This window comes from Diadema antillarum, unplaced genomic scaffold (assembly GCF_040938485.1).
Source record: "Diadema antillarum isolate AM-2024a unplaced genomic scaffold, OU_Dant_1.0 seq00001293_RagTag, whole genome shotgun sequence".
Classification (NCBI taxonomy): Eukaryota; Metazoa; Echinodermata; class Echinoidea; order Diadematoida; family Diadematidae; genus Diadema; species Diadema antillarum.
The window spans coordinates 286515-402051 of record NW_027272072.1 but is presented as its reverse complement, the minus strand read 5'-3'; the positions used below and the strand labels follow the sequence as shown (position 1 = coordinate 402051).

At 38.0% G+C, this 115537-nt stretch overlaps 2 protein-coding genes across 3 annotated transcripts in view; both read left to right on the top strand.

The window, feature by feature from the left end:
• Positions 1-15898, top strand: part of LOC139708001 (uncharacterized) — a 19552-nt gene extending 3654 nt beyond the window's left edge. Inside the window, exon 2 of the mRNA XM_071619996.1 lies at positions 12276-15898. Within this exon, the coding sequence (XP_071476097.1) occupies positions 12308-15478 (3171 nt within the window). The 5' untranslated portion in view covers positions 12276-12307 and the 3' untranslated portion in view covers positions 15479-15898. The remainder of the gene's footprint in view (positions 1-12275) is intronic.
• A 13946-nt stretch (positions 15899-29844) lies between these two features.
• LOC139708000 (uncharacterized) lies at positions 29845-73987 on the top strand. 2 transcript variants are annotated; one of them, XM_071619994.1, is made up of 11 exons: positions 29845-29907; positions 44120-44541; positions 47250-47463; positions 48754-48866; positions 49619-49739; positions 50164-50243; positions 55834-55983; positions 63194-63377; positions 68274-68427; positions 69467-69558; positions 71504-73987. In XM_071619994.1, exons 2-11 carry the CDS (start codon positions 44270-44272, stop codon positions 71573-71575), a joined length of 1452 nt encoding a protein of 483 aa, XP_071476095.1. In that variant the 5' UTR covers positions 29845-29907; positions 44120-44269; the 3' UTR covers positions 71576-73987. The 2 variants fall into 2 exon arrangements, with proteins under 2 accessions (XP_071476095.1, XP_071476096.1); XM_071619995.1 differs by lacking the exon at positions 29845-29907 and adding an exon at positions 34782-34877.
• The last annotated feature ends 41550 nt before the right edge of the window (positions 73988-115537 follow it).

Genomic DNA, 115537 nt, shown 5'->3' with positions numbered 1-115537 from the left:
GACCATATCGCCACCCAAAATTTGACCACCAGGTACATGTAAAACCTGTGACCGAAAGATTGGTCCGTATCTTGTCGTCAGGGAATTGTTCCATTGTAGAGACAACATCTGGCTACACGGAGGGCCATAAATGTACAAAAAGTGATAACAAAAAACTCCTCAGGACAGACAGATTTTTCTGTAGCCTACATTTGTAGTAAAACCTACGAGATGCTTCTGTGTGCGGTCGAATTTGGCGTAGGATTTCGAACCTTGGTGCAGGTTATTTATTCAAACTCCATGCATGCTTTTTCACATAGATTGCCGTCAGGTTAACCCTGCTCCTACAATGTAATATTAAGACTAATTTGATTGGAGGGGGCAGGTTACTGAAATGCTTTGTTACTACTAAGGCAGTAAGAAAAGACACATCCCCATAAATAGACCGTTTCTGTACAATGCATGAAAATTTATGGGTGTTTCATATTGTGCGTACCAGCCTAGCAATGAAGTACAAATTATGTATTTCCTTCTCCTGCTCCCTCCCATTAAAGCTGCAATTTACCATTTGCAGATTAAACAAAAACCCAGCATTAGTGCTTTGAAATAGTACTGAAATGTGAGTTAGGGATAGAAACAACCAATTTAAAAATTTGAACCACAGTATAATTGTTTTTAAGTACTGTTAAATATACAAAATGTGAACAATAGTTATAATAAAAATGTAGTTCCAGACTAAACCGTCTACAGTTATGGTTTGATTAAAAAAGTGATATCTCCTTAATTTTAGGCTTCATTACAAAAATTTTATATGATAGCATGTTTTGTGATACAGCTGATCTACACATATGCATCAAAAGTGATATCTTGAACATTTTTAAATCACTGCTCCCAAAGGTAAACAAGACCTTTAAGTTCTACAGGCAGGAATTTACTTAATTGTTGCTAGGTAGATTCTAGAGCAAGCCTCCAGAAAGCTTTATTTTTAGGTCAACTTGTGATAACAAAGCATGCATACAATTTGAATACATTACAGCATTGCCTATTGAAATACAGAAATCGTCTATCAGTGTACCCACTGAATTGAGGCACAGTGCAGAACACATAATACCACAGGGCAACAGAGGGGGGGGGGGGGGGGGGGGATAAAGAAAGAATAAATAATGTTAGACGGTTGTCCTGATATTTTATGCTACCCATTGTTTAGGTAAGGAGGGGCATTATGCAACATTTCATTTGACAATATTTCATTGTAAAACCTTCATGTGTATGTTTTGCTTTAATAATATATTGATGTAGTATTTTGTTTTATCCATTCAAATTGTATGTTATGTAATATATATAGTCATATTCAAATCAAATAAAGATTATTAGAAAAAAATGAGGATGGCCCATTTTAGTAGTTTTTCACACTGCTCTTTGCACATCCATTGTAAAAAGGAATCAAATAAATTGTTGTGGTTTGCTCTGGTTTACATAGATAAAAGTAAGGAAATCAGACACATAGTATGTAAGCTTGATGACAATTTGATATAAAAGTTGTAAGTTGAATTTTTAAGTCCCATTAATGTGTTTTCAGGAAACAGCTACATTGTACATTAGGTCAAATGGGTCAGTCAAATGGGCTGGGACAGCTTTTTGTGACATGCTAGAACTCATAAACTCAGCCTAGACCTCATTAAAACCAAGCAAATATCTGCCAGTGAGGGGAGACTATTAGGGATTGCCTGCGGCGTATGTCCGTCCGTCCGTCCACCGGTCCGCCGTCCGTCCATCGTCCGTCTGTCCGTCCGTCCGTCCGTCGTTTGTCCGTAACGCTACAAAAACTTCAATAACTCTTTACTCTGGGCTTCAATTGCAATCAAACTTCAAGGGAAGAGGGGTCATACAAAGTTTCACATTTTACCATATATGAAGGTCACCTCAAGGTCAAAGCTCACAGGCAGGGGTCAATGAACTTTAGGGCCCAATGTTAAGTTTTTATGGCGCGTTTCTATTATGGGTCATAACTTTTGATCCATAACTCCATTTGTGACCAAACTTGGATGGTAGATGTCCCTTAGGGAGTGGATGGTCATTACAAGGTCAATGGTCACAAGCATGGGTCAACGAAATTCTAGAGCCCAATGTTAAGTTTTTATGGCGCGTTTCTATTATGGGTCATAACTTTTGATCCATAGGTCCGTTTGTGACCAAACTTTAATGGTAGATGTCCCTTGGGGAGTGGATGGTCACCACAAGGTCAAAGGTCACAGGGAGGGGTCAATGGACTTTAAGGGCCCAATATTAAGTTTTTATGGCATGTTTCTCTTTTGCCATAAATTGTTACCCTTTTATATCTCTTTTTATCTGTTATATCCCTTTCATTTTATCTTTTATATCCCATTTGCAATTTACAATTTCGTGTATGGGAATGGGCGAGACACATTATGGCACTTGCCTTTTTATACAGAATGTGCAAAGTGATTGTAGAAATCATGCTCTTTAATTGATAATTTAGCAACATCAACTTCTCTTGAAGCCATCAGTGTTACAATAGTTTTGCCATGCAGTGATGTTACACCAAAAGTATTAATTGACTCTCTTTGGTCAGATTTAAAAAGAGTTTTCTTTTTTTTTCTGTTGTCTTAAAGGACAAGTTTACCTTCATAGACATGTGAGTTGAGTGAATGCAGCAATATTAGTAGAACACATCAGTGAGAGTTTGAGGAAAATCGGACAATCCGTTAAAAAGTTATGAATTTTTGAAGTTTCTGCTCAGTCACGACTGGATGAAAAGACTACTATAGCTTGTGATGTCACATGAGTACAACGATATAAAGAAAGAATAAAAAAAAATTCAACATATTTCCATTTTTCTCACATAACAAAAGAACACTCGACTTCTCTCTTTCAGAAGGCAGGGGGAATAATATTACCCTTAACATACGTCAGTAGCAAGTCGAAGAAATGTGCACTTTATTCAAAAAGTAAAGTCTTGTGAAATTCTCTTTTTATTTTCCTTATATAGTTGTACGCATGTGACATCATACACTGTAGTAGTCTTCTCTTCCAGCAGTGACTGCGCAGATACTTAAAATATTCATAACTTTTGAACGGATTGTCCAATTTTCCTCAAACTTTCACTGATGTGTTCTACTAATATTGCTGCATTCTCTCAATCCTTATGTCTGTGAGGGTGGACTTGTCCTTGAATGAGACAAATCATTGCTTTTTAATGGCTTGCTTGTCTTACTGGGTGCTGTGAAAACAAAGACTACCAGCTCACCATTCATTCAAGCCAATACATACACCCTGCCTTGTGCAATGACATTACAATGACATTTGATGGTACTGTACAGTATTACTCATTTCCTTGGTTTAGCAAATGGGATTCCCAGAGGACACTGTCTGTTTACACTGTGCAACTGATAGAAGAAGGAAATATCTGTGGCATGAGAGTATGGGCGCGTTTACACCAAGCACGATAATTGCAACCGCCCATTATTATTATCATTATTATTTTAATTTAATTTAATTTTTTTTTTTTGCTGTGGTGCACCAAAAGGAATCATGTGTGGTTCTATTAAAAAAAAACCAAACCAGTAATTTGGTAAAAAATCACCCAAAATGTTATTCTTATGTCAAAATCAAGAGCAACAAGATCAGCAGTTGAAGATTGATTTTGTAAATAAATCTGGTGGGAAGTAATATTGTAACAGAACCAGACATGGTTCCTTTTGGTGCACCATAGCAAAAAAAAAAAAAAACCAGACCATTGCTGTTATCATGCTCTGTGTAAACAGGCCATAGCCCAAACAGTACTTGCAAGTTCTTTTCCCCCCATCTTTTTCTTTTGTTTTGTTTTATTCTTCTTCTTTTTTGCCTTGTCAGGTTTGATTGGGCTCTTTGGCCTGGTTTTCTTTTTCACATAATATTTTATGTGAAAATTAGTAATGATATTTGAAATAAATTTATATTCTTTCTTTGTGTGTGTGTGTGTGTGTGTGTGTGTGTGGGCAGAAAATGTTTACCTGTTCGGAGATTCATGAGGGCACATTGGTTCCACCAAGACTTCAAAATGATAGCTTGGAGGTAATCAGCTGAGGTTCCTCAAACTTTCTTGATGTGCTTGACTAATTTCTTTATATTTTTCCTGAATTCATGCATAATGTACAATTTTATGTTAAGTGCTCCCATCTAATCCTTCATGAATTAATGGTCTCCCTAGAAAATTTAAGTTCAGTTATTCGGCTGAAGTCTTTATTGTAAAATGAAATAAAGTTGATGTAAAACTGGAATGTTCACCTTTTTATTTCTATGGAAATGTTTACTTGCCAGAAAAAGTTGTGATATCTACTAAATGAACATTAACTCTTTATGTGCCACGTTCGCACGTCCGACTCAAGTCGATGGCGTGCCAACTTCGCATATTCTGCTCAACAAACAAAGCCGCCAAGACCGATCGATAAGCCGCTAATTACTGCTAATCCAGCAGCACAATGAAAGCGTTTCTTGTGCTTTTGTTCCTGTCGTATACGACTTGCATTCTATGTGGTGGTTGACTATCAAGGGATGTTCCCAACTAGATTTGCTCGTGCATTCTAAGTGTCTGTCACGGTTTTATGTGCAAAAGTCATGCCTTTACAGTAATGTATCAACTGGTCATTCAAAAGAAAAATTTGAAATACATACATTCGTCTTACAATTTATATCGTAACAAAGCTTGGCATTCCTCTTTGACTTTGCCTGCTATTATGCCCATCTTAACAGAAATTTGTAGAAGTTATACAAATCGGAAGAACAGAATTCTTTCTCAAAGCATGACTACCTTCGTGTCTCAGAATAACGTGGCACACAGGGGGTTTCCACCATGGCACATAAAGAGTTAAAATAAATAAAAGAAAAAATAGAGCCAAATGAAGCCCTCTGTTCCTGTACCAAAGATTTCACAACCCATATCAAGACTACCCTCTAATGCTGAGAGTTTTAGCTCCCATCTTGCACGCAGAGCATCAAAAAATCATTCAGTGCAGCTGGAGAAAGATCACTGTGACCATAGCATGAAAAATGGGATTGTGCTTGAGACAGCCTAAAATCATGCTAAATTGCCATGAAATTATGCTGTATCATATCAACCAATGGTGCCTAATTGGCTTACAAGTAGAAACAAACAAACAAACAAAAATGGTCCTCACTTTTTTTGCTACAAATTGTGGTGCCCAATTGGCTGACAAGTAAATAAAAAGACACATTGTTCAAGAAGCATAGCTAGTGAGTTCTTTTAGTATCTGTGACAATTATGCTAAAGTTAGCAAAAAAAAAGAACAATTTACTATGCCCAGCACAATACTACGTCATGCTGAAGTGCCAAAAATTATGCCAGAAAGCATACAATGTAACATCATTGCTGTAATAGACAACGTTGTTGTTGAGAGGCATTTGGCTGTGAGTGCTTACATTACTTGTGGAATTTCCCTTGGCAGTATGCCAATGATATTTCTCTCCCGTATGCTTGCGTATAAAGCATGACTTCCTTTGGCCTCTAATCTGTGTGGACAAATTTGATTCGTGAAGCTTCACTTGCCGTAGAGTGCTAATTTGCTGGAAGCATTTTTAACTGAAAAGTACACCATTTGACTACTGGTAGTTATCCATTACCAGAAACACCTTGCTGAATGATTTAGTTCACGTATAATCATCTAGTCATATCCACTGATGTGCATGTCTAACTTTCGCTATGATAGTGTGTATTCACATAATGGGTACACATTTCAGCAAAAAACCATAAAATGTGACCATGCATTACAAAACCAACAAAAAGTAGCATGCCCTGATTTATTTTTTAAGGACTCAAAGTAGGTGAAATGGTTTAACCTAGTTGATCTTCATATTTTTGTTCTATTTTTTTTAAAACAACAATTCTTCTACATGATTAACATGTTTGAGATCATACCACAAGTGTTAAATTGTGTTTCGTGCAGTTGTAGAATACTCTCTTTCCTTGTAAAATAGTGTAAATTGTATCCCCCGAACAGAGTTTCGAGGATACTATGGATTTGGCCTCGTTGCGCCACCGCCGTGTCCGCCGCAGAGATTTTCTTGTGAGTGCTCTACTGGCTGCGGTTCTTTTTATATCATCTTCAAATTTGGCATGAAGGTGGTATCTAAGACAAGGACGCTTATTTTTTATGCCTCCGCCACGAAGTGGTGCCGGAGGCATTATGTTTTCGGGTTGTCCGTCCGTCCGTCCGTCCGTCCGTCCGTCCGTACGTCCGTACGTCCGTCCGCTTTCGTTTACGCGATAACTTGAGTAATATTTACTGGAATTTTACCAAACTTGGTCCAAGTATGAAGTATGATGAGGCAATGATTTGATTAGATTTTGGGTGAAATCGGCTAAAGGTCAAAGGTCAAAGGTCAAGGTCAAATCATGATATTGTATCCGTTTACGCGATAACTCAAGATTGGATGGAGCAAATTTCACCAAACTTTGTTGGAGGATGATGTTTGATAAGACAATTACTTGATTAGTTTTTCAGTGAAATCAGACAGGTCAAAGGTCAAAGATCAAGGTCAAATCTTAAAATTTATCTGTTTACGTGATAACTCAAAACTGGAGGAAGCAGCTTTCACCAAACTTGGTCCAAGGATGATGTATGATGGGACAATTAGTTGAGTAGATTTTAGTGACATTGACAAGAGGTCAAAGGTCAAAAGGTCAAGGTCAAATGCTAAAAATGTTGCTATTTCCCCCATATCTATGCAATGCCCGCAGTTATTTTCTTGAAACTTAGTGTAGACATGTACTACTGTGTAAAGATTCTCCAGAGAGAGTTTCATGTCATAAGGTCAAAGGTCAAAAGGTCAAAGGTTAGGTGAAAATGTTGCAATATCACTTTTCTCGCAAATGGTTCAATGTATCTTCATGGAACTTGGTACATATATGCATGTACTGACTGGCAGGGATTATCTAGGGAATTTAGGGGTCATGGGTCAATAGTCAGGGGGGTCAAAGGTCAAGGTCAACTCCTTAAAATGTTACTATATCCCTTATATAGTTAGTATATGCAATGATAGCATTATTAGTTTTAAAATTTAATATATGTATGTATTACTTAATAGAGATTCTCTTGGAAATTTCCAGCCAGAAGGTCAAAGGTCAAAGGTTAAGGGTCAAAGGTCAGGTTTATATGAAAAAAAAATATTTTGTACTGTAATTACACACTTTCTTCATACCTTGGAAATTATACTCAATGCATAAACTTAGAATAAGTTCGGTCAGAAGTCAAGTAAAAATTTTCAATTCCCCAAATATGTGTACCTGCACTCTTTAATAGACAATTAGGTCAATTAAATAGCAAACCCAATTCGTGGAAAGTGAACATTCAAGATATTTCTGACAAACCTGAGTGTTATTTCGATATTTTGCCAGTTATGTGAAACTGTCGTCACACATTGTGAAGACATTGTACTATACACCTATTGGGAGAATCATGCATTATGGCGGAGGCATCAGTCGCCGTCGCGACATTTCTAGTTTGGTGATGGCGCCCTCACTTGTTCCGTCTTTATACATGAAAAGGTAAATTTTACATATTCAATATGTGCGACACTGGCTTTGTTTATTGACCGATTTTTTTTCAAATTTGGTACGTAAATGTATCATAGTCAAATCTATACACCTACCTGCTGATAATGCTGCCCTTCACTGTTGCACCTTTTACAGGGTCAAAAGATCACCAGGTGATCATGTCAAAATGTGCAAAACTGCTTATGCAATAACTTGATTGTTACTCAACAGATTTTATTCAGACTTGCTAAGGAGGTGTATGGGTGGTCATTCTACATACGTATGTGAAGGACACAACAGTTTAATAGTATGGTGACAGCGCCCTCAGTGTTCTGACTTAGATGCCATGTCACATTTCTTGCATGCGCTGTAGCGTCCACATTTCTCATTAGATTTTCTTCAAATTTGGCAAAGAGGTGCATTATAGTGAAATGAAGATGCCTATTTTTGGTGGTGGCACCCTCGCTTGTTCCGTCTTTATACTTGAAGTGGTAAATATCTCATAGTCTGCTTGTGTGTACACTCCTGGCTCTGTTTCTTGACTGATTTTTTTGGTTTTGTTTCAAATTTTGTATGTAAACATATTGTAGTCAAATTTTGATACCTTTACATGTTTGATACTGCTGCACCCAATGTTCCACCTTTTACACGGTCGAAGGTCATTCTGATCAGGACAAAATTTGCAAAAAAGCTTATATTTATGCAATGACTTGATTGTTACTGGATTTTACTCAGACTTGCTAAAGAGGTGTGTATGGGTGGTCATTCTACATGAAGGACACAACAGTTTGTGGTGATGGCCATAGCACCCTCAGTGTTTCGACTTGAAGGCCATGTCACATTTCTTGTTTAAATGCTGTATAAACCACATTTCTTGTCGGATTTTATTCAAACTAATTGCTATGGAGGTTTGCGGGGGGTTATTCTCGCTGTAAGAAAAGTTTCCATTGACAGCGCCCCCATTGTTCCGACTTTTAAGGATGCCATGTCATATTTCTTGTTTGTGCTGATACATGTACATGTATACCCATGAATTTTGTTGTGGCTACTATTGAAAACTGAATAAGGACAATTTGTATCACTTGCAATAAAAAAAAATCATTTAACTTTATACCGGTATATATATAATTTTTTGATATTACAACCGTTTCAAATTGGATCTCCATCAAATTAACTTTGAATGCCTTTAGTCTTGGAATTGTATGCTCTTTAATAATTCATATTATATTCCATGTACTAAGAATGTTGCAATAGGATTGGTCCAGAGCTGATCACGTGATGAAGCGTAATTTTGCCCACCACATCACCTGAGAAGAAAAGTTTGTTACACTCTATGTTGATAGTCCCTTTTGTTTCGCTGATCACCACACAGTCCACACAGTCCTAACGCAAGATGAGTACGCGCAAAATAAAAGTGCGTTGCACTGTGGACTATCATGTGACCTAGGTCACTTGATAGTACACAGTGCAACGCACTTTCACTTCGGTGCCGCGCGGTGCGCGCAGCAAGTTCATTGTTTTGTCATCTACGCGCACACGTAGCCTAAGCCCTAAGAATACCTAAAGACAGCTAAAACGGGTTCAGATGTGGAATAAAATGGGAATTTCTAGGACCCTAGATGTGGAATATAAAGCAAATAATAAACTTTTAGTTTCAGGCAATGAGACAAGCTATCACTTCCTCGGCGATCTGAATGTGAACGCTATCTTTCCTCAGCTGCGCTTCGGAAAGATAGCTACATCCAGATCGCCTCGGAAGTGATAGTTTGTCCCTTCACCTTCACCAACGTTTATTTGCTTATTATTGGTTTCCAGTCATCTCATAAAATGTTGAGAACTGAATCCTCATTTCTACAAAAACTATACCATCTCTTTAATGCTGATTTTCATTGTGTATTTTGCCATCTTCCCCTCCCCCTTTCTAAAAATTGTTCAGTCAAGTACATGTATTGTTTCAAGTGTCTATAACTCAAAAAGTAGCTACAAAGTTGGGATGCTTTCTTCAGGATGATTGACCATTTGTGTACTGAGAGACCTTCCAAGCTAGCTACATGCATTCACATGCAATATGTATGAGGATGTCCCATACATAACGCATTTGCCCCATTCGTAACATTATTTCAATGCCTAATAAAAAACATTTCTTTTACTTTTTTTCCTTTTTTCTATGGTATTTAATTTCTCTAAACAATAAATTAGAACTTTCCAAAAGGGCATTCAAATAACCTTAGCAATTTCAGAAAAAACCTAAAAAAATGACCTCAGTTTGTTATGTATGGGACATCTCATGATAGGACACGAGCTAATTTGCATAATCATTTGCGTAATCCCTAAATTTTCATACCAAGTTAAACTTTTTGATGAAATTCTTATGTCCACATATTAATCAAATATCACTTGCTTTCCTTTGAATAAATATGAATTTTTATAAATGTCCCATACGTAACGCTGTGTTTTACATTTATGCAAATGAAGTCCTTGAAATTTGCATAAATTTACATAATATCATTTTTTTCCTCCATGGAAATCAAAACTTCAACTCATAAGCTTCAAAATGATACCAAATATGTCAATATTGAGCAAAGATGAAATTTTGCCTTCTGAGGGGACCTTATCTTGGACTTGCCCAACATGTAACCTCATTTCTTGTGGGATTTTATTCAGACAATAGTGGGCCAGATATGTGAAAAAGATGCTCACATCCGGCGGAAAGTATGAAATTTTGCACATAAGGGTATTTTGAGGCGCTGATTTAAAAAATTGCCGGATCCAAGAGATCTGGCCACGGGGTCGGCCGCCATTTTGAATTCCAATATGGCCGCCGTCAAAGATCCCTATCTTCAGTTCTGAATGACATTAGCCATTGGAATGTGATATATAAAAGCATGGTGTTATGATGACTTCAATAACAGACTTATTTGATATGTCTGACAAGCTGCACGGCAGCCAATTTCAATTTTTATACATATTTGCCATGTTGGAGTTTTGAAAATCTCTATCTTGGGTTTGTAAATTAGGCTACCTGATTGAGCGCGCGTTTGTCACTGATAGCGTGCGCGCTGCTGTATTTACATTGTGACGTCAGTGAAAGGTACATTATGCTTCCTTTTTGCTGCACTTTTTGACATGCCCGTGAATGTACATGTAAGTCGTGATGTTTGTCTTCGTAGCCACATTGGGATTCAAAATAGTAGGCATTGCGTTTGTCAGACACATCACATCAGTTGATATTTTAACTCAGTATGTTAAAATACTTGTTTACACCTAATTTCAGGGTCAATCACCACTTAGAAATCGAGATAGGGATTTTGAATATTTTGTCGAGGCGGCCATATTTGAATTCAAAATGGCGGCCATTCGATGTTTGTCAGACACTCCAAATCAATCTGTCATCAAATTTAATGTGTCAAAACGCTCATGTGTACCAAATTTTGGTGCCACAGGTCATTCAGAACTGAAGATAGGGATCTTTGAATTTGTTTGTGATGGCGGCCATATTGGAATTCAAAATGGCGGCCGACCCCGTGGTCAGATCTCTTGGATCCGGCAATATTTGAAATCAGTGCCCCAAAATACCCCTAGTCTATAGGCTATATGCAAAATTTCATACTTTCCGCCGGATGTGAGCATTTCGACCAATTTTTGTTACATATCTGCCCTGCTACAAAGTTTACTATTAGGATCGGTGAATGCATGGTCAGACAGAGTGTGCAATATTTCAGCTCAATCTGATAATCCCTTCATTGTGTTTGCTATGAAGTTTTACATTCTGCTTGATTACTTCCATTCATTGCACAGAGCACAGTTAAGTGAGATTAAAGCACTCGAATATAACTGGTAGACCCTGGTCTTCAAAGAATCTTTTCTCTGCAAGCTATTTTCTTTTAGATACTGTACTTTCTTTTCATTGTTTAGATACCTTAGAAAAGTCCATTTGTATTGAATTATATATTATTTTATGCGTAGAATCTGCTAATAAATTCAGAATCTGCACTTAACTAGGAATCCATGTCTGGCAACTACAAATTTGGAGGTTTTGTGGAATTAGTTTTATTGAAATATTTTTGTAGTTTTCTTGTTCACTGATGGCAAGTAAACTGTCATATAAATGCTACAAGTCTAACCCTGTCACAAAATCCCCGTTCATATATTCATACATTCACAGAGTTGTGTTTACAGTACTCTACACAGAGAAGTTGATTATCACCTACAAGTCCATGCGTTTTCAGGATTTGTGTGGCTGCAGTCACTATGTTCATGATTCTTGTGTCAAGTTTTTGATTTGAATAAACACAGTAGTACACCAGGAATCAAGGGGTCATTGGTTTCAAACCAAGTATTATGTCAGTGAATTTTCTCATTGCTACTACTAAAACACTGATCAACTAATGCTAACTTCTACATGTACTTCAGAATATGGCATATTATAAATCAGCACTTCAGTGATAATTATGATATTATTCAAATTCATGAAATTCTTCTGTCGAGATGTTTTCATTGCATCCGATTGACAAAGTGCCCTACATCGATGTAGATAAGCACTGAATTGATCAGTGTTTTAGCAGTGGCCATGATAAAAGAAATCATGGGCATGTGTACACACTCGAGCAGGATTTGAACATACAATTTGTATTCTAGCAGGATTTGAACATATGACCTCCTGATCCTGTCAGTCAACTGCAACAATTATGATATTATCGATAATCAATACTGATGTTGTCTTTATTTCCTCCTTGATTTACAGAAATCCTAGGTGGATGAAAAAGACAACTTACCATGGCGTCAAAGAGGGATGCACATGACCACATCAGGGTCAAAGATGAGGCTTTCTGCTACATTGGTAAGGAGGCAGAAGAGCTGGAGAATGTGTTCAGCACAAACCGAATATTACTCCTACACGGTCCACCATTCATTGGAAAGACAAGGACATGTAAAGAAGTTGTGCTTCGAGCTGCAAAAATATTCCGTAGACAGGATTGTGAAACGCATACGTTCTACCTGGATATTAGAACTGGCTTTACAGTGAATGACGTGGTGAAAGAAGTTATTTATGCTCTGCAAGAATATGTCCAGGGATGGTCAGATGTGAAATCAGATGGTATCCATGTGCATGACCTAGCTCGTCGGTTTCGAGCACACCAGAATGGGAAGAATAGAGCATATATATTTGCAATGGACAACATTGATAGAGTCATGAAGGAGGAGCAAGGAAAAGTATTGAAATTTGTGAGAGAACTTGTTTCAGAAACAGACTGTGTCTTCATGTTACTAGTGAGCAGAACCAGCATGAATCTGATTAGAGATATTGACTGTGTGAAAAGGCACCCTCATAGAGCTATGTCTCCTGCAGATGCAAAGGCATTGCTTAAGGAGGCCTCTGGTAATCCGCAGGATTTTGATCATCATGCCGACAGGATAGTAGAACTGGTGTGCCGGTCACCTCTTCCAATCATGATGGCTGGATATCAGATGAACAGTCGTGGATTTCAGCTTCCGTTTACACCTCGAGAATTTGTTGAAGTCATGGAAGATTCAGTGAGCAGAACTCTAGGGCTGGAGAATGTACCAGCAGATGACCAGATTCCAGAGACAATCAAGGCCATTGTAACTGAGAATTACCATATTTTGGAGAAAATTGTGTCATCTGTGAATGATCCTGAGTCATTTGATGCCGGTGAGCTGTATGCGACCATGGAGGATTCGCCAGGTCGTGTGAAGCAGTTGATGCTGCATGTCTTGCTGAAGGATTCTGTTTACATGGTAGCTGACAATGATGGTGCTGGCATGCAGAATGGACTTAATGCCTCACCACTTGTGTTTGCAGTCCTTAAAGAATTCTTCTGCCAAATGTCCTCAAAGGACATCTTTCTCAAAAGCTTCAATGAAGACGTCATCAAAGCACTTGACAACCAGGCGGATGAATTGTTGACATCGCGTGCAGGAGCGCTGCGTCATGCAGAATGGGACCTGCTGAAAAAACAAAGGCAAGGGTGTTCTCAAGGAGAACTAAGTATTCTGTGGAGAAACATCATTACCATTGGGGGAGACCTTGTGAAGGAAGTTACTGGTGATGAGACCAAAGCCGTGCACTTCCATGCAGCCAGCACTCGAAAGATGATGAGTATGCAGAGTGGAAAGAATGCATCTTCAACTACAGAAACGCACAAGACAGGAATTCAAGAGTCTGGTCACACGACTGTGCTTCTACCAGGTCAATATTCAACAGACCCATTTAATTTCAAGCAAAATGGAGAGAACAGGATTATGGAACCTGAAGCGTGTTTGTCGCCTGATAGTAGCTCCTCAGAAGAGCCACCCATTGAGAAAAGTAAAACTAATGACATGGTGCAGAGAGAAGTTGGCTCTGACACAGTAGGAAAAACTGACATTTTGAGGGAAGGTTCTAGTGATATGTCAGGCAAACAAGATTCAGATCTTTCCAGAAATTCAGAGGAACAGCAGTTGATCAATGATGACTTGTCCAATACTGACATGTCTGCCACCCCACCATGTCCCCCTTTGCCAAATGAACAGTCACCTGTTCAAGAAACAGGTAACAAATGTCAGTGTAGTAAAATCAAAGAGATATCAAAAGTTGTAACAAACAGTAAAACCAAGAAATGTCAGAATGAAAACATAGTTGAAAGTTGTGAAGCGTCAAAAGAGTATCAGATAGCAACTACAGCAAATAGCCTGGACCAAGTCAAAGAACAACCTTTAAGATCTTGCCCTTCAGATGATGGGAGTGTTTTCAAAACATTGATAAGTGTGGATGAATCAAACCCTTTCCCAAATACAGACTTGCAAGACCAGGACAAATGTGCCAGTAGTGGACCTTCTGACATCTTCCTAGAGAATGGGCAAGACTCCTTCGACACATCTTCCAGTGTAGATGGTGACACAATGTGCAATGGGAAACCTCAGTTTGGTTCTCTGCATTCCACTGATCAGTATCATCCAGTACTGCAGTCAACAGAGGATGTCTTTTCAGACAAGACTTACTCTGCCATGTCAACCTCTCCCATGATCAGAAGCCATCAACAGCAGGACCAAAAATGTGGGCAGTTTATGGAGATGCATTCAGTGAAAAAGGCTGTGGAGTGTGTGTTTGACTGGAAAAGTTGTGACAATGATCACCATGATAATTCAAGGCTAGAACATGTCGAGAATGGTGGGCTGAAAAAGGAATCAACAACTGTAGATCTCAAGAGCCAGTATCAAAGTTTCCAAGTTGAAAAGCCACTTGTTTTCAGGCAAAGTGGCAAGCTGGCTTTAGTAGAAGGAACCCCAAGTGTTCAGCCCACACATCCACCATTGATGAAGCATGAGTCTTTGTGGGATACAATGCAACATAGTAGCGTGAGAAATCAAATCCCTCAGTATGGTACGGATGTCCATTTCGGATTACCTCAACCACCACCAATCCCACCTGGTACCCCAATAGTTAGGGGAACACCATCTCAAGGGAGTTGCCAGTATGCTATACATCCCCTCACCACCACCGGGTTTCAAGTGCCACAAGGGCGACATGGTTATGAACAGCAATATCTTAATTCTCGGGATCAACATTATAGGCAGGTTATGCCCACCCACTACTATCACCAGAACAACGCGGGTATGCCCACCCACCATTATCACCAGAACAACCAGGGTATGCCCACCCACCATTATCACCAGAACAACCAGGGTATGCCCACCCACTATTATCACCAGGAAAACCAGGGTGTCTACAACAATCAGCAACTGCCTTATCAACCCATGCCAACTACACCCAGCTATCCTTCTGTATTGAACCTTCCTCAGCAGTATGTTAAGCATCCACAATATCCCTTCCTCCAAGGGAGGCAGCCCTACAACCCAAACTTTCAGGATCAGGCTAAGTGGCAGATGTCCAACCAGCAAACTCAAGCTTCCTATAATCAGCACCAGTTTGGCAACTGGTACTAGATGGGAATTAGTATATGAAGCAAATAGCCCAAAGTACAGATGGTGATATGAAAATCATCCAGCTATCTTCGTATTTTGGAAAAGCTCTTCTGCAGATTTTGACTTTTGCTTTTTTCCTGCAATTCAAAGTTCATAAAACATTATTTAAGTTAGAGAAACCATTTTAAACAATACGGATGCTTTTGACTAAACAGATATATTTTCAACTTCTCTTGCCACTGGAAGTTACACATGCCCATCACAGGTCTTTCCTGTTGCTTGATATTTGTTTCAAGTCACAAAAGTTTCTGAGTCAACCGAGTATACATTGATGTACAGGTTCATAATAATCATTAGTGTATAGTGCAGGATCATTTGTGACCCTGCACCTCAAAACAAACAAAAAGTCGCCAAACACGAATTTTTAGTTAAGACCTTATTCTGAAAGAGCAGACTTTAAGATTTAAAATGATGTATAATTCAAATCAAATGGACTCTCCTAACCTATCTAAATATTGGAAAGAAACCACAAACTCAGGAAAAGTGTGAACTGAGAAAAGAGGCTCTGAAGTACAGTGTCTATTCAAGCGCTTAATCTTTACCAAACCGTGCTGGCTGTGCGATGAATGGGACAAAAAACAGGAAGTAAACCACCAGAGTAACAACAATGAAGGGATTATCAGATTAAACTGAAATTAAGCATGCCTCATTAACACATTCTATCCATAATTAATGCCAACTTTCAAAGCAGTAGCACTATCCTTTCAAAAGTTATTAGAGTTGAAAGTGAAGAGTGTGGACAAGGTTTTTCAGAAATGAAAAAGGGATTCTAAAGACACACCTAATCACACTATTCTACCAAAAATGTTCGAGATAAACTGCTAAAAAACAACACACTTTCCTGCCCGTTTTGTGATACCAAATTTTAGCATAATGTAAAAGAAGACCCGCTCTTTCAGAAAATATGAAAAAGTCAAGTTCGGCTAGGTTGACCCATTTCATTTATTTCCAGTCCTCACACAAAATCAGTGTGTGTGACTTTATGTTCGTTTTGAGGTACACGGTCACACTTATACACCGATAAAAATCGCCGAATGATTGCAATGGATTTTATTGCACTTTATCTGAAATTTGGATTATCTGCTTTTGTTGTACATATTTGATATTTCTAAAACCAGTTTCTACATGTATCTTTCACAGCACAACATAGTGTGTGTGTGTGTGTTACAAGCATGTGTGTGTGTATGTGTGTGTAAGTGCATTTGTCCTGAGTGGTAACTGCCAAAAGATAAAATCTTTAGGGATTGATTACATCTCTTACTATTCAAACACATCTTTATGGAGATGAGTGACTGCTGTTTAGTGTCTTAAGAATTTTAGCACCATTAGCGATCTTTTGACTGATGTCATGTTTTCTCCCTATTTTCATCGTGCCTCAACTGATTACAGTGTATCATCTGGTAATACAGATAATTTAAAACAGGTGCTTTAAACAGTACATGAAATTATAGAATGCATTTACTTAGCAAGGTTACTCCAGAAATTGATGTGTCTTTATATAATTACATACATCAAATTATCGACTCTGCTCTGCTGTTATAGTCATGAAATGTTTGATATTGAAACTCCATGCATGCTCCTCTACAGTCAATTGCCAGTGTATAAGCTATAAAAAGGTTTCATGTTTGAACTTGGTGTCAAGAGGAACTGACTAAGATGACATAGGTGGGTTTAAATGTCGTTTTTAATCGCATATTGTGAAGAAAGCTCATACCTGAGAAAGAGAGGCTTGTGGTAACACCATGTGTACATCGTCCCTGCAGGGACCATTGCTTGGCAGAAGAAAAGCTAAGGGAAAGAGGAGAGTAGTGGAGGGAAGAGTATATAGGGAGAGTGTAAGGAAGGAAATGATGACAATCGAGGGGCAGCAGTGAGCTGAAAGTTGAAGTTGCAGTAGTGGAGATGGGAGAGCAGGGGACAGAGAGAGTAGTAAGGAAGAATATAGAGTGAAAATCAGATAAAAGGTTCAGAAATCATTGGGAGAAGAAAGATGAAAGAGAAAGGAGGGGAGAGGGAGAAGTTGAAGATTGGAAAATCATGGAGATAAGAGAGAGAAATGAAGCGATATGAAATTCCGTCAGATCATTGTACATACCTTCTGAGGCTATTTAATTCGAGATTCTGCTAATGTGGTACAATCTGCACTGGCTCAAAGCAGTAAATGTCTTAGTCGGTGCATGTCCTGCTCAGGTATTTACAGCTGACCAAACCCACTCCCTACATCAACATCACAAAATTTTCAAAGACTTAAGACAGACTTACCAGCTTACCGCGTCATTCCCTCACTCAGTGGAAGAGTTTATTTCCTTAGTCTGTTTGTAATACAGAAATTTTATTTTTATTTGCCCATATTGAATAATGCTATTGTATTATGGCTTACAAATGTATTTTCTTTTTATCATTTTTACAGGGTAAGATGTTCAGTCTATTTTTATCTCTTTGGTCTCATGTATAGTGCTGAGATGTATCTTTGTACTTTTGTTTGGTGCTGTAATACTGTAACTATCATTATCTATACAAACAAATTGTACCCATTATATGTGCTGGTTAATGTTTTTTGTTGCTTTCAAAGTCATACTACTCTCTAGTGGAATATTCCTTGTCTTCATGCTGAACTTGCTTCTTGAATATTATTTGATGATGTGGAATCATTGCACAGTTTTGCAGTACTATTCATGTGGTTATCAAGGACTGTCATATGGCTCTCAACATTATAGCACTGTTTAGTCATAAACCTTGATTTGATACGAAACTTTCAAGTTTTGATATCTTTTTTATTCTCAGTTCTGTTGAACAGCATATAGACTATAGGTAGAAGCCTTTCTTAACCTACTACCAAATACTATGTTGCACTACCAATAAGTGCTAGTAATTTTCATTGAAAAAATGATACAATGTTTCGGATTTTATTCTTTTCTTATTTGTTTTGAAGGCTTTTATTGCCTAATGTGATCATTACTTTGTGTTTTTAGATTGAAAGTAAGAAAAAGAAAGTATGGGGAAATATATCCGCAGATGGATAGTAACATTCTGCTCGAGCTTAAAGCTTTTTGTACTGGCCGTCACTCAAATGTGTGGCATCCTAAACTAAACTAAACTGAACTTAACTAAACTAAAATAATCTACACTAAACTAAACTAAACTAAACTAAACTAAAATATATGTCTGTTGATCGCTTCGAGTATAAGCAAACCCTCAATTTACATGTGCCATGGTAGAAACTTTATAGTTACAGTGAAAGCAGAATATCCCGTATCAAGACAGTGCAACAAATTCTTTCTTTGGACCAAGTGGAATGAATTGTCATTCTCAGATGTGTGTGCATATATTTACTTGTTTTAGAACAAGGAAGATGATGTAATGAACAGAATTATGCTGATATATGTACCACAATTTGTAATTTTTCTTTTTAAATGCTGAACCTGTGGTGTAAAATGAGGAGGTCATGACGAGCAATCTCGCACGTCATTTGTGTGATGTGATATGTCATGAAATTGTATATGTATTTATATACTGTCCCTTCATCTATTCTCTTATACCAATGGTTATTTTTCAATGGTTCCCCATGATATCCTTGTGAACCTATGCAAGTAGTGTCAGTCAACAAAAATTTGAGGCTTTGCCTGTTGTTGTATTACCTGGGGCCTGCTGAATTAGAAAAACTCAGGTTGATTTCTAACAGTCTATAAGTTTTCCAATGTAAATTCAATGGCAGATTCACACTAACTTGAGTTTTCAGTTCTTACCGGTATTTTTCTCAGGTTAAGCATTTTATGCAACAGGCACAGACAACCAACTATAATCTATGATAAATGTAAAAAATGAAAATACTTCAAATACTGAATGATTTGGTCTGTGTTAAATTTCACAATCAGAGTTTTGTGAATGGGTATTATCATCTTTGTATTTATATATTACATCATTATATATGATTATGTTCTATCAAACTAATGTACACTATTGTACAGTGCATTTGTATGTCCCATTTTGATTTTCCATGTTAACCATGAACTTGAAATCATACTAAAATATTGCACTGCATACTTGCATCATGAACTTGTGATTTTTGCTTGCCCTGTTGATAGCTGTTATGAATTATACACTCTGTTTATCTATACAAAACCAGAATGATAGCAGGTCCTAATATAGTGTACTGTGACTTCCTGTGGGTTACAGGCAAATAATGTTTTCTGATTAATTTTAGATCATATATTGGTATTTCTGAGGTAAAAGGGTCAGTTTCAAGAATGTCAAGTTATTTTCTGTTTACCAATGGCAATGTGCATGACCCCCAGCACAATATGATCTTTGAGAATACTTTAATGAGAGATATCTATGCCCCCGAATTGCTTCAAACAAGCAATCTCCTGGAATTTATGCCAAAGTGAAGATTTGGGGCCAAAGTGTGTAATGCTGAACTGACATCTATACACCTGTATATACAAACATATGAAGGTCAAACAATACATGTTCATTGAGGAAAATGTGTTTTTGAAATGAATGGCCTGATACTGATTAGAAAAGATATTAACAGCCCTTAAAAGCCCTTAAATTCGTTGAACACTGTGTTTAAGACCTAATGGTGAACTATAATGTAACTTGGACTGACAAAATTGTCACATATTTGTTCATATTGTTGATATAACCTTAATAGGGTCGATCATAGATGTCAGTCCATATAACATTACATACCCTCACCCAAAATTTTTATTTTGGCATAAATTCCAATAGACAGCTTGTTTAAAGCTATTTTGGGGCAAAGTTATCTCTCATTAAAGTGTTTTCAAAGATCATAGCAGTGTCTTTGGTGGTAATGCACATTGGAAACAGAAAGTAACCCGACATCCCTGCAATTGGTCGTTTTACCTTGGAAACACCCACATTGCATCTGGTGTTTGAAAGTGTGAAGTTAATTATGTAATATTGGTACCGGTACTCAAGTGTTTGAGATTGTCAAATGGATTTGTTTTTGTTTTGTTGTACTTTTTGCTGTATGGGCTCTAAAACAAAATCGGATTTTTTTGTAATCTCTTTTGATAGTACAGTGCACTCTCAATGTAATGAACATGATTTTAAAGAAACTCTCGATATGACATTGTAAGAATTTAGGCCCAAAAATGATTGTGTATGTAATGTTGATCTTTATGTGCTTTATTGTTTGGCTATAAAAAAATGTTGGTCCCAAGGGCTTCATTATGACGAGGTCAAGTTCACTTGGATTTCATGAATGTCCAATCCCAATTGGCAGAATCTGAATCAGATAGGGCAGGTGGAGACTTTATTTGAGCAGGGCATTCATTATTTATGTAATATATATGCATATATTTATATACTTGTATATATAGCTTTTTTCTATGTAGGAGAAATAGATATTTACCTGTATTAAGCAAAAAAGTGTACATGTAGAGCATTGTTTTAATGCTTTTTCAGCAGAATGATAGTAAAACAATAATATGGTATGTTTAATAAAACAAATATGAAGTACAAATTAAGCTAATGAATCTGATTACTCTTCTCTGTGCATTGTCTTCTGGAATAAACCATGGTACAACACATCCAAGCTCCAGCTGCAAAGTCAAGAAATCCAAATTACAGCACATAATCCTGTAAAATAATAAATTTTTGCATGCTTGAAACTTTTGCGAATTTTGCATGGAGCCAAGATTCACTATACATGTAGTTAAATATACACATCGTTCATTTTTGTCTACATAATGCAGTGAATGCCAGTGACAGTTTGCAAATGTTTCATGTCGTAAAAAAAAAAAAGCCATTGGCTCTACTATGCAAAAGTTTCATGCCACAAAAGCTGTACAGTTATAATGTTTGCGCTACCCCAAAACATGTGATTTGTGTGTGTTGGTGATACATTTTGAATTGTTCAAGATGGATCAGGACAAGTACATTGTATTTCATAGATGTAGAACTGCAGACCATTTCACAGTGCCTCTGTGTGTGTGTGTGTGTGTGTGTGTGTGTGTTTGCGTGTGTGTGTGTGTGTGCACGTACATGTCCTTATGGGGGGGGGGGGGGTAGGTCGTGTCCTTAAACTATGGTTGAGAAGCGTAATGCTCGATTCAAATCATCCCCCCCCCCCCCAAATCTTGGCACGTAATCCTATAGAATGTCATGGGTTTCCAGAAGTCTTTCATTTATTTATTTATTTTTTTCTTAAAGAGGTACCTACTTCATGCGTACGCCAGCTGCGCGGCTCTTTTATAAAGCTAGAAAAGTGACAATTTGTTGGATTTCTTTGTACAATGTCTTTTCTCCTAATCATTTTCCATAATAATGTCACAAAGTGTATAGTCCCCTTATCCATCAGCAACGGCACCGAATCATCAAAATTCATAACAAAATTATGAATCTATTGTTCAAATTTCCCCAAACTTTCACTGATGTGTCCTGCCTTCCCTTGAGCTACATTCATATTTGGGTGTGGTTTATTTTTAAGGTTGTGGTAGTGTTACATAATAATCCTTAAACTTTGAAGTGTACCGCCTTGATAGAAGAACCCAATGAGCAAGCCCAAACTTACAATTATTTATTTTCCCGGATGGATTGTCTGATATCTCATACCAGTACTGAAGTTTCTTCTCTGAGCGTTTACTGGTAGCTCTACTCTTCCTACGTTTGCTGATGTAAATTCACGTTGTGTTTGGAAAAACAGTCAAGTTGCATGCAAACATATTATTAAGAACTAGAAAAGCACTACAAACAAACAAAAAGCTGCGAGAACGAATGAACCCGGGCCGCCTGCTAGCGCTAGCTGGCGCTATACTAATCGAGGAAACAGGAACCAGCCAGAGCACAGAACTGTGCGTGTAGAATCCTGTGAACCAGAGCGCTGCTGGGAACCGCCGAACAAGGACACACAACACGCTGATGGGGCGTGCAATGCTTCTCTAGTAACTGCTGGACTGTAGCAGACAACCTTTGAAGTTGCATTTCTACTCGTACGCGTACTCAGTGTCTGCTATGTCTATGGCGCGCCATTTGCCTAATAATTCAATAAACTGAGTTTATCTCCTGTTAGTTACTACTAACTTGACCCGCGTTAAATTAGTCCCCGTGACGCGGGGAAAGTCCCGCGCTGTGGACTTTGTCCTCGAAAACCATAATGGCCCGAATTCACGAAGGTGGTACAAATGAAACCATGGTTTAAACCATGGACAAAATCCATGGAGCACCAAGTGTCGCACGGAATATTTTGTTACAAAATCGGTCATTTCGTTGACAAAATGACCATTTCCTTAATTAAATTATCATTTCGTGGACGAAATTTTCATTAATTTTTTTAGTTACAAAATGTCATTTTGTGACAAAATAATCATTTCATCGACGGAATGACTCATTTCATAACGAAATATTCCATTTGACACTGGGCACTTTATGGTTTTTGTCCATGGTGTAAACCATGGTTTCACTAATCCCAGCAAACACAGAACATTTTGAGAATGTTTCCTACACTTTTTTTAAGGTTCCGTATGTCTTCGTATAAAATGGACGTTTTTAAAACATACATACAACGTCAACTTGGGGACTTAGCATTTACCGCAAAGCACAGGTTTTTTTGAAAACATTTTAGAAACGTCAATGGACGTTACAAAATGTTTTTATTATGTATGCAATGTCTTCCCCCTTTGTTAACGTCCTCAAAACGTTTTTATTAGGTCTGTTATGTCAACTTCTTCTTTAACCCTAAAAAGACGGGGGGGGGGGCTAAAAAGCCCCCCCTCGACATTTCGTGCGATTACTCTGCAACACGCAATGCTCTCGCCGCGATGCTCTATGACTTTTTTCTTTCAAATTTCCCGCACAATTTGACACCAAATTTGTGACGCCCGGGGGTACGGTTCTGAACTTTTCGTACATGATGCATGTGTAGCGCCGAAACTCTTAGGGTGGGGGAGGACCTTTCATAAAACACAGATATTAATACGCAGCGGAAGAATTTTGTTGGGCAAGTATTGTTATGTGTATGTACTATTATGTTAACATACACTAACACTCACAATATATCCCCACCTTTCGGTCTACGGGAAGGTTTCAAACATATGTACAGTGTGCAACAAGTCACATCAACATCACTCAGTCACAACTATACACATTCACACTGGATACACATTCACACATACAGCATGGTGAAACACTTTCATTCACACTCACCATCATGCATACTATGCTCACCAGTAAGGAGTAATTTAAATAAATTTACTACCATGACTGCTAATAAATAACTATTAAGACAACTGTCTTTAAAGGAAATATATAGCTTCCTTTAATGATTATAATAAGAAACACATATACATTATATACAATATGATTTAGTCATGCCAAGGGCATTCCAATCAGACCCTACATGTCTGGATTTAGTTGTCCTGTTTCTCGACAGTTTTATTTCTTAAGTCATTACAAGCTTGTTCCTAACAATTTAACCAAATACAAGCCATTGCAACGATTGAGCAAGTTTTCAGTGCAGACATTTTACTTATGCCATTGTTTCAGGTCTCTGTAGTCGAGTTGACCTGAAATACCAAAAGTTGTGAAGACTGTAAATAGCTGGGATGCTCAACACATCCTCGCTCTTTGAAGAGCGGGAGCAAAAGAGTTATCAAAAATGATTACTTATATTTAAATTCAAAACATAGTCTATTAAACTGAAGCCAAGCTTCATAGGTCAAATGTCGTTTTACAACAAGAATAACATTCGATACATAAATACACACAAAGTAATTATATGGCAAGTGCACGATCTGTTCAGTTGAGCTTTACATAAATGCATTGTGAGCCAAATGTGATATAGCAGTCACAGATAGCTGCAGTCTATCTGTCCTGACAATACCTTTTTTTTTTAATTCAAATAAATCCAAAATAAATGTGACTTTCATTTCAAAGTCATGCTATTGAAGCATCAAACAAAGCATCATGTGCGGCGTAGCAATACTGAACAGATGAACAGATGACCTAATGTACAATTTACCAAAGTGTCAGTCCTTATCATCATAAAAGCAAATGAGCTTAACTCGTAAAATCAATGAAATGTTAAGGCACATGTTATCAATTGACTTGTTTCAAATATTTGAACTACAGCAAAATCTCATTAATCCTAAATGATATTACTTAAAAGCAATCACACACATCAATAACTACATAAATGAAATTGAGTGCAAATAGCTTACCTGAAATACCAAAAGTTGTGAAGACTGTAAATAGCTGGGATGCTCAACACATCCTCGCTCTTTGAAGAGCGGGAGCAAAAGAGGAGGAAGTTTGAGCCAAAATGATGCAAGTTGAGATGGACGGTACCACCTTGCTAAATTAGAGGGTGGATACTGTAATCTGAGGGGGGGGGGGGTGGTTGTGGAGTCTTCAGGTAAAGCATATTTGTACTACAGTTGTACATAGTGTGCTGTTTTACCACATTGTAATTAGCACTTATACACATAACACATGAAACACATTGTCTTAAACTAATTACTCTCAAATATCATAATTTCAATATACTCGAATAACTTTTATCCACCTTCATCTGTTGAGATGGAAGAGTCCATTTCTCATTAAATGACTAACGCTACTTTCTCGAGAAAAGGCAATAGAGAGGGGTAGGGAGAGGAAGTGGTAGGTAAAGAGAGTAAGGGGAGACAGAGAGAGAGGGAGTTTGGGAACCAAGAGTGGGAGTGGATAAAGCAAGAGAGAGGAGAGAGAGAAAGAAGAGGGCAGTGACGCAAGCTCCTACCAGAAGCTGGTATATATCATGTGCATTACCATGGCAACCACACTGGCTGGACTTCGGAACCTGTCAGCACACAGGTGTGTGTTTAGAGTGGTCCATTACTGACCGGTAGTGACCATAGTGCTTAGGAATGTGAGCTGCTTGCCCACTTTCATTTTGTTGCAGCATCCGAGTGGTCATCCTATATACTAGTTTAAACCATTTAAACTATACAACATGAAACATATCATTTAATGTTGCACCAAACAGGGGCTACACATGTGAGACCGAAAATTGCTCAAAAATGTGATTTTGTGTACAAAGTCAATACAAATTGAATTTTTTCTCATGGTTCATATAAATATGCTTATTTTTACTCTCAATGGCTAAATTAATTTGCTTTAATAGTATTATGCTTCAAAAAGGGTCTGCCACAAATTTTGATGAAAAAACAACAAAAACAAAAGGTCGAAAAAACAGGGAAATACATAAGAAATTCATAAAACAATAAAACAAATAAGAAACTAATTTTGATACCGAATTTTTTTCAAGTACATTTGCTAAGAATGCCACAAAGAATATTTAGACCCAAAATGAGCACTTTTGGAGCTTTATTTACTGACTTAGATCAAAAAGTCTGATTTCTCGCATAAATTAGCGTAATTAATCAAAATAAAATAAAAGAAGACTATTTTGGAAAATTTGAATATACGATCTTGTAGATTATATTGCACACTACCATTGTGCAAATTTCCGCGGCGATCGCGCGATCCACGGCTGAGATCTTAAGGGGGGGGGGGGCGGCCTTTAGGCCCCCCCAGTCTTTTGAGCTACCAAAATAGCCCAGTCTTTTTAGGGTTAATGAACGTTTAAAGAACATTTTTATTCATCCTCTGTACGTCTCTTTAATATGAATATTTATGCATAATTATGAATATTCAAGTTAAGGTGTGTGCATGTGTGATCTAATTTTAGTAACCATGTCTTCATGCATCACGTTTTGGTGATATATAAAAAATGTGATACAGATTCATCAATTGGGAATAGGGTGTAGTATAGGTGGTAGGACATTAGGAATAGGTTAGGATACGAATATATATATATAGGAATGTACAATTAGGATTAGGATATATTAATCTCAGATTGCGTCTATAATCTCATAACTATAATTTTGTTAAATACCCTATAAAAATAAACATTATACACTCTTAAAAGGTTTTCTGGACGTTCTAGACTTATATGGAAGGTTCTCCGAACATTCTGGAAAGGGTCATAAGACTTTTTAGACGTTCTTCCTAACATTTTTTGAACGTTCTAGACGGTTTTCAAAGGTTATCTGGACGTCCACAAAGCGTCCACAGAACGTTTTGAATATTCTCAAAAGGTTTTACTGACATCCACAACGTTCAAAAGGTTTTCTGCAGGTCCTTAAGAATTCTGAAAGGCTTTTTATTGGTTTTCTAAACGTTTACGAAATGTTTTTATAACGTCCATTTTAAGTGTTTAGATACGTCGAAAACCTTCCACAAAAAGACGTTCTGAAAATGTTTTGACAAAGCGTCCAAATAACAAACTTGGAATGTTTCAAGAACGTTCAGAAAACGTCCTTGTGTTAGCTGGGATTTGTACCACCTTCGTGAATTTGGGCCACAGTGAATGCTCGCTGGGATTCGTCCCCTCATCCCGCGAAGCAAGCCGGGTCCGGGACAAGATTTGAAGGGGATAATGAGCTTTGGGCATAATTGGTAACGTCCAGCTATGGTCATCAAATGTGCGCATGTGTGATGCCTGGTTTGGAGTGGTAGAGCTCGCCCCAAGCCCCAATTGCCCCCACAGCTCGGGGACAGATGAGGTAGCAGTGTGGACGGTCAGTCGTAAAAAAGGTAAGATATCTGGGTACTGTCCGTGCAACATAGCATAGGCGCCGGAAGTGGGGGGGGGGGGGGGGGGCAGGGGGGCGGCCGCCCCCCCCCCCCCCCAATCCAAAAAATGGGGGGGGGGGGCAAAACGCATTTTTGCCCCCGCCAAAAAGCCCCCCCCCCCAAAAAAAATAATAATAATAATGATAAAAATAAATGAATAAACAAAGAAAATAAAATAAATATGTATATATACATGAATAAAAAGGGAAAAATATGGCTACAAACGGCAGCTTTTGGACTGTAAAATGTCAAAATTTTCAAGCTCGCTCGCTTCGCTCGCTCGCATCAAGCAGTTGAGCCCAGTGCGCCTCCCCCTTAATTTCTAAAGCGAAAAACATAGCTACGACGGCAGTTGTTGGACTCTAGAATGTCAAAAATTTCAAGCTCGCTCGCTTTGCTCGCTCGCATTGAATCGTTACGCCATTCTCCTAATGTTGCTGACAGTAATTGCCAGTAGTTGCGCCCGATGCCCCCATCCCTTAATTTCCAAAGCGAAAGATAAATATAGCTACAAACGGGAGTTTGTGGACTGTAAAATGTCAAAATTTTCAAGCTCTCTCGCTTCGCTCGCTCGCATTGAATCGTTATGCCACTCTCCTAATGTTGCTGCCAGTAATTGCCAGCAGTTGCGCCCGATGCCCCCCCCCCCCTTAATTTCCAAAGCGAAAGGTATAGTTACAAACGGGAGTTTTGGGACTGTAACATGTCAAAATTTTCAAGCTTGCTCGCTTCGCTCGCATTGAATCGTTATGCCACTCTCCTAACGTTGCTGCCAGTAATTGCCAGCAGTTGCGCCCGATGCCCCCCTTAATTTCCAGAGCGAAAGATATAGCTACAAACGGGAGTTTTGGGACTGTAACATGTCAAAATTTTCAAGCTCGCTCGCTTCGCTCGCTCGCATTGAATCGTTATGCCACTCTCCTAACGTTGCTGCCAGTAATTGCCAGCAGTTGCGCCCGATGCCCCCCTTAATTTCCAAAGCGAAAGATATAGCTACAAACGGGAGTTTTTGGACTGTAAAATGTCAAAATTCTCAAGCTCGCTCGCTTTGCTCGCTCGCATTGAATCGTTATGCCATTCTCCTAATGTTGCTGCCAGTAATTGCCAGCAGTTGCGCCCGATGCGCCGCCCCATTAAATTTCCAAAGTGAAAGATATAGCTGCAAACCCCAGTTTTGGGACTGTAGAATGTCAAAATTTTCAAGCTTGGTCGCTTCGCTCGCTCGCATTGAATCGTTATGCCATTCTCTAATGTTGCTGCCAGTAATTGCCAGCAGTTGCGCCCGATGCGCCCCCATTTATTTCCAAAGCGAAGTATTATAGCTACAATTAAAACTCCAGTTTTGGAACTGTAGAATATCAAAATTTTCAAGCTCGCTCGCTTCGCTCGCTCGCATTTTATTGTTATGCTATTCACCTTATGTTGCTGACAGTATATAATTTGTCGATCGTTTCACACCGTCATTCCATAATCCATGTAAGGAAACTTACAATGCTCCTCAATGACTGCGTTGTTGAATGTATCACATTCCGTAATGTATTGTAGTCCCATTATTGCTCACGCACACACGCACAAGCATACAGACCGTCAAAATTACTTTATGGTTCCCCCCATGTTTCGACCCACCGTACGCCACTTTACATATATATATACATATATATATATATATATATATATATAATAGATGTGTGTGCGTGTGTGTGTGTGTGTGTGTGTATGTGTATATTGTGTAACATATGTATGGTCTAATCTTGAGCCCCCTCCAATGTTTGCCCCCCCCCCCCCAATCCAAAACTGCTTCCGGTGCGCCTGCAACATAGGGTCCAATATGAATGAAGGGTTAGTGTTTAACTGATAAACTTAGTTAATGACTGAAAAAATCTTGTTTCTCTGTCGATAAACCCAATTTTTTCAAGTGAAAACTAAGTTTATCATGATAAACATTTTTTTTTCATTTGTCAAAGAGAGATTATTGATAAAATTAGTTTTTCCCTCGATAAGAGTTTCTCAATAAACCTATTTTTTCACTTAATAAACAAAATTATTTGATAAACTAAGTTTTTATTTTTTGCTTGATAAACAGAGTATGTATAAAAAACCACTAATTTTTACGATAAACTCTATTTATCAAGCGAAAAAAGTAAGTTTGTTGAAAACCATTGTTATTTCAGCTTGTGCAAAAGGGGAGCCTTTTTTAAATAGAGAAACTGCTAAGCGAAAAATCTAGTTTGTGGTGATAAACAATCAACAAAGCTCTCAGTTTATCCGTCGATAGCCTTAGTTTTTTGAGAGAAACAACTGCTTAATCTAGCGAAAAAAAAATTTCAATGATAACTTTGCTGTTGTTGATAAAATGTATATTTCCATTTATAAACAAAGTTTATTGATGAAATAACTTTATCAATCGATAACAACAGTTCTTCCGGAAAAAAAGAATAAAAACTAGTTTAATTATCGACTGTATACATCTAGTTTTTCGGGGATAAACTCAGTTTATCGGAATTATTGGGCAAATGGCGCGCCATATACGTATCAATCAGCATACCGATCATCTGTTGAGCTCATGACACAGCTGAACAGCTGCTGTACCGAGGTGTCTACCGGTACATACACGTTACACATACGGTGGGTATAAGTACCCGGGTGAGGAACTGATAGGTAGTGCAGTGACCAAGAATAACATACAGTAAACAAGATGTTTCATTGATTGGGCTGTGCTGGCTTACGATACATGCATAGAGGCTAGATAGACGGTAAGTCAGTGATACAATGTATTTGAAGTGACTTTGCTGTCACGTCTGTATAAGATGTGGCTTAAGGACGAACTACTTTTTAGTAACACTCCAACAGACTACAAATTTGGCCACAAATTTTAGATTCTCTACTCTATATAACCTTAATAGGCCCTAGCTAGGCACCCTAACCTACCTCTTTTCATTACGGACGGGTTCGGCATAAACCGGGCGGCTCAGCTGGTGGGGCGTCTGGGCGTCTGGGCCCACGGTACGATTACGAGGCCCATTGGCATGGTTAGCTTTGGGCTGGGCTAGCTTTCCCTGCTTGCGACCCCGTGTTGTGGCCGCTGCAGTTATCAACAAAAGGCAAAGCAATTGTACTTTTCACAGTTTTTGCGTAAATAGGTACCGTTAGACTTTACAGTGATTAATTGGATGGCTTTTGCCATTGGCATTATTTTAATATTTCAATTTCATGCAATGAATTCTCTGGTAGCCCAATGTTGTAACCTAAACTTTATCTCATTCCTTTTAGTAACGGTTAGATGTCTAGCCTACCTTTAAATTAATACATTTTGAACTATCAAATAAAGAGGCTACCTCCGCCAAGGGAGGAGGTTATGTTTTCGTTACCGTTCGTTTTTGTATTTGTTCGTTTGGAATTTGTTTGTCCGTGTGCAATAACTCTAAAAGTAGTTAACAGATTTGGATGAAACTTGCAGGAAAGGTTTAGAATGATGTAACTGTTACATTATTACAAGTATAACAGTATTAACGGTTGCTAAACAGCTGATTAACTTTTGGTACGTACATGTAGTGATCCGGGAATTTTGGGTAATTTATGAAGGATTTTCTGTATCTTGGCAGGTACGCGTAGGGTCAATGAACTTGGGAGTTCAGGCTGTACGTATTTGAGGTTTGCATGCGTGCACTAAAATGTGTGTCTCGTTTCTGCTAGAACAAGGAATAATTTTCAGGAAAGAGTTCTTTATGTCCCCCAACTAATTTGCACAAAATAAATAAATTACTATTTTTTTAAACCAATAATAAACTAAATAAAGGTTATGGGAAGTTATGGGAAGTCTTCCCATAAATGGCATAACCTTTATTTAGTTTATTATTAGTAAAACAAATAGTAATTTATTTATTTTGTGCAAATTAAGGTGTGTTTATGCTCCATTTGCGAAGGCAGAATCAGTGTTTCGAAACGCAGATTCAAAACGCTGATTCAAAACGCCGTTCATGGGAGCACTGTTTATGCTCACTTTCTTCGAGCCTTGGAAAGAGCATTTGCGATTGCTTCGCTGACCTCAGCAGAGGTAGGTCAAATTGGGGCGCGCACTGCGATTGGTGGCCTGGCGTGGGAGAGCAGCGGGGAAAGACATGCGTATACACAGTACATGGGAAAATTGCACAGGCCAGGGTAGCTGGCTGGCCGGGCGCGCGCTTTTTCAATTGAACCGGAAAGGCGTTTAGATGACGTCACTCTAAACGCGTTTAGAATTAAGAAACGCTGTTGCGTTTATGCTTCCCCGTCAAACGTGATTAGTCAGAAACGCCGATTGTAAGCGCACCTTTTTGTGCGTTTTGGATAGGTGTTTTGAATCAGCGTTTCTATTGAAGTGAGCATTGCGCAACAGCATTTTGCACTAATCCCGTTTCAAAACGCTGATTCTGGCCCAAAAAGGGGAAGCATAAACACAGCCTTAGTGGGGGGGGGGGGGGGGGGGGGACATGCATATGGGCCACCTAAAGGAACTCTTTCCAATTTTCAAACTCAAATTTGATTAGCAATTTCAGCTGATGAAAAATATCTTTAATGCTATCCTGTACACTTCTATGTCAGAAAACTGCTACACTAATGTTAGTTTGTGTAGCAGTGGTGTAAAAATGCAAAGCAAATTGCGATGCGATACCAGGAAAATTATTCCCTACAGGTAGAACGAGGTGCGCTGTGCAGCTGAGGGTCTAGTCTTCTATGACGTAACAAAGGCTTCTATATTGGGACATCAGGCGACTTTCAGCACACAATGCTATCCCTTACAGGCCTACTTTAAGTACGTACATGTATGGGTGGAAATCATGAAGAACAAGATCAGTGGGGGATGAACTGCATGCTTGGCGGAGGTCTGTGCTGTCAGAGTGCTTCTCTAAAAGTTAAACTTGTAATGTTAATGTTAGAGTCTATCAGATTTGGGGGATTCAGATGCAGTTCTTTGATGAGTAAGTTGTGAAATAGTTTGTTTACATGCAATTTAGAAAATGATTCATAATCATACATATCAGTGCAAAATTACGCTAGTTCTAACAGTTACAGTTAGTGGGTTCGTGTGTGTAATGTAGCAGCTTCAAGGCCTTCAGATCATAAAAAAGACTAGCACTCTTGAGAGCACAAACCTCTGCCAAGCAGCTAATTTCCACCGATGTCTTCCCAAAGAGATTTTCTCCTCTCCACCACTGGGGAAAAGCTCCTTCACCTCTTCCATAGAGATCAGTTGATTTCCACCATAAGGTACAGTATGGTATCCATGCTGAAAAATCGCCCGATCTCCCAATAAAGACGTCTTTTGTTATGTCATAAACCCTCAGCTGCATGGCGCGCCTTGCCCTAGCAGAAACTAGAGCAGGCACTTTAGTGCACGCATGTAAACCTCAAATACTCGCAGCCTGAACTTCCAAGTTCATTGACCTTGCCTGCCAAAATATCAAAAATCCTTCATAAATTCCCCCCAAATTCTTGGGTCACCACCAAAATTTAATCATCTGTCACTTGTATTATTCCAAAGCTTTCCTGCCAGTTTCATCCAAATCCGTTGGCTACCGGTACTTTTTGAGTAATTTTGCACATGGACAAACAAACGAACGAACAAACAAACCAATGGTAACGAAAACATAACCTCCTCCCTTGGCAGAGGTAATGTTAAAGTAAGAGCTCAAATTGTGTAATAAGGACCTCTTCCATCGCTTTTTCCCAAAACCTGGACAAGAAACTCCTTATATCACAGACCTTGGGGTGGGACCTACTACCCGTACTACTTGGTACTTTCTTTTCTTGGGCCCCATAGACAGGGCCTTATCACTACCGCGGTAACCATTTTCTCTACTGGTCTGACCTATCTTGGACCAGTGGGTACCCAGATTTTCCATGTTATACTGGTCCATTCCTGAAAAAAGTTTACATGTACACTGGTCAGGGACCGCCGGACCAGTGTCAGTGTGCAGCATTGCCATCGACAGAAATTAGAAAAAAGAAAATTATTGAAATAATTTTGAATGACAAGCAACCTGGCCCTTTACACTGCACACCAGGGTAAATTACCAAAAGCCCCTGCCTTGTAGTCCAGTTTAAATTGCCACTTTCAGAACTCTTTTGTTCCCATAGTCAATGTTTAATGCATTATATACAAATAAGGTGTATTTGGATGTTACAAAATTGTAACATGGGAAGTTAATATCAGGGTTAAAAATACTGCAAAAATGGACATTTAATGCGACCAGGAACTACCACAAAAGTTAAAACACAGATTTTTGTTTTGTTTTGTTTTGTTTTTTTTGCTTATGTACCATGTGTAATGTCTTAATTTGGCACAATTAAAAACATGTGAATTTCATTTTACTAGGCAGAGCACGAAAAAATAAATCCGGCGACAATATCCACTTTTACAGTAGCGGTACCAAGGGTACATGAACAGTGGCTGGAAGAAGCACTTGTGCTTCTAACAATACATCCTGTAAACAAGTGTGTTAAATCTCTGTACAATGTATGTGACAGCAATGCACACCACACTTGGTATTTGGTTGTGTGCATGTTTGTTTACAAACTTTGTACTACAGTATGTTATTGCATGTGCATATTGTCACTGGTGTGTGTATTATCAGTGATACTGGCTTCATTGAATGTTGGGCAAAGATTAACTTCATGTAGCTAACTTTAGCATCCATGAGCTATGAAGAATTGAGTTCAGAGAACATTGTGAAAATTGCCTCCAAAACTTGGATGACAGGGCAAGCTAAATCAGTGAAATATTTGTGATTTTTTTTTAATTTATTTCTTATTTTTACCCATACTGGTACCTTGGTACCTGGTAGTTACTTTAATTTTGATGTCAGTGTTTCATTAGCTTACTTCTGTGTGGAAAATCACCCTTCAGTTTGGGACATGGTACACAGTTGGTGTTTTAGTCTAATTTTGATGTCATGTTGCAGGGGTTGGCTAGCGCATACACTTAGCACCTTGCTGTGTTTTGTCTTTATAATTAAATATTTTATTAGGCTGTAGATCTGCAAAGCTCATGCTTAGGACGCCGGACGCCACCTCCTCCTAGGATGTATTGCGCGTACTGTGCAGAGCAAAACTTTTGCCTCAAAGCTGTGTCCTAGCATCTCTGTTGAAGATTTTAAGCTTGCTCTTGTAAAGTTGTCGGCCTTTGTGTTGACTCTATAGTTAAAACTCCATCAGAAGTATTTTGGACGGGAAGCTGCCTTAATAGTACAATTGCACATTTGTAGCAAGTTTTGTACCAAGTTGAACGTTTTGCAAATTCATGCAAGGTGGAAGACCTTGTGATTGTGCTGTAAATGTTCAGTTCAAGCTGTAGATTGTAGTATGATTTGACACTTTTATCTGTTTGCATTAAAGTGTGCTATCTACACATGTAGCTCATTCAACTTCTACAATAAACTTATTGATTATATTTGTTTTTGTCTCTGTAAACATTACAGAAGGGGGTCATTTGTGGCTGTCCACATATTTATTGAATGTGGGGGGGGGGGGGGGGGGATGACCTTTAGACCTTTGTTGATCAGATTAACGTGATTCAGCACATATTATCACAGTGCCAGGATCTCTAAGTTGTCAGTGGTGCGTACCTTGTCATTCAGACAAGAGCTGGAAAGCAGGCTTGGTGCCAGAGGTGGAGTTCTTCATCATCTGGTTTAGGATTCCACAATTTGCCTTGTAGTGTACGGTACAGAGAGTTCACCTGACAGTAAGTGGAGTGTCATTGATTCCGATTCCAATCCCATCTGCTGAAATTACAAGAGACATTTTGCGAGCAGCACCAGTTATGGAAAATTTTGTTTTTTTTTTTTTTCTTTTTTTTTTTGGTGACATCAGGCTAGTTCACATCCAATGCAAAATGAAAACTGCCTTGCTCTGTATTGGTTGTGGTTGAATGCTGGAAACTTTTTGTATTTGAATCACCGGTACCGGTACTGTAAAAGTGGTTATTTTCGCACGACTAATTTTTTGCGCTCGGAAGGGTAAGAAGAGTTTCGCGTGTTTTTAATTCCGCGGAATCAAGACATGAACTACTGGAATCTTCTATGGCAAGCAAAAATATTCGCGTGCTTTCATTTTCGCGCTAGTTTCGGGTTGCGTGAAATGCGCGAAAATTTCAACACCGCGAAAATTTCCACTTTTACAGTATTCTATCACTCATGTTAGGTACATAGCCTGCAGTGTTATGGTACCCACAAACTATTAATTAGTGTTTGGACTATCAAAGCAAAATACACTTTTCACTTCCTCTGCTGGTTACCCATACCTACCTGTAGGTGGAGATTCTCTGAGCATTGTGGAAATGTGACCAGGGGGTGTCCACAAAGAGTGTAAGTTTAACTTGATAAAAGTTGAGATCGACTTCTAATTATGGTACAAAAGTATGCCGTTGGTCACTTTTTTCAGTTTCATCTTATGTTTTCAGAATCCTCTTCAAATTGATATCAAATTTAAAGAAAAAATCCTTTGTCCCTAACTTAATTTCCCAGTAATTAATGCTTGTGTGAAAAAAATTCTCCAAAATTGTTAATTTTTTATGGAGGTTTGAGTATATTATTGAAGTAACACACAATCGTGTGTCAGCTTTCTAAAGGCAGAAGTCATGCAAGGTTGTACCGGTACTACAGGAGATGCAAATTTAGTGGAATGGCCCCATGAGATATTTCGTTGAATTTTTCAATCCCCATAAAGTTTTTCAATGTAGCCCAATGTAAAGATATTTTTCACAACAAATGCTACAAAAAAGCAGTTTCCAAAAGCCACATTTCAGTGATTTACTGCCCTTTCCATGCTTATGCTGGCTGCTGATCCTTTTCCTTGTTTGTTTTTACCCCACACTGCATGCTGTTTCCATTGCAGGATTGATGAAGTTGCTTGATAGGCTATAATTAGAGTCAAACAAATTTAAGTTAGTGATGTTTTTGTGCATGCATGTGGCTATTATAAAGCTTACCATACTAGTACTTACTGTGTACATGTAGGTGTATTGTATTTAATAACCGCACTTATTTCGATATGAAAATGTGAAAAGGGCAGGGGGATGCAGTTTATACACAGTAACAGGGAAAAGTCCAATGTCATTATTTCACAAGTAACCTGATAAAGCTGCACTATAGCACCTTCATCATGATTGGTGTTCATTATAGTGATTATAAGTATATTGATCTCAATAGATTTGTTTACCTGCTCACATGCTAGGTAAGCCTGACCAGACGCTGTGCAGAGAAAGCTTTATGACAGCGCTGTGTGTAGTGCTTGATGTGTATGTAATGAGAGTTAATTGTATTTAGAGTGGGCACAAGGTTCCCCCTCCCTTCATATTCTGCCTCTCTCCGTTGCTTTTGACTATTACTGTTGCTTTCCTCTCTTTCAAATACAACATGCTTATTACCTTTGGTAGATCTTTTCCCTCTTTCATATTGATCCCTTGTTATCTGAGTTGTTATTGTCAATCAGTTGCAATAAAACAACTCCTTGCAAGAATACATTAATTTTAATGAATATGCAGTACCTAGATGTTCGCTCTTGTACTGGTAGGTATAAAGATTAAAACCTACACTGGCTGTTCAGCATGGCAATCAGGACAGCATTGGCTGGAGTCCAACCCGAGCATGTACCATGACCATGATTTTTTTATCGTAATGACTACTACTAAAACACTAAATAATCACTACTTATCTTTGTCAATGAAGGGCAATTAGTCAATTACTTGCATAAGCCATGTTGACTTTAATTGCGAATTCCATGAAATGCCCAACTATGCTGGGATAGGTGATGAAACTATTTTATACAATGAACTATCCATTTTGCCAATAAGGTACAGGGTATATCCTCAACAGCCTCGACAAAGAACAGATTGTGTCCCTGTTCAAGACTTTTTTAACCCCTCCTTTTTATGCCTGCGCCACGAAGTGGTGCCGGAGGCATTATGTTTTCGGGTTGTCCGTCCGTCCGTCCGTACATCCGTCCATCCGCTTTCGTTTACGCGATAACTTGAGTAATATTCACTGGAATTTTACCAAACTTGATCCAAGTATATGATAGGGCAATTACTTGATTAGATTTTGGGTGAAATCGGCCAAAGGTCAAAGGCCAAAGGTCAAAGGTCAAGGTAAAATCATGAAATTGTATCCGTTTACGCGATAACTCAAGACTGGATCGAGCAAATTTCACCAAACTTTGTCGGAAGATGATGTATAATGGGACAATTACTTGATTACTTTTTTTTTGAAATCGGACAAAGGTCAAAGATCAAGGTCAAAATCCAAAAATTTATCTGTTTATGTGATAACTCAAAACTGGATGAAGCAGCTTTCACCAAACTTGGTCCAAGGATGATGTATGATGGGGCAATTAGTTGAGTAGATTTAAGTGACATTGGCAAGAGGTCAAAGGTCAAAAGGTCAACGTCAAATGCTAAAAAATGTTGCTATTTCCCCTATATAATGCCCAAAGGTATTTTCTTGAAACATAGTGTAGACATGTACTACTGCGTAAAGATTCTCCAGAGAGAGTCTCATGTCATACGGTCAAAGGTCAAAAGGTCAAAGGTCAGGTGAAAATGTTGCAATATCACTTTTCTCGCAAATGGTTTAATATATCTTTGTGGAACTTGGTACATACGCACGTACTGACTGGCAGGGATTATCTAGGGAATTTAGAGGTCATGGGTTAATAGTCAGGGGGTCAAAGGTCAAGGTCAACTCCTCAAAATTTTACTAATTTCCCTCATATACTAGTACAGTCCGACCTCTCCTATCTGGACATGTCGGGACCGGCGCTTACCCAGAAAACGGATTTGGCCGGATATGGGAGACTCAATGTTTCATACACGCAGCTCCATTGGTAGCTACATGTAACCTATTGCGGGTACCTGTATCGTACACTGAAACTCTTTCTTTGCTATATGCGCAAAATTTGGCGGTAGTGAATGTCTAAATGAATGTCTGAATGCATTCTATTTTAGATGAAAATTCGATGTGGATGTATTGTAATTATGTTGGAAATCATTCATTAGTGGAAAGATTAGCAAAGAAAATGGGATTCCATTGGGATTCGAACCCGACACCTCCGGATTGCCAGCCCGGTGCTCTACTTTGCTCATTTTACTACTAATAAATTATATTTATTTCTGGTCAGTTTTCTTCTGTTTGCGTTTATGTTGGAAATAATACGTAATTCATGTGAGTTTGTGTATTAATTTCATTTGAATTTGAAATTCCCTATTTCCCCCGTAATTAGATTCAAAACAAAACAAAAAAATCACAGCGAGATTGCGTCCGGACAATAGAGAGATCCGGATAAAGGGAGGCCGGATAGGAGAGGTCGGACTGTATATGCCATGCTTGCAATATTAGTCTTAAAACTTAATATATACATGCATACCTAATGGAGGTTCTATGGGAAATTTCCAGCCAGAAGGTCAAAGGTTAAGGGTCAAAGGCCAGGTTTAAATGCCCCCCCCCCCAAAAAAAAAAAATAAATCTATTTTGTACTGTAATTACACTCTTTCTTCATACCTTGAAAATTACTCAAATGTATAAACTTATCGGAGGGTCGGTCAGAAGGCAAGTAAAAATTCTCAATTCCCCAAATATGTGTACCTGCACTCTTTGACAATTGTAGCAAACCCAGTTCAAGGAAAGTGGACATTCAAGATATTTCTCACAAACCTGTTATTCCAAATTTTTTGCCAGTTATGTGAAGTTCTGTCATCACACATTGTGAAGACATTGTACTATACACCTATTGGGAGAATCATGCATTGTGGCAGAGGCATCAGTCGCCAAAGCGATATTTCTAGTTTTTCTTTTTCTTACCCCCTCATTTTTTTCTATTGGTCACAGACTGGACCTTCTGTCAAAACCATCTTAAAAGAGACCTGCAGATGATTTTAAGACACTTGCATAAGTTTGACATCTACAGTGTACATTCTATACATTGGTTTATTTATGGTACAGAGTAAAAACAAAAAAACAAAACAAAACAGATAGTGATTGAAATCAGTGTAAACTTCATAACAGCTCACATTGAACAAGGATGTTGACATAGCAGCTTCACATGATTTATGCATGATTGGGTGCTCACGGAAGCAGAATGAAAGAAAGCATGCATAAATTCTCCACCCTTGTAGGTGAACTTGAAGCAAGTGGTATTGAAATTGATTAACATTGGTAGAGAAATTACACAAATATGCATGCATTATGTGTATGTGAGCTTTTTATACCTCCGACACGAAGTGGTGCCGGAGGCATTATGTTTTCGGGTTGTCCGTCCGTAAGTCCGTCCACATTCGTTTACGCGGTAACTTGAGAAATATTGACTGGAATTTTACCAAACTTGGTCCAAGTATAAAGTATGATAGGGCAATTACTTGATTAGATTTTGGGTGAAATCGGTCAAAGTCAAAGATCAAAGGTCAAGGTCAAATCATGACATTGTATCCGTTTACGCGATAACTCTAGACTGGATTGAGCAAATTTCACCAAACTCTGTCCGAGGATAATGTATGATGAGACAATTACATGATTAGTTTTTTAGTGAAATCGGAGAGAGGTCAAAGGTCAAGGTCAAATCCTAAAATTAATCTGTTTGTAAACGTGATAACTCAAAACTGGATGAAGCAGCTTTCACCAAACTTGGTCCAAGGATGATGTACATGTATGATGGGGCAATTACACGTTGTAGTTGTGGATATTTTAGTGACATTGGCAAGAGGTCGAAGGTCGAAAGTCGAAAGGTCAAGGTCAAATGCTAAAAATGTTGCTATTTCCCCCATATCTATGCAATGCCCGAAGGTATTTTATTGAAATTTTAAATAGTGTAGACATGTACTACTGCGTAAAGATTCTCCAGAGAGAGAGTTTCATGTCATAAGGTCAAAGGTCAAAAGGTCAGAGGTGAGGTGAAAATGTTGCAATTTCACTTTTCTCGCAAATGGTTCAATGTATCTTCATGGAACTTGGTACATATGCATGTACTGACTGGCAGGGATTATCTAGGGAATTTAGGGGTCATGGGTCAAAGTCATGGGTCAAAGCTCAAGGTCAACTCCTCAAAATTTTATGCTGTTTCCCTCATATACTAGTATATGCAATGCTTGCATTATTAGTTTGAAAAACTTACTATTACCTAATGGAGATTCTCTGGGAAATTTCCAGCCAGAAGGTCAAAGGTTAAGGGTCAAAGGTCAGGTTTAATTGAAAAACAAATCTATTTTGTACAGTAATTACACTCTTTCTTCATACCTTGAAAATTACTCGTTGCATAAACTTATAACAGGGTCGGTCAGAAGTCAAGTAAAAATCCTCAATTCCCCAAATATGTGTACCTGCACTCTTAAACCCAGTTTGAGGAAAGTGAACATTCAAGATATTTCTGACAAACTTGTCATATCAATATTTTGCCAGTTATATGAAACTGTCATCACACATTGTGACGACATTGTACTATACAACTATTGGGAGAATCATGCATTATGGCGAAGGCATCAGTCGCCTTAATAGCGACATTTCTAGTTTATATTGTTGTTGTTTTTTAATATATAGGGTATTGGTTTATCTCTTCACTGACCACAATAAATTCCACAAATATAATGTAATTACGATGATGGTACTCTTGATTTAAAGCTCCTGTACTACATGATGTAAAATTTTGTGAATTGTCTGGAATGGCCCTTTAAGATGGCCCTTTAAGATTCTTTTCGTCATTTGTATTCAAATTGTCAGATCCCTTCTCGCAGTGCAATGATGTACATAAGATTATGGATCCTAAAACTTTTGAAACCCCCAGTTGACATTGCTAGGTTGGTTGGTTGCGCATGATATTAAAAGAGGGATACGTTGTGTAAGCAAACAGAATCAGTCAGCTACAATGCATGGATAATTCCATGTGTTTGTCTCAAAGCTGGGGTTGAAGAAAGGGGAGGATCATTTGTAATAGTGAATTCAATTGCACAATTTGCACATACAATGTAGATTTATGCACAGGGTCTATGCATTCTGTTATTTATAAGCATGCAAAATCAGCTAACTTACACATGAAGACTTAAAAGTGTTTGACTGAAAACTTGGATTGAAGACTGCGAGGTTTATTATGTAATAAGGAGATGATCAAGGTACCTTTGCAGTGATGAGAGCAAGGGTTGATAGGATATCATCAATTGTTTACCAAAGCTGACCTTTTGAACTCATGGCTTGCTTGGCAAATTAATGATAACTTCTTGTTTAACAGCTTTGAGGTCCATTGTGATTGGAGCAGAATTTGTATTCAGTATCATCGTGATTTTACATGCCCTCTGAAGGACAGATTTTTGTCCCCGCCGAATGAGTTCGAGCAGGGGACTATGAAATGGGCTCCGTACGTGTGTGTGTTCGTGCGTCGGTGCGTCCGTCCGTCTGTGTGTGCGTCAGTGTGTGATCAAAATGTTCAATTTGCTACTCCTCTGTCATTTATGAGCCAATTTTGATTCTGTTTGCTTAGTATGATAGCACTACATGGGAGCTTTGAAACTTCTACACAGAATTTCAGTTGTGACCTTTGACCTTGACCTTTGACCTTGACCTTTGACCTATATTGTACATTTTGCTACAAAATGCTACTCCTTCGCCATTTCTAACCCGATTTCGATTCCGTTTGCATTATGTGATGGCACTAGGTGAGGGCTTCCAAACTTCTACACAGAATTTTGACCTTTGACCTTGATTTTTGACCTATATTGTACATTTTGCTACAAAATGCTACTCCTTCGCCATTTCTAACCCGATTTCATTGCGTTTGCTTTATGTGATGGCAGTAGGTGAGGGCTTCCAAACTTCTACACAGAATTTTGACCTTTGACTTCTTTGACCTTTGACCTTGATTTTTGACCTGTATTGTACATTGGCTACAAAATGCTACTCCTTCGCCATTTCTAACCCGATTTCGATTCCGTTTGCTTTATGTGATGGCTCTAGGTGAGGGCTTTCAAAATTCAACACAGAATTTTGACCTGTGACTTCTTTGACCTTTGACCTTGATTTTTGACCTGTATTGTACATTTTGCTACAAAATGCTACTCCTTCGCCATTTCTAACCCGATTTTGATTCCGTTTGCTTTATGTGATGGCACTAGGTGAGGGCTTTAAAACTCCTACACAGAATTTTGACCTTTGGCTTCTTTGACCTTTGACCTTGATTTTTGACCTATATTGTACATTGGCTACAAATGCTACTCCTTCGCCATTTCTAACCCGATTTCGAGTCCGTTTGCTTTATGTGATGGCACTAGGTGAGGGCTTCAAAACTTCTACACAGAATTTTGACCTTTGACTTCTTTGACCTTTGACCTTGATTTTTGACCTGTATTGTACATTTTGCTACAAATGCTACTTCCGGTGGGGACATATATTACGCACCGCATAATTTCTACTTTTCTGTGTTTGAATTAAATTTTGTTACAAAAAGAAGGCTTTCTTGAAAAACATATGTATGCCGAGTGGTGTACAATGTAGCTAACTGAGAAGCATATGTACTTATGTCCTCTCTTTAGACAAAAAAAATATGTGTGTGTGTGTGTGTGTACGTGTGCATATCCAGTCCATGGGGGGGGGGGGGGGGGAGGAATTGTCACAGTTGTTACAGCACCACTGAATGGTGCATTTTTTGTATACTATGCTATGGTCAAACTCTCAAAAGACCGAGAAGTTCAAGCCAGCAAAAATATGTTGAAGCATTGCCAGTGGGACAACAAACTTCCTGCAAAACTTCTTATATAAACTTTTCATCAAACTTCCCACTCAAACTAGAGATATTTAAATGCTTGCACCTGAAACTTTGCAACATTTGTCATGTGATCAGTCCACCACCTGTTCATATTAACCACAATACAAATAAGGTAATAAATGACAGTGATTCACAAGGGATAGAGTTTAATAGCAGCTTTACAATCATTTTCACTGACAGTTTACTGCAACACAGTATATCGATGTGAAAGATGCAAGTACCTTGTACTTGTATTTTTTTGGTCCCTTTTGATATCGTGTCAAAAGAGGAAGTGGTTACAAGGGTTTATGTGTAAAGTCATTGAGAGACTAGTGAGGATGTGATGAGACCTGATCTGAATTGGACTCACGGTTGGCATGGTTTTGGGCAAATGTGTCAAACATGTATAACTTTCTAAACTTTCTAATTGACATTTGTAGTTCCAATTTTGTTGAAACTATATATACATGCTTTAATTCTTACTAAGTGTATTTCCCATTGAAGAATGGTTTGTGATGCAACTGGCATTTTCATTTTCATTGAAAAAAAATATTTGATTTGTTTTTTTTTTTTTTCTGTTTGACTATTGTTGTAGAAAGATTATTATATTATACTTTGAGGTGACATTATGTGGACAGGTCGTATACTTTTGAATGTTTATTCTGCTTGGGCGTGCAGTTTACCGCAGTTATCTACTGCAAACTGGATTAGTCTACAGCTCAGATACAGCTGTAGGAAATCTCTCTTACTACATCCATGTTAGACATACATTGACCTGTTTTCCTATTACTGTAAAAGTGGAAATTTTCGTGGTGTTGAAATTTTCGCGTATTTGGTGCAACCAGAAACTACTGCGAAAATAAAAGCATGCGAATATTTTTGCTGGGCTTATGTTCCTGTGCGTTATGTCTTGATTCCGCAGAATTAAAAACACGTGAAACTCTTCTTACCTGGCCAAGCGTGAAAAATTAGTCGCGCGAAAATATCCACTTTTACGATATCTGACAATAGCCCAACTCATAGAGTTTGTCACTTTTACCGACTTACATGTAGCCACAATTAGGCTGCACATACAACTTTGGTGGATTGAGAAGATTTGATTGATGAGCTACTGTAGTCAATCCAACAATTGTAACCATGTCAACAGTCTGTGTATGATACAAACAGGATCTTTAAACTCGATACTTTTCTCTGTTTCTCTTTCCGTAGCCACACAGATTGGTCTATAATTGAGAGTATTGCTCTGTTCAGCCCTTTTCAACCCCCGAATTCAAAGGCATTCTTCTTGCTGCCTGGGAGTGTCTGTGCAACGGAGGCACCCCTATCTGGTCAGAGCAGTGAAGTAGAACACTAGGAAACATGTCTGGAAGGCGACTTCTTTTGAGATGTCTCCCGCAGCTCTGGGCACAGGAAACGTCGAGGACGCCGACCACCTGCAAATTTCACCAGGCACTCTTGGCAGGCCGGACAGGGCGAAACTGCACACCGCACAGGACCATCTGCGCATCGTCCGCCCTGGGGAAGTCGGCCGAAACGGAGGTAGCTTGCCCTCCACAGCTTGACATTCCAGACTTTGAGGCAGAATTGAGATTCAAGGGCCTTGAAACAGACTTCCCGTGCCTTTCACGATCGTAAGGAACTTGATGAACTCTCTCATAATCTTGTGCCTTCAAACATGTTCCTTCCGGGAACCAGGTGTACCAGGTTTCCATAGCGTCAACTCATAGACAGGAATTGAGTATACCCAGTTCCCACAATGTGCGAAGTGTCCACATTTGTGGCCTAAATTTATGTGTACTGGTATTTTGTATTATACTGAGTAGAAAAACAACTTATAGCCACAGATTAGAGCTTCTGCTGCCATATTTGATCTTTTCTTGTCTCAGAATTGCATATGTACAATGTACATGATTGTATTTTTGTATTTATTTACCTTTTTTGATTTAGGGGCCTATGAGTGTACTTGTTTTACTGCAAAACTCATATGAAGGCATACATAGCAATTGAGGCTGAGCTCACTAGATTTTGGCTCGTGCTGACCCCATTTAGGTATCCTTATAGTGTATAACAAAAAAACTTTACAGCCCGCCCACACTCTATTCATAGCACACATCCAATCTATATTTTGCATTGTTTGATGGTGCATGCAGTTGACCATGAAAAGGCACAAGAACTACACAGAAATACACAAGAACTGCATGACTGCTGTCGCACCAAGGCAATCGCCAACCTGACCATTCTTTGTCGAAGGGCAAAAAAGAATCTTATCGGCATACAGAGCTCTAATAAACATCTCATCCCCAATCTCGCCAAGCCGTGAGTGTTGTTCACTGAGCTACATGTAATGTGTGACTTTTCCAACTTCAGTCTTTCCCCAAAGTGTGTGACAGGTATTGAGACCATCAGACACATGTCTTTTGCGTCAATACATTGTACATGAGAATCATGAGTTACCACATAGTGTTTCAAACTAGATTTGTTTACAAAGAGAAACAAAACAAAACAAAAAAAGACAACAGCCATTTACAGTGATCAGAACAAACAGAAAAAATTCATTGCAAAGTGTCTTGAAGTAATCGTGTAGTTTGCCTGTGATATTGCACTGTAGGGCTTTCTCATTTATTGCAATTTTGAAAGCAATAAAATCCTTCTATTAAATGGTGATATAGATCCTAATCTAATGACTGGTCAAGAGCTATCACATGACTAGTCATTATTTTGCTTAAAGGCCCAACTTTACTTTTCATTGGTCATTAGTGTGCTAATGACTGGTACCTAGACTGCTCTGCTGCAGTGTGTGTGAATGACAAATGCACTGCAATTGTTTGTGTGTGTGGTTCAGTAGTAATAGCTTGGAGCAGGTGCTGGCCTGGGAATTGTTTGATAATGGCTGCCATGGAATTTAAATTGCATAATCATTTTATGAGGAAAAAATGCAGATAACCTGATTGGGCAGTGGTAAAATTATCCACCTTCTCTGTCTTGTGAACAATTCAAAACACACATGGCTGTTCCTTGTGTGTTTCCAACCGTTCTAAAGTAACCATGGTGTGGATAATTCTCACTAATATCCTCTACAGTATGTCCCAAAAAAAAAATTACAACGGGGCCCTCCGCAATGATATCTTTAAAAATAGTGAATCAATCTAAATACAAATTCAGGGTATGAAACTATAACTCATTGCCCACATCTTACAGAAAATCCCATTCGATTTGCTTCAGTGGTCAAAGAGAAATGAGGAATTTTGTAGAGGATGTCAGGAATCTCTTCTGTCCAAATTCTGTCTATTATTCACACACAAGAGCATTGAATTGCTAAAATTGGAAGAATGAGACTCATGACATGCTTTAGAACAATCCACATTTCTCTGTGACCGCTTAACCAAATTGATTGGGGTTTTCTGCAAAATAGAGCCAAGATGTTATATTTTAAGACCCTGAAGTAGCACTTGGACAGGTTGATCATATTGGGTGCTATCAATTCGAAAATCTGATTGTAATTTTTGGGGCGACTGACTGCAGTATGTCCCCCAAAAAATTACAATCAGATTTTCTCATTGATAAGGCCCAATATGATTAAATTTCTAAATGCTACTTCAGGGTCTTAAAATGTCACATTTTAGCTCTATTTTGCAGAAATCCCCATTCGATTTGACTAAGCGGTCACAGAGAAATGTGGATTGTTGTAAAGCATGTCATGAATCGGATTCTTCGGAGTTTAGTATTTTGATGATCTTGTGTGTTAATAATAGACAGAACTTGGACAGAAGAGATTCCCGACATCCTCTACAAAATTCCGTATTTCTCTTTGACCACTGAAGCAAATCGAGTGGGGTTTTCTGTAAGATGTGGGCAATGAGTTATAGCTTCATACCCTGAATTTGTATTTAGATTGATTCACTATTTTCAAAGATATCATTGCGGAGGCCCCCGTTGTAATTATTTTTGGGACATACTGTATAATGTTCATTTGTGCTTTAAGGTGCTGATTGTATTCGCTTGCCTGCTTTCTTCTCTGATTGGTAGTAAATCCCTACTATATAACAATGGTTTCTGTGTGTCCGGATCATGATACTGTTATACATGAGTGGGTTTATCTTACTCTGAATAATAGTTAGTTTTTTTTTGTTTTTTTTTTTGGGAGGGGGGGGGGGGGATTGGAGGGGAGATTTAACTCAATTTGTTTACAGGAGCATGGTAAGATTGACAGCTAATGGCATCATGGACATGTACTTGTAAGGGGGTAATTCCCTGGTGGGGGAAAGCAAGAGAGACTCAAAACTATTCTTGAGAGTGCTCAATACCCTTTGTACTCTATGAATTTCCACGTTGCCACTAGGCCCCAGGCTGGTCCCGAACCAGAGTACCACAAGATAGTCTCAGGGTACCAGACCTTCCTCTACCAGCAGCCCTTTGCACTAAAGTACAATGACGGTATACTGCCGGAGCTCAGCGTGGCCTATGAAACCTGGGGAGAGCTGAATAGTGATAGGAGTAATGTGGTGCTGCTCTTTACAGGACTGTCAAGCAGCTCGCACGCCAGGAGCCATGAGGTAAGGTCATTGCACTTTGATCTGTGTTTGTCACACATCTTTGTTGAATATTTCTTTATTTGTTGCCAGAATCAGAATTCAGAAATTCAGAATGTACATGACATAAAATGAGGGATTGTATTAGGCCCATCACTGGATGTTTGTCGATAAACTTTCAGATTATTCAGAATAAGACCCAGTCTTGATTGATAGCAACTTCCAACCATCATCATCTTTTGAGTAATGCAAGGCTAGTTATCGACTCCAATACAGTTATTCACCCATCACCATTAGTTTCGAGTCTTGGTAGTTATTTGTTTAGTTTATGAATGTGAGTCAATATAAATATGCAAGTTTGTCAATTATCATATCTGTATTTTGAGTAAAATGATGTTTGTATTAAAACAGACACATCATAATCTTTTAACCAAATTTCCCTAGTCATTCTGGAGACCCACAAAAGGGCTAGAGATAATTTCTTTTTGGATGTGGCCTACAGGTGTACATACTTTCATAACCCCTCTCATTAGTGAATGAATCATCCAATTTATTGTTCAAGGAACATTTAAAATTACATTATATATTCAGCTATGCTTAATAATATTTCACACTGTTTCTGTTATTTGTATACTAATGTAAATTTAGCATGCCTGATATATAATTATTTATGCACAAAGTGCTTTGTACCCTTTTGAAAAGGCGCTATACAAATTCTATTTGTCGAGCTATGTATCTTGCATATATGTACAACTGAATAACATCCTGTATTTCATCATTGTTTCCTTTATAGCACAGTCAAAAGTAACTGCCCTTATTCAGGAATATATGCATTACGTGCATTTACAAAATGAAGGAAGTACCAAACTGTATCACTCACACAATCTTTGTACATTCAGGCAACAAATTGGAAATGGTATAGATTCATTTTGAAGTTCTCAAGCAACATATTTGTTTTGTGTGTATTTGTGGTTCGCTCCAGTACTTCTCCTGAATATCTACTTTAGTGTTCCTGCTGCATTTGATTTGATTTGACAGTGTGAAATCAGTGTACTTAAATATTTTTTTTTTTTTTGGTCAATTCAGTCTTTTTTTTTTTTTTTTTTTTGGGGGGGGGGGAAATATTGTCACAGAGATTATTCACAATATTTCATGAAAGGACCTACAAAAAAAAAAATCAGTTACTACTAACAATAACCAAACAGTGCTTGATAATAGAATGGTAACTATCCCCTCCCCCATTTTTCCTTGTATGTTCTGTTCTCCAATTTGTTGTTATACATGTACTTCCTTTCTGCTCTCTCCTATCTATAGGACAACCTCACCCCAGGGTGGTGGGAGAAGTTCATCGGACCAGGGCGGGCCATTGACACCAGTAAATTCTTTGTTGTGTGCTGCAATCATATTGGCGGTTGCTATGGAACCACGTAAGACATGTTCCCTTTCTTATTAAAACCATCCTTAAGTGATTTATTATATTTGGTTAGGATGACAGATGATGCTAATGGAAGTGATTCTGAAGAGTGATCAGATATGATTGATGTTGACATTAGAGGGTTACTGCATCAACAATTTTTTAGAAATCATTTGCAGAAACATACACCTTTAAAAGTAGTACAAGTACAAGTTGTATCATTATAATTGTTTAATGTGAGTAGGCCTGTCGCCATTTCATATGCAAGGGGCGGCAAGGTGTCTCGAGTGGTTGCCTATCTTTCTTGCAGTGGAATGACTTGGGTTTGAGTGCAGGTTTGAATCCAATTGATTCTCTTGGTGTGTTATCATGCCATCCCCTCTAGTAGAGGCAAAACACCCTATCCCTTTATATGGATTGGACAAAAGCCCCACATATTAAGAGAGTCACATTCTATGCTCATAAATGATCCTTCTTCTTTTGTTCATTGCAAAGAGCAGAGAGCATAACCTGGTGAAATGATTTATGCTGTCTAAGTATGTGTATTGTCCATTACACCTGGACCCCATGGAAGATCAGCTAGTGCAGCTGAATATGGGCTATCCAGCCTTCTTATCAGATGGAAAATGAAAACAATTAGAAACAAACAAAGGAGAAAGGAAAAGATAGTATGAATTGATGCTCAATGTGTGTCAGAGTCATCTACAGTTGAGGCTGCAAACAAAAATCTTGTTTGTTTTGTGTGTGTTTTGTTTTGTTTATCAGTGGCCCATCATCCATAAACCCTGTCACTGGAAAACCATATGGAACTACCTTCCCATTGGTATCAGTGGAAGACATGGTCCACGTCCAGTTTCTTCTCATGGACCATCTTGGGGTAGACAAGGTACCTTGTTAATGGTTTGTCTTCATATTGCCTTTTCCTCAAATCTGTCACACCTTACTTTTTCTTCTTATCAAAATCCTGTGTGCATCAAAATGCCACAGCATCTGCAGTTTTCAGTGTGGAACAAATTGGGATATTTGTTGATCAACTATCTTCTCAGTATGTGCAAAATATATGTCTTTGTGTCAAATTAGAAATTTACAATATATATATGAAGAATGTATGCCTCTGTAAAATGAGAAAAGCGCAATATGGCCAGACTTTGTGCCCATTAATCTCATATCAGTTGCATGTGCGTATGACAGGTAGTAACGAGTCAAAGAGTTTCTTCCTGGCACTGGTATTTTACCGCCTTTTCATCTTCCGGTAGATACTCAAGGGCAAATGGAATGACAATATATTGATGTGTCTATTCTTATCCCAGCTCCATGCCTCTGTAGGATCATCCTTGGGCGGAATGTGCTCCCTCCTGTCTGCTGCCCTCTACCCCGACAGAGTAAGAAGGTGAGGCTCAGCAGAATGATACTCTTGTTAAATGTCCAGCTCCATCAGTGTAAGGTGCAATTCTTACACCATGCCCAAATTGAACAAAAAGTCCAGTAAACTCAATGGTAGGAAATTCGTGGACATTGGAATTAAAGTCAGAAAATTATGGAAATTTGAAATTTCTCATGATTTCACTAAGTAGTGATACTGTACTAGGGTTTTCTATAGCTCAGTTGGTAGAGCACCGTGCTAGCAATCTGGAGGTCTCGGGTTCAAATCCTGATGGAATCCTTTTTTTTTTTTGCTCAATTTCCCACTAATTATATATTCATTTCTGGTCAGTTTTCCTCTGTTTGCATGTATTACATGTCCGTATTCAAAAAGCTGCATCACTTCGCTGATCCCTCGCATTTAACCCCAAGTCGATTAATCCTTTGGGTTTATATCAGATTTAAGTGTGTACACCCACACTGCAATAGCTTTTGACCATGTGAGTATTGAGAATAAGGATTTCTAGGATGAATACTGTACTAGGGCTTTCTGTAGCTCAGTCGGTAGAGCACTGTGCTAGCAATCTGGAGGTCTCGGGTTGGAATCCTGATGGAATCCCTCTTTCTTTGCACAATTTTCCACTAATGAAGTTGTGATATTGTTCACAACCAAAGTTAGAAAAGGTGGTGATATTGTCATTTCACAGTTCTTGGTTTGACCTAGGAAATAGAGTTTTATGATATGGCTATTAGTTTAGTCTAGCTATTTCCTTCACAAAGTTGTTGTCACTAGGCTACTACAAGACACATGTTCGATGTGAATTATGGGAGTTTTCATGCCTCTGCCACAAAGTGTCGCTGGAGGCAGTATGTTTTTGGGTTGTCCGTCTTTCCTACCGTCCTGTTGAGGATGAGCTGATTATGCTATAACACATGCTGCCCATATCCACCTTCAATGGTTAAAATGCCAAAATTATACCGAAGATGGTGAATTACAGAGATGTACCCTAGAATAGAGTTAATATGAATGCACTTAATCAAACTTGAGTATATTGGACAGTGATTGTTTAGGGAAGTATTTGGTCCCTTGGGTCAAAGATCTAGAGAAAATGATGAAATTTCCCTGTTTTTGTCTATTATTTCTCAATGCGTTGGCATGAAAATTGGTGAATACAGATAGTGATTACAGTATTTGCCTATCATATGAAAGCTTTGTCTCACATTGGCAAGATTTTCTATAGAGTTATTGGAGAAAAGTGTGAAATAGACACAACAGTCGCCATATCAACATTTCTAGTTAAAAACCTGACATTATATAACATAAGTTCTTTCTGTTTTCAATATTTGTTTAGAACACCATTGGCTACTGTGTTCATTGCATGAATACTGTACATTCTGATTTATTCCAGCTCACCAAGTAGTTTACCTAAATATTCAAAGCGCCATTCCGCCCACTACTACACTTTCCCTTTTAGCTGTTACATATTGCTGAAGAGAACAAGGACATGCTGCAAACTGCTGAGAAACATTGTATGATTACAAATAATTCTATTCAACCACAGCTTGTTCAGAGTATATCTTTGGAACTTCATCATCAAATGTCCAAAGTGGCCAGTCTTGATTCTGAAAGTTGCATGACCTTTGCAAAATAAGAATCAATGTTTGTGAATGATGAACACTTAGATTTGCATTTTTTTTTTTTTTTTTTTTGTTGATGTCCGATGTTGCCTGGTATAAAGTGAATAACAAAAGAAGCCCAAAATATATCTGGGAGCTTAACAATAGGCATAAATTTATTGATCCCTTATTTGTTTGGCATTCCTTTGTCTGCTGTGTTGATTGACAGGTGCTAGTATCAATTTACTCTATTGCACCTGTTTACATGCTAGTTACACCTGTATGTTAAAAGCTGCAGAAAGTGTGCTAGACTATGTTAAAAGCTGCAGAAAGCATGCTAAACCATGTTAAAAGCTGCAGAAAGTGTGCTAAACCATGTTAAAAGCTGCAGATAGTGTGCTAGACCATGTTAGAAGCTGCAGAAAATGTGCTAGACCATGTTAAAAGCTGTGGAGGAAAAGTAACGTATCATTTCACAGAAGTGTATGCAGTATATCCAGTAAAGTTTCATGACCTTAGGAAATGTGGAATGAGGCAATTCTCAATACAAACTCAAGATCAGCTGTTAAAAGGTGTTTGGTTTCTTTTAATGCCAGTTGGCTGACAAATGGGAGAAAATCAATAACACTTCTCTGGACAGGAGGCAACACGAAACCTAACATTCACTTCATATTTGTTTGATAGGGTTAATACCTGCCAATTTGTGGCACATTATGGCCCGAATTCATGAAGGTGGTACAAATGAAACCATGGTTTAAACCATGGACAAAAACCATGGAGCGCCAAGTGTCGCACGGAATATTTCGTCGACAAAAGGACCGTTTCGTTAACGAAATTATCATTTCGTGGACGAAATATTCATTTAGTTTCAAAATGTTGTCATTTCGTTACAAAATAATCATTTCATCGACGAAATGACTGATTTTGTAACGAAATATTCCATGCGACACTTGGCGCTCCATGGATTTTGTCCATGGTTTAAACCATGGTTTCATTTGTACCACCTTCGTGAATTTGGGCCTATAAGTGGAAGAAAGTTTTGGGAATTTTCCACTGGTACTGTTAGACAGTCATTTCCATTCCAAAGTTACTTCTCCATAAACTGCCTAGAACTCATTTTTTATTGTCTCAATGATGCTTGGGTTATCAGTTTGCCATTAAATTCATTGGATTGGTAAACAGTGACAGCACATTGATTGGAAAATAGCCAAACACGCAGCGGTACAGATGTGTTACTAGTGTACATAGCTAGATGTCAAGATATGATCTAGAAAGCTGCGAGTGTACTGGAAAACAGAACAATGATTGAAATTAATGGCTGATGGGATATTAAGATTAGTGCACTCTTTTTTTGGCACATGGTGGCTTTATATTGCATTGCAAGGTGCAAACATTACGAGGTTAATCACCTAAAGGACACCTCCGGATGATTTTCAGACTTTTACATTTGAATGACCATAAATTGGTTATACTGGGTACAGAGTTTCAGAATTTCTAGTGATAGGGATGATGGATAAGAACGTTTCAAGATAGATCTTATATAACAAATCACAATGAACAAGAATGATGACATGGCAGCCTCACCATAGGCATAAACAAGTTGGGGCTCAAGGAAGCACAACAAAAGAAGAAGGCATGCATAAATTCTACACAGATGAACTTGCTAAGCATGCTGTATTATAATGGAATTACATTGCTACATGTACATTTCTGAAATTTGTGAGACTCCTATTTCATCATCCATGTTCTGTGTAATTTGTTTTGGGGTTTCCAGAGTATTAGTTTCTCTGATCTAGGACAACATAAATTCCACAAATCTATGCATGGGGCTGCTGATTTATGTACGACATGATGTAAAATTATGAAAATTATCTGAAATTCTCCTTGTTTAATACATCATATGTACAATTAACAACAAAATTATTCATACCCCTGAGAAATTATTAGTTTTGAGCAGGTTTTTTTACTAGTGAAAGATGGAGTGATGGTGATGGGGTGTTAACTTTGAACTCTTATTTGTCCTCCATAGATTGACATTATTTCCAGTCTCACCTCATTTGCATCACAACAGAACGTTAAGATATATTACACCCAATCACCATCACTCCATCCTTTACTTCTGAGAAATTTGTTCAAAACGAAAAAATTCCCAGGGGTACGAATAATTTTGTTGTTAACTGTATGCCTGTATTTTTCCTACCTGTACTACCTGTGTGTATGTCTAGCTTTACCTGTCTGTTTGCCAGTCTGTCTTTCTGTTGCTCTCTCTATTCTAATCCATTCCATCTATCATTTACTGGAAGTGTAAGACCACCGTATGAAATTCTGCACATAACCATCAAATTGTCATGTTTGATAAAAACTGGTGTTAGACAGCATGTTTCAAGACTCAGATCAAATTTTCAATAGGCTGATCAGTAGAAACTGATTCCCCCCCCCCCCCCCCCCCATATTGTTTTGACATATTGGTAGTCTAGTGGCTAGTACACAGGGTTGGGAGCAGTATGGCTAAGAAGTAGGCCATTCTTTATTTCAAGTCATTGCTTTTAGTGATTAGTGCCCTCAAGAAAGATACTTAAACAATTGCTTTGCTGTAGCTAGTGGCATAAACGCTGATGAATTAGTGCCAGATGCCATGTTTCAGCTGTTGACCTCAGTCTTGCAAGTTGCTGTGGACTATGGAATGTGTGTTTGGCAAGAATGACTAGGCAATATTGTGTCACATGCTGCTTCTTCTTCTTCTTCTTCTTTTTTAACCCAGTTGTTGTAACGTGTGACCATGATGAGACCATGAAAGGATTGTAGTTCTCCTCCAGTAGCTTTATCTCCAAGCTTGATTATATAAAGATCTAATGCTTCAATTACAGCGGCAGTCTGTCAGGAACATGAAAGACAGCATGAAGCAAATAATCAGGCGTGAGATAAGAAGTTGACTTGAGGTACACAAATACATATCTGTGGTTTGTCTTCTCACTTGGATGATAGTCAAACAGCTGCTGGTGTCCCATGTGCCCTGTGGCTTACGGCGCCCATGACAAGAACGTGATGTAAACAGAGTAATCAGGGTGTTTGTTGAGGTTGCAAAGTCTGTCAGTCTTGACATCGGTAGTTTTATTCCATATGCCAAGAAATACGAAGAGCCGCAAGCCTCCTTAGTTTACAAAGATTCCCATCACAATATTTGCAGGGATGTGAGAGTTTATAGAGATTTCTTTTGTTCTGATTTCAGACTCTTTTACTTGTTCCAAATCCTACTTTTCTGACTTTTTTTTTTTTTTTTAAAACAATTCAGATGCATTGAAATGTTCTCAGTTTAAAGCACTTCAACCTTTTTGTTTCAGGATTTTCAGATTTTGCAGACTTTTTGCTGCAAGTACTCTCACACCCCTGCATTTGCTATACTATGTGGTAATGATGGTGATATTGATTATTTGATGATGATGATGATGATGATGATAAGAGTAATGATTGTAATTTATAATCATTGTTTAAGTGATTATCGTGATCACTGTCATCATTATCATAAGCACTATTTTCTGTGTTTTCAATCTAAAGCAATTATAGGTGCATTATTGTTACTCTTATCTCTTGAATCAGCAGCATCTGAATACAGTCCAGCCTATGTCAGTTGGTAATAGCTTCAGTATACTGCTGTGGTTGAGAGCCATTTTGATTCATGTTCAGAAATGCCTACATGTGACTACCTGTCTGTAGTGGCCACCAGTTGCTTACGGTCTTTTTTACAATTATACAATTATTGCAGGGGAGTTTAGTGTAATAGCAAATCATTGGGAAAAAGAAATTATGTAAATTTGTATTTTCTTTTTGGTTTCTTCTGTCCATCTGTACTGTCGTTCTTTGCTCCTATACCTTTCTTCTTCTTTTCTCTCTCCTTTTCTCTCTCCTTTTCTCTCTCCTTTTCTTTCTCTCTATATTTCTCTTCCCTCTCTCTTCTCATATCTGTTTTTGTGTCTCTCCATTTTGACACTGGTTGTCAACAGAGTGATCTCCATATCGGCTTGCGCCCAGACCTATGCCAGCTCCATCGCCCTCCGCTTCCTCCAGAGGCGGGCCATCATGACTGACCCCAACTGGCAGCGAGGACACTACTATGGGGACTCTTACCCTAAGATGGGCATGAAGCTTGCAAGGTAACCATGGCAACTGTCGTCATTATGTAGACCAATTGACTGGTCTCTACTAGCAAATTCAAACTGTATGCATGTTCTTAATACAATAGTGGGGCAGATATGTGAAAAAGGTGCTCACATCTGGCGGAAAGTATGACATTTTGCATATAGGGGTATTTTGGGGCGCTTATTTCAAAAATTGCCGGATCCAAGAGATCTGGCCACGGGGTCGGCCGCCATTTTGAATTCCAATATGGCCGCCGTCAAAGATCCCTATCTTCAGTTCTGAATGACATAAGCCATTGGAATTTGATACATAAAAGCATGGTGTTATGATGACTTCAATAACAGACTTATTTGATATGTCTGACAAGCTGCACGGCAGCCAATTTGAATTTTTATACATAGTTGCCATGTTGGAGTGTTGAAAATCTCTATCTCGGGTTTGTAAATTAGGCTACCTGATTGAGCGCGCGTTTGTAACTGATTGAGTGTGCGCTGCTGTATTTACATTGTGACGTCAGTGAAAGGTGCATTATGCTTCCTTTTTGCTGCACTTTTTGACATGCTCGTGAATGTCAGTTGTGGTGTTTGTCTTCGTAGCCACATTGGAATTCAAAATAGCAGGCATTGCGTTTGTCAGACACATCACATTAGTTAATATTTTAACTCAGTATGTCAAAATACTTGTTTACACCTAATTTCAGCGTCACTCATCACTTAGAAATCGAGATAGGGATTTTGAATATTTCGTCGAGGCGGCCATATTGGAATTCAAAATGGTGGCCATTCGATGTTTGTCAGACACTTCAAATCAATCTGTCATCAAATTCAATATGTCAAAACGCTCATGTGTACCAAATTTTGGTGCCACAGGTCATTCAGAACTGAAGATAGGGATCTTTAAATTTGTTTTGTGATGGCGGCCATATTGGAATTCAAAATGGCGGCCGACCCCGTGGTCAGATCTCTTGGATCCAGCAATATTTGAAATCAGCGCCCCAAAATACCCCTACTTACAAAATTTCATACTTTCCGCCGGATGTGAGCATCTCGACCAAATTTTGTTACATATCTGCCCTACTACAAGGGTTGTTCCTGACAGCCAGAAAGCTTGCCCAAGGATTGCCCCACATAGCAGCAACTACTGTATAAGCTGTTATTTTCTCCGATTTAGCAAATCACAGTTGGACTGCGAATTTGACAACACGTGAAAATGTCAACATGCGCTAAGGTCATAGTGCGCTTTTGAAGGCCTCCATGTCAATTCGCGAAAAGAACATCTCTCAAAAATGTCAGTGACCTCCTCATTTGCGAAAATATCTGTACGTGAAAATAACAGCATATACAGTACTATATGCATGGTGGATTCCAAGTATTGATGTTTATTCATCAAGAATAGGTTATTGGAAAGCTTGTTACTAGGACCCTAGGTAAGAAACAGTCATGAATTTGACTACACTAGTAAATCAGGTTATTACTATCAACTATAGAATGCAGAATGACATTTGACTTGCATAGCAAGCAATGTGGTATTCTTCAGATAGCATTTATTCGTATCAGGGCAATTACCCCAAAGATTAGGGTTAGGGTTAGGTATAGGGTTAGAGTTAGAATTAGGTTCATGTTCAGGATTAGGATTAGGGGAAGGGGTAATTTGCCCAGGGGATAATTGCCCTAGACCCAATTTATTGAGGTTCTGTGACAGAACTCTTGTTCCATGTAAGTGCACTTTTCTGTATAAAATTGGTAAATTAAGCCTTTAATGTCCCATTTTATTTTCTACCAGGGCCCAGGGGCTACCCTCCCTTGGCCAAATCAATTCTTGTGCCTGCGCCACAATGTGTTGCCAGAGGCATTATGTCTTTTGGTTGACCGTCCATCATTCTGCCCATCTTTCCGTCTGTCTTTAAGTCCGTCTTTCTGTCTGTTGCAATCAATTTTGTGGAGGCATAACTTAAAAACCGTTTAGGGTATCTTAATGAAACTTAGCATGCAATTACATGTACGACAATGATGTATGAGTTGACGAAGTTGTGCTTATCAACTTTTGGGTGCAAATTTTCAAGGTCAGAGGTCAAGGTCAAATTCTCAAAATTCCACTATTCCCCCCATGCCTAGATGCAATTGCTTAAGGTATTTGCTTGAAGTTTTCTGGACATGTATTACCAGAAAATAATTCTTTAGGGAGAGCTGTGGGCCATTGGGTTAAAGGAACACAAACCCAAAGAGCAATGTGGATTGAGTGAAGGCAGCAACATTAATAGAACACATCTGTGAAAGTTTGAAGAAAATCGGACAATCAATGCAAAAGAAATGAATTTTTAAAGTTTTGGTGTTGGAACTGCTGGATGAGGAGACTACTAGAGGTTATGACATATGAGTGGACAATGGTATAAAGAAAATATAAAGAAAATTCCACAAAAATGTATTTTTCATGAAAATTACAAATTCCATCAACTTGATACTGACATGCAATGTATGTTAAGGGTAGCAATTATTCCCCCTGCTTTCTGAAAGCGGTTAGTCAAGTGCTCTTTCATAATGCTAGAAAAGTGAATTTTTGTTGAATTTTCTTTACCTTTTCTTTGTATTGTTGTCCACTCATACTCATAACCTCTAGTAGTCTCCTCATCCAGCAGTTCCAACTCAAAAACTTTAAAAATTCATAACTTTTGTATCGATTGTCCGATTTTCCTCAAACTTTCACTGATGTGTTCTACTAATATTGCTGCTTTAACTCAATCCACACTACTCTTTGGGTTTGTATTCCCTTTAAAGGACAGAGATCAAAGTTGAATGAAAAGACCTAAATTTTACTTTTTTCTCCATATCTCGGGAATGACTCAAGGCGTTTTCATGAAACTTAGTACATACATTGTATGCATGTACGGCATGATAATGATGCTCTTTGGAATTTTTGGGCCATGGAGTCAAAGGTCAAGGGTCAAAGGGTAGGATAAAATGCTGAAATTCCACTATTCAATGCTTTTTCTCAGTAATAACACTTTTTCTCCATACTTTGGAGATAACTCAATGCATGAACTTAAGAAAACTAGGTGTGTACAGTGTACATGCATTACTGCACAATGATTCTGTGGGGAAGATTTTTGCCGTGGGGTCAAAGGTCAAGTGAAAATGTTAAAGTGTCACAGTTTTTCCCCATACTTTGAGTATAGGTCAAAATATTGTCGTGAAAATGAATGCTACCAGTTTGTGATTATTTGAAGGATTGTGGGTCATGGGTGTCAAAGGGCAGGGTCAAAGGTCAAGTGAAAATACTCCAATTCTTAAGTACATTGTACTTGCTCTCTTTAACAATTTAGTCATCCATCCAAATGAAACCTTGTTCAAGGAAAGTAAACACTCAACACATTTGTGATGAACGTGTCATTTAAGTTTTACGCCAAGTATGTGAAACTGTTGTCTCACATTGTCAAGACATACTGTACTCTATACCTATTGGGAGAACCATGCATTATGGTGGAGGCATGCCAGTTGCAAAAGTGACATTTCTAATTAGACTTGGGATTAATAGCGAAAGGAAATTGCTTCAGAAAAGTTAAGCATTCTAAACCTTGGGCACAGGAGGATTTTTCAACCTTCACTGTGCTTTATTTGTTGATTGACACAGATGTCTGGAAATGATAGAGATTACAGTACTTAATTCCTTTCATCCATGTTATGTCACTGTGTCCTTCCTGTTGGACTGGGGTACATTGCTGTACTACACAGTGTAGGCCTACCTGAGTTGGCTTGCTATTAAAGTTACAGTTCAGTTAAGTTTAGATGGGGTATTGAATGCTGTTAAATAAGCTTGGCATGGTAATCCAAGTGCGTTTGCACGCAAAGGGTTATTTAAAGCAATTGAAAATAAGTTAAATTTAATAAAGTCAATGAAGGCCAATAGTTACAAGCAATGATTGTGTTCTGCTTGCAGGTGCACACAAATCGGTACTTGATGGAGGAAAGTGCACAGGTCATAAACTTGGCATGGATAGGATTGAATAATGTATGGAAATTCCTGTGTGTCTAGTCCCAATGTCAAAACCTGTGATACTAGAAATAGAATTCGTATCAGAGAGCCTGTACAGCTACAGCCACATGGTTCTGTTATAGGCACTCGTGGTTGGGACTGTGGCCAACTTCTTGCTTGGGAAATCATGTACGTGTATGAACCATGTCAATGTCTTTGATTGAATATGTCTGCCAAAGTGTGCAGTACATGTAGGAGAGCTGGCAGTAGTATTCCAAATAGTTTGAAGCACTGAATCTGATTTTTGGTCTACTTCTGCCTTGAATTTTCCTGAATGCTTCTTGGCATGTCAGATTAAATGCGTTCTTGTGGTTCCACGGAAGGTTGTCAATAAAGCTGGTGGGGCAGTATGGCAATGTGAAGGAATTAAAGTTCCAATGATTTGATGTTTCTTTATGATATTAGTTATATTCCACATACTAAGAATCTTGCTATACATGTAGGATTGGTCAAGCGCTGATCACATGATAAAGCGTAGTTTTGCTCATCACAACATCTGAGAAGAAAAGTTCGTTACACTCTATGTTAATAGTCCCTTTTGTTTCGCTGATCTCTTCAGTCCATACAGTCTAACGCAAGATGAGTACGCGCGAAATAAAAGTGCGTTGCACTGCGGACTATCACTTAACTAGGTCAAATGATAGTCCACAGTGCTATGCACTTTTATTTCGGTGCCGCGGTGCGCGGAGCAAATTCATTGTTTTGTCATCTACGCGCATAGGTCTAAAGTAAACTACATGTACATAGCCGAAGCGCTAAGGATTGATACCTGAAGACAGCTAAAAACAGTTTCAGATGTGGAATAAAGTGGAAATATCTAAACGTAGGACCCTAGATGTGGAATATAAAGCAAATAATCAACTTTTACAATGTAGTTTCAGGCAATGAGACAAACTATCACTTCCTCGGCGATCTGAATGTGTACGCTATCTTTCCTCAGCTGCGCTTCGGAAAGATAGCTACACATTGTACATCCAGATCGCCTCGGAAATGATAGTTTGTCCCATCACCTTCACCAACGTTGATTATTTGCATACTATCCCTGCTCTTGTTCACAGAGTACAGGAAATACCTATGATCTGGTGCCCTATTCCATGAGGCTGAAGGCCAAATGGAATATGGCACCAGACCATAGATATTGTTCCCATATTTCGTAAGAAAGGGCAGGGAGCAACAATTTTATCGTTTAACCCTATATTAACTTGGGGGGGGGGGGTCAAATTGACCCCTCCTCAACGTTTCGCGCCATGATTCCACAACGCGCAAAGATTTTGCTGCGTCGTTTCATGAATTTTTTTCATTGAAGTCTCCCGTATATTTTGAGACCAAATTTGCAACGTCCGGTTCTGAAGTAACGTAACGTTTTGCATATGCATGTCAACCCGAAAACAGCTCAAATTCATGATATCGTGTGCAAATCCAATGCAAATTGTTTTTTTGTTAAATTGATATGAATTAGATTATTTCAACTTTTAATCATAAATATTAATCAATTTTAATGTAGATAAACTTTAAAAAGTCCCTGCAACAAATTTTGGCCAAAAAACAGTAGAAAACAAAAGGTCGAAAAAACAATGAAATACATAAGAAATTAACAAAACAATAAAAATGAAAGAAATTGATTTTGATTGGCTAGTTTCTTCCAAGAAAATTGTTTGATGTGTCTTGAGGAATTCTGACACAAAAACTTTAGCAATCCTTCAGCCTTTTTAATGGAGTTACAGGTGGAATTTCATGCATAAATTTGCATGATTAATTTACTAAAAATAGAAAGTCAATATTTTTTTATTGTATGACCATGTAATCTTGTAGATGACATCCGGCTCTATGTTCAAGCAAAATTTCGCGGCGATCGCGCGATCAGCGGCGGAGATCTGAAGAGGCAGTCAAATTGACCCCCCCCCCCCCCCAGTAAAAACTTGGTCTCAAATAGCCCAGTTAAAATAAGGTTAATGCTACAACTGTATCTCACTTATAGTAAATTTTCAACAAAACCATAGACCCGTAAGTCCTATTTCAGAAACTTTGGTAATCCACCAAGTGTGTTTTCTTGTCTTTCTTTCAAATAAAGCTTACCACTGCAGCTAGCAAGCTGCAGTGCTGCTAGTTAGAAGTAAATTGTCAGGTGGGTGCAGCTGTGATGCACCCAAATGTGATTCAAAATGAACCCTTATGTGATTCAAAGTTCCTTATGATATTATGTACTCATGTAAGCATTATGTATATTGCTTTCTATTACTTTTCGTGGAAATAAAATCATTTGAATTGAATTGAATTGCCATGAACGTGAGCAACAGGAAACATGAAATACAATGGAAGCATTGGCCTGTTATACAAAATAATTTCTTTTGTCATGGCTACTACTAAAACACTGATCATTTTAGTTCTCATTTACCTTATTTACTTTTGAAATCCTTATTGGTTATAAGATATGTAATAATCTTGCCCCATCTTATCTCACAGACTTGATTTCCTTCCACTCCTCCACTTCAACCCGTTCTCTCCGTTCTTCCTCCACCCTCCAATTATCACATGGTCCCGCACCTCTACCCGTTATGGCGATAGGGCTTTTTTTGTTATTTCCTCATCTCTTTGGAATAAGCTCCCTCTTTGCATTCGTAATGCTGAAAGTGTTGATAAGTTCAAGTCATTGCTGAAAACTTATCTATTTACTCAATCCTAATTTTTGGAGTTGTTGTTATTGTTATATCATATGTACATAATGCTGTATCTTACCTCAATATTTTTTTTCCATATTAATGTGCTTAGAAACATCAGTATTAAGCGCTATATAAGTATTATTCATTATCATTATCATTATGTAGATATAAGGAAATTTGTCAATCAGTTGCAATAAGAAACAACTTGACAAAAGACTCTTAGCTCTTGCAAATTTGTGAACTTAAAATGCATACGAACATTATTGTTTTTACAGTATGTAGTCATAACCTGAAGAAGATGGTATTTCCAGTGATGAAAAGGTGAATATTGTCACACATTCTAGGTCAACACAAGTGTTATTTTACTTCAACCCTTTGTGGACGGTTTGATTTTGCTACAACACGCATTTCCCATAAACACTTGCCCGAGTATACTCGGGACTCGTCCTCAACGGGTTAATAGGTGAAAAGCCTCTGTGGATAGAGTCACATACAAATGTACAATTGAATTTCCTTGAAATCTTTTTTTCCATAGGGAGATAGCTACCATCACCTACAGAAGTGGCCCAGAGTGGAAAGAACGCTTTGGGAGAAAGCTTATCGATGAGGATGAACCACCCTCACTCTGTCCATCCTTTGAGATAGAAGCCTACATCATGCACCAAGGGGAGGCCTTCTGCAACAAGTACGACCCAAACTCGTTGCTCTACATTTCAAAGGTAAGACCCTGCCTAGTACCATGGGTGTGTTCAAGCGTTCTTTTTAAGCGTACCGTACTGTAATGTGTCCTTTGCAGAGGAGCTCCCAAAGCATACCGTACCATACCTTGTCAAAAGGGGACCACCTCCTGGTGTGATCCAAGAATGTACCCTACTGTACCATACCTTGCCAGAGGAGCGCTTGAATGCTAACTGCTCCAAAAGCATACCGTATGAGATGTTGATACAAGGAAAGTGCACATAATAACCGCTTTCAGTAACTCATGTATTTTTGGTCCTGGTCTGAGCTGAATTAGCCCGCGCCAAGCAGTAAAAATTGCATTCAGTAACTATAGCAGAGCCGCACTACTTTTACAATGACCCATTCATAAACTCAGTAACGTAAGGGATAACTGCCATGGTAACTGAATACGTCATGGACAGAGCGGAAAAGCATTTTCACGCGATATTTGATGTGGGCGCCGCGCGCTTATGAGCTAAGCAGTGGAAGCTGTGACCTTTGACCGTAAAGGAATTTTGGCCCGCGCCTGGCGCTGCTATCGTTCATAAACTCTTCAATCAGCACCAGGCCCGCGCCTGGTCCGCACCTGGTGCTAGCTGCACCAGCGCCAAAATAGTCCGCACATGGCATGGGCCACTTTGGCCCCCACCCATTCATAAACTCAAAATTTTCGACTCTGTCCACTCCTGGTCCGAGCCAAGAGGGTTACGGAAAGGGGTATTAGACACTCTATGTCTTAAAGGGGCATTCCAGACGATTTTCATAATTTCACATCATGTAGTACATAAATCAACAGCTCCATGTATAGATTTGTGGAAGTTATTGTGGTTCTTTAGCAGAGAAACAATACTTTGAAAAACATTGAACAAATTACACTGAACAAGGATGATGACATAGGAGGCTCACATATTTCAGAGATGTAGCAGTGTAATTCCATTACATTATCACTTGCCTGCGAGTTCACCTGTGTATAATCTATGCATGCCCTCTTCTTTTGTGCTGCTTCATTGAGCCCCAACTCATGCATTCTTGTGGTGACTCTGCCATGTCATCATCCTTGCTCTTTGCAATTGGTTATAAATTTCGAAAATATTCTTATTCTTCATCCCAATGTCCATAAATTCTGAAACTCTGTCCTCAGTATAACTAATTTATAGTTGTTCAAATGTTAAAATCTGAAAATCATCCTGAGGTCTCCTTTAATACAAAGATTTGATTCTCTTTATTAGGGATGCCTATATGCAGCGTAGGAGTGGAGCGTAAATGACCCTGTTTGCTACAAAATGTGTGCCCCTTTTGACTAATGTACAAAAATGTGACCCGCTAAAAAAACTACAAAAGGATCTGAAAGTCAAGGCAGGTCGATTTTCTGAAAATGGCATGACATTATTCCCTTACTCCTCCACTTTAATTTCATATGACACGACCCATAAAAGTACTCGGTTGTGGAGATATTGATGATTTTATGAGACCATGTTGAGTGGTATAGGAAATCAGTGTTTTGAGAAAACTGCCTTTAAAGTTTTCTTTCCAACAATCGGGATCAAGGGGAGGTAAGACCATTTTCGCCTCTTGACATTAGAAGGTCTGCTCATAGCAACCTCCGCGATGGTCATTCAAGCTTAGGCCAAAAAAAAAAAAATTGTTGCATTGGCGTAACATGAGATTTTCAAATAGGGTCGGTCGGGCGGATTTTTTTTTTTTTTTTTTTTTTTTTTTTTTGCTACCTGCATTTTACGTGTAAAACTCGTGCTCAGCTCAGTAAACAGTTACAACTGCTGCACCGAATGTGCTGTGTTCATCTATTCTACAAATCATTTATGAGGCCGATATTACTGGAATTATACCCCTTCACAGAATTTAAAGATGTTGAAATCATTATCCTGAATGTTTTCACTTCATATTTTACTATTTTGACTTAGATAAGATAGATGCAAATTGACCCACATGTACGATCTTTTCATCGCACACGGCGATCTCTATTACAGTCCCACATATACAGATTCGTGTAAGTTCTCCACACAAGAAACCTATGGCAAAACTGTGCACAATACATCGCAGTCTGAATGCTACGTATACACTGAATAAATCTTGTTAGAGTACGTGTCCGTGTTGGAAACAGATGACATACTGATCAAGGAAGGCTTATGCGAGGCGCTAGATCTCTCCCTCGTACATCCGATATCCCCAGAGCCGTTTCCACTTCCGGGTTTGTGCGATCGCGATCGCAATCAACAAGATATTTGATATCGATAGCAAAAAAAAATAATAAAAAAACATGGGGTCGGCGGAATTTTTAGGGTCGGGCGGGTTACGCCAATGCAACATTTTTTTTTTTTTGGCCTTACTGCCAGCTGTCTACACACGACTGATCAATAACCAGGGTGACACGCACTGACCAATAAGATCACTCCCTTGTTGCTAGGGACGTAGTCTATCAGTGGCTCTATCCAAATCTTCATACGCGTTTCTTTTTCATTGAAAGTCGGAAAATTATGGCCCATAAAAATGCTAATTTTTTGCCTTTCCTGTCATCATTTAGCTTCGAAATTTTGGCAACTGATAGACAAAACATTACACTACAACATTATGTCAAAACAGAAATTCAGTGGTCTTGACTGATTTTGATGATCTGGCTTCAAACTCGATTTTCTCAGCTTGGCTGTCAGCAACTTTCTGATCCTTTTGTTTTGGCGAGTCACAAATACATGTGTACTCATGAGGTACAGAGTGCTCAGATGTTCCTAATCTGGCATGGTGTGCTACATTACAGTTTGGTTCACTTGTAGAGCTCAAACACGGCCTGTGTCATGCTCATGAAGTATGTGGGTCACTGTGGGGGGTTCTCAATAAAAATATTTGAAGAAAATGAAAGAGTTGCCACCTACCTAAAGCCTGGGATTATTATCTCTGTAGTGTAATCATTCACTGTACATGCTGTATATTTGAGATGATTTTATCTCCACATATATCATGGGTTTTCCAATATTCACAACTGATGTATCTCCTGGTCTGGATAGTAATATGAAATATGAGTATTCCTCTGCATGAATCTTTCCCCCACACAGGAAGAAAACAACTCAGCAATAACACTGGAACCCACTGTCAGTTTTTTTGTGTGTCTGTTGAAGTAGTATCAACTCTATGCAAAAGACTGTGAATGTACTTATAAATGGACAAAATTTTTAATAGGGAAAGTCAGAAATCAGCCAAGGGACAAATTATGTTTTGATTTTTGTTCTTCCTATGGTGATCTAAACCATCATCTGGAGTTAGGACATTTTGAAAGAATCTTTGACGAATTGTCTGTTTTTTATTTACATGACTCCTTCAAGAATGCCTGAAATGACATGTCAAGAAACAATGGACAACTTCATAACAACCTGTCTGTAGCATCACAAAAAAATTGATCCATTTACATATATATGGCAATATTCTGGATGTAGCAATTTAGTACAAACACTTTACAGGGTTTGTGAAAATTTTGCTACAAAAGCAGTACGATACACAAGTTAGCTGCCTTTGTAGTGGAGTTGTGTTTCTCTCTAAGACAATCCTACTCGCGTAATGGGCTATAGTAATACACAGTGTATGTATCCTTTTTCATTTCATTTATTTATTTATTTATTTTTTTGTTTTCAGTATGCACTTGGACATTGCCAAATTTCTGTCAATAGTGTCTTTGGCAACATTATTTCCTTGTAACAAATACCAGGGTATTCAATAAACACATTGCCAGGAAGTCATGCTCTATCTAGGGGAGGTACAATGTACAGCCCAATGTTTCATGTTAATCATATTAGTACTTTACCAGTGATTGACAGATGATGTAATTGACAAAATCTTGGTTAGGAAGATTTTGTGTGTGTGTGTGTGTGTGTGTGCGTGTTGATGTATTTAAAGGCATAATTTACCATTTGCAGATGAAACAAAAACCCAGCATTAGTGCTTTAAATTGTTCTAAAATGTGAGTTAGGGATAGAAACAACCACTGTAAAAATCTGAATCCGTATAATCGATGTCAAGTGTTGTTCAATACACAAAATATAAATAATAGTTATAATAAAAATGTTTCCAGACTAAAGCGTATACAGCTACGGTTTATTGAGAAAAACACTGATATCTCCTTATAATTTAGGCTTTATTGCAAAAATTTTATATGGTAGGATTTTTTATGATACAACAGACCTACACATATGAATCAAATGTGATATCTTCAGCATTTTTGAAATCACTGCTCCCAAAGGTAAACTGGACCTTTAAGCTGAAGAAGAATACATGTTGTAGAAAAATTATATCTACCTGTAGGTACTTTTTTTTGGGGGGGGGGGGCACATAAGTGATGATCATGGAACAGTCTGACCTGGATTATCCAGCCCTCTCTTATCCAGATTTCCCTATTATCTGGATGCCTCCAAGCAGTGAAGAAAAAAAAAAGTGATTTCAAACACAATTGATAAAAAAATCCAACAAAACTTACACAATTTGTCTAAGATATTCCCTACAAAAGCATGGTACAAATTTTACAGTAAAATGTTTCAAAACTTGTGACTATGATTTTAAGTAGGTAGGCAAAAATCACACTACCCTTGCAGTGTACATCACCTATGCAGCTACCACTGGGTCAGCAGCCTTCATGTACCTGTACTCATATGTTGTACATATACATTGTACATAAACGTTGTTTCCCTCATATCTGGCCAAATATTTGAATGGGTAGCAGTCCCAACATGGCTCGATAACAGAGGTTGGACTCTATTATAAATCGATACAAGTCAAAATACAAACAAAAACGGCATTGCATAGTCCCTTTAAGTGTGCAGTGAGTTAGTACTTGTTCTGTGGTTTGTCAGTGTTGATGTTGTGCCTTGATGCATATCCTGACTCCCATGCAGGCCATGGACATGTTTGACATGGGGGAAGGGTTCGACTCCCTGCAAGAGGGCATCTCCAGGGTGCGATGTCCAGTCATGGTGCTGGGTGCCCAGACCGACATCCTCATCCCGATCTGGCAGCAGAGGGAGATGGTGGACCTCCTCAAAGCCTCGGGTGAGTGAGATTAGAATCTTTACAGATCGGGGTGTTCTACTAAAGCTGGTATCTCACTGAGCGGTGAATGTTTGCGAAAAATCAAGGTTCGCTTCTGCCATAATTAGCGACAGTTAGCAACTTTTAGCGATGTTTAGCATCAATTGCATGGATTTTTTGGTTGAAATTATTATTTTGATTGTGATTTTTTTTTTAAAAGATGTAGATTGATTTGGGAAGGTCAAGTGGTGATGAAAGTAGGTGAACAGTATAGAAATTAATTGACAATGACAATTAATTGACAGTTGGTTATTGATTTGACCTTTTGGGTTTATTGCAATGGAGTTGTGTCAAAATGCAATGTTATAGCTACCTGTCTTGGTACAGCACCAAGATGGGTAGCTACAACAGGACTCAGCGTAGTGTCAATTTGTTATGGGACAGTACCACAACAAACTATACTGGTGTAGTCTGATACGGAGGCATGCGTTCACATTGCCACATGTCTTGGTGTAACTGACTTACAACACCAATACTACACCGGACAAGTGAGCAATATGAAAGTGGTATAAGGAGGTGAGCTCAGAGAACACCCAGAGAGAAGTTAGCCAGGGAATGATTTATGATAAAGGGAAAATGAAGGGCAAAAGTTCTAAGCAGGAAAGCATCCACTTTTACAAATGGACTCTGTATTATAACTTGACAGACTTTAACCTTGCAGAGAAGTCCCGACTTTCCTGTCATTTATACAATATTTATAAAAGGACCTTGTAGAGCACAATCGGGAGCAGCGGGATAAGTTAATTTCTTTCCAAGAATTGCTGTAACAAGACCAAAAACATCATGCTCCAAATGTGCCATTCTAATTTGTATGTTTTTCCATGGCACACTGCCCAAAGTGAGATGTTTCTGTTGAACATAATGAGAGACGTGGTTCTATTGATCTTGCTCTAGGTAAGTGCTCATACTGGTTTCTCAAAGTGGTGTGAGATTTTGCATCGTTGACTTCTTTGCCTTTGCACCTGTATGAAATGTAAACTTCATTGATTGTGTATTTCAGGTAATGATGCCATTGCCTTCTATGAGATCAACTCCATCTATGGACATGACACCTTTCTACTTGATCTGTCAAGTGTGGGAGGAGCTATCAAGGTATTTGATTTGTTTCTTCTTTGTCTTGCTAATGAAGAATTTCCCCTATAAAGTCATACATTCCCCAAATTCAACATAGCGAAATTTCAAGGGTAGCCAACTTCAGAATGAATGGAATTTTGTATTTATGGAATGAGATTACATACAGAATACACATGTAGATACCGAGGGTTGTTTGTTTGTTTGTTTTCTTCGCCATTAATAAGACTTTATGTTGGATCTGTATTATCGTGAACACCAAATAAACAAGAAGTGAAGACCAAGAAATACATATCGAATGTACAATCTTTTTCACAGAGAGTAACAGGTAAAGAAAAGACTAACCCCCAAACAAAACCTCTGTAGCCACATTTGTTGAGTAATGTTAGAGGAATTTTCTTAGACACAGGATTAGGAAGGGGTTATTTGTGTGTTTGTAGGAATGGCTGTTTGTTCTTTAGTGCATGTGTTCATCTACGAAATGGGTTGTGAGAGGCTTGTCCTGTAGAACTTTCAAATTTTCTTTGAATGTTGTGAAATTGGACCATTGTTCGGTCCAGTGTGCTGTTTGCAGTGTTTTTGTCCCCGCCGAACGAGTTCGAGCAGGGGACTATGAAACGGGCTCCGTACGTGTGTGTGTCCGTCCGTCCGTCCGTCCGTGTGTCCGTCCGTGTGTCCGTGTGTCCGTGTGTGCGTCCGTGTGTGATCAAAATCTTCAATTTGCTACTTCTCTGTCATTTATGAGCCAATTTTGATTCTGTTTGCTTTATATGATAGCACTACATGGGAGCTTTGAAACTTCTACACAGAATTTCAGTCGTGACCTTTGACCTTGACCTTTGACCTATATTGTACATTTTGCTACAAAATGCTACTCCTTCGCCATTTCTAACCCGATTTCGATTCCGTTTGCTTTATATGATGGCACTAGGTGAGGGCTTCAAAACTTCTACACAGAATTTTGACCTTTGACTTCTTTGACCTTTGACCTTGATTTTTGACCTATATTGTACATTTTGCTACAAAATGCTACTCCTTCGCCATTTCTAACCCGATTTCGATTCCGTTTGCTTTATGTGATGGCACTAGGTGAGGGCTTCAAAACTTCTACACAGAATTTTGACCTTTGCCTTCTTTGACCTTTGACCTTGATTTTTGACCTGTATTGTACATTGGCTACAAAATGCTACTCCTTCGCCATTTCTAACCCGATTTCGATTCCGTTTGCTTTATGTGATGGCACTAGGTGAGGGCTTCAAAACTTTACACAGAATTTTGACCTTTGCCTTCTTTGACCTTTGACCTTGATTTTTGACCTGTATTGTACATTGGCTATAAAATGCTACTCTTTCGCCATTTCTAACCCGATTTCGATTCCGTTTGCTTTATGTGATGGCACTAGGTGAGGGCTTCAAAACTTTTACACAGAATTTTGACCTTTGACTTCTTTGACCTTTGACCTTGATTTTTTACCTATATTGCACATTTTGCTACAAAATGCTACTTCCGGCGGGGACATATATTACGCACCGCGTAATTTCTACTTTTCCTTGTTTGTTTTTGTTTTTCATGTGATAGAATAGAAAGCTGTATTCTGGTTTTACATTGGTGTCCTCAAATTTCTGCATTCTAGCTTGTAATGTTTTATCCATATGTCACCTGCAACCTCCCCCTCCTCAAAAACAACAACAAAAAAAAACAAAAAACAAAAACAGAAACAGAACAAAGCAAACAAACAACCAACCAACCAACCAACCAACCAACCAACCAACCAAACAAACAAACAAACAAACAAACAAACAATGATGGAGTGACTTAATGAACAGACAAGTTTCATCCATAGTACATAATAGATACTGTTAATGCTCTTATTGACATTTTATGTGGTTGTTATGTTGTCCATAAAACTCTTACTAATTTCTTCCACATATTCTTCTTTCTCTTTCTCTCTCTATCTTGACCCCAGGGCCAGTTGGAAACGGAGATGCAGGAAACGGGCATGGTGCGAAAATCAAAACCAAGCTGGTTGAAGAAGTAGCGGCAAGGAAGATGGCTCAGTTTAGCCAGTTTTTGCAAGAATCCATCTCCATGTGGTTCGATTGTTTCATCTGGTTTTCTGTTATCGTGCCCATATGGATTTTGTATTGTGATCAGTGACAGAGCATAGATTCATACTGTAAGAGACATTATTTCGCAGTCATTATGTGTAGTCATCAAATAAGATTCGGCACATTTCCTCATCCTTAAAATATTGTGTGCTCCAAGTTTAGAAAGTTGGCAAATGTTGATCACATACAGAAAAATCAAATCAGAATGTTGGTTATATTTTCTGAGACCATTGCCAATGATAATCTGTGGTTATGTCCAAACTCCAGTTTGGGAGTTTCTCATTATTGTGGGTCAAACATGTGGTTAAGCCCAGTCCACCGTTTAATTTGTGCAGAAGCAATGGTGTTTAGCAAGGAATGTCCCTGTCACATTTTCAGGTGACAACAGTCAAAATTGTATTTTGTGTTAATACACTTTAAATATATATGAAGAGGAATTCCAGTCCAGTTATAAGTTTGTCTGATAAGGAAGAGTAAAAACTTAAGTACAACAGTGAAAAGTTGATCAAAATTGGATAGAAATTTAATAGGGAAGCTATGAAATTGTGAGATTTTGCTAGTTTCTGCAGAACAGTTCATGTGCAGTTGATATGAATGTGAAAATGAGTAAGCTGATGATGTCATGACCTCACAATTTTCAGTTGATCATGTACAAGAAAAAATGATGAGAATTAAATCTCTCTGTTGTTAACCCGTTCCTTACAGGAACCTGGTTTACCAGGTTCCTGTGGGAGCAACTGATATACGGGAACCTGGTTTACCAGGTTCCCAAAATGAAGACAAGGGTGCCTGCTTCAGTGGCCTAAATTCATGTTTCTTTGTGTTAGAATGCTCAGAAAAGTGGGTTTGATAAAAAGATCAGAGTTTATTCTATCAGGATTTGTTCTCCTGCTGTTAAAAAAAAGGGGGTTTTACAGTATTATGTACCTTTTCCTGATTTAGTTTTTTGCTTGTTCTGCTGTAAACTTGTACGAACATGTACATAATGATCAAGGCTGAGCTCAGTTAGAAATGCGGGTTCGCTGACCCCAGTCACCTCATTCAGGTACCTGGTTTTGTGTAGAACAAAAGATTCTGAGAGCTCATCAGCGCACGCTCTATTCATACCTCGCACCCGATCGATATTTCCATTGTTCACGGGCACGTGTAGTTGACCGTAGAAAGGGGGACACAATGAACCGCTTGACTGCCTCCACACAGCTGGATTACTAATCTGTGTGCCTCTCTGTCGATGGGCGAAATGAATCTCGTTTGGGGGCATTAAAGGCACTCAGAGAATTGCGGAAGGAACGGGTTAATATGTAAAACTTGATGTTATTCCTGGTTAAGTAACTTCAAAATAATGATCAGGTACATGTAGATATACAGTCAACCCTGTCTACAAAGCAAGTTGAATATGTGTGGACTGAAGAAAAAGCTTTGGTGTAGAGAAAATTTTTGACTTATGAGGGATTATTATCAATAGAATAGAAAGGGATTAAAAGATTGTAACTGACATTTTCAAACAGGATAGAGGAATTTTGAATGACGGTGATGAGGGAGGTGCAATTATTATGTGAAAGTGTGAATATACGACAAGTATATCATTGAAATAGAGTCCATAGAACATCGAAAGAAAGCATTGTTTGTCATGGTACTTTCATGTGTGCTTTTTATTTACATTCTTTTGTATCTTTAGTTGCACAAGAGAGATAATAACATATTAGGACATTAGCAATTGCAATATATCAAGAGGATTGATGAGTTGTACATGTATACAGTGAGAATGTCCTTGTTGTCAGTTTCGGGGTTATGTGATCACTTGGCTCAATGCCCCCTTGCTGCTGTCAGATGTTCAATAACCCACTGACAATCAAGTATGCATAGCTGTTGTTTGTTGAGAGTCTTTCATACTTTCCCCTGTCATTTGCCTTCATTTCACTGCTAGAATTCCAAGCATTGCAAGCAATTCTTTATCCTTGGGCATATTTCTGTTTGTTATGAAAGTAAATGTGGAAAACACCACAACATCAAAGAGTTTGTACCTCTTCAATAGTGCCAAAAAGATTGTAAATAGGAAGCTGATATGCTTAAACAAACAGAGTACTTTTTTCTAATTCTTTTCTTTCAAGGTGTATTAATAATAGGCTTTAACTACTTGTAGTAATGTAACATTTACCTGCTCCTTATGGGAACCTGCTCTCTCAGGTTCCCTTTGCGTCAACTCATAAACGGGAATACCAAGTTCCCAAAATGTAGATGAGAGTGTATGTATTCACGGCGTTAATTCCTGTTTATTTATGTTATGCTAACCACATAAAATGACTTTGAGAGAAAGATTAGAGTTTTCTTCTGTCAATGTACATTCTTTTTCTGTAAAAAAAGGCCTGTGCATTTTTGTCAAATGTACCTTTTCCATCGTATAAGTTTACTTGATTTGCTATAAAATTCGTATGAAGACATGCGTAGCAATCAAGGTTGAGTTCACTAGATTTTGACTTTTGCTTACCCCATTTGGGTGCCCTTATAACGTATAACCAAAGAGTTTGCGCACACTCTTTTCATATCTCATGTCCGATCAATGTTTTGCATTGTTCGTTGGCACTTCTGCTTGACCTTTGAAAGGGAATACATGTACCGCTTGGCTACTTTTGCATATAAATGCTAATTACCAACCTGTCTGTAATTTGTAGATGGGCAAGAAGAATTTTGTTTGGAGGCCTTGAAGGTTTTCTGAGAATTGTGCAACAACAATAACAAAAGAGTATGGCGCCTTTTCAATAGTGTCAAAAGAAAGTGTAAAGAGGAAACAGATATGCTTAAGCCAGGGTAGTACTAATGCTGATTCTTTTCTTTTATCAAAGGTATCTTGATAGTGGACTATTGTTACTTGTAGTGAATGTAACATTCGTAGGCACTTGGGTTGAAGTAGTATACTGTGACACAAAGTTGGGTAACAGATTCTGTCAATAGCTGTCTCTAGAAGCCTGCAATCAATGCATTGGCTGAGTTGTGTGAATACGATTTATACTTGGGTGTTTTATCTCACTTCATTGTAGTATATTCTGTCAAAACTTACATGATGTGCTCTTGAGAAATTAAGTTAATGCGTATGTATCATGGCCTCAGAGCAGGTTCACCTCTTTCTGGGGGGCGTTTCATCAACGAGTTCGTCGGAGGTTTTCACCGACAAATTTGCTATCAGCCAATCAGACGCAAGGATTTCAGTAACTTTTAACTGTTGTCAGTGTAAATCACTGACAAAACGTTTCATGAAACGGTCCCCTGATGTTTTATTCATATTTGTCTTAAGGTTTGTGGCACTTGTTCTTTTGATTGCCAAAGGGATTTTGATTCATCAAATGTATATCTATATTAGATGTGTGTTTTAATTACATTGTAAGTGTCTCTTCTGAATCTTTGACTTTCTTTTCATGCTTTTCACTATATAATCTACCTTTTAAATCTTTCTTGGCACTACTTCTTTCAGATTTATTGTATGGCAGATAGGGACATATGCAGTCACAAAGAAAAGAAATGGATTTATTTGTTTGATGTCCATATCATCTGTTGCAGAGGTGGGTGAAGCCCCAATAAACCATTGTGTTTACTTTTTATTTGTTTCACAGGCTACATCAAATTAAATCATGATGCCTTGCAGACCACAGAATCTACTCAGGAATTATTTTGTCATGAATATGGTTAGGTGGAGCTGTACTGTATCTACTCTTATTTTATTTTTGTATTTAATGGGAAATTATACAAATGTAATATTTGTCTATTTATTACTTTAATCATATATTGCAGGTTTAATCAATTTTGCCATTTCTGTAGATTTTGTCATTTTGTGTAATTATGTGTCATTTGATATATGATTTTTCAGTGTCATGAGTTGTTTTCCTTTGTAATTGTTAGTTTTCATGGTAGTTTGTCATGTTGGGAATGGAAATTAATATCAAATCAAATCAGGAATAATGGGTATTCTTTGTACTCCACCCCTCCCTACTATTCCTCTTGGTGTGCGGTACAACTGTTCACAGTCTGTTAGAATCTTCAGCTTATTGAAGGAGGCAGACTTCACCAGGAGGAGGAGGAGGAGGAGGAGGAAGAAGAAGAAGAAGAAGAAGAAGAAGAAGAAGAAGAAGAAGAAGAAGAAGAAGAAGAAGAAGAACTGTCTTATGTGCTAGGATATGGACAGGACATAAGATGGAAGTGCTGTGTGTGAGAGAGTCACAACTCATGCACCTAAAAGATCCTGCTTCATTCATTTATCAACAACAAAGAGCAGGGTGCGAACCTGTTGAAGTGGTCTGGCCAAATACACGCAGGAAAACGGGCAGGGGATGCCTACCCCTCGTGGTCCACTCAAGGTGACTAGCAATAGTCAGCTAATGGTATCAACCAGGCTCACTGTGCCTTGGGAAAAGAAGAAGGCCCTGTTATGTACAATGTACAGAGTGATTCTCCCATATTTTGCCTCAAGTTTTTTTTTTTTTTTTTTTTTCTGGAATTATAACTACATAGCAGACCACCACCTTTGATATAGTGCTACCCAGTCATGCAAACCATCTTCAGCAGGGACTGTCTGAATTTCAGTTTGGAAGTGATTTATTATCGTCTTAACTCTACTACAGATGACCTGTGTTATAACGAGGTCCTCATGACTGGCAGTTTTCTTTCGTTACATTGAAATTTTGTTATAACTGAACAAATACAATATAAAGTGTATTCTGTAAAGATATATAGGTGATAATTTTAGAACCTGAATTTTTATTCTATCCTAAAGAATTTTCATTTTTAACTACATGTATATTCGTTATAGTGGGAGTGCACTATATCAGACATATCATGGGCCGTCTGTGAGTGACTTTGATAATATATTGGTTTTGTTTTTTAAATTTAATTCATTTTTTGATTATCTTCATCTTTATCATTGTTGTGTTTGCTTATTTATTCATTTTCTCTTTTGCTGATGGTCTTACCACAGCTTTACTCAGGTGTCACTTTTAGATCCATTAGATCTTTTCAATCTTCAGATTGATGAACTCTGTATTGTTTCACACTACAGGTACATGTATGTTCATGTATGGATATGAACTTGAAAATGCTGCTTTCTTAAAAAAAACAAACCCACAAAATCAATTTAGAATGTTGTGTGTGTTTAATATGCTGACATGACCTCGTCAGAAAGAATCAGTAATGTGTAGTGTCAGACTGCAAGTCTCAATCAAATACATGTACTGCTCAGCATTTTACAGGATGCTGTTTTTGTTGCCACCATGTGCTTTGCTATTTTGTTTTTATCTTGATATAGTCAAGAAGTACAATTACATTTTCTGTCTGTTTAAGTTTAGTTCAATTTCAAGTTTGTAATTCATGACAAACATTCTATGGTGTAACCTAATTCTTTATTTGCATTTATTGTATTGTTATTGTGACCCAAGGAAAATTGTGAAGCATTTCAATTCAAATTTTTTACATGAGATGTATGTTTATATTTACAACAAATAAATATATGTTCATTGATTGATATATATTTTATATGCATTCTCCTTGTTGTGTTTTCTTGGTACATTGTCCACCAGTGGATGCCCAGTATCTGTGTGGTCCAGTGTGTCCTACACCTCATGATATGATTTTAAGTAGACTTCCGCATGATTTTCAGACTGTGGTATTTGAATATCTGTAACTTGGTAATACTGGGTACAGAGTTTCAGAAGTTATAGTGATTGGGATAGGAAATGAGAATATTTTCAAAATTCATGGCAAATCACAGTGAGGGTGATGACATAGCAGCTTCACATAAAGGCCTTGTCACACCTTTCCGGGCAAGCCTTGCGTGCGACTTGCGAAGAACAATTTTTACCACCCGGACCGCAGATGGACCCACACATGACAGTATCTAGCACGTATCTCACCCGTAGTCGCCCGGAGGTGCGCACGCAAATTCTTTTTACCCGCAACCCGATGTTTAGGCCCTGTCACACCTTTGCGGGCTTGTTGCGTGTGGGGATTTTCCAGCACACTGGACAATAGTTATTTCTGAGAGCGGACAAGGATTTGGGCGAGTTTTGCATGTGTCTACTTGCTGGACGTGTTTTACTCAAGTTCTACCTGCGGATATTCTGTGTGACCTGTGTGCCAGGCGCGTGGGGACTGACAACTCCGTAAAGGAATTCTTCTGAAGGAATGGCAGAAGTCCCACAGAATGTCATTATCTTGGCCGCATACGCGGACTGCGAAGTAGGCCTACCTGCGTGGGAGTTGTCTGCGAGGTGCTGCCGCTAAGGACCTCCTACTGGCGTTCTGCGTGTACTTCTGCGGACAATCCCCGCGACTCACCCGGAAAAAGTTTTGGTTATGCTCAAAACTTGGCTGCGGGTAAATCGAACTTGTGTGCGCACCTTCGGGCAACTACGGGCGAGATACGCGCTATGTACTGTCAGGTGCGGACCACTGCGGAGAGCTCCGGGTGGCAAATTTGTTTCCATGCAAGTGAACCCGCAAAACTTCCCCAGATACGGTATGACAAGGCCTTGAGCATGCTCAAAACTTCGCAGTACTCGTAAGTCGCTCGTAACAGAAAACGGATCGGTTTCAAAGCTCTCACGCAGGTCACACGGAATACATGCAAGTAGAAGGTAAGAAGCACGCGTCTAGCAGGTAAGACACAAGTGCAAAACTCGCAAACATTCTTACCCGCCCGCAGAAAATTCTCCCGGAAAGGTGTGACACGGCCTTAAAAATGCATGTTCCGATGCTCAAGGAAGCAGAACAAAGGAAGAAAGCATGCCTCAATTCTACACAGGTGAAGTTAAGGAAGTGATATTGTAATGGAATACACTGCTACATTATAAGAATATGTGAGCCTGCTATGTCATCGTCCTTGTTCAGTGTATTATGTTTTGCGTTTTTCATTATATTGGTTTCTCTGCTCAAGGACCACAATAAATTTCACAAAGAGACCTACATACATGGCACTATCGATTCATGTACTACACAATGTACGTGACGTGAAACTACCGATATATAAATCGTCTGGAATGTCCCTTTAAGTAGGTTCTATCTTATCTAAGATTCTGTCAGTAGCCGTCACTAATATCCAATCACACTTAATGACTCTTACCGTACTTAAACTATCAAATTTACTATTCTACCAGATGATGATTGTGATACAAATGATTATCATCAATTATTGTTAAGATGATAATGATTATACTATGCATAATGATAAAAGTTAGTATGCATTAATCGATCTGAATATTATCGTTATCCCACTATTTGCCACCATCGTTCCTTTGAAGGGATGGTATAGTTTTGGTTGAGATGGGGCTACTGGTTTCCAACTTTTTTTTGTGAGATAATGAGAAACCTCTTAACAAATACAATGTATGAAAGAGTTTATAGCAGTTTCAAGAGGAATTCAAAGTTTATTTAATGAAAACTGGGTTTGAAATGTCTGAGATATCCAAAACAAAGCGATGCTAATAAAAGGTGGGACCCATCTTTTATTAGGATCGTTTTGTTTTACTTTGTGTCGGATATCTCGGCCATTTCAAAACCGATTTTCATCAAATGAACTTTGAATTGCTCTTAGAATTGCATGCTCTGTAATATTTTCATAAGCGTTTTCTCACTATGTCACAAAAAGTTAAAAGCTCAATCCCCATCCTAACTAAAGCTATATCATCCCTTTCAATCGCTCACAAGTGACCATTTGTTTTGCGCAAGTAAATAATGAGAAGGTCACTAAACTTTGCTGAAATGTCGAATGAATAGGATGCTAAGATAAACTATCATGAACAAGGTAATATGATTTTGATGGGGTTTTTTTTTATATCGCTACCATCAATGTGACATCGGATCGTTTTACCCGCTAAAGGACTTGTAATCCATACGTAATATCCACTGTGGTCCCATCGGTGAAGATGCGCTGAGAGAACACTACGATACATTGCTCACAATCTGAAATGAGCAACGATGAATAAATAACTTTCAGAAGTTTCGTAAACAGAGATATGCTAATTGATGACAATTTTGTTTGCCAAGGAAAGCAGTAATCTGAGTGTAATGTTTATGAGTTTCAACATGAAATTAAAACTCTTAAAATACCTTTGAAAGTGTAACATGAATACATATCTTGCAACACATCCGTATCAAGCAATCTTTATGTTTAATCAAATCGAGCACTTAATGGAAAGATAAAAGTACAGAGGCTTATCTCCCAGAAATCCGTAATGTGGGATACAACTTTCCGTAACATTAATAGGACGGTGTAGATAGATGTAAACACAGAAGACAGGGTTCGATATTACGAATGCTATGTATCATGAAAGAATTAAAATGGTTAGGGTACTGTTCGATAGGCCGGACGTTTGATATACCGATCGAAGGTCCGATGGAAGGAGGGTCCTTTTTTATTTAGTCCATTTGTCTGATTGTCTGATAAATATGATTATGCATTGTTACAAATATGATTATGTTTAATCTCTAGACATGCACGTAAAAATCTGCCGCCTTTCCTTATGTTAGCACGAAAGAGTTTCAGTATACGGGAGCTTAGAAAGGATATCGGTGAACATTGCTGTTCCCCGTGAAAACAACAAGAGCGTAATTCATTACAATAGACTGTGGGAGTGGCATGGGGTATTTTTATGTGCTTTCATCGTGAAAAATTAAAAGAAAATTGTTAAATCTGTAAACTTCTGTGAAGAGTCGAGATGTGCATATAACGCATCGGGTGCAAGTGAAGAGTCCGACAACCAACAGCACACGAGCTCGACAGCGGGCCAGAAAAGGCCCTCGAGACCGATATTACTTCACGGGGCTTAACTTTGTGCCTATTCTAAGCATGCAGTGTCGGTCTCGTCACTCCCGTGGGCCTTGTTTGGCTAAAAAGGTGTCGGACTCATGGGCCTTTTTGTCTAGTGTCAAATAAACTCGTGGGCCTTGTTTACCTGCTGTCGGACCCGTGGGCCTTATTTGCCTGATGTCGAGCTCATGAGCTGTATGACTGGTAGACTGTAAATGATTCTTGTGGGCTGTTATGACTCATGGACCTTTTTTTTTTTTCCATGTCGAGCATAAGCTCTCGTGGACCGTATGACTCGTGGGTGTCGGGCTTGTGGAATGACCCCGTGAATCTCTGTAGTTTGGAGTAAAACTGACTAAAATTCGAATAGCAGCGAACAAAATTAAACCGAGCAAACGTCCCCCTCCCCCGCCTTCCGATCTTCCCTGTGGGCCTACAGTTTTGTGGTTTAGATGACACAGTAATTAATATAAATTGATATAAATTATATAAATGGACGTCGAAAAGCCTCCAAAAGTACTATTTTACTTCGGGACTGCATCGCAACTTACTGACAGGGAGAACGTAGGGAGAAACCAAACCGTAAATCTCTTTGGGAGAAACATATAGTGAGACTCTACACACAGCCGACAATGCGTAAATTTTCAACGAATTTCCTATACACGCTCGTGGACGTCTAAAAACGGAGAGCGCCTCCCGCGGCCACACCACCAGCAACGACCAAGCAAGACTTTCATTTTCATACTAAGGGGCATATCATTTACAAAGTTGCTGTGTACATGGAAAATTTGTGTGGTTTTTTTTTTTTTCAGCTATGCTGGCCCCTCATGACACAGGGACTATCAACGGAGAAGAAAAACAAACAAAGTGATAAAATGTGACTCTTATGCTCATCAGATAAGGCTGATGATGTCATGGCTTTCGTCTGAACGTCGATTCCTTGCACACACACACACACACACACACACACACACACACACACACACACACACACACACACACACACAAATGACACTGCTGTGGAACATGGATAAACAAAAGCAAAATGGCTCGCCTCCAAGCGTTCTTGGAGTTATAATCAAGGTCTGCAGAAATCTCGCTTAATGTGCACAAAGTCGAATAACTAATGTTTTACCATATTTGTATCTTTTTTTTGGGTTATACTTATCTTTTCTTTTTTGAAGGACAAGTTCACCTTCGTAGACATGTGAATTGAGTGAATGCAGCAATATTGATAGAACACATCAGTAAGAGTTTGAGGAAAATCAGACAATCCGTTTAATAGTTATGAATTTTTGAATTTTCTACTTAGTCACTGCTACGTGTATATGAGAAGACGACTACAGCTTGTGATGTCACATGTGTGCACTATGTACAACGATACAAAGAAAATATACAGAAAATTCAAGATATTTTCACTTTTCTTGCATAATAAAAGAACACAATGACTTCCCTCTTTCAGAAGGAAGGGGGGGAATAATGTTATACCATTAACATACGTTAGTAACAAGTTGAAGAAATGTGCACTTAATTCAAAGAGTGAAGTTTTGTGAAATTCTCTTTATATTTTCCTTATATCGTTGTATATCGTTATCATGTGACATCATACACTGTAGTAGTCTTCTCATTCAGCAGTGATATGCAGATACATTAAAAATTCATAGCTTTTAAACAAATTGTCCGATTTTCCCAAACTTTCCCTGATCGATGTGTTCTACTAAAAATGTTTGCTGCATTAATACTCAATCCATATGTATTAAATGTAGCCTTTCCTTTAAAGTTTGGGCGGGCGCACCAGACAGCAGGGTGGGGCTGCAGCCCCCTCCACCATCCCCTCGATTCTGCGCGGCCCCTGCAGCATGTAACACATTCGATACAATGTACTCCGATCTTGGCAACCGGTTGGTGTGTGTCGTCCTGTATAGCCATGTGGTTGTAGTTAACATTAACAAGCACAGGAACAGGAGTACGCGCCATTATTGTGAATGCTGCTGCTTGAGCTGTGTTTTACGTCATCCGCAGACCGCGAACCCAGCGCCAGTTTCTCTCAAGGACGAAATATCTTGGACAATTATTGTTGAGGTTGACAGTCTCGAGACTTATAGGGCCTACATCATTCATCGTTCATATAAAATTTCATATACATTTTTGTTTACATCCTCCAACTGCGAATATACTGTCAGGTAAGAATGTGTCAGATAATACATGCAATATAATGGTAGACTTTAAAAGCAAAAGTCGATTTCTATATTCTTTGTTTGATTACAAGGAAAAGATAATCTCTTTATTGTTGTTTTGAATGCCTGTATATTGAATTTTGTTGAGAGGATTCGACATGTAATCATTGCAATCTATGTATGCCTACAACTACAGCTTCGGGGTTCCCTATTCAACTGAGACTTTTAAATATAGACGAGCAACATGTACATGGGCGTCACAGGCTTTTAAAACAGTCTTGGTATTGCCTTTTGATATACATTAGATAATTATAATATTCTTCCTCAAATTTTTGGCTTGCGATTTGTCAAAGAATCAAGATTTGCTTCGTTATCATGTTGACTCTATCATCTATAGGCTTTTACTGCTATAAAAGAGAAGACTTATTCACTCAGTAACACCCAAGGCTAAATATTCGGACATCAGTCCGATAGCAGATACGTAGGCCTACCGTAAGGGACATCTCTTTTGTTTTAGAGCTATTTTATTTTATTTTTTTAAAGTTTTTTTTTATTGTAAGGATGCAAAATTTACAACTTGGTCTTTTCATACAATTTCTCTGTAATAGCATGATTGTCAAACCTGTTCATCATTACATCTACGCACATGAACAACAATAGTACCCCTCATTTGAATTTTAGTCATAATTTATGTCGAAATAACATGATTGCCCATGGAAGCATATCATATTCTATATAATATACTATATAAATGGTATATTATAATCAATATTTTGAGAAATTAGCAATTTTCAATGTGAACTGGATTGAAAGGACGGGTTCACCTTTAGCATACAATGTGAATTGAGTTAATGCAGCAATATTAGTAGAACATATCAATGTAAGTTTGAGGAATACTCGGTGCCGTCATTGCTGGATGAGACTACTTAATTTGTGATATCACGTGTGCAGAAGGATATAAAAAATTATGAAGAGAGTTCGGCAAATAATTTTTTTTTTTGTACACATTCCCTTGACTTGTCACTGACATAATGTTAAAGGAAACCAAAACCCAAAGAGACATGTAGATCGAGTGAAAGCATGCAGCAACATTAGTAGAGCACATCAGTGAAAGTTCGATTAAAATCGGACAATCGATGCAAAAGTTATGAATTCTTAAAGTTTTGGTACCAGACCACGTTTCCAAATTCGTGACTTTTTTTTTCAAAGAGAACCATTATTGTGGCAAAGCAATGATGTAATAACACCATTTGAATCAGAAAGTGAATGAAAATATCCTATACATCCCGCATGCAACAAATACTTCAACAGAACTTACTTCTATAAAGATGATTAACCTATACATAATACAGTTTATTCATAAACATATGATTGATATTTATATTTGAAACAATCAGAGAGCAGAACTGAGCTATACGCGTTGACTTTTTATTCGGCGAAATCAATTATCGTCCTCTTCAGTTTTTGATGTTGTTGTTGTTGTTGTTGTGATAACATCCCTATCCCTTTATAAACATAGCCGTTTGAGCCTATATATGTTCAACTGAGGCGCATTGACGTGAATCACACAACTAAGTTTCATTTCATTGTCATTTGTGGTTGATTTTTTTTCTCTATAAATTTTGATTTCAATAGAATATGTAGGATGTATTTCTAGTTTCAGTTTAGAGAATTCAGTACTAGTAACTGCACACCTATTTCATCATAATTATTCTACGACTCAGCGCATCTGCAATGTATTGAAGGACGTTTGGGTTTTTCGAAGCTGGGTTGATGCTGCGAATCTCCTGGCGTGACAGCATTTATCAGGCTTGCCATGATGTGATTTCCATGAATTTGTCGTCGATTAGTTTACATGGTTTAGAGGCATGACTTCTTCTGATGTCAAGAAATAATAACAGAAAGTCACAATCTATTTTGACAATGTAAAGCTGTGAACACTATCGGTACATGTATAAAGACTTTCAGTGGTCCGTTGTGGACACCCAACGCATAATATAAATGAATTTTAGAAGAAAGCTAATTCTTTTACTGTAAAATATACATTGTGATCATCAGTATCCACACATTTCATCCTAATCGGATGACACAATAGGCCTATGTCTGAATGATATATATGAACCCTTATCACTTCGTCGGTTGAGAATATTGACGTGTGGGTATAGGCCCTACTTTCATTACGACGGGTTCTGCTAAGAACATGCGTTATGTCAAGTATTCTTTCGCAGATTTCCACGTTCTGTCTTGAAACTTTTATGAACCTCCTTGCCATAACAATGTGCAATCATCAAATATCGTCCATTCTAGCCGTGCACGTGAGTATACTATACGGGGATGGTCCATCTTTTATCTGCTGTTGTCTTCTTATATACCCCAGGCACTTTCCCCAATAATATACTGAACTTTATTCCACTTCCATTCAAACTCATTTAAATAGATACAGAAATATGCTATCTGAGCTTAAAGGGATCATACAATTTTGGTTGAGATCTTATTTCAGGTTTCTAACATTTTTTGGTGAAATAATGAGAAACATCTTATGAGATATGAAAGAGCATGTAATTCTATGAGGAATTCAACGTTTATTTGATGAAAATTGGTTTTTGAAATGGCTGAGATATCCCCAAAAGAGCGATTCTAATAAAGCGTGGCACCCACACTTTATTGCTATCGCTTTGTTTTACTTTGTTTTTGGATGTTTCAGTCATTCCAAACCCGATTTTCATCGAATAAACTTTGAATTCCTCTTAAAATGGTATGCTCTGTACTATATAACAAGTGTTTTCTTGGTATCTTGCAAAAAGTTAAAAGCCCAATTCTCATCTCCACCAATACTGTACCATCCCTTTAACATAATCTCTCATAGAAGCCTTATGCAACGTCGTCTTATATGATATGAGGCTCAGCAAATATTATGATCCGGGATTGACTATAGCTTGATAAACATTCTCCATGTTTTATTGATGTAAATCATTGATGAAAAATGAAGCCACCTCCATCAGTGTCCATCAAAATGTGTACATTTGGTTCATTTTATGGTTTATATACAAAAAGGAAGGGCGTACGATTAGAAATGACGTATGATGAAAATCTTACATTCTGAAATTATTGACAGGTTAGATGATGAATTAGTCCTCGTAAAAAGCTTACTCTCGTGCTGGAACATAACCACGATAACTGAGCAAATAGAAAATATACAAGAGTAAATTAAAAAAAAAGTTACTCTGTCTCACACACCCTATCACACCATTTCATTATCACATTGTGGATTCGATATAGACTTATCATATTAAAACAACGACGTCAATGAAAAAATGAATAAATAAATAAATAAATAAATAAATAAATAGATAAATAAATAAATAAAAGATTCAGGCAAACACAGTCCTATTAGTCTTAAAGAGTCCCATTGGTAACTATATCAGAACAATAATAACGTATAAATATCACTTTGAAGTTTTGCTCTCAGCGGCTTTCCTTCGGGACTATATAGGTACCGTCTCGAGTAGTGTATGTCCCCTTTGAAATAACGCCGTTTCAGCTGTTATAACCTTCAAGTGTTCGCATTGTCAAACCCTTTTATTATTATTTTTTAAAATGAAATAGGGCTCCCTTGCAAAAGAATTTGTATGCCTTGAAGAAACAATCATGTATCAAGTAAACAGCACAGAATAAATAACCCGGTACATGTCTGCTCATAAACTCTCATGACATTGTCAAGACGATAATCACATACACGTAGTTCAAGCATTGAACTTTTTTTTGGACTTATGCTCTCTACTCTCCTGAAAAAAAAAAGTTTGTATGAACATCAATGCATGCTATTCGAAATATAAATGTATATAACATAAATGCCTGGTAATATTCTTCTAAAACCAATTTTACTGAAATATCGACTTCTCTGATGCATTCATGAAAGATTTTTTTAAATATGCCAAGCCTATATATGCACTAATGTAAATACATCTTTGAACATGATTTTTCTTGCTTTTTTATTTTCTTTTACCTTATACAAGATATGAAATGTTTAAAATATATCAATTATCATAAACAATTTTACGTTTGATTTGATTTGGTTTGATTTGATTGGTTCCTGCGTTATTACTGTACATGTACACACATTGTTGGTAGCATATAAACTTTTAGAAATATTTTTGTCTCCATTGTATTTACAACGTGTGTAAGTGCATAAGCAATACAATGGATGATAAGGAAGGGTTACCATTGGTTACAGCTTAAGCGCAGTGAATTTGCTTCTAGCCCTTAAAATATTTGTTATATGTTACATCCAGAGCTGATTAATTTGTATTTGAACAGCAAATTCACAGGATTCTTTTTTTTTTTTTTGCATATCATGTATGTGCATAAAATAATGGCTACTTGTTTCCATTTTGCATCGTGTTAGAGAAATGTTGAATATTTGAATCAATCATTTATCTTTTATTATCAAATGACTTTTTGATTTTTTTTTTGTAGTTTGAAATTACTGTCTTCTCATTACTGGGGATAATTTTTCTTGTCAAGATAAATTTGTTTCAAAACGTGCCACAAGCCTTATTTATGTTTGCACAATAAACAAACAAACAAACAAACAAAAAACCATTCCATGTTTCCGTGATCAAATCGTCCTTCAATGTTATAATGAAAATGTTTCCAGACTTAAACCCAAATCTTCAATTATGGTTTAGTGGGAAAAATAATGATATCTCCTTGTATTTTACGCTTTGTTACGAAGTTTTTATATGGTAGGATGTTTAGTGATACAACTTACCTACACAATATGCATCAAATGTGATATCTCGAACATTTATTTTTAATCATTGCACCCAATAGTGTCCTTTTCCAGCATGCAGTGACATGTATTATAGACTGCTGAATGAGAGATCTATTTGGTAAATTCAGAATTGAACGCGTAAAGTAAAATTAATGCTGATACTGGAAGGGCCGCGGAACGTTTTCTCCCTCCCTCTCTCTCTCTCTCTCTCTCTCTCTCTCTCTAAGGTGTGCGTGTGTGTGTGTGTGTGTGTGTGTGCGCGTGTGTGTGTGTGTGTGTGTGTGAGTGGAGGGATGGAAGTGGTGGAGGCTGGTCCATCCCCTCTTAAGGCAGGAACCTTTAGAAATATGAGTGTTTTGATATAATTGTTCCCATATTTTCCCCATTTTCCTTTTCACCCCCTCCTCCCCTCCCCCCCCCAAAAAAAAAAAGGTGGTGGAAGCGCCGAAATCCCCCTCCCAGTCCCCCGCTCCGCGACCCCTTCATTGTAGGCTACATTTCAATGCGAACATGAATTCATTTCATCATTGTTGACTGTTGAATTGAATTCAATTCAACATATCTTATTCAGCAGAATGGGGAATTGGGAATGGGAAGTGGCACCATAAATATTTTTGCGCCCAATATAAGGAATTCCTGGATTCTTCACTGTAAATGAATAAAGATAAAAGGAGAAATGTCTCATATTCCATGACGAGCGGAATTCACGCGTATAAGGTTAGAGAATGTTTAGTATAGGCAGGAGGTGAGTACCTCCCTGGTATAGGCTACTGCCGTAATGATTCAAGGTGAACGCACTTTCACTTCATGGCCAACGAGTAATGAAGTGTTCCTCTCCCAACGCGGTTGTTTAACACTCATACCGTGTTTAACGTGCTTAAAGGACAGCTCCAGATGGTTTTTAGGCTTTCGCATTTTAACATCTATAAATATTATTGGCTATGGGTACAGAATTTCAGAATTTATCTACTATAGTGATTGGGATGAGAAATAAGAATGTTTCCAAAATCCATGACAAATCACAGTGAACAAGGATGGTGACAATACCGTCCTCACATAAGAATGGATGATTGAGTGCTCAAGGGAGCAGAATAAAAGAAGAAAGTATGCTGAAGTTAGACTTTTACATTTGAACATCTATAAATTGGATAAAGGGTATCAAAATAGAGAATCCAACCGGAGGACCCGAGTTTGATTCCAGCTCAGTGCTTACTTACAAGAACAAGATGTTTGAACCCACATGTCCCTCTCAACCCAGGCGTACAAATGGGCTCCTGGCAACGCTTTGGAGAAATAATATTGGCAGGGCCCTCTGTTAGAGCAGTGACAACACTGAAGAGGTTACCCTGAGTAAAGGAGAGATTAAGAATGTGTTGTGATTACGATGAGATGTTGTAGACAGCCAGGCGGAAACGAGCACAGAAAAGAGGAATGGATGCTCTTAATTGTGGTTTCATGAATATTTTGGCTGTTGTTATGCTACTGACCAAGGAAAGGGAAAGTAATAATAATGATACTACCACTACTACTACTAATGATAATAATGATAATGATGGTGATGATAATAATGATAATAATGACAGATAATAATGATAATATATGGGATTTATAAGGCGGCGAATGTAATCTTGATAGACTTAGAGAGGGATTGAGGTCAGTTGATTGGTCCTCTGTTTATAACCAAAGAAATGTAAATTCGTCCTTTGATGTTTTTATGAACATCCTTATAAATATGTGTAATGTTTATATACCCTTATTTAGACGATTCAGATCAAATTATAAGAGAGTACCAAAACAACCATGGATTTCAAAGTCCCTACTTAGGTCTGTCAATAGGACAATAAGAATAAATTGTTTTACAGATACCAAAAATCTCCGAATGATGTAACCAAATCCCGTTATATTCGTTACCGCAATGTACTTACTTCTTCGTTGCGTTTAGCCAAGCAACTGTATTTTGCAAATCAGTTTGAAAAATGCAAGTTCGACATTAAGAGTACGTGGAGGGTGATAAACACAGCTTTGAAATCTAGCACTGTTACAAATTCCCCTACTCATATTTTGAATGACGGTCATCAAGTTGATGATCCACAGGAAATGGCCGATGTATTTAATGATTACTTTGTTAACTTAGGACCTGATCTTGCTAGCAAAATACCAAATACCCAGACAACTTTTCATTCTTTTTTAAAAGACAGGAATGTACAAACCATGTTTTTCATTCCTATTGTTGAAGAAGAAATCAAAGAAATTGTTGATAACCTAAATATTAAGAAAAGTATAGGTAATGATAGTATTTCAGCTTTTCTTCTGAAGAATATAATAAATGAAATATTTTCTCCACTCACTTATATTTTCAATCAATCTTTATCTAGTGGCAAAGTCCCAGATAATATGAAAATCGCTCGAGTTGTTCCCATATACAAAAAGGGTCCAAAAGAATTTGTGAGCAATTATCGCCCGATATCTCTCTTAACCTCAGTCTCAAAAATACTTGAAAGGCTTGTTTATAAACGAACTCTTAGATTTCTTGTTAATTGCAATATTCTTTCTAATTTCCAATTTGGATTCAGAAAACAGCATAGCACAACTCACGCATTATTAGCCTTCATTGATAAAGTAGCTCATGCTTTAGATGATGCTTCCCACACCATTGGTGTTTTTCTCGATTTTTCGAAGGCTTTTGATACCATTGACCATCAAATTTTGCATTATAAGTTAAGCCATTACGGTATCCGTGGGAGGGCTTTAGAGTGGTTTAAAGACTATCTCACAAACAGAAAACAATTTGTTTACATAAATGGCTATGAGTCAGGTATGACGTCAACTTCTTGCGGTGTCCCCCAGGGTTCTCTTCTTGGCCCACTTTTATTCATCCTGTACATCAACGATCTCCAAAATTCGTCACAGATTCTTTCTTTTATTTGTTTCGCTGATGATACAAATTTATTTCTATCTCACCGCAATCCCAATACCCTCGTAAGTATAATGAATAATGAATTGAAATCTGTTCAGTCCTGGATTTACGCTAACAAGTTATCATTAAATGTTGATAAAACACATTATATGTTATTTAGCAATTCTTTGCAAGATATTCCTGATGATGTTAAGATTAATGATATTAACCTAACCCGAGTAGATAGTACAAAGTTTTTAGGACTTTACATCGATAGTGACCTTTCCTGGAAAACTCACTTTAATTTTTTAAGCAAAATTTTGTCACGAAATACAGGAATCCTAAACAAACTGAAACATTTTTTGCCCAACCATATCTTGCAGATTGTATATTCAACCATGATTTCCCCATATCTTAATTATGGAATTCTTGCGCGGGGTAACGCATCTAAATACTTACTGGATTCACTTTTTCTTCTTCAAAAGCGAGCGATCAGAATTATTAACCATGCTGGGTATTTATCTCACACTAACGCCTTATTTCAGAAAAATAAGATTTTAAAACTGATAGATTTGTTTGGTTATAATTTAGGTATTTTTATGAATAAACTTTCCTCAAAAGATCTTCCTGGTGTCTTTTTACAGATGTTCATAAGAAACAATTCTGTCCACCACTATCCAACTCGCCAGAGTGACGCTTATCACCTTCCACGAACTCGAACAGTTTTCGCTAAAAACACAATTATGTATACAGGTCCTAAATATTGGAATGATCTCCCAACAGAGGTTAAAAGCTGCTTGTCATTATCATCCTTTAAGCGTAAACTCAGACAGCATGTATTGAATAGCTACAACACACAAGTGCACTAAAATTCCTTTTTATTATGCTGATGGCTGCTCTGTTATACTACTCGGTTGTTGCCATGTGAAGAGACTCATGCATATACATTTTAGTTGCATGCTCTCTCAAATTCCTTCCCATCGGTGTTTTTCCTTCCACTTCTAGTAAGACCATGGTCGTGTCGCATAGTTGCCCCTCCTTTCTTTCTTTCCTTTCTTTTATGCATCATTGCAGCTGGCTGGTATATCACATATAGGAATTGCAATTGATTCATGTTCTCCATTTTTTAAATCTTTCCCCGTGTCTATGGAAGCCGGAATGTTTAAACCCTAATAGTACTTAAGTATTCACGTCATTATCACTCCCATGTCTAAATTGCTATGAGAGCAACTGCGATAGTGTGCAGCATGTGGTTACTTGTTCTCATTTTATCACACACATAAATGCATATGAGAAGAATCTTCTGAGCCCCGAGTAATAATAATAATAATAATTGCATTTATATGGCGCTTCATACTGACGTTTCTAAGCGCACTTTGCTACTCATACAAATAGACTAGAAAACACAATAACATTAACAAAATTAACGTTAACAGTAACAAAAGAAGAAGAAAGAAAAGAAAAGAAAAGAAAAATACATGTGATACAATGGTACAATAATTGATAACTGTGTGCGCCTCCAGAAAAAAAAAAAAGTCATTCTCTTTTGTTTAGCATTACTTTTGGTCTTAATTGTACCCGTGCTCCTCATCCTGTTCCCCTTACTAGGCTTTTGTTGGGACCTACACACAACAAGCTTTGCTTTTTAGTAGGTTCCATCGTATTTCTCTTCGCATCTTTTACTTTGATTGAAAATGACACATCGACCGTTATGTATTACGTTTGTATTCCTATTTCTTCATGTATATATCCAAGCTGGACATTCTGTATTATATTTTGTTATATACCATGTATTTTCCATCGAGAAATACGAAAATAAATTGAAATTGAAATTGAATTGAAATTGAATCCACTTATGATGAGTAAATGCTCTCGACATAACTTGTTCAAGATAGGGATTACACACATAAAAGAAAGAAAGTTGTACAATATTTTGTGCTACTGAGCAAGGAAAGGGAAAATAATGATACTACTACTACTACTAATGATAATAATAGTAATAATGATGATGATTATAATGGTGATAACAGGGGCGGATCCAGCAATTCCGTAAAGAGGGGGCACGTTTACAAAATTAAAGGGGGGGGGCGCACGAACCCCTCTCCCATTTTTTTTTTATTTCTTTTGTTTCAACAAAATATAAAGGGGGGGGGGGCGTGCGCCGGTTGCGGTCCTCCCTGGATCCGCAACTGGATAATAATGATAATAATTATAGTAATATATGGGAATAGTAAGGCGGTGAATCCACCTGTAATGAGTAAATGCTCTCGACATAACTTGTTAAAGATATGGATTACGTATAATAATCTTATAAAAGAAAGAAAACAAAAAAGTGAGACAGTACAGGACATAAGCTACATGATAATACAAATAATTGATTATTGTAAGCCAAATTAAACAAAAACATTTTGAGATAATTTTTTAACACTTCAAAAGACTTACTATTAATCTATTGAGGAAGTGAGTTCCATAAAGAAGACCCGGCGTGAGTAAAAGTTCGTTCTTCCCACTTTGTGTGCAACCATGCAAAGGATAGCAAGGAGGCAGGAATTCTGGGAGCATAGAAGTCTAGAGGGAATGTGTTGGCTTACCAGGTCGGTGTTATACTGTGGAGCAGAGTCTTTGGATTTTAAAAAGTGAAATAAAAACAAAAGAATCTTAGAAACATTGTCCTTTTCGACAGGCAATGAATGGAGTGATTTCAGAACAGGGCCCTATTTCATAAAGCTGTTCGTGAAGTTACGCATGACTTTACGAACGACTGGAATATGCAGTGCTACTATGTGTGCCCATTTTTTCCTCCTTAAGTTTTATCAAAGTACGCCTGTATGTCAATATCTCATCTACATTTGGGCAAAAATACACTTTCAATTAAAAACGTGTGTTAAAATGCAAGAATAAGTATCATCTGCAAATTTCACATTTAGCTTTTAAAATTAACAATGATTAGGAAACCCACTTGGCTTGCCATATTTAAATCGTTCGCAAAACTTTACGAACAGCCATAATATGAAAAGGGCCTGGTGTGATGTGACTGTTTGTGTTGGAGACGGTTACTACGGGAGTAATTGTCGACGCTTTGCTAGTGAGTCATGAGGCACACTGAACAAGAGGCCATTACCGAAATCTAATAATGGATGAAACAAATAAGCCAGTACGGAGATAGCTTATAAGCGTATTGGAACGAATGACCTTTTTTTTTTTCTCAGTTGGCTAGGGACACTTCACTCGATTTTAGAGCGACATAATGCATCAGCTTCACGTAACAATCTATGAGATTCATCAATCCTGTTCAAACAAAGAATGAACTTGCGTAGGCTAATTGAGTAACTGTTATCGAACTGATTTTGAGACAAACTGAATTTGTGAAGACATTGCTATATTGAGTCAAGATTATACACACCAAGGTTACGGCATACATTCTGTTTCAGGTTCAAAAGATGACTGGCTGTAAAGAAAAGTTTCTTAGAGTCTTGTCCACAGTTGTTGATCAGTCCAACGAAGTATAAGTATAAAGCGAAAAGTCGTTCCCAGATTTGCGTTACGTAATTCATGAAGTATCATTATACTAATGCAGGATATATGTGTGAGATATCAATTATTTACCGCGGTTGTTGTTATTTTTGTTTTGGAAGACAATGCACTCAGAGCAATTGAGTGTCATAGTAAATACACACAAATGTATCGAACAAAATCACACTGAGAATGATCTCACAAAAGAACCAACATATTGATGTTCTGGCAATTTAACAGTGATATTCTAGGTACAGACGCTGATCAATGAAAAACTCATTACCTATACTTTATGTATGCAAGGTAGTTTTATTGGGCAATTGTAGTTGGTATATTTTTTGTAGTTTCCAGCGGGCAGTAGTGGGTATTTTTCTTCTTCCGGGTTTCACCACTTTACATGTTAACAGTCTGGTCAATTACCAAGAGAATGCACAAACCGCTAGCATCCGGGCACTTGAGCTCCCAGTGATGAAAATGTGATGTTGATGAGAGTTTCTCGCGAAGAGGTTTCGCGACGAAGGGCAAATTCCCATCTCATACGTTAACACGTAAAGTTAGAAGACGATCGCTGTACTGTGTGTAGGCGTGTGTCTGACTGTGTGCGCTGGCTGTGACGCGCACAGCATACCTGAGTTTCGCGACAATGACAATGACAATGACAATGACAATGACAATGACAATGACAATGACAATGACATTTTTTTCCCATGTCACCCAAATACTAGTATAGAGTAATGGGGAAAATCAAATCGTGGTACATTGTAACAGCACTAATTGAGAAAAGAAAATACAATTTACTACTTCTATTTATATTATTTACAAATCATTAATAAAGCACAATAGATAATACATTTATTATAATTTGTGAAAATCTTCAACGAAATGTGATTATTAAACTATTTACATTATTCACAACCAACAGTAAAAACAACAATAGGCCTAAATAAGATGCATTTATGGTATGAATGAAAATCGTAAATGAGTATGTACGTGGTTGAAAAATCTGTCAAATATGCAGATGGGTTTAAACGGATAATCTTATTATTATATTGATTGAAATTTCTGCGAGGCAACACGTTAATTAGTATAATCATAATAATTGTTATCTGTATGGAGTTCAAGACATTGTAACAATATGAGATTGATAAAAAAAACCCCAGAAAAACAAAACCATCCAAATAATTAAATACCTGAAGTATACAATGAAAAATAAACTGAGGAAACGCAAATGTACAGTATATACACATTAATCAATATATAAAATAACATAATTAAGATATCAAAGAATGAACAATATCAAATTTTCATGTTAAGTGGAGCTTCAGTATTTCTATCGAAAATGTAGCTAGATTTAGCAGATCCTTATTATGTTCTATATTGAATAACTGATTCATCTTCAATGTATGCCTATTTGGGCGGATTCTGTAATGCGACAGAGGGCAAATTCGCATATACACTGTATACGTTAGCCCGTGTGAGCTTGCTGTGACGCGCACCGCGCACCTGACTATCAGGGATTTTGTGCCTGCATGTAGATGTAGATGAGCGCAGTGTTGTTAGGGTTCGACCCGGTGCCGAGTGAAATTGTTTGTTTCCGTAAATCGGGAAGTTTACATTGTAATGATTTTAAGTTACTGCTCAAAATGCGTTAATGGGTAATAATAATGATATGGACTGTCTTCTTTCGGGAGATACGACATCAACTGCCTTCACTAGAACTGTATTGCCCGAGTCAAAGACGAGGGCAATACAATTCTAGTTCGGGCAAGGGGCACTAAGTGTCGTATCCCCCTCGGTGGACAAGGCCAGTCTATATCATATACATGTAATTATAAGTCGGTACAGTGGTAATATAATCATCCCCACTTGCATTACAGTCAAATGTGAAATTATAAGGTCCATGTACGGTGTATAATCCCCTGGAAATGTCCACTGATGATGTTCGATGCACGGATGAATGATCATCGATGCACCGGTGAAATCCAAGGTATAAATCCAAAGTAAAAATCCACAGCGACACGTGTAGAATCCAGACATTATATAAATGACGACTGTGTCCAGTCGATGCATGAATGATAATTAATTCATCGAATGATATCCGGCTAATAGTCTAGTGGGATTTTGGGAAAATATGACTGTTAGAGGCATTTTTTAGTAAAAGTTGGGAACCGGTCTATTTTGTATAATTCAAGTACGCTGAATCCAAAAATTCCGGTTCCCAAGCGGAATTTTGAGTCTAAGAGCATCTAATTTGCATAAACAAAATGGCCGCCAATTCATTGCTTTTTAAGGTGTTTCGATGATCTAATTTTCATAACATCTCCCTAGACATGCAATAATAGTAGTAATTTCAAAAATTAAGGTGCAAAGACAATATCTAGGTCATCATTTGTTCATAACTTTCACTTATATATGCAAATTAAGAAGCGAAATATGCAAATTAGGCGTTGCCGCTGATACAGTAATTACCGCATATATATGCACATGTATAGTACGGTACCTACGTGTTCACTCCTGTTTTTAATCATTTTAACAAGTTACCGGGCAAACAAAAAGTACTTTGTGTCGCCGGAGTCGAATCAAAATAAATCAATTCAAAAGAATTCAATCAATTCAAGAATTGAATTACACTTATGCAAATATCTATTCAAATTGGTACTTAAGAGGATACATAACTGGCAGGATTCTAGATTCTACAACGCATTGCTGCAATATATGGATCTGAATCATAATTCTGAAGATAGTTGTCATTGTATCAAGACCGGTTCACGATTCCTAGTGCGCTAAAGAGATACAAGAACCAACCTTATGTATTAAAACAAAACATGCATCTCAAATATAATAATTTATGCAAATATTTTTCCATTTTCTCAACATATTTTCCCCTAAAACAAAGTTTTGCTATTAAAATGTACCTTGGCGTAGTGAAAAATATAGATATGCTATCGGTCAAACAGAGTGTTCATGGTTTCATCTGAGTCCGAGGAAAATTGAGTGTTGGAATCAACCAATTCAGAATTTTAAAAAAAATGAATAAAAATATTTGTAATAACGTATGCAAATTGGTACGCAAGAGACTTTACTACGACAGGCTTCGAGATTCTACAGCGCATTGCCGCGATATATGAATCCGAATCATTATAGTTATAATATCAAGACGTAAGTTGATGATTCTTTTGTGTTAAAGGAGATACAAGAAAAAAACACAGTTATTAGAAATACCCCAATGATCTAATTTGCATATAGATTATACAAATTTTCTATGGATATATTCCCTAAAACAAAGTCTTGCTATCAAAATGTACCTTGGCGTACTAAAATACAGCTAAGATATCGGGCAAACACGTTGCACATAATGATGTCGTCAGAGTCCGAAGTAAATCAAGTACTGGAATCAATCAAGAAAGGAGAATTGAATAATACTAAAATGAAATATGTTTGCAAATTGATATTCAAGAGGCCGTATATAGACCAGGCAGGTTTCGAGATTCTACAACGCACTGCCGCAATATATGAATATGTTTCATAACAGTTATAACAATATCAAGACCTGTTAATGATTCCTGGTGTGATTAAGAGATGCAAAAACTAACTGCAACTAGTAAACAACACACATCTATTATCTCATTTGCATAATAAATTATGCAAATATTCACCCATTTTCTTTATGCATATTCACCACCAAAACAAGGTCTTGCCGTCAAAGCTATCGAACAATCACATCACTATACATTACTCTATGGATTAGTGCAAGGTCGCTTTTTCCACCCTGTACTTTGTCGTTTTCATTGGATAGATTGGTTTATGATTATTTTCGATCTGTTGAATTTAAAATCAAGTGGCAACTTTCATAAATCTCGTCATAATTTATGGGTTTCCCAGAGATAGATTAAAAAAAAACCTATCTCTTCACCCACTCTGCAGGCTCAAGCAAAAAAAAAAAAAAAAAAAATTGTAAAAAAAAATCCTAGTATCTCGGACAGTGTCGGAAACAGAAACGTAGGATGAACTTTGTAATTCTAGTCATCAACACCTTTATATTTTGGCTGAAAAGAATCATAATCTGAGTCAAAAAGTCTATTTCTCAATCGAGCTAAATTGATCTGCATTCATGCAAGATTTGCATCATCACATTGTTGCTAACATGCACACACTGCTGTACATCGTAGGCCTAATTTGTGACATTTGCATCGAAATGTTCTGCAATGCTTTCGCATGCACATGAAATCACCTCAAGGCAAATTTGCAGGATTGGAGCTAGATATATCAGTTGTACAGGCTGTAGATCAGATCAAAACGTTCCCATCCAATATCTACTGGTGAAGAAAGATCAGGTCTGGCACAGTGAGCAGGATTTTCTTCCTTTTTAATTTTTTTTTTAAGATACTGGAGTATTGTCGTTGGACTGCTTTTCGAGCGTCCAGTATACTTTTGTCGGTAAAATGGCGGAACATATTTTGTGCCAAACGAGCTTGTGTGATGCATCTTTTGAATCGAATATAAGTTTATTCTTATAAAGACGACTGATAACAACCATGTTCTTGGAACCCTTTAGTTTTTTTTCTCGTACAAGCAGCATCCTTGATGATTGTGAGTCATTGTGAGTGCTACTGTCAGTATCAGTCTGGCAGAAAAAGCACAACTCCAGTATCTATACGGAAGAAGGCCTCTTTAAGGTAGCTATCGGATAGATGTTATCTCTCAAGGGATCAAAAGTAACTTCATGTTCGCAAGGTAATGGAAAACCCAGGTCCTCCATGAAAAGATCCATATCCTAATTCTTGGGCAGAAATTCAAGTGACAATGTGGATATTCAAAAACTATACTTGATAAACCATATAATGAGAGGAAAAATGGCGTCCATTTACGTCTGATATGAAGTGGAATCATCTGTATGTCACATGGTTTCTAATGAGTATTCATTATTCCTTATTTCTTACAATCTAATGGCCCTTAAATCTATAGAGGCCTGTTTGCTAAGAATGTAATTTCTATGATCTGATATCAGAAGTCAGACAGACAAGGGAGCGTGGCGTCGTCCAGTTAAGAATAAATTGAAATGCATTATACTTGGTGGTTATCACTGGCGGCATGTTATCCAAGTATACTGAAAACAAAAACAAAAAGGAACAGGAAGGTGTAAACCCCTTATTTCGCAGATTGCACTGGCCGATGCAATTTCAGAGTTCGAGCTGTCTTGGAAGTTGACTAAGTTACATTCTTATAACAGATGTAGAAGGATATAATATAGGTGGATGTGTGCCACATGTCTTTTTTTTTTTCATTTCTTCTCCCTCACTGTTATTCTAACATCGTTATTAAAGTTTATCATGATAAGGCGCGGTCAGAGTGGTAAAAGATCGCAAAGTTTAAGATCGCGACGTCTTCATGATCTTTTGTTGTCCGGTCACACTGGCAAGAGATCGAGAAGTTTGGAGAGGACAGCATTATAAAATGAAATATCCCTAGTTGTAGTGGGAAGTTTCGCGGAAAGTTTGCAGTCACACGCACTTGAAAAACTTCAAGATCTTAAAGACTGCGATCTGAAACTTTTCGATATTTTGCCAATTTGGCCGCGCCTTTTGAGATCTCGGAGATCGCGATCTTAAACTTCTTGATCTTTTGCCAGTGTGTGATCGCGGCTGTTCTACAAACTTAACTTTCCAATGGATCCTTCTCCAGTCTTATATATCTAACGGACTTGCAACATAATTTTGTTTATTCATTGGGGCATCAGTAATGTTTGTTGTGACATTAAAGGTATTTTTCGTCGACTTGAAAAAAAAAAACAAAAAAAAAAACCACTTCATAAGACAAAATAGAATAAAACCACCTATCCATTTCAACCTATAGACGAATGTTTGCTATATATAATCATATGTAATCTTATATTATCATATATATATATATATATATATATATATATATATATATATATATGATTACCATGCTCTGGTTAACTGGGAAATAGAATTTCCGTGCTATATATAGATTTGCATATTGGAACAATACAATAATGGATGTTGCATATGAATAAAATGGCATTCGATGACATTCCCCCCCCCCCCCATAAAGAGTTGAGTCATGATCCGTGTAGAGAGAGTTTTCATGAACTCGTTTTGCGATTATCGATGTAATAAAAATATTTTGCATGATATTAACAATTTTATGGCAATATTGCAGCTATTTTGTATGTATTATGCAAATTAGATATTAATGTTTTCTTTCGCTTGAAAAAGACCCGTTTTTGTTTTGTTTTGTGTTTTGTTTTGTTTTTGTTTTTTTAGCCCTAGCGCAATCATTTTTGGTTAAGAATCGGGTTCCTAACTTGAATTCTTTAAAAAAATCCAAAAGGACCATTTTAAAGGATTTGAAAAATAAAATTTTACCAGGGTATATAGATTATTGAATGAACTGCATGCGCATAAAACTCATGAAGCCTGCATATAATTTGCATACAGATACAATATATGTATTTGCATTTATTTTGATACCACTGAGAAGGGATTCAGATTTCATCTAACCCTCCAAACTTTCAAGTGTATATAATATTCTTAACTTCCCTCTCAAGAGAAAAAAAATATAAAAAATCTTCCAATGTTAATATATATTTATCTGCATATTTCAGTACTAATTTACATAATTATGAAAGAAATATATTATCTAACACCTGAGAAACGTTTATATCTCAAGTTGCTAATTCCATTCTATGTACATAGATTTCAAATCACTTTTTTCCAGCTCGTTTACAAAAAAAAAAAAAAAAAAATCTAGAAAATGCGTGTCTGGAATTCACAGTTTCTGTGGCTGGGCAGCCATTTTGTTTATGCAAATTAGATGGTCAAGATCGGTGAATTTTGCTTGGGAACCGGAGTTTTCCTAACCCTAAAAACCTTAAAGTTTACATCTTTAGTGTTTAACTTGCCTCTCAAGAAAAACATTGTAACAATTACTCTTCCAGTGTTAATATATATTTATCTGCATATGTCAGTACTAATTTGCATAATTATGAATACAATATACTATTTCCCATCTGAGAAACGTTTATCCCTCAAATTGCTACTTCTATTATATGTACATAATATCAAATCACTTTTTTTTTCCAGATCGTTTGCAAAGAATTTCTAGAAAATCCGTGTCCGAAACTGAATAACTGACAATTTCTGTGACTGGGCAGCCATTTTGTTTATGCAAATTAGATGGTCAAAATCGGTGAATTTCGCTTGGAAACCGGAGTTTTCCTGACCCTCAAAACCTTAAAGTCTACATATTTAGTATTTAATTTGCCTCTCAAGAAATAAAAAATGTCAAAATTACTCTTCCAGTGTTAATGCATATATATATATATCTGCATATTTCAGTCCTAATTTGCATAATTACGAATAATATATACTTTTTGCCACCTGAGAAACGTTTATCCCTTATAAATTGGTAATTCTATTCTCTGTACAAACATTTCAAATCACTTTTTCCAGCTTGTTTGCAAAGAATTGCTAGAAAATGCGTATCTGAAACTGATAATTTCTGTAGCTTGGCAGCCATTTTGTTTATGCAAATTAGATGGTCAAGATCGATGAATTTCGCTTGGGAACCGGATTTTTCGGATTCAGCATACTCAAATTAGGTAAAAGAGACCGGTTCCCAACTTTTACTCAAAAATGCCTCTAACACCATTTTAGAGAGCCCTTTTTCAGAAATCCCACTAATCCCACTAATAAGACCCCAGCCCATCACAGCTTCGACGTGGTAATCTAATGTCCATAGCCATGAAAATGGAGTTAGTCACCAACATAGGCTCATCAGTTCTCCGCAGCCAATATATCTCCCAGCCAATATGTCTTTGAGGCAATTATATCCCCCAGGAAATATGTCTCCCGGGCCTAATCTCAAAAAAAAAAAAAAAAAAAAAAAGAAAGAAAGAAAAAAAAAAAAGCAGGTCAGCAGGCAACACAGGACTGAGTATAAACAAGTCGCTCAAGAGCCAGAAGTGATGTGCGGCCTCTCTCAGAGCAGAGGTGTCGTGTACTCTGCCTACTGCAGAATTTATGTGGCTTGTATAGGTTCTTCACCCTTTCTTGAAGGTTCTGTAATTCTCTCCAACCTGTGGCTATATACTTATGACTTCAAGAGCCAAAAGGCAAAGTTTGAAGCCCAAGCGATGATTTCCAGAATTCCGAACTCGTGTGGCTTATCTGCATATGGGTGTCGGTCTCGTGAGCCTTTTTTGCGTAGTGTCGGGCTCGTGGGCCCTTTTTGCCTATAAATTGCAGTGGCGGATGGAAGGGGGCACACCGGGCGCGCATCCCTCTCATTTTGTTAAAAATAAAAGAAATAACAAGAAAAGAAATGATTGTGTGGCCCTATGATGTTTTGCGCTGAAGCCCTTGTTTGTTTATTTGTTCATTTTTTTGCTTGTTAGCCGATGAAACCCAGAGGCGGTAAAAGAAAAGAAAAAAATGCGCGTATTTTTCGCTTGTCAGCTGATAAAACCCAGACGTGGCACGAGGAAAGAAAAACAATGCACTGTTTTTTTGTTTCTTGTTTTTTGCTTCTCAGCTGATTAAACACGGAAGTGGCACCAGAAATTCTTACGGAATTCCTAGATCCGTCACTGAAATGGGCCTTGCCTATACCGTGTGTCAAAAAAAAAAACCAAACTATACACTTTTGAAATGCTCGCCGAATAAAAACATATGGTACAATTCCGACGTAAAGGTTTATATGTAAGGATAGCTTATGGACTCAACTCTCATGTGGCATCAAAAAGTCTGAAAATATTTCATGCTTAGATGAGCACTGCTTACTTTTGTAAAGGGTATGAAAATTAGGCTGCGCAGGAATTAGCCTTCCAATTTTGCGAGAGGTGAGTCCGTTGGAGCTTACAAAACTGAAGTTGATATGATAAATTCATGACCAATTGCAATCTGTGGGAAAAGACTTATTTGTAAGGACAGTTACAATATGGTTTCATCTTTCATATGACACCAAAGTGGTATTCTGTTACCATAAAAGAACGCTGCTGCGGTGTGAACTGAGGCCTCTCCATCTTTGGTTGTCAGTCCAAGACTCCAAGATGAATGAGGGCTGAGTAACAACTTACAGCTCTTAATTTATTCTCAATGTATCATGATCAAGTGACACACTGTTACACACTGTTAGTTTTTTAACATCACTGACTTTGAATAAAAACCTCCACCCCACATTGAATATTCAATGTTACTTAATACCCAGGTATAGGGATTACGTAACATTGAATATTCAATTATGGATTGTCCAAAAAAAAAAAGAATGTCAAAGATGTCAGCTATCTATTCTTCAGGTCAATGGGTAACCTGAATAATAATTAGCCAGTAGCTGAAAATAACTGCAATGTGGGGCGAAGGTTTTCATTAACGTCACAGATGTAGAAAATAAGGGCGTGTAACATGGAAATTGCAACATGTACCATCACCTCATCCTGACTCATATGAAAATACCACTGAGTCTACCAGGGAAATTTGCAATGCTGCAATAAAATGAATGCAAGTGGGGTTTACTCATGCATAAAAGTTTGGTTTAATAAACCATAAAATCCACTCAGCAAACCCAATCTGACCGCAATTGATCATAAATTTATCATATCAACTTCAGTTTTGTGAGCTCCGGTCCAACGGACTCACATTGTCGCAAATTTAAAAGGCTAATTCCTGCGCAGCGTAATTTTCATACCCTTTACAAAAGAGAGCAGTACTCATTCAAGCACGAATTATCTTTAGATTTTTGGTGTCATATGAACGTTGAGTCCATAAGCTATCCATACATATAAACCTTTTCCCCCAGAATCATATATTTCTTATTTGGCAGCCATTTCAAAAGTGTATAGTTTTTTTTTTTCGAGACACCCTGTAGTGTCGGTCTCACGAGCTTAATATCCCTGTCGAACTGACAGACCGTATAACTCATGGGTGTGTTTACTTGATATGGTTTATAATATGGAAGATTAAAGATGCTTTATTGTCATGAAAAAAATATATATACATTACATTCGGACATGTGTGCAAAGTACATAGGTGTTACACACAATGGTATTCACTTATATTATAGAGCGGCGTGAAAAATATACACAATGACATTCGGTACAATATAGGGCCTACATATATAGAAAAGCGACAAAATCACAGTTTTGTCAATATTGCACGAACGACAAAAAAAAAAGAAAGAATAACAACATTGAAGCTGAAAGGTAGAGGGAATACTACAACAATGCGTTCTTCAGTTTCTTAAAAACTGTATCTTAAAAACTTAATCCCATCCAGACATCCTATTATACGCTAGAGCACATTTCATCGAATCTATTAAGAACACACACACACACACACACACACACACACACACACACACACACACATATATATATATATATATATATATATATATATATATACACACACACACACCACATGCAAACACTGTACAGCACCTTGCATTATAAAATAGCGGCGTCCCAAAAAAAAAAAGCGTTTCAAACCACGTCCTCAAGAACCTACGTGCCTTTCCTAACGAATTTTGAAACGTTTGACTTTAATAAACACAGTCCTATAGATTGTCGTTGAAAATTACTAACGTACATTTGATATTTAGGTCTTCACCGAAGTTTTTGAGCACCATGTACACATCTATAAAATAAACCTACATAGCTGTACAAACACACACTCCCAGTACCTTTGTTCCCTATAAATGTACCTAAAATGTATTATGTGTACACAAATATGCTTCGTTTCGTTAAGTTTCAAAACAGTATATACTCACAATATTTTCACAATGAATACAACAGCTATTTTTTTTGTCGAAAATTAACTTTTCAGAAATATAACTGCATGAATTATAGGGTCTATTTATACGTTGCAAAAAATACTTTTTTCTCTTTTATATAAAATCAACTTATTCTTCGTGACAATCTTGCTAAAAAATGAAGTTTGATACTGAGACAATGAAGTAGAAAAACAGAGCAAAACCAATGCGTGCCCTTCCCCTTCCATGTTTATTTATTCTAGCCTAAACTCCCACACACCTTTCATGATTCAAAACACTATAATTTGAGAAGCACTGTTAGTTTTGCATTTTCCTACACGTGACGCCTTACAAAACTTCAAAAGCTTTCTATAACTTACATAAGAACTAAATGAGTTTATCTAGGTATCTTTTCTCTGTCACAGACTTATCATGAGGTGGTTTTTTTTTTTTTTTTTTTTGTATCTGCACTGCAACGTATCTGCACTCGGGAATATGTCACTCTATGTATGTAAGTGGCTAAACCAATACTCTACTTTAATCATGTATAATCTACATCAGGAAAGTATATGACAATGATCACGAAGCAGATTTAGATATAAAAAGCTATTGAAAATAGTAAAAATTGAAAGTCGTAAACGGCTTGGCCTAATGATTGGAGACAAAATGAATAGTATGATAGGTGAGCTGGTTCATAAACAAAGTAAAAGAAGAGACATTGATATATTTTTTGTTGTGAAGAGCACTGTCAAGCCGAAGAGAAGAGAAGCATATCAACTTTAGTGGAAAGTGAGGATGGCATCATTGCGACAAAGCTGTGATATGGAGAGACCCTTGGATTGACGATATCAAGAGTAACGTCAGTGAATAATTTGACAGTGTAAGATACAGTACGTAGGATTAATATCCCTTAATATCCCCTTGATTCTGTCTCACAAAAATATTTTGAAAATATGAGACTTTATTGACAAACATGTTCAGTTCATGGTTTCTTCATGTGGCATGTTGATTTTGTATATTACTTTGTGGATTGCCAGTAAAACAGATACAGATATTACAAGCTATCCCAAACTCGGCTGTAAGAGTAGTGTCCAAATTCAATAAACATGAACACAAATTTCGTCGGTTCTAAGAAGCCTGCACTTGCTTCCAGTCAAAATTCATATACAGTTTAAAATGTTGACATTAACTTTTGAGACAGCACTATTTGAGAGAACTACTGTAAAACTACACACCATATAGAAACCTTTGTTCAAAAAGCAGAGACTTATAATTATGTTATTCTGAATAAAACATACATTTGCTTGTAATGTCTCTACCATTACAGAATAATCTACCCCAGAATTTCAAACAGTCTAAACAAATATGAAAAAAGGTATTATTGTAATTGCAATTGTATATTTTAGTATAATCTTTAAAGATAAATTTCTCCCCTAATGAATAAAAGTTGTGTACTACGATCGAAATCACGTCACACTTTTGATCTGGAAAGACTCCAAAACACTTTTTGGCTGATCGCCTCAGCCGGTCAAATCTACTGGTTAACCCTTTCAATACATTGCACTCAAATATGAAACTGGGGGAAGATGAATTTTTAGCCTTCAGACAACTATGTTTTAACTCTGAGACTATTTTGCGATATGACCTCTATTCATCTGGTTATATGCATCAGCAACTCTCTTTCCCCCTACGATTATATTTACGTGTTTAATTCTTTATCTTTGTTCAAAGTATTCAATCAAGACAAACCAACAGGAAGTCAAGAATTACAAGATAGCTATATGAACTGATAATCCCGTTCCCCTCTCTCTCGGGCCATACACATAATATTGTGTTTATTTCGGATTCTTAAGCCCTGTTTTTACCCCCGACAACGTCAGGACAACATCCGGAGAAAAAGAAAAAGAAATCTTCTCCTCGGGCAATAAAACCACAGGAAAGAGAGAGGGGTAACAGAAACACACAGAAAGCCTTTTCCGGGTAGGCTTGTACAGAGGCCTGTTTATTTGGTCACTTTCATTGACAGATCTCATCCACTTACTGAGAAATTCATTGTTTCTTCATGTGACCCTCAAACTTGGAAAAAGTGCAATTTGACAGTGTTGTCTTTAAAGTTCAAGTGCTCAGTCGTGCACGATTTGTCAACATTATTACGTATCAATGAAAAAAAAAAGAAGAGTTCTTCTTTACAACTAACATTGTGCTCTCCATAGCTGACAAGTATGAAATGTTAGCCCTCCAAATTTGGATTACAATTATCTTTCTTGTGTGTGTAGTTTTTTTTTTGATATATGGTAAGCCATCCCAGATAAAATATTCCACCATTTGTCTATTCAAAAACCGTTTCACGTTCTCATCACTCCTCATTTTTAAGCATTCGTCTTTTTGTAAACCATTTCACCTTCTATGTCTATGTCTAATGTCTATAATTACGTCATGATTGTGTTATTCTGTACACTTATGCTATTTGAACAGCTTTTATAAGCAGGGAAACATAAACTTGAAACTTGAATCTTGAACGCCGAGAGGAGTTTCCTATACAGTATATTATATACGTGCATTGCTCAACAGGCTAAAGTGAACGAGCAAGAGGTACGGTGTAGGCCTATTCATCTTGTGTTTTGCTTTATTTAGTCGGCACTGTGGGGGATAAAAATTGACATTGTGGGAGTATTTGTCTATTGGACAAAACGACGGGCTGTGGAGCCGGGAAATGTGCAAACGCCGGGAAATGTGCAAACGCCGGGAATTGTGCAAACGTCTCGCCGGGAAATGTGCAAACGCCGGGAAATGTGCAAACGTCTTGCCAGGAAATGTGCAAACGCCGGGAAATGTGCAAACGTCTCGCCGGGAAATGTGCAAATTTCGTCAACGGGAAATGTGCAAACATGACGCCGGGAAATGTGCAAAAGTTCAATTTTGCCGGGAAATGTGCAAAACGTCGCCGGGAAATGTGCAAATCATTTACTTTAGCGATATTGTGCATAAAGATAGTAGATAATCTCCATATCAAAATTGCCCATGAACTTCCACCATTTAGATTTTCTTAATAAAATCCTTGACAGATTTTCAACAAAATTGGCACGAAAAGGTAGCACGATTATGGCAATATGGGATCTCAATTTGTTTATATAGTAGCCACCCCCCCCCCCCCCCGAAAAAGGGGAGGGGGGCTCAATTAAGTCCCAGAACTACGGTATTATCGAAATTCTTCTTGAATTATATAACCAAATAAGAATGAGCTAGGATGGTTCTTTAACCCTAAAGGGGCCGGGCTTTTTTGGCTATGCTCAGACCGGGGGGGGGGGGGGGGGGGGGGGGGAATGGATCCCCCCCCCCCCCCCATGAGATCTCGGCCATTGGTGGTGCGATGAAATTTCGCATGCATGAGACCCACGTCATAATCTACAAGATTGTGTCATAAGATTTTTTGAAACTATCAATTTCTAATTTTAATTAATTAATTATGCAAATTAAGCTCAATATGATATTTTAGCCTAATCAAAAGCATCGAGAGTCTGACTTTTTATCTGTAAATCTGTTTTTGCATATGCAACAATTGTACATCACAAAAACTTCCAAAACTCATTTCAATTCTTATGTATTTCATTGTTTTCAGAATTTCTTATGTATTGCTCTGTTTTTAAACTTGTGTTTTTTCTTTGTTTTTTCATTGGAAATTGTCACTGACCAGTCTTCTACCATAATTAGCACAAAATTAATAAATGAAAGTGATTAATTGTAAAAATAATCAGGTTTTTATGACAGAACATTGTTTTCCATAGGAAATGTACACAAAATCACAAAATTGTGCCCGTTTTGGGGCGACATTCCGTTACAAAAATGGGCGTGGCTTCGCAAAAGTATGCGCGGACGTTGCAAATTTGGTCTCAAAAGTTGCGCGAGACTTGAACGAAGAAAGTCAAGAAGCCTCGCGACGAGGCCTTCTCGCGTTACAGATTTATAGCGCAGTTTTAGGGTTAAAGATATTGATGACAGGAGTTCACGTTTAATGGCAGATCCAGGGAGGCAGGGCACGGAGCCATAAGTGGGGAGGAGTCTTCAAATTGAAGCCTCAGAGTCCCTAAACTAGTGCTATGAAGACATTAATGACTGAAATTGCATGTTTGATTATGACGGATCCAGGGGTGTCCGGATCGCGGGGGAGGGGGTGAGGGGAGGAGAGGGATTTTCTACATTGTCAGTATCTTCTTGAAAAGTCTAGGACAGATTTTCACGAAACTTGTCAGATAGCCTCATTACGGTGATATGATTTTTATGAATTGAAATTATCCCCCACTCCTCCTCCCCCCCCCCCCCCCCCGGCCGAAAAAAAAGGAGGGGGGAGTTGAAGCCTCAGAGTCCCTAAACTCTGGATTTTTAAAAATCTTTTTCTGTCGAACAAAAAAAAAAAGATGGAGCTAAGTTAGTGCCTTGTATGACTGAAATTTCATGTTTGATTATGGGAGATCCAGGGGTGCCCTGATTGGGGGTGGGGGAGGGGAAGTGATGGAGAGGAGGGGGATTGTCCACATTTACTGCATCTTCTTGATAAATCCCAAGAAGGATTTACCAAACTTGGCAGATACCATCTTTACGGTGATATGGTCTTATATGGTAAAATGAGCTCCACCCCCTCCCACCGCCAAGGGGGGGGGGGGGGGGGGGAGGGGGAAGGAGTTGACGTTTCAGGTCCCTAAACTCTGGAATCTGTAATCTTCTTCTGTTGAACCGAAGAATATAGAAATACGTTATATGAAGACACTACAGTTACTAAAATTTCAGGTTTGATTATGACGGGTCCAGGAGTGCGCTGATAAGGGGTGTGAGGGGGATTTTCCACATTTTCTGCATAGTCTTGTAAAATATATGACGGATTTTTACCAAACTTGGCAGATAGTATATTTATGGTGATTCGATCTTAATTTTTTTTAATTGAATCCCCCCCCCCCCCCGCCGACGAGGAGGTGGGGGGGGGGGGGGGGTTGAACCCTCAGAGTCCCTATTCTCTTGATTTTTTTTTTTTTACTTCTGTCGAACCGAAAAAGTTAGTGCTGTAAAGACATTAATGACCGAAATCTCATGTTTGATTATGGCGGGTCTAGGCGTGCTCTGATCGCGGGGTAGGTGAGGGTGAGGGGGAGGGGATGCTGATCGTTATTCCGAAGGTTCGCTGTTCCGAAGGTACGTTATTCCAAAGGGTCGTTAATCCGAAATACGCAAAGTCCCTATACCTAGAGGTTCGTTAATCCGAAAATGAAAAAGGGTTCGTTAATCCGAAAATTTATGGCGTTATTCCAAAGGTTCGTTATTCCGAAGACCGGTTAATCCGTAAATGAAATTCGGAACAAAGAACCTTCGGAATAACGAATCTTAGGAATAAAGAGCCTTCGGAATAACGAACCTTAGGAATAACGAGCTGTAACCAGGGGGAGGAGGGGGATTTTCAAAATTTTCTCCATCTTCTTGAAAAATCTATGACGAATTTTCACCAAACTTGGCCATAGCATCTTTATGGTGATAGTACTGTAAATACAGTTAATGCATGATGTAGGCTCAAGTTTACAATGACAGATGCCCAAAAAGGTGAGTGGGTAGGAAGGAGGCTTAATTTTCACATATTTTGTCTTTTTCCTGAAAACTCAAGACGCATCCCTCGGATAATAAAATTATAGATCAGCTCAAAAAAAAAAAAAAACCCTTCTAAACAAAAATGATGGAGCTAATAGAGTGCTGGTGCCTGTTATGGTAAGTTAATTCATGAATATTAATGTTAAGTGCGGCGGAGGTGGATTTGTCACATATTCAGCTTCTTCTTGAAACCCTAATATAATAGATATTTGCCAAGCTTGAAACGTAGCGTAGCGTATTTATCTGGTGATATGACCTCAATTTGTCTAAATGAGCACTGCCCCAACCCCTAAAGTGGGAGGAGATGGAGCCCCCCCCCCCACCTCATCTCCGCCCCTTGAACTTGAAAGGGACCAACACGAGGGGGGGGGGGGGGTGGGGTCGTTCGGGTGGAATTCAGAATTTTATTGAAACCCTATACATATGAAGAAAGAAGCCGGAATACATACTTTTTAAAGAAATTTTCTATATTACTAAGAGTAATAGAACACAATCTTATCACATTTTTAGAAGGTAGATCTATACTTTGATGAAATTTCACTTCTGCTTACTAAATGACGTGGGGGCTACCCTGGTCTTATCCCTAGCTTTGGGGAAGGGTAACAACTTGGACTTGTTGCCCCTTCGAACAAAGAGGGATTCTATTACCCTAGAGATGCTACCTCCACGTTCGGTGGAAATCCGTCAAAGATTTCTCAAGAGGGTGCAGAATATATGAAAATCCCCCTCCTCCCCCTCAACCCCCCCCCCCCCGATAAAGACACCCCTCGATCCGCCCCAATCAAACGTGAAATAAAATTTCAGCCATTAATGTCTTCATAGCACTAAGTTCTCTTTTCCGGTTTGACAGAAGAAGATCAAAATTGAGTTTAGGGACGCCGAGGCTTTAACCCCCCCCCCCCTTAAGCAGTGTGTGTGTGTGTGTGTGTGTGTGTGTGTGTGTGTGTATGGGAGGGGGGCTCACTTAGTTTTTAACAAACTAAGTGCATATCACCCTAAAGAGGCAATCTGCCAATTTTGGTGAAAATCTGTCGTAGATTTTTCAAGAAGATGCTGAAAATGTGGAAAATTCCTTTCTTTGCCCTCACCCCCTCGATCTGGAATCCCCTTGATCATAACCAAACATGAAATTTCATTCATTAACGCTGTGTCTTCATAGCACTAACTTAGCTCTATCTTTATCGGTTTGACAGAAGAATATTAAATTCCAGAGTTAGGGACGTTGAGGCTTCAACCTCCCGCAGTCCCCCCCCCCCCCCCCCTTCGGCGGTGGGGAAAGGGGGGGGGGGCTCATTTGAACAAATTAAGATTATAATTATTACCATAATCTTGCTAATTGTCAAGTTTGGGGAAAATCCCTCATAGATATTTCAAGAAGACGCTAAAAATGTGGAATATCCCCCGCCACCCATCACCCCCCCCCCCCCCCCCCTCCCGATCTGGGCACCATTTGATCCTGCATAATCAAACATGAAATTTCATTCATTAAGCACGTTAATGCCTTCATAGCACTAACTTTAGCTCTATCTTTTCCGGTTTGACAGAAGATCAAAAAAAAAAATCCTGATTTTTGGGATGTTAAAAGTGAAGCTTTAATTCCCCCCCCCCCTTCGGCGATGGGGGGGGGGGGGGGGCGCATTTTAACAAATCAAGATTATATTACCATAAATATGACTGTATTTCACAAGTTGGGTGAAAATCCGTCCTAGATTTTTCGAGAATGTGCTGAAAATGTGGAAAATTTCCCTCCTCCCCCTCACCCCCGATCAGGGCACCCCTGGGCCGCCATAATCAAACATGAAATTTTAGTCATTAATGTGTTCATAGCACTGACTTAGCTCTTTCTTTTTCGGTTCGACAGATGAAGAAAAAAAAATCAAGCGTTTATACATGGTATAGGGACTCTGAGGCTTCAACTCCTCCCCCCCCCCCCTCCTTAGGACTGGTGTGTGTGTGTGGGGGGGGGGGGGGCTCATTTTGAAAAATTACGATCATATCACCATTAAGAGGTTATCTGCCAAATCTGGTGAAAAAATCGTTGTAGGGTTTGCAAGAAAATGCTGAAAACGTAATAAAAAACTAGAAATGTCGCTATGGCGACTGATGCCTCCGCCATAATGCATGATTCTCCCAATAGGTGTATAGTACAATGTCTTCACAATGTGTGATGACAGTTTCACATAACTGGCAAAATATTGAAATGACAGGTTTGTCAGAAATATCTTGAATGTTCACTTTCCTTGAACTGGGTTTGCTATAATTGTCTAAGAGTGCAGGTACACATATTTAGGGAATTGAGAATTTTTACTTGACTTCTGACGGACCCTTTTATAAGTTTATGCATTGATTAATTTCCAAGGTATGAAAAAAGAATGTAATTATTTACAGTACAAAATAGTTTTTTTTTTTTTTTTTTGGGGGGGGGGCATTGAAACCTGGCCCTTGACCCTTAACCTTTGACCTTTGACCTTCTGGCTGGAAATTTCCCGGAGAATCTCCATTAAGTAATGCACGTATAAATTAAGTTTTAAAACTAATAATGCAAGCATTGCATATCATACTAGTATATGGAGGAAATAGTAAAATTTTGAGGAGTTGACCTTGACCGTTGACCCCCTGACTATTGACCCACGACCCCTAAATTCCCTAGATAATCCCTGCCAGTCAGTACATGCGTATGCACCAAATTCCATGAAGATACATTGACCCATTTGCGAGAAAAGTGATATTGCAACATTTGCACCTAACCTTTGACCTTTTGACCTTTGACCTTATGACATGAAACTCTTTGGAGAATCTTTACGCAGTAGTACATGTCTACACTAAGTTTCAAGAAAATACCTTTGGGCATTGCATACATATGGGGGAAATAGCAACATTTTTAGCATTTGACCTTGACCTTTTGACCTTTGACCTCTTGCCAATGTCACTAAAATCTACTCACCTAATTGTCCCATCATACATCATCCTTGGACCAAGTTTGGTGAAAGCTGCTTCATCCAGTTTTGAGTTATCACGTAAACAGATAAATTTTAGGATTTGACCTTGATCTTTGACCTTTGACTTCTGTCCGATTTCACTAGAAAACTTATCAAGTAATTGCCCTATCATACATCATCCTCCGACAAAGTTTGGTGAAATTTGCTCGATCCAGTCTTGAGTTATCGCGTAAACGGATACAATTTCATGATTTGACCTTGACCTTTGACCTCTGACCTTAGGCCGATTTTACCTAAAATCTTATCAAATAATTGCCTCATCATACTTTATACTTGTACCAAGTTTGGTAAAATTCCAGTCAATATTACTCAAGTTATCACGTAAACGAAAGCGGACGGACAACCCGAAAACATAATGCCTCCGGCACCACTTCGTGGCGGAGGCATAAAAAGACAGATGGTCGGTAAGACAGGTGGTAAAGATGGTAATGGTTCGTGCGCAGCTTTGATTGAGAGTTTCTCTTCCATCTCTACATAATATAGGTGAAATGAATGGTTTGCACATTTCCCGGCGACGTTTTGCACATTTCCCGGCAAAATTGAACATTTGCACATTTCCCGGCGTTACGTTTGCACATTTCCCGTTGATGAAATTTAGAGATTTGCACATTTCCCGGCAAGACGTTTGCACATTTCCCGGCGTTTGCACATTTCCAGGCGAGACGTTTGCACATTTCCAGGCGTTTGCACATTTCCCGGCGTTTGCACATTTCCCGGCTCCACACGGGCTACTCCCACAATGTACCTATTGCCAGTTTTATGAATGCCATTTCCTATACTCTCCATGCAGCGAGCCGAGAAAGATACAAGCACCGCAGCGCCTAATAGGCAGCAGCAGCAGTGTTTCAAGAGCTCATGAAATTTCCGATATTTTGTCATTACCGTGTGATAATCTGAGTTACATTGAATAGTTGATGGTTATATATCACTCACTGACTCTTGTGGACCTTTCTGAAGGTATATAGTGCGGTGATTTTTATAGAAATGACCGAATTTCCCTGTTTGTATTCTATGTCCGCTTGTATTGTATGTTGAATTTCCGAATAAATAATAATGATGATGATAATAGTAGTAGTAGTAGTAGTAATAATAATAATAATTATAATGATAATCATAATAATAATAATAATAATAATAATAATAATAATAATAATAATAATGATAATAATAATAATGATAATAATAATGATAATAATAATAATAATAATAATAATAATAATGATAATAATAACAACAACAATAATAATAATAATAATAATAATAATAATAATAATAATAATAATAATGATAATAATAGTGCTGTTTGCCAACGATTGGTATGCGAAGTACACGTTAGCAGGCATTGCACTGGGGCATAAGCCATGTAAGCTAGCACCCCTCCAGTCAATAAGCTCAGCCAGCCCTGACGCGCTACACTTGAATCTGATGTATATCATAGAATTTTTCATGATGCAGCCCAAGTCATGTACTAAACTCCTTTACGTTCTATATGCCCTTTGGCTGTTTCTGTGTGTGTCGAACCAGTATGTATCTCTCACTGGCAAATACTGCATTCAGGCGCCATTTGCGATAACCATACGCCATCAAAAGTTTTTCAAACTACAAAATCCCGTACTACAGTAGTGCGTCATCGTTTCGGCATGAGCTTCTAATTTGTGGCGACATCAGCCCTAATCCTGGACCCGATTCTGAAACACTCTCGGTTCATCGACATTGGTACTCCTTGTCGACACTGAGACAACTGAGCCATGGAAGCGAAACACGGAGAGTACCTTCGTCTGCTTGGAAAGTGATTAAAGATCTCGGCATTACGGCCATTCCCCTGCGTAGTCGTGGAACTCGAGGTGGTACGAGAAAGCAACGCCGGCACGCACAACTTTGTGTTAATACCAAAATCAAAATAAGCTTAAAACCGCAACATATTCCAATATATTCGAACATGTTCTAACATAAACTCAATTCATTTTTATTAATCATTGAGAAAGTGATAATAGATATTGTAATTGTAATATTTGATTTTGTTTTGTATTATAAGTTGATCTCATTGTGCAATTGTTAAGGTGAATGATATTGATTTTTTGTTGTTATATGCATTCTTTTATTGTTACACTGTACAACTGTATCTTGTGTGTATTTTCGATGTATTCATGGTCCTTTGTTAACAATGTCTGTTATTCAGCCTCCTATCTGGGCTGCGATGGATATTAATGAATAAAACACATTTTCAAAGCATACAGACAAGAAAAGACAAAACAAAGCAAGACAAGACAAGACAAGACAAGACAAGACAAGACAAGACAAGAAAAGACAAGACAAGACAATAAGCTCGTCTGTAAAATTG

Bases quoted from the DNA above. Each gene is read 5' to 3' on its own strand.
- LOC139708000 (XM_071619994.1), top strand. From the start codon at position 44,270: ATGTCTGGAAGGCGACTTCTTTTGAGATGTCTCCCGCAGCTCTGGGCA. The intron at 63,378-68,273 runs GTAAGACCCTGC...ACTCCCATGCAG, and splicing joins CGTTGCTCTACATTTCAAAG to GCCATGGACATGTTTGACAT. The intron at 68,428-69,466 runs GTGAGTGAGATT...TGTGTATTTCAG, and splicing joins GGACCTCCTCAAAGCCTCGG to GTAATGATGCCATTGCCTTC.